Source organism: Netta rufina, assembly GCF_964035555.1.
Source record: "Netta rufina genome assembly, chromosome: 2".
Taxonomy (NCBI): Eukaryota; Metazoa; Chordata; class Aves; order Anseriformes; family Anatidae; genus Netta; species Netta rufina.
The window spans coordinates 33,386,919-33,531,097 of record NC_140124.1 but is presented as its reverse complement, the minus strand read 5'-3'; the positions used below and the strand labels follow the sequence as shown (position 1 = coordinate 33,531,097).

The 144,179-nt window shown below is 39.0% G+C and overlaps 1 protein-coding gene and 1 pseudogene across 3 annotated transcripts; one reads left to right on the top strand and one right to left on the bottom strand.

Annotated features, from left to right (window-relative positions):
* Positions 1-38,747: 38,747 nt before the first annotated feature.
* CDCA7L (cell division cycle associated 7 like) lies at positions 38,748-55,009 on the top strand. 2 transcript variants are annotated; one of them, XM_084306985.1, is made up of 9 exons: positions 38,748-38,840; positions 47,831-47,962; positions 48,404-48,763; positions 50,216-50,290; positions 50,719-50,904; positions 51,444-51,578; positions 52,442-52,591; positions 53,386-53,522; positions 54,173-55,009. In XM_084306985.1, the coding sequence occupies exons 3-9, from the start codon at positions 48,407-48,409 to the stop codon at positions 54,201-54,203; spliced, it is 1,071 nt and encodes a 356-aa protein (XP_084163111.1). In that variant the 5' UTR covers positions 38,748-38,840; positions 47,831-47,962; positions 48,404-48,406; the 3' UTR covers positions 54,204-55,009. The 2 variants fall into 2 exon arrangements, with proteins under 2 accessions (XP_084163111.1, XP_084163110.1); XM_084306984.1 differs by having other exon boundaries at positions 47,831-47,971.
* A 377-nt stretch (positions 55,010-55,386) lies between these two features.
* Positions 55,387-133,242, bottom strand: LOC311206315 (annotated as a pseudogene). Its single transcript has 11 exons — positions 133,225-133,242; positions 126,174-126,297; positions 125,259-125,363; positions 80,445-80,647; positions 75,467-75,587; positions 74,727-74,900; positions 73,796-73,947; positions 72,098-72,248; positions 71,620-71,748; positions 59,880-60,051; positions 55,387-55,620 (listed from the first exon to the last, which is right to left on the bottom strand). The product of its transcript is annotated as an uncharacterized misc_RNA (transcript).
* Between the last annotated feature and the right edge of the window lie 10,937 nt (positions 133,243-144,179).

Here is a 144,179-nt window from a genome sequence, read left to right as displayed (position 1 = left end):
TTATGAAGCAAGTAATGTGACATGCCTAGTCCCAGGTATATAGTCTGTGTTATTGCTTTTTCAACCTTCTTGCTTAAAACCATGGCTTTGCACAGCATACTCCAAGGATGCTGGTACCAAAGCAGTCATAAATCATGATAGTTATATGTTTTATTCAAGTAGGTGGAAGGGCAGGAGGAGTAATGCCAAACGGACAGGAGAGGTGAGACTGAAAAGGTTAAAGCTTTACTACTAAAGCTGAAATTTACTGCTTACTCACACAACCTGATTTTGGTATGGCTTTCCCAGAAAATATTTATTTCAACCCTAAAAACCCTAAACATTTCCTATTACATGCATTCGTTAGTAACAATAAAACAAAAAAACTGTGTCAGACCTTTTTTTATGCGCTTAATTATGTAGCTGAAGCAAGTTGCCTTAATTTCCAAATCTAATCTGCATAGATACAAAGATCATGGAACAATCTGGAGATTTGTTCTTTAACCAAGGGGAAAAAAACAACAAAGGGAGTAATTAAACCACAAAAAGTATATACAAATAAGATAGTATCTGACAGAAAACCATGGGGGGCATCTTCCTTTGCATTTTTTTTTTTATTTTTATAAATGCTGGCATTTAAAAGAAATGAGAGAAAGAAACAAAAGTCACTAGGAAATATATAAGCATTGATTTTCAGCTTTTGATGCTAGCAAGGTTGTCTTTTTTATTTTTTATTTTTACCATGTGTTTTTCCGTACTTATTATTCTCTGTTCTTTAGCTATACTTAAAAAATGATTTAAAAGATTCTTCAGAGCTGCAGAATATGAAAAAGGTACATCACTAATGAATCCTGGAACAGGCAACATTAGATGTGTAGATAAACATGTACTAATATAAGCACTAAATTATATTGAAGGTTATGTGGCTCCCTGTGAAATACTGTATTTGTTATAATTGGGATATTTATATCTTTATTTTCTCTGACGAAAAAGCATCTGAGTGAGACATCTTATGAAAAAGACTTCTGGGTTATGGAATGGTAAGGAAAAAATGCAGTAGAAATAAGCAATATATTTTTTCTCATTGTTGCAATATGGCTTGAACAATGAAAAGAGCCCCTTGCGAAAACAAAACAAACAAACAAACAAACAAAACTGTTGCAGAAATGTTTGATTCTTAAAAGACATCACAACACTGGTGAGAAAGCAGTACCGAGGTACCATGTGGAAATCATAGTGCTGGAGTGATGTTAGTAAACAGGATGAAATCAGTATGTCTTTAGCTCACATGGAGACTTCTGAGGTTATAATAACACAGTAAGCTAAGATATGATATAAATGAAGAAGGCCTTTGCTGTTTTTAAGAGTGTAATAACGTATGTCACTGAAGGTACAGTTTTTTTAATTTCTGTAGAAGACTAATAGCAAGGTGTCTCTCAACTGTAAAAATAATAGTATCTGGAACAGCACATGGCCTATTGATTGCCTAAACAGCCCTTTGAACTAGATCAAGTTTTAAAATAAATTAATCAGCCAAAATTATGTAAGATCTGTTATTGCTCTGCAATCCCTTCCAATCCTTGTTACACCATTCCAATCATTAATTAGCCCAGCTGGGAAAACCAGGTGCTCCCCATACTCTAAATGTGTTGAGATTCCACTTCCAGCTTTTAGATCTGATTAATGTCTTTGATTGCTTGTTTATTATCACCGTTCCACAGGGGATTGGACACATTTATGATAGAGAAATCCATCGATGACTGTTAAATGCATAGAAACAACACGCGTCCCCAGAAGTCCCTGAACTAAAAATGCTTTGGAGGTAGGAAAGTTTTAGAGAGAAACATCACAAATTTGCTGTCATTATACTCTCTTCCCCACTTCTGATGCTATTAAAGAGATGGTATTGGACTCATCATTTTGCTTTGATACATTCTAGCTGCTCTCATAGTTTTTCTATAGGTATTTAAAGTTTGTTTGCTTTTTTTTTTTTTTTTTAACATAACACATTAGTTTTTAAATCCTATTTATCTAATATTTAGACAGTGCTCTCTGGCAGATTTGACCACAAGGCACTTCTTTGACCATTATGAATGCATCACTTCAGGTCTTGAATCTGGGAAAGCAGAACTTGAGACAGCGTTTCAGTAAGAAAAACAGAATATAACTTCTCTAGAGGTATGTGACAACCCTTTCTGTGTACACACAAAGCTCACACTATCTTCCCACTACAGCTATCAGAGACAATTTTGCTTAGAACTGCATAAAATATGCATCTTAGGGGAACTTTATTTAAAGAACTGTGTGTTCTCTCTTGATAAGCATTGTGTATGTTATGTATGTTTTGGGGTGGGTAATCCAGTAGTCATTTCTGTGATCCATACAAACAAAATACACAAACCAATAAGATAACTAAACCTTTAATTACTGTAATGTATGTACTGAGCATTTCTCCTCCTCCCCACTTCCCTTCGCCCAAACCATCCTTAGTTCCCCTGGGCATCATCTACCAGCTAAAGCATTGAATCCGTCACAGCACACTTAAACGGCTGCAGGAAATTTGTTTTACAAGGCTGGTTTTAACTGAACTACCTGCTGTGCACCACATTGCTACTGTTTGTGAAATGAATGATGGGAAAAGCAAGTCTGTGATTTCATTTGTTCAGACCGATTAGTCACACGTTGCATATGGTATCATTTGCTTGTCACTTAATGACTGACCAGCCTGCCTGAATCATTAGTGCGGCAGTGCAATGAAAGGAAGACATAAACATAATGATGAGCTCAAGGAAGTGGAGTGCTGTTTTACCTAAAAGAAATGGTGCGCAGAAATCCAGCACAGCTGCAGGTGCTCCGACGACAATGTGGGAAGCAGTTAGCTTCCAATTTAGCAGAAAATTAAGAGCGAAAAAACTGTTATTTGTGAGAGAAGATACTCATGGCAAGCAATCATCCATGCTCTATATCCACAAGATGAGCATTCAGCTGTCTTTGTCGTGACTTAAAACAATTGGTATCTTGGGCTGCATTCAACACCAGATTGGTGCTTATTATCTGCAGTTTATTCTTTCTTGGGATATTTTGTACCCCCCCTCCTTTATTTTATGGTTAATTTGCTTGCTTGAATGTAAAGCCATTTAAGCTGAAAAATCTGGATTGCGGTTCATCATTGTGCCAGTGCTCTGAGCTGTGTGATGCAACATAATTGGCAATTTTCAAATTCATAATCCATTTTGTTGCATGCATGCATACACACACACACACACACACACACACTGCCACTTCATCTCTTCAAACTGGTAAAAAACAAGATTAGAGCATGTAGATTCCTTCAGTCAAATAACATGAATCAACAAGAGGCATGTTTTTATAAAGTTAACTAATGAAACCCTGTTAACCAAGACAACATCATTCCCATAGAAGAACTAATTTTCTTTTCCAAAACCTCCAAAGAATTCATAGGTCTGAAGTGTTCTTATCCTTCACCAGGCAAGACTTCCACCAGCTTCAGCAGGGCTTTGTACTGCACAAAAATCTCAAGTTTTCAATTACGCTATTTTTAGTTATTTTGCTAGCGGATTACTTAGCTTTCTGGGAATAACAGACATGTCAGATAGAAGGACTGTAACTTTGCATTGAAAAGGAAAATGCAATAATTTCTTATATGCATAATAGTTTATGCTGATGCACATTGCTATTTGTTCAGCAGAACTTTAAATTCACTTTATGTAACTGATGTTAAAATGCAAAACAGTGAGAATTCAGGCCCAGAGTACTTCTGTAAATGCATTTAGTTTTTCTTCTTGTGTTTCATGCCTGCCTTTTTTTTCCTAGAGAAACTTTCATTTCTCTGTGCTTGCTTACAGAATTTCAAGGCCAAGGGACTTTCTTTGTCTCACCATCATAGTTTCAATATATAGTGCTGGCAGGCTCCCTTCCCCCTTCCTTTCCCCTTCCCCTTCCCCTTCCCCTTCCCCTTCCCCTTCCCCTTCCCCTTCCCCTTCCGCTTCAGGAGTAACGTGGGGTTCTAAACACAACTCTGTCCTGTCTGAGCTTTTGTTTTTTACTACTTCCTTGTGCTCCCTTTCTGTTCTCACCAGCTGGCCACAGTGAATGCTCAGCTACACTCTATTTCCCTCTGCCTAATAGCCAGCCGCCTCTTCTGCCAATTCTGCCCATGATCATTCCAGTTTCTCTCTATCCCTTTCCAACACTCCTGTCAGCTTGTGGCATCTACTTCATTAAGCTTCATATTCTCTGGTTTATCAGCACTGAAGGGGTCTTTATGGTGCTGGGGCAGAAATGTCCTTAGTCCACCAACCATTTGCACACAGCGTGGGATGTGCCAGATCTCCAGGATCTGCCAGATCACCTACCTGGCAGGAGATCACACTGAACTGTTTTCCTGTGAGATATCTGTTCACCCCGCTATGCAAACCTCTATATCTGAGGTTAGTTTCACCTAAAATTGATAACATCATTATATCTAAGTCAAAATATTTCAGTAGATTTCATAGATCCATACCTCTCTTGTTTGAAGACTTACAGGATTGCTCCATTACCTTCATATTCACAAGGTCTATCTACTTCAAATTCCTATGTTTTCTGGCTACCTCCCAATCTGTACTTAATCGTGAAGTTGCTGAACCTTTAGACAAATGAAAGACACCCACAGCGACTAGTCCATGTCTTTTGATAGCTGAGTATTCAGAAGAGAAATAGAAAGTTAGCAATTGCTAGGGGAGGAACTGAGCACAAGCCAGAAAACATAATTTTGCTGCTCTGTAAACTACTGGTGTGCTTGAGTCTTGGGTACTAGTTAAAAATATAAAATGTAGAGAAGGGCAACAGAAATCCCAAACTTGAGACCAGGATTTCCATCTGAAAAAAGTGTCACCAAGAAGAGTTCCATATGATTGTTAGCTATGCAGATTGGTCTGAATTTTGGTCTTTTAAAACAAATAAAAAGCAATATATTTCAACCTAGCACACGGAACATTTTTAAGTAATTGCTGTGAAAATCAAAGTAAGAATACTTCACAGGAAATATTAATGGAGGAAAAGGTTATCACTGCTTATAGGTGGTCTGGGTATGGCCCAAGGCTCTGGAAATTTGGGTTAACCACCAACTGGAAAGTTATGCTGGGAAATGACCACGCTGTAGGTACTTTCCTTGCTTCCTCTGTTCTTTCTCTGGCCACCCCAATCACTGTCTGAGGCAAAACACTGAACTGGACGTGCCTTGGATCCCACCCAGTACACCAGAGTCTACAAGCCGTTATTGCTGCACAGACCAAGCACAAATACTATCTGCATTTAATTTTTCCGTAAAGCAATGTGATGTGACCTGGCTGGCCTATTGTCAGGCTGGGGCTTATGACAGAGCCCAGCACAGAAAGGAAAGCTAGCTCTGCTTCCCAGTGTAGCTACCAGACTATCTTTTCTCCTGGGATTTTAGGGACGTAGATCCATGCACAGGGGGCATTCAAAGAATGAAGAGGTTATGAATTAGTTTTTTATGTCCATTTTGATTTGGAGGGCATGATGGAAGTGTGTAATCATGGTTTTCCTAGCAAACTTCAGCTTCTTGCTTTAAGAAGTTTCATATATTGTGGATATGCATGCAGTTGGTTGTGTTTCTATCTGGGGTTGGAGCAACATCTTACCAGACCAGTGTTCAGACATGAAAAGAAATACAGCACTGCACTCAGGAACAGCTCCTAAAACTGTTCAGATATCCAAATGTAAAGGAAAAAACATGACAATGTTGGAAATATGTCTTTGTGATGAGCATTTGTAAATATGGCAAGGTTAATTCTATTAAAAACTGGCTAACCAACTAGTTGTTTAACCCAAATGTTACCATTGCAGAAGTAATAAAATATTTAATCAAAGTTGGCTCGTGCTGAGTTTGTGAGCTTTGTCTATTCGGATGGTGCATAGGTGCAGTCCCTTCATCCTAACTGGCAGCAACAAACTCTCATGCTGGCAGCTGCCTATGTATAATGTCTCATATTTAAGAAGTATTTATACGGTTGATTTATTTACTCATTGCATTGAGAATATCTCTGGTGGCAGAGTTCCTTTGAAAAAACAAGTTATTTAAACAAGCAGTGGACTAAGCAAAAGAAACCCTGTAGGATCTACAGAGCATCTTCAAAATCATCACGAGAGACCCTTCTGATCTCCTCCACGAAACCCAGGTAGGAAACAACAAAAACTATCTCTAAACTCCCCACAAAATAACAACATGGATTCAAAAGAGAGAAATAAAAGTTTATGGTTTAATTTTTTTGGGGAAAGTATTTTGATGTATTTGTTTCAAACTTTATTCAGAAGTGAATATGAATTTAATTTGAAATAGTCAGCACACAGTCTCCCTTTCAAGTCCAATGGTACAAACTGCTTAGTTATCAAAGTAATTCTGGTTTGTTCTTGGTCCGGTTGGAACTGTCCACTACTCAAATGCGAACAACTCCTCTCCATCCCCCCAGCCCCGTCCCCCAAATATTTCTTTATTAATGTCTGGTCTTGCCTTTAAAATCCATATCTTTACCTTCTCTAAAATTGTTTGAATTGTTTGAATAAATAACTATTTGGCTATCTCCAAGTCCTCAGGCCCTCGCTTTCAAGGAATACTGGACTCAATATCAAGAACATGGCGTGCCATACCAGGTGTACCATTTCATATCCACCTGGGTATGAAAAATAACCAGAAGTCCCAATGATGAACATCTTTTGATCAAGATCTGTTCATATGCCAATCAGGCAAGTAGTAACTTGCGCTTTGTAACCTATAAACAGACAGCTCGGAAATTCATTTATTTCTCCAGTCCCTATCCCCATCCTCATGAGTGTGGTGCTGGGGCAGCCAGCACTTCTTGGGGCAACCAGTCACTTTCTTAGTGACTACATATAGGTCAACTTTACATCTGATGAACTGATGTTCTAGAAAATGTTGCAGTACTAATTTTTCTCTAAAGGCTTGCTATTTTCATTACCTATAAATCTCCGGCTTTTAAAAGAAAGTCATTAAGATTTGTCATTAATGTTTCAGAGAAAGCGTCAAGGGAAGTAAATGGTTGGTGTTAGAAATATCACTTACAGATTAGGTAAGATGGCTGTAATGTAAGTTGTAAAATTTATTAGATGATCTTTTATTATTAAATGATCTTTAAGGTCCCTTCCATCCCAACCCAAAATTTGGAAATGTATTTCTTGACTGAGTTTGATTAAAGGGCTCAGCCTCTGAAATTAAGGAATATTCATGTGGACACAGCCACACAGGCAAATTTTCAGCTTCTGTTTCTCAGGAATCATGAAGAAGAGAAAAACTGTGTGAACAAGAAAATTAAACTGATAGAAATAATTAATTAGGTTTTAAAGTAAGTGCAAAATAGAAGGACAGAAAAAAAGAGGTTTTTTTTTTTTTTTTTTTTTTTTTAAATGATGTGGGGATGAATAAATGGAATGCAAGAGATGCCTAAGGGAATAAATACACTTACCTCTGTACCAAACTAAATTGTGAGACAATGCAGTTTCTCTTAATTTCAATTTTTGTAAATAAAACAATGAAAAGGCATACTTGTTTATCACAATGAAAATGATAGCAGCATTCAGCAACATTTGGGCTATCAGGTGGAAAAAAAAAAAAAAAAAACAAAAATGTGTTTTCTGCTAATATGGTTACTGTGAACTTGTTTTTGCTTTCCTGACCAGGGAACTGTGAGTGACATTCTGTTCCCCTACTAGCAAGTAGTAGAAAAATAGCTTTGGATCAACTTTCAGTATATTACATACCCACATAACCCATCCTCCTCTCACATTTAGACAAAGAAACAAGTAAAATCAGTGTGTACATTTGGAGCTTTGTTTTTCTTTTATTTACTTGATCTTTAAAAAAAAAGTCATATGGAGATTAACACTGCGAGCCAGCATGAGGACCAAACAAAAACTAGAAAAACAATTACACTGCTGCTGCTGGCACTCCTGTACAATGCTCAAATTGCATGGTTGTCAGTGCTTCCTGCCACATTTTGTTTTTTGTAAGCCACTTTTGTCTTCAGCTAAAAGCATTAGTATATTTTGCATCTATTCCATATTCTGTACCATTGTAATTGAAATCTTTTGTAAAATAAAAATTAGGTATTTGAATAAACCTCTCAAGCATTGAAAGTGCTATACAATAGGAAGTCATTATACACATGTATTTCTATATTCAGTCTAATTCTATAGCTACATGGAAATATCTTACTGGGTAGCTCAGCGAAGTCTCAGTTCACCAGACAGGGTAAAATGCCAGCAGAATTGAAGCTATTCACCTCATAATATGGAAAAGTCCATACTAACTGTGCAGTCTGGTCAGCAAGTGGTCCTACAGAGAGTCTGCAGAGCCTGAACTATTTATGGCCAAGACATCTGGATTCAGGAGCCATCCTGCTCTGGAGGCAAGGTATCATACCATCTGGAGGTACAGGGTAGTCTGTGTACCTGTAGTGCTTACTAATAGTGTTTATTTTTATTAGATGAGAAATGTGAATGAAGAATAAAAAAGTGGTAGGAGATTAAAAAGAAAAAAGTAAAAGGATTGTCTAGTAGTATATGGTTGTCCACCGTTATGTTCCAGAATAAAAAATAAATGCCACGTTTATCTGGGACACAGGGATACTCAGATAGAAGTTAGAGTTCTCCACTTCTAATAAGACATCCCTTATTGACATTTCCTCTTCATCTATGTCAGTGTGAAGGTTGAAGCTTGCTCACCCATTTCCCAGGACTGCCTTAACCAGTGGGTACAGTTACAGAGTTGTCGGAGCTGGGACTTGCACACTCTTTCCTTTCAGAGCTGATCTACTGTGCATAAACCAGCCATTGAATAAGAGCAGAGTGCAGTGCACTACCCCAGTGGCTAAGAGCCTTTCCTGGGTGATGGGACAAACATATTTCAGTGCTTGCACACCAGCAGCCAGGTGGCAAGAAAGACTGATTACAACTTTCAACCATCTGTAGCAGGTCACACTAGCACATACTTTAAAGTTCCTGATAGTAACATGAAACAAACATTTCCTCCAAAACCAAACAAAAAATCAAAGAACAAAAAAACACAACCAATCAAAATAAAAATTAAAACAAAAGCAAACAAAAACTTGCTTCTCCAAACTATGCAGTCTTAGGTCAGGTGTAACGGAGCCTGAAGACAAATCAACACTTGTTACTCTTTTATTCATACAAATGTTTGTATTTATACAAAGTGGTACAAAATTTAAATAATACTTGCATGCTCCCAGAGTAGTTTACAAACTTATGGCTAATGCACACTGCTACTAAGGATGAGAGAGGTAGGGGAAATCCCAGACTGAGGAAAAGGGCTTTAAACAAGAGTTTCCATTATTCTGGGGTTAGTGCACTAGTGACTCACCTCCTGAAAAAAAGATATTTTTTCCTTCTCTTATATGAGTCCAGCATTTATTTTCTTTCAGGAGTACCCAAGGTGTTTCATTATAAGCTGAAAGGAATGTTTCAACTCACGTGAAATTTCTGTCTGTTTGTTTCAAAGAGGAAAAATAAATAAATTTGAGCCAAACATAAACAATCTATTTACACTGCCCCAGCCCTGCATTTGCTCTGCTGCATTAGTTTACCTTCTCTCTTAAACATCTCCAGGAGTCAGCCTTTACATACATCGTTCTGCAAACTAAATTGGTGTTGTGGAAGAAAAGAAAGTTCAATCAGCCCAGGAACCTTTCTGTGCTACAGAGCGATAGCATCCATTTCCACTTCTGCAGCCACATTCTCCTCATTTTCACAGGCAGAGTTGCAGTGAAGTAATTGAGAGGGAAAAGTTGCTCCTGCTGTGGCAAAGAAAAGTAAAACAAGGATCCAGGAAAGAATAGTAGTTACAAGACAGGGATTTTCCCACCGAGTAAATTGGTTGTAGGAATCACATGGCTCCATTGTAATCATCCCCAAGGCAGCACCCTTCCTGGTGGCTTGCTGTTGTGAGTCAGCCTGGTAGGAAAGTGAGCCTTGCAAGGAGAGGTGAGCTAAGCAGTCATTATACTCCTTAACTCTCGCTCATTAGTCAGAACTATGGGGATTTAACTAGACCTTCTTCTGTAGCTGTCTAAATTCTTACCTTTAAGAATTTGTCTGAAGAAAAATCTCCCTCCCCCCTTCTGAAGATAAACTCATCAAAAATTGGTTAAGATGTCTTTGTTCTGTTCCAGTGCAGTTGTCTTGCGCATTCTCAATATTTGATACCAAAGTGTCTTCAGACCTTTCTTGGTCCTTATGAGAGTCATCAGGAATTAAATTCTCCCTGCACTTTGTGGGAGTGTAAATTCAAGCTGGCTTTTACATCATTGAAGCTATTCTGGATTTAAAGTAGGGCCTTTTAGAGAAGGCTGTGTTGACAGATCTTTGATTCATTGTTGATGAGCTGCAGACTTTGAGTGTGGCTGGGGCTCAGGAAACCTACATCTGCTCATAGCTCTGCCATCTCAGCTCAGCCTTCTAGGAGGTGGCTTATTTCATTTCGTGTGACACTGCTTGTGGAAGTAAAGGTGATGATTATCTCTTCTGTGAGGAGTACTGAGGTCTAGAGATAAGAGAAAATGTGTTATGTAGGTGCTGCTAAGAATATATGAAGTTAGGTGGATGATGTGAAAGTTGTTAGTGAGAATTTTAGTGTAAATACTGGTTTATGTTCTTTCTCTTTCTTTTTAAATCTTCATGGCAGATGTCAGAGAGGAAGGAGAAAAGCAAATGAACTAAACTATTACAAGAACTTAATTTAGCTTTGCTAGTTATTTATTCAGATAGTCACATACCTATTCTGTCTGTCTGTCTGTCTGTCTGTTTATCTTTTAGTTATATTTTATATCTACCAGTACACTGCCTCTGTGGTGTAGGTCTTTAATAGCAACAATATTGTTTTAGGAAGCCATTGACTGCCACACTGCATGGGTTTCCATGAAAAACCATTATCTGATGGAAATTACATAAAAGAAAAAATGTATTTTGTACAAAGTCTTTACAATAGATAATGTGTCAAATATATGTAATGCAGTAGGACTATATAGAGCTAGATATGACTGATGAATTAAAAACTACCTATAAAATAATTTAAAAGTGAGTTGTCTTCCATATGACCAAAAATAGATCTAAACAATGTACTGAACTAAAGGAAGAATTACTTAGTAAAGTTGGTAACACTTCAGCAGCAAAGGGTGAAGGTGCTTGTAAAGCAATGATGCAAGTGGTCATCTGAAATTGATACTGATACATCAAATGCTATATGTGTTGTAACAGATGGCACACCAAGTGCAGTTGATGTGAATGTAGGGTTAATTGCGGTATTTGAAAAAGCATTTGGACACCCATATTTGGCGTTTCATTACAATGGGCATCAACAAGCTCTGGGAATGAAAATAATCAAGCAAAGGTTGAAGAAATGAGAAAATTGCAGCAAAAATAGTAAACTTCAGTATCTCATGTGCACTGAGCAATCACCAGTTCCAAATATATTGGAAAAAATCAAATTACTGTATTCAGGATTGGTGAAGCATAGCAGTATATGGTGGTTTAGCCTCTGGTGTGCAGCTCAATATGCCATTTATTGTTTGGAGAGAGACTGCACATGGCCTCCAAAGATTAGAATAATTCACAACTGCCTCATCATCAGAGGCTCATGACCTAATGGTTTTGTTTACTTTGATTTGCATTTGAAACACATACCAGAATTCTCAAGGACGTATGGATTTTGGGATATTGATATGCTTACCCAAGCTGCATTTGGAAAGCACTGAGTACTTCAGGACACAGTTGACAGTAATGGAAAATTGTAAAGGATAATAGTTTCTTTAATTCAATCTTTCCCAGTAGATTTAATTTGTTTTGAAAGCAAATAATCTAGTTTACTGCAAATCTAAACACAAATGATTCAAAATATTTCAGACTTTCATTTTCCTGAACACCTACAAGATGAAGGTTGCTTCAATTTTCACTCAAATTCAGTTTCCAAAACAAAATAATCAAACTCAGGAAATAAAAATGAGTAATCTGAGAACTTAGTTAGGAATTCTTAAATGGGAAGTACCAGTGGTGAAGAGGATGAGATTCAGAGGCTGAAAATCCCTGACAACTTGCTCCAAGACAATGAGGTGTTTGTAACTTGCTATGTCATTATTCGTGGAGCACCATATCCCTGAGAAGTTATTCTTACCTATGTAGTGCATAAAATTTGATACAAAAAATCTTTTAAAGCTGAAATGTTTGTGGCATATGTCTCACTGAAAACAGTCAAGATCAAGCCAACAATTTCAATGCTTCCCACAGAAACGTGAAATGAAAAAATGTGCTCAGCCAGGGAGGGCATACTGGCCTAATTTTGGTCATTCAAAAGATCTTCCTGGTACTGATTGCAGCTGATTGGGAATTTTCATCAGAGGATAGCAAGCTATTGGGATATGGTAGGAACACTGCAATATTGCAAAAGTGTTCCTGTATGCAGGTACTGTCTGATGGGAAAATAGACACCCACCTTGAAACAGCACCTAACTCTGTGGCTAAGGGACACCTAGATGAGATTTCTGTATCTGTCTCATTCAGTAAGGTGACCTGACCTGATGTATTTCATGTGCCCTGTGAGTGCCTTTCTTACCTGGCTTAACAGCTACTCCTCAGCATAGATAAAGCTGTTGGGGAAGAGGGCTGGCCTACTGAGTGGCCAAGAATGACTCCAAAGCACCATCACATAGCACATGGAGAAGAAGGAAACCACCTCTTTGGGCTGTTTTATTACACACACATATATGTAAACTTGTGTGTATGTTTTGATCACTTTGGGCTTCATTTTATGGGCATAGCACAGAATGGGATTATCAATTTTTTCCCTCTCTGGAAAGAGATTTTAAGAGGGGAAAAAATCACAAGACTCATTCGTAAGCCATTCCTTGTTCTAACCCTGATGACTTTTAAAACCTGAGAAGAATTTTTCCTCCCCAATTGTTTCTTTCTTATAGATTTTATTTATTTTTTTAGTTTGTACGGGAAATGGTTTTACGGCAAAAATCAGGTAAAGAAGGATTCCCAGATGATGAACACCCTTGCAAGTCTCTTCCTGGCAGGTGACAGTGAATAAAACAGGTAAGGCAGTCCAGATTCAGACTCACGTGTTGGAGCAATCTCAAACAGCATATCCTTTTATGGCTACTGACTCAACGAAAACTTTACTTTTGATGGTGCTGCTGTTCCTAGATGATAAAAATTGACCAAAAAAATGATAGAATTACTAATTACTAAGAAAAAGTTAGTTTATTATTATTATTAATTATTATTATTATTATTTTAATGACTCTTGCATTAAAAGAAGCAAAAATAAAACAAAAGAAACCAACAAACACCCCTCCTGGGACTGTAGTGTAGTTGCAGTCTGTAGGACTATGCAACTTTGCTGTGACTAGTGACCATGTAGTCACTGTACATGGTGTTGTGATAGTAGCTAGTGGTGCTGGGGACAGGAGCAATGCTGGCTAGCTGGGAAATCCTGACAATGAAAGCCTGCATGAAGCAAGAGCTCTTGGGAAAATGTCTATCTCCATGTATTTTGCTTTTCCAGTGGTCTTTGTCTTATTTCCTTTAAGTCATTTCCTTTCCATAATGATAGTCAGAGCACATAACCAGTCATTATTTTTTGAGACCATTAAAGCAGTTTCAGCAGTATTAGACAAATCTACCCACAAACAGTGACTTTATTTACCAGAAAAAATGGTTTCTAGGGAAACCTCTTCTCTTTTTAAATGAGAGAGAAGAAAAATATGCTGTTTATTAGAATGGCTCACAGCAGACCTGCCACAGGTGAAGGTCTCCTGTGCACTTTCATTACAACCTTGCTTCTCCAGAGGTGAAGATGGAGCCATTCTGAGCACTGCACACAGTTTGAGGTGCTGCCCCTAAGCTTCATGATGGCTCTTTAAAGAGGCGCCATCCTGAACACGATCCTCTCTAGAAGTGTTTTTTAATACAAATCTTTTCAACAGTGATGAAAAGAGAGAAAAACATAAGACAAGGAAACAGCAGCATACACCCTGTTTACAAAGGATTTAACAAGGGATTCAGTAGTTAACTTTGGACTTTCTTTTCCTTTTCTTTCTTTCTTTTTTTTTTTTTTTTTAATAGTTCCTATTTTGATGACTAAGCAGATTTTCGAAGCAATAGGCAGATTTTTGAAGTAATAGGACAACACATTCTCCATCCCATCTCCTTCCCAGTTTCCTCACCACCCTTTTACTCAGTCAGAGATCTTTCTCTGCCTATTGCTGAGTCGAGGGAAGATATATAGGGGTGAGAGGCATGTTGTGCCCAATTCTCCATAGGACACGGGGACACAGCTGATGCCTTGTGAGTGCTTCTGGCTCTGCCTAACACCCTAACGTGCACATGGGGCAAACACATAGCCGTTGTGTTCTTAATATCTCCTCCCACAGCATGTGGCTCTCCCCAGATTCACCCCTACAGAGGAGCATAGGCAGCAGAGGCAGACTCCCTGGGCAGGGGCATGACCATAACATCTCCTGGCTTCTGGATTTGACCCTGAATACAAGGAGATTTTTAGCACGGAGAGCAGCAAAGCTCTGGGACAGCCACCCCCAGGTGCTGTGGGGCTGCAGAGCCTGGTCTGAATAGAGGCAGGGCTTGAGCACACTAAAGCAGTAAGGAATGCTGGAAAATGGCAGAAATCAGCCACCACAAAAGTCCTTTCCAAACCCACTGCCCCCCTGAGATCCAAAAGCCCTGGAGCTCCTCAGCCAGGCTGGTTGAGTTAAGAACTGCTAAGCAATCCCAGCTCTATTTAGCTTGAGAGAGATTAAATTATGTTTCTCACTTTATTTTAATGTATTTAATGTTTATTTCTATATGTGCATGAGTACTTAATTTAGCATAATTATTGAGATGAATTGCAGCTAACATTACAAGAAAATTGTAACTTGTCATAAAACAAGTGGGCCATATTGTAACAGAGCTGTTACCACACAGAAACGCTCTGCTAGAATAGTTTAATAACACAAATAAATCCATGCTCCCCAACATGATACTTCTTTAGGGATTTGATTAATTATTAGGAAGCAAAATGGCTAACAAAGTAGTATATATAAAAATATCTTCTCACATCAGAAAGATTGTAAATTTTAACTCTATTGCATGACAGCAAGTGTAAGCAAGAATTACACACAATGCAACTAGCTGAATGAATTAATATGCCTAGACCCTTTGTTGCTAGAAATACTTTGCTCTGTATTATAATCAGCCATTGTAACCACGCTCAGCTGCAATTTAGGTTTCTCCTCACAGTTTAATAAGTGACAGGCTAGTGCTTGAGCTCCCAACAATGAGCCTCTTCACAGCTTTCCCCATGTGTCCAGGGCCTGACCCTTGGGATCAGCATCTTTTCCACCTGGCAGGCAGCTCTGGATGAAGGAGCTGCTTTCACCTTTTCTCCAGCTCTAATTCCTGCCAGCCACAGCCTTGCCCCTTTAGTCCTTTAGCTCCTACAGTGCTTCCAAGTATAGTTGAGCCACCCAGCTACATCTTCTCGTGGACTCTAAGGACCAAGAAGTTCTGACCGTGCTGTTGTGACTTACAGAAGAGTTTCCTGCATGGCTTTCCTTGGGGTGATTTGCTCACTGTCAGGCAGGAAACCTGAAGCAGACTCTGGAAATTCAGCCTGATCTCCTCAGTGCCAGCAAAGTGCTTGAATCACAAAGCCCATCTTTCTTCCTCTCACCTACCATGAAGGTAATGGGGTCACACTGCTGCTGTGGCTCCTGGACCTGTTGTGCTGGAAAATGACACTGATGTAAAATTTGTGCAACAAGGCAGGCTGTGTCTTTCCAGGTGGATTAAACCAGGGCATCAGTGACGAAGATTGTTATCAAATGGTTGTTTATGCAGAGCCTCAGTTGGCTTTGGCCACTATTTACAGAACTGATGGTCCTGCAAACCACCTTCTCTCTACGGAGATAACCAGAACATTAACACAGAGGTTACCTGGATGTCTTAGCAATATGTTATTTTCCCTTAACACTAAATGTAGCTCTAACCTTAAGCTTTATCATCCAACATTCTCAAACCAAAACTCATAAAACACATGACTTTAGAAACAAAATATCTTTTCAGTTTTTGTATTTCCTCTCCTCTTTGGAAATGTGAGTTTAATTTAGTAACAGTTTCATTCTTTTCTCTCCAGAAGGGAAGACTGAAAGTTTACTTCTTTTTTATTTTAGTAGGTGCTTCACATTAAGCAATCATATCAAGCTATTGAGCTACTGCATGAAGTAAATTTCTATTATGGAGGAAGCTCTGAAATCCTTGAAAAATCCAAAATAAGAATTAGTAGAACTGGCACAAGCCACATGATACAACTTCTTTGCTGTCACCAGTCCGACAGCAGGCATACGGATTTATTTTCTCTAATTTTAATGTTTCGAATTTTATTTTGTGGGCTGATCAATCCCGCTCGTAAAATGGGGAAAGCACACAGAACTGTGTTTATTTATTTATGTATTTACTTGCAGAGACGCTTGCAAAAAGTCACCATTACTTTTGCCAAAGTAATGGCTGGAGAACAGCCAGTAGCCTTCCAGATTTGCCACTCGAGGATTTGCTGCTGGGTGCAGCTCTCTGCGGTCTGTGATCATGCCCCTGAAGCTTCTGCAGATGGAAATGCCATGGAGTCATTAGACCCAGACATTTTTCCAAACCATGGAGGACGCCAGCACTTTTCTTTGGCATTCTATTGCATGGGCATCTGGTCTTAGTGTTGCTAAGTGGCTGATTTCACCAAGCCAGTCATGTGTCTCCACATCATTCATTTAGTCCAGAAGTGGAGAAGGATAAAAAAAGCATTTAATAGCAAAAAAATTACTATTATGGGAAACAAAATCTCCCCTTTCAGAAGCCTTTGTGTTCATGTAGGAAAGCCAGATCTGTGATTAAAAAGATATTTTAAATTAGCTACATTTTATTTCCTGCTCCTCTACTGTTAGGTTTTTGTCTCCATATGTCTAGCCAAAGTTGTTTGAAATGAGGGTTTATGAGTGCAGCCCCAGCTTTATTTCATGTGTGCTTCATTTTGAACTCAGTGCATAAAACCCTCTGACAAGGCATACTGACTGAATTTCACCTTTAGGTGCTGTATGCATATACTAAAGTAATGTTGCACGTGTCTTCAGAAAGGTTTAACAAAATGTTCAAGCTGACTATTTGTGCCGCGGCTGTGCTTTCTGCTGCAGCTGGGCTCAGGGTGTACCAATGCACGTTATAACAGCACTTGCCCCAAAGTGTTTTGAAGCCTGATACACAAGGCAGGGGAGGAGGAGTATGTTCCCTGTTTCCAGCATCATGCCCCAGGATTGATTAAACAGAACTGGAACTTCACCTCTTAGGCCAGACCTCCAGTTTTGTGTGACTGTCCCACAGTTCTTGACTAGAACTCTAAAATCTCAACCCATTGCTGCAAGTAAGAAAAGCACCTTATCATAAAAGAACAATTCTATCAAGGCTGGTGGAGTGAGATTTCTAAAGGACTTATACTGATGTTTTCAAGGCAAACAAGTAAAGACACAAAACAGCAGCCCTGTTTAGGCAACTGCATATTGAAAATGATTTCTCTTACATTTCGACTGTATGGGTCTGAGAATTCATTATAAATGTTACCTAGAAATAATTAGAAATAAAGGCATCACTGATGACAACAGGGTAAATTTATTTATTTTTTCTATATTTTTTCTGTATTTTCTAAATTTGGAGGTCCATTGGATATACAAGGAACTTGTACCAAAGCAAGTGTTGATGTAGCATTTTGAAAGTCTTGCATTGTAAGACAAAACTATGTTTATGCTTCTTTTCAAAGAAGAACTGATCTTCATGGGAGCTCAGTAAATGTGTTACTAGATAAACAGTGACAACTCAGCAAGATTTAAAACAGATGACCTCATGGAGGAATGCAGTTATTTCATGAATTAGGATAGTTTCTCTGGAGTACATACGATTAAATTAGCTATAGCACCAGATCCAAAAATATAGATAGCCCTCTGCCACAGTGTTATAACATGACCGAAAGGTTGATAAACAACACTTGGAAAGAAAAGGTGGTTGTCAAGGCAGACAACTTAATGAGACCACCAAGTTTGTTGGTGCAGTGAACTGATCCACATGAAATGTTGACCTAACAAAAGATTTCTAGTACCTCCTTGGCAACATCCTCATCCCCACTCCCTGCTCTGCAGTGCCCTGCCTAAGTCAAATTCAAAGTCATGGGGTCTCCTCTTCAAGGCACTTAGGAGGTCAAAGTCACCTCAGAGTTTGGGATTGTCTTTGACAATTCCTGAGTTCCAAATCACATTTCTTCTATAAGACTGAAATCCTCAGTACAGAGACTGGGACTATTTGTCAGCAAAGCTGACAGGAAGTCAATGTGAATTTTACATTGCCATAGAGTCACTGTTTCACTGGCATGCCTTTGGTATTTGGTGCACATGGCTAAAGGAAGAAATGGATTATACCTCTTTGGATGTCTGGGGACTTGCTGAAACTGCAGATGAGATTTTGTGTCTAGCAGGATAAGGTAGAGTACGACACAACCTGCTCTGCACCAGCAATCTCAAAAAAAGAAAGAATCAAGTTAAATCTAGACATATGCATTGTGAAAGAAATGAAAGTAAATTATTTTAGTCATATTCACTGAGCTAGAAGGAGGTCAAACCAACATCTGTTAAAGCAGCAACTGCTGCTATGATAAGGGCCACCACAGAAGTGCCTTCAGCCAAAAGGAAATATGTGGCAATATGATTTGATGCCTTTATGCTATACCTTGCAGAGCATATCATGCCTCTAAGCTAGGCTCTTTAAAAACAACACCATCAACAACAACAAAACTACCAACTTGAACCCACAAAGATTTCAGCAGCCTGCCAGCAAGAACTTGTCTTGGTAAAAATAAATAGTTCATTTGTAATGCAAGAGTAATGGTGTATGTTAACAACAGGATAGCTTGTGAGGCAAGGTACCCAAATGTATCTGCAGCTTCGCTGGTACAGGGAAGGGCCAAAATTAGCACCCAACCAAACAAAGTTTCAATAAGACAGAACAGTGTGCAAATCAGGAATTAAGCTCCTACCTACAGATTTTGCTGCTTCAATGGTCTTTAAAAAATAATATAAAAGCCTTAGGATTGTGCTTGCCTCTGCCTCTCTGCTGTACCATCTCTATGCCATTAAACTGAGCTGTCTTTCCCTTGTCTGCTGATAGTGGTCTTCATCAAAAAGAAGAGCTGGTTACTCTTCACTGAGCTTTCACAGCCATAAGTTTCTGCCAGTCATGCCGTGGCTACAGCTGAGCTGGGTGAGGAAGCCCCAGGTGTAAGAAAAGAAGTGCAAGCCCTTTGAAGCCCTCTGCTCTTAGAAGCAGTTAGACTACAACAGGATGTTTGTCTAGACTTGGGACACACAGGCAGTTACCCAGAAACTGCTCTGAGATGAGCTTGACTGAAGGCAGGAAAAGCATCTGCCCCAGAAATAATGAACTGAATGGGCAGAAGAGCAAGTGAGAAGTTTCAAAAATGGCGAGGAAACAAGGGGAAGATGAAAGAAAACTTCTCTTTAGATTTTTAAAGGCTCCAAATAAGTAGGGTTTATTCATGCTTACAAGTGTGTCCCATTCCACATTTTTAATTTGTTTAGTTGACAGTGGCTTACCTGCCATCTGGAGAACTCTTCTGAAAAATATATATATAAACTGAATCTTCTGTGTTTTATTGTCAGTCACAGTGATTTGCTATCATCGTGGCCTGTGGGCCACAACATCACTGGGTGTTCTGTGGGCCTTCTCCAGGATCTCCCCAACATCAGCATGCTGTGCTCTGTACTTTGTGCTAGCACTGCTTGGATCTGTAGGAGTCATGCCTTGACCTAGTTTGATGATTGCAGCTGAGTTATCACTGCATGGCACCAGCACCTACCTGCTCAGGGGCTTACAGGGCCCAGTGAATGGCTGGTGTGTTCAGCTCATTGCCACCTGTGCTCCAGCCGTCCACTTTGCTGTTAACCTGTACCATGGGTGCAGAAAAGTTCACGATGACTCTAGGCAAACCCAGCTTGGGTCCTACCAGGCATATTAGCTTACGTCTGAGAGTGCTGCGCAAATGCCACAGTGCTCTTGCAGAAGCCAGCAGCCACCAGCAGTGGTGTGGCTCTGAGCCCAAGGCAAGAAGCTTGGCCAGTGCTTCAGCCTGGCAGGGTGGCTCAGCTCAGCCTCAGCCCTGGCTGGGCCCGGAGCCACGTGGCTGTCACTGCTTTGTAATCCTGCTTCTGAGAAGGGACTTGAGCCTGGGTCAGTGCAGCAAACATGCTGGTCCTGGACCTGATAGCCTCTACCTGAGCCAAAAAGCATGAGAGGATGAGGAGTATCACCCAAGCTGCCATGGCAGCAGCTCAGGTTTGTTGTAATTCAGTAATCCAGACTGCCTGTTTTTTCCCACTCCCTCATTCTCCTAAAGAGTTAGGAGAAAAGCAACCTGAACAAGCTAAGATGCTGTTCAGTTTCAGTTTTGGCTTGCCCTGGTCCTTCTACCATTCTATTTCTCCTTCTGCTCACTCGTTGCTCAAAGAAAAGAGCCTTTGCTGAAGCCAGCTTTGAAAAGCTAGTGCCAACCTGTTTTGCTTTGAGCCTAAATGAACAAATGAATAGTATAGTTACACAAGACTGGCAGAGTGCCATCAATCACACACAGTAGCACTGTTGTCTGGCACTCAGCAGAACTGGCAATGGTGGCTGGAAAAAATAATAAAGACATTTATATTTTTATTATGGAGACATCAGTTGAATAACATCCTAGTGATGTACCATAATGCCTTGGCCTTATAGAGTCAGCTGTCAAAGGAACTCAGAAAGGTCTAGGCTCTGATAAAACAGAGTTAGTTAAAGCACATTAGTATTCAGCAACCAGGACAATTCTGAAGCAAACAAACAAAAGCCTTATGGCCTTTAATATATGACCCTGTCTCTCCCTCTCTTTTATTTATTTATTTATATATATATATTTTCAGTATTACTTCCTTGCTTTTATAGCTGCTAGCTGCAGCAATAGAGGTAGCATTCTTGGTTTTACCTTGGCCACTTGCTGTGAATTCTTCATCATAAAACAATTGCTTACACAGTGTATGGCAATGCAAAGCATGGCTGTTCTGAGCCATGTTACTCAAATCTGAGGTACTGAAGAGCATGAAAACATTCTTTTTTTCTTTCCTTTTTTTTTTTTTTTTTTTTAAACAACTCTTTTTTGAGGTAAAAAGCCTTTACTCAAAAAAGCCTTGAGGCTCCTTGGTGTAGGAATGACCTGAAGCCATAGATGAGCTCTGATTGCCTTTGGCAGAGCCAGAAGGCAGAATCCCGAATCCCTCATCAGCAAGAGTCCCTTGAGTTTTCCCGGCTGAAGGTCAGGGCTTTTGCTTGCTGCTTCTCAAAACAGCTGTGCCCCTGACCCATGTTAGTCCTTTCCTAAGAAAAAGAGACACAGTGACAGAGGTATCTTCCTCTTTGTGCAGCCAGAGCTTCATCCTTTTTCCAGCAGTTACAAAGTGGAGGCAAAACTCCACTCCTAAGCAAGGACAGAGGGACCTGTTTCTCAGGCATGTCTGCCCCAAGAGATGGGTCCTGTGTTGCAGCTTCCTCCTAAAAGCCCTGATCTTGTTATATGCCTCAATATTCACAGATCCTATAGTCTGGGCAGTGTGTGGGCTGGGGGCATTCACCTGCCAGAATCCATTGTTCCTCTTGATAACGTGTATGTAAGGAAACTCATGAGATATAAGGTCACGCTAATGGAATGAAACAAAGGGGGAGGAGGCAATGGTACCCGACAAGCTTTGTGTTTTTATTATCTTGTGCAGCTGTTGCTCTTTGTCTTCCTAATGTTGTTGAACTGCCTTTGTCTTCTTAAACTGTAAATTCTTCAAAGCGGGGCTTATTCTTCATTCTCTATGTGTAAAGGGGGTACATATTGCATCTAAATAGCATTTGTGATGTGGAGCAACACACAGAGTCCTTAAGAGTATGCAGTCTTGCCTGTCTTGAGGTTATCCACATTTCCATAAAATAGAATGGTATCCATTTCTTGTCCTAAGCTGTAGATTTGTCCCATACATTTTGCTCCAGGATTTACCCTTGGCATTACTGTGTTTGCATGCACAAACACTTAGCAAATTATAAAACACCAATCATTGCCTTTCTAAAATTTCTTGTGGGAATTAAAAGTTCCCGTTGCTACCTGCAATTGCATAAAAACCTCTGCCTTGGATCTCCCCTCCTTCCCCCCCCCCAAAAAAAAAAAAAAAAAGAATCAAGCTTATATTTAAAAGCTGAAAAATGCATGAGGAAACCTAAATAAGAACAGATAGGAGGAAAGGGTTAATTGCCATGAAGACCAGCATAATCCTGACCTGCATTGATTGCGGTAAGGTTTTCATTAGCAAACAATTAGCAACGCCTACACCAAATAAAATGAATTTCTAAACAACAGGTAGTAATAACAAAATACACTCCTTAGCCAAGAGTCATTAGAAGGTAGAGAAGGATTATCCATAAAGAGAGGATTAGAAAAAAGAGAAACCCCTGATGTAGCAAAGGGAGCCCCAGCAGGCCAGCTGGCTAGATTGAGGTAATAATCCTGCATTTCTTCAAAGAAATAATAAAAGTAAAAAGAAAGATCAAAGCCCATAAAAGAACCCCTTCACATGATACAGTGTGCCATGGATAAATGCATGTGCCTTTTTAACAATCATTTCTAACAGGCAGACAAAGAAGAATCAGCAGTAGGGTTCAGTAATATTTAAAGAGACCTAGGAACTGATAATGCCAGTTTTATACCTGTGTAACTCCACTGGTTTCTTGATGTATACCAATATAAGTGGGAGGAGAATTTGGACCCATACTGTACAGTACTGTGTGCTATAGGACAAGTTGTTTGCTGTTTCTCTGACAGTCAGGGGGTGGACAGAATGAACTAATAGGTACTTCTTTCTGATTTTTTTTTTTTTTTCAGGATTTTTTTTTCTTCTTAGAAATCTTTCAGATCCTGGTTATTTTCTTGCCTCAGCAGCAATCATTGTTCCACCCTCTTCATGCTCTGAAGGACAGAGTGGAAGTTTACCTGCTTTCCCTGTCACCTAAAGGCTTACTAGCTTTCCCTGGCGCAGTATTACCATGGCCAGGTACCTCCACAGGGGCATGGAGTAATTCAGGGATGGGATCCCTTTCTGCAGCCAAAGCTCTGCCCCAGCTGGGATGGCTAAACCAGATTTTCAGCATGATAAATTAGTTTTTGAGGCTTTGCTCTGGGCTTAGCTTGACTCTGGTTTCCACAGGACACATTCTAGCAACATCCAGGGGCTTATACCAGGAGGCAGAGAAGTTCAACCATGTGGATTTTTTTCAAACATGTGTCTCAAAACCGAGGTTTCCTCACACAAGTTTTGGTGAAGCCCAGGTAATATACTCAGTCTGGGCCACCTTGGCTAACATTTTCCATGTGACTCCCCTCATTCTGTCTGCTGCCATTTGGAACACCGCTATGATCCAGCACAGTGTCTCGGGAAGGTATATGCCCGGTGCTCACACTCTCGCACCAAGCCCTTTTGACCTTTCACCGGCCAACTGGCCACCAACTCGACATTCGGCAACCAAATGCAGCGTAAGGGACGCCAGCACCTGGGCCAGACCGTGCCCTTCGGCTTTGCTCCAGAAGATGGCGGCATTGCAGCACGGAAGGGCGGCGGGAGGCCGCGGGGCGCGACTTCTCCTGAGGGGAGACATCGGGGCGCGGGGCTTATTCTATTTAGGAAGGTTTTTGTTTGTTTGTTTGTTTAATGTGAGTCTGAAGATCAAAGTGGTGAGGCAGGTGCCAGAAAATCCCATTATGCATGGTAACTTTATCTGGGTGTACCTGGTTTCCTGGGGAAGAGGTTATATAGTTAAGGAATGCCTGTGGAAAAAGTAGTTGAATCATCTCTTTCTTGTACCACACCTCTCACATGTGTCTTTGACCTAGAAGAGCAGGTTTACATCTGCCGTAGGTCACTATATAAGGTGTGAGGAGTATGAATGGATCGTATTCCACCCCACGATATCTTCTTGATCCCCTCTTTGCAAGTCTGCTTCCTAATACTGTCCTCAATCAAAAGGGAGTGTCTGAGAGAGTGAAAGCAGCTGAAGACACTACAGCCTCTGCTTGTTGCTGCATTGCTGATAAAGGTTGTTTTCCCAGCAGCCTCACTGTGTGTGTGCATCCATCCCAGCCCAGGGCAGTCAGCCCCATAGCTGGCAGTTGATGGGAGCTGACGTGGACTGTAACTATGGCAGCATTTCACCTGTGGGGAAACAACTTGTGAACAAAATGGGGCAGATGAATGTTTCCCAGCAAATCCTCTCACAGCACACACCTGTAAGCCTGTGCTGCACCACACCCCATGTCTCCTGCTCATTGCACTAACTCTGTATGAGTACATGCTCAGAATTAGGAAAACACCTGATGTCTTCCTTTGGCTTCTGTTGTACCAAAACTGCAGAAGTCTTTGAGGTTCACCTGCTTTCACAGATCTTGTTTTCAATGAAGAACTAAATTAACATAAAGTGCTAGTGAGAACATGAGTTACTGAGCTGAGTGATGGCATGGAGAACTGTAACACGGTGCTCTAGAAATGTGTGGGTTACTAACACCAGTGAAAGTCAAAACAGTGTCCCAGTCCTACCACATGGCCTGGGCCACACCACAGAGCTGAGAGGATGCAATGCCTGTCCGTCACCATACTTGGTGCCACCCTTAAAAAAGAGCAGCTGCTAATAGCTGCTAGTAATGATGCCATGCTTCAAGATTGTCTTTGCTGTGTGCCCAGAGAACCACAAGCACAACGGCCATGCCAGGAACAGCACACCTCCCCTCTCCCAGCCTGCCTGAGACCTCCGCCAGAATCTTCTCCAGGTGGGTTGCCTTCTTACACATCCATTCATATGCACAAAAGGAGAGGGCAATGCAGGGAATGAGCAACTCCAATCTCAAGGGAAAAGCTTAGGCACAGTCTCAACATGGAAAAACTTCCTGGAGATTTCCTCCCACTCGGCTCCCTCCTGTGGTTTCTCCTGGAGGAGGGGGCAACCAGGCCCATTATTTATTTAACACCAGATTGTTCAAAAAGAGGTTTGAGCTGACTGTATAAAGAAAAGTAGGTTTCATTACCTATAGCGCTTCACATTTCAGAGGAGCTTGTATTGTTACGCAGTTTGAATTGTTTGACAATATAATTATTATTATTAGTCCATAATGTACACTAACAGGTCTGGTGGTGAAAGGCTGTATATTAATGCACAGTAACTATGTTTCTCTGGAGGGGGTTAAACAAAACTGTAACTAGGGTCAAAGCTATGCCTTTACTTCCATCTGCTAGAAACCATACAAAGTCACTTAAATTTTAATTACAAATTAATCAAACAAAAATATGGCACATTTTGCACTGGAGGGGCAAAATTAGCTACTAATTTTGTAGCTAACCAAGAAATATCTAATATGGGAACGGTATAATGCTAAAGGTTAGTGTAGTTTGCCTTTGAAAATGCACCTGATAAGAACCTTGAATTTGAACAGAACACTAAAAACCAGGTAAGAATGACATGGTCCAGTGAACTAATTTTTACACCTTCTCTCTTTCTGAAGCTTCAGATAATTTCCTGGCAAGAGCTGCTAAACCAATATTTTTTTTCTTAGTAAAGACTGACAAGTTTCTGGAGCTTTTCTATAGCTACAATAGTTTCTGGGAAGGAGAGATAAGCCCTTTCCTATTTGCCAAACAATGATGGAAAACAAAGCAGTATTCTACAGGAAGCAAAAGGCTTTTCTAAAAATGTGTTTTATTTGTTTGGCTCAAGGTAGTTGCCTGCTAGACCAAACAAGCAAATACATTATGTTCACATTTCCCTGTAACTCATGTTTCAGTGTAAAATACAGGCATTAAAGTACAGGTGCAGAATGCATTTCAGGGCAATTGAATTTCAGGTTTTTTCATATAAAAAGATTTTTTGTAGTAATAATGCTGGAGCTACAGCATGCTAATAAGAGTCTTTAAGGCATTCCTTGTACCTAGACCTGCAACCTAGACCAGGGTTGTAACTTGCAAGAAGTTAATGTATTGGGAGATGCAACAATTGGTCGTGGTGACTACAAAGTGTCATTCCTTCTGGGTTATCAAAAGCATAAAAATATAATGCTCGCTGAAAATAAGCGGTAACCATCAACTAACTAGTAAAACTCACCCAGATATGGACAAAAGGCAGAAGATGGGATAGTACTTAGATGTGAATTTAACAGATGGACAGTCAGATAGACTCCTGAAGGATCTCTATCAAAATCCTAGTGAAACTTTACTTTTAGGAACAAGCTTCTATCTAGGCCAATACAAACCTTAATGTCTCCCAATCTGTTCAATATCCTGTTTAAAATACCATTTGCTTCCCTGCATTAGGCACACAACCCAGTTCTGCTCCACTAGAGTTGCTACTCATGCTGCTTTGGATTGCACTGAACTCCTTAGGCAGACATGATGTAGGTTTGCCATTGGGGGACACCTTATGCCTTCAGTGTTCAACAAGCTTTGTTGTAAATACATCTTAGCACTGCAAAGACCAGAGAGAAAATGTATGGCAACTAGTGACAGTTGCCCCATCAGGTAGGTGGTTATTCTGAAGGAATCTTCCTTCCTGACAGGCTCTCCTGTGAGCTAGCACAACTCCCATAGATTACGTAGACAAAATTGAGTTTCCTCAAATCACTGCTTTGCTGGTGACAAGCCATTCTGAGGAGATGTAATCCTCCTGCTGTGGCTATCACCACCTCCTCTTTGCTGGGATGTGAGAACTCATCTTTGTGGTTTGCCAACGTCCCACTTTTTCAGTTCAGCTCTATCAACGGTGTTGAAGATGAAAGGAGAACTTCTGTCAAGAACCCATGGGAGTAGGAGGGAAGGGCACTGGGCTGATACATTTCTGACATAACACTAGCACAAACCTGCCCCCATCCTTCCATTTGCTATGTGACTACTTTCTCCCTTGTGTTTCTGCCTGTTTTCAAGGAAGATAATGTCTCTGAGAATAAGTATTTTGTATCACCAAGAGTTTGGGTTCCACAGAGATGCTAGTAAGTGTTTGTTCCTCAACCCCACCACTGTGTTCTTGCTTTCTCTGGGCAGAGTAGATGCAGAGCCTGTCCCAGAGATCAGCTGTACTGGGCATTACCATCCATTACCATCCTTCCTGTGGCACACGTCCCTGTAGAAAAAAAAAATCAGGCTCCTGTTGCTGTTTGCTATGGGATGTTAGGAAAGGCCTCATCTTCTGTCCTGAGGGATTTAGTGGATTCAGTGACCGACTTGTCACTTTTGAAACAGGTGCTTCCTGAGGGAAGTGTAAGCAGTGATCTGTTTCTCCATGTTCTGCCAATCAACCTGGAGATATGCTTTTTAACTGTGTTGCCAGAGTGTCTTCAGGCTTTATCTTGTTAGGCTCCGTTTCAGCATGTAGGGGATATTGTCCCTGTCACAAGGATCAATCTGAATAACTTGACATATGTAATGCTATAACATGTAGGCAAAGCAGGAGCCTACCACAAAGGATACATACTGTTCTCTTCAGGTTTTTACTTCTGCTTGAGTTTCCCTCAAAATATGTCCCTATCCTATCTGTTCCTCTGTACTCTAGATTCAGCCAGTAACCGCTGCCTGATGAGTTGCTCAAAAACATGTGCAGTGTCACGTGTGTGCATATGGGAGAGGTGTCACCGAAGACATTTGAGCTTTGTTAATGCTGGGAAAATGGTGGTATCAAAAGGCTTCCCCTACCCTGCACATTCATCCCACGCTCCTATGGAAGAAAGGTGTGATTTCGGAGTATAGTTGAGGTCATGACTTCTCCTGAATCTGCAAATCTTCCTTGTTTTTATTGCAACCCTTGTTACATCCCTGCAGTAGAAGGGATTTCTTCTTTTTCCAAACTCTGAAACACAAAGATTCAATGGGAGATACAAGGAAAGGGAGGATGCTAGAACAGGATAGGACATCCTGGAGCCAGGGTTTTGCCCCCAGACAGTGTGTAAGAGATTCTGTCTGTTTGTGGGGGAGTGGCCATTCCCTCACCAATCCTTTGAATTATACTTTTGGTAAGGGCAGGTGAGAGGTATGTACAATTCACTTAATTACTACCTTACCCTCCTCTGAAGTGTGGAACAAGCTTTATTTGTAATGAGTTCACTCCTACAACAACTTTTTTTTTTTTTTTTAAAGAGTTCTTAACAAATGACATAAAGACTCTTAAATATAGAGTACTTTCCTAATTGTACAGTAGCATAAAGCTGTATCTCTGTAATAGATATGCCCATAAGTCTTTGGACTAATGAATTAGCTGTTTACTTTTACTAAAGATAGGGTCTGATCCAGAGAGTCTTTGCACTGATACAATAGAGAAGGTAATTCTAGTCATCAATACATAGAAATAAAAAGAAAGGAGGCTATTCCTATACCAGAGTTTTACATTCTTGACTTCCTTGAGCCAGTGACTTGGGCAGGAAAAGATCTTAAAAATACAATGAATTATGAGGCGTTTGGTTTTGTGCGTTACGAGACAAGGTGGAGAATCCTACTGCATTCCCTTGTTTTAGTAAAAGAAAACACCCCCACATTTTCCCACAGGATTCTGCTCACCATTGATGTCAGTAGCATGTATGGCAGCTATACCCCAGGTTAGGTACAACTTGGTATCAAAAGAAAGTCAGGTAATAATGATGTTGCAGCGTGACAGACAGTATCAAAAGATTTCCCTTGCTCCATGCGTCCTGTCCTTGTCCCTAAGAGGGAAATCTTGGTAGTTCAGGAGCACAAATGCAATCAAGACATCTCTTGAATCTGTGACTTCCCCTCCTTCCCACTTACTGATCACTATATCGACAAATTCTATTTTTCAGACAGTGAGTGACAGTATTACTCCTTAGCACCACCAGGCACTGATTAGGTACCACTCAGGGTCTTGCAGGGGTTTGGGCTTCTTGCATTCAGTGCTATTAGCACCTTTCAAAATTTAGTACTAAAACATTGTTAGAATAACACAGAATTTTGTAGTGGTTTTGTAAGAGCTTTTTGCTTTATCTTAAATGTGATTTGAAGTGATCATGGAGGTGCTTAGAGCTACATGGGTATAAGTTGGATTGAAATTAATTTCTACGGCATTTTCCAGGTTTTCTATAGTAGAACCTAAATTCTCTTGATCTGTGCCACTTCTAAATGCAGAGGATAAAGTTCTCTAACATGCACCTGAGAAGTTAAAGTTTTGAGATTTTGAAACTGTGTTCTAGGAAAATGGCATTGGAAATCCTTTTACAGTGAATTTCAATCAATGTATTAAAGAGGGAGTATGACATAGTTGACTATAGAAGCAGGGAGACGAATGTCTACTTTTCAAAGCCTGCTTTTCTAATGAAATGCACTGCTTCTTGATAAATTTTCCTGTGCTGTAACAACACTTGTTTGGTCCTTTAGCAGATGAAGAGTGAATAAAGCACAGGAAAAAAGTTAATTTGAATTATCCTAGTTGCACTTTGGCACTCTCCTGACCTGTGCTTGCAACACATGCTCCAGCCAGTGACAAAATGTAGATCCAAAACAGGTGGTCATGTCTACCAGACATTGAGTACTAGCACAAGTCGCAGTCTCTCCAGTGATAAGGTACAAGAAAGATGGTGGCAAATTCTTTTTTTTTTTTTTTTTTTTTGTGCTGTGGCTCTAGCCAACTCTTCCTGAAGGAGGCTTTATGGCTCCTTACTAAGCTGCAGAAGTAGCAACGCTCGTCGCTGACTGGAAAGCCCAACAGGCTACAGTCATAGACTGCACCCTCAGCAAGACACGGGATGCCTGGCAATGAGCCTAGATGTTTTGCATGAGTAGATGATGCCTCTGGAGCTGGGTGAGGAGCTTATTTTGGCCCACATGGTTGTAACAGACTCAGGTGGACAGGGCCAGAATTGGAAGGTGACTGGCCAGATTGCTGCAGATCCCTGGCTAATCAGCTTGCAACTGGCAAGCCACCCACTAAACCCATAGTTATGGATGCTTGCTGGGGGGGAGTTATTGCTTCAGTTTGTTTGCAGGTGGCAAAAGAAGGGCAGTATTCCCAAAATAATTGCAGGCTTTCAGCGAGCTGCGATAGGGCCACTGAGGGCACACATGAGCCCATTATCTGCTTCTCTCTGCAGAATGCCAGCAGGAAAGAACCTCACACAGATGCTGTACAGGTGTTGGTGGAAAGCTGAGAGAAGTTTATGGATGCTTGCCCATTGCCAGCTTCAAAGTGCCATGAAATAATACCTGAGATACAGCTTTTTTTGCATGCTGGTAGTTTTTTTACCATCTAATTCTTTGGGGCATGGTGATCAGCTTGAATTGCAGACATCCAGCTAAAGGTTTTACAATGCCCTGAGCAGATGTGTGGTGCTGGCAGAATGTCACTCAATGATCCTGCCCAACCTATGAGAAGAAAAGGGGAAAGTGTCAGCTATGCTGCTTCTATAGGCCAGAGCCCACAGTCTGTGGATGCACCTCGAATATTCAGTCCACATCCAGGAGAAGGAGGGAAACAAGGCTGTTCCCACAAGACAAGGCTAAGAGTTGAAGCTGCATTAGCACAGGTACCAATTTTTCCCCTCCAAATTAAAGACGTATTTGAAAAGCTGGGCGAGGGCCAATGTTTCTGACTGCTGAGTATAGTCACTTCGATTCTAGTTGCTGGAATTAAATGCAAGCCATTAATAAAATGATTTCGCTAAGAGACTGTCTCTCTCACACAGGAGCATTTATTGAGGAATAGCCCATCTGCCAGAAAATAAAGCACAGTCAAATAGACAAAAGCAATGCATTCCCTAAACAACTGGAGATCTGGGAGAGCAGAGTGCTGTAGCCCATGAGGCAGGATATTGGTCATCCTTCTCCCCTGCTGGCAGGGGAAGCTGGGTGAACTGGGGAGCACTCGTCTCACACAGAGATCTCTAAGATAGGACAGTCTCCAGAGTGAGTTTCCATCTGGCTGCATATCAAGGTGGAAAAGTGGTGGCATGGTCCAGACTAGGCTTGAATCCTCTTAGGTGTCCCAAGGGATACGCCGCTTTGTCTGCCAAAGAGGAGGAGAGGCAAAGATCTGTGCTCTGCTTTTGTGTTTTCATCTCTCACTTCTCTTCACCTCCAGGATCTGTGCTGCTGTGGTCTGATTTCCCAGCTCTGGTTTACATTTTGTCCAATCCTCTCTGGCATGTTACCTTGGTTCCTTTTCCTCTTGCTGCATAGATTTAGTACGTGGTGCACTGATAGCAACTCCTGGTAATAAGTTAATCTCCACTTTCTGTTTAGTGGCTGTGAAAAGCAAAATGGTATCACATAATTAGGATTTTTTGAGGAATCCAGATGGTGCAACACTGTATCACAGGAAGGCAAAGCTTTTACCTTCTCATGCTTTATCCTTTGTCTTTGCTTCTCTACCCTTGTGGCTTAGACATGGATGATATGTCTGTTTATTATATATTATTCAATGTGCAGTACAATTTGTAATATTCCATTATTGCTTTCATACTTTATTTTTCCTATGTGCCCTCCAAGAGGGGGCCAGGGAAAGGAAGGGAATAGATTTCAGAATGGAGAAACTGCTTCCTTCAGGTGAAACGTAAATAACCTGGACAGCAAAAACTTCTTTCTTTCTCCTTTCGCTGTATTCTCAGCAGTAGTGTGGAGATAGTATATTCAGAGGCACCGTAACTTACACCATGACACAGTATATGATGTGATACCACTAACTGCTATTAAGTGTGTCTAATGTGGGTTGAAGCTGATGAGTCCTCTAGGTAGATTCTAGGCATACTATGTAAAAGAAGTGATTAAGCCTTTTAGGGATTAAATGAACTAACACAATAGAGGCCGCCTGCCAAAGTGTTGCTCATACGAAATGCCATTGCAAAAATTATCTGAGGAGGAAAGAAGAGAGGCTTTCCCAGGAATGTCAATACAAGCACAAGACCAAGACTGAAACTGGTTTCAGATGTAGAAAGCAGCAAGGACACTTGGCCTGAATGGAAGCTAAAAGAAAGCAAACTCTGGTTTTGGGCAGACAACTGGATGGGATGGAGGGACTGGAACTGTGCAGAATAAAATAGTCCATTTTTTTTTTTTTTCTTTTTCCTATTTTATTGCAGAAATGAGTCTCTAAGCCCATTGTCAGTATATGGGAATGCATCAAATAAATACCTATCATACTCCTTCATTTTCTACTTCTCAATGAAACAAGCTGTAATTGCCTGTGCTTTTAACTCATTGCTTAAATCATGTAGGTAATTTCTAGGCAAGATCCAGAAGCAGAGGAGAAAAATCCATTGAGTCATGATGTAACTGAATTGAGGGAATCCTTATGTCAGATTGTAGAATTACTTGCAAAACTTCAATATTGACTCATGTATTTGAAACTGAAACTGAACTTGCTGAAAGTACTGAAATAAGTCTGAAGCGTCCCAAGAAGTGATGAAAAGTGACAGCAGATTGTCAGAGGAAATCTATGCCAGGCAAACTTTGGTTAATCTGGAGTTTGCTAACAACAATGATCTTTAGCAGGATTTACCGAACTGACAAATCAGCCTCTAAAAGAAATAAAAAGGATGACGGATCATAGCGAAAAGAATCAGGAAGAGAACCCCCTAGAGAATGTGGATGAAATGGGACATTGCCATATGCTCCTGGCCTTTTTTTAACCCGTGGAAAAGCAGGAGGGGAAAGGTCAGATGATCCCAGCTCACGTGATACAAAACAACACTTCCTCTGAAGGGAAAATCCAAAGCTCACTTCTCCAAACAATAAGGCTCATTTGTCCCAGATGAATGGCTGGGAAAGTAGGCGAGAGAAGGGCATTTCCCTTAGCCAACTGAAATGGCCTGGCTCTGCTGATGCTGAAGAATTCACCCAAGGAGGAATCAGCAAGGAGGAATTAACGCAACTCTGTCATGGGCAGTTTGGAAGAAGCCATAAGTCAGAGTGGGCTGAAATACGGAGAAGAATTACTAAAAACATTTGACACATGCAAATATCAACAAGGAAATCTAGGATCAATGGATTAATACTACGAAGGACTAATACGTGGCTGACTACCTTGACCTGAGAGTTGTAGAATTAGAACAAGACAAGAATGCCGAGGATGGTCCAACAAACTTGGAGCATGGATTTTTGTATTGATTTGTTTAGTTATTTATTGCTGCAGCAGTAGTGTACTAGAAAGGAAAATCCCTCCTGTGAGGAACATGGAAGCTGATGTTCATCAACCCAGTGAGTACAGCTGCTGGCCAATTGTACTAGAAAGGAGGAAAGGTGGTACTAACCTGGTTCATCTACTTGTGAATGACTGGAAACAAAACATCCATTTAAAATTTGAAAGAAGAAAATGAAATCTTCAACAGTGAAATCTTTATTGGTGACCCCTACACACCCTCAAACCTCAGTACAGCTGTTCTAAAAGAAATACAAGAAAGCATGGGGAAGATGCTCTTACTATTCAGGTCACTATTGCAACAGAATAACCTGAGGCTTCAGTATCAGATGGTACGGTAAGGTTATGTAAACCTTGCCCTCAGCTTTACCCACAAACCAACTTGTTGCAACAGCAAACAGGTATGAGGAAAGGTTCTGAGATGGGTGGGTGGAAATCAAAGAAACAGGATCATTTGCGTTCACGTTCCTGTGTCAGCTACCACTGACTCAGACCCCATGCTTGGAGCACAAGTCACCACCAGCATCTTCAACACTAGCTTTTGAAAACACTTCCCACATTGACTTCAAGCAGTTCAGAAAATTCCTAGTTTTCGTTTGCACGTTGAAGTTATGCTTCTGTGGTTTATCAAGAGAATATATCATATTAAAAACTAGATTCAAGTTAAGGCAGTTCAGCATCTGTAGCTCTTTGTAGACAACATTTGAGAGAACTGCTTTGTCCTGAGCACTGTTCATGTAGCAATGGTGTGTGTATTCATATAGCTATTAGAAACTAAAACAGAAAACATCAAAGAACCAAAAACAGTGATGGAAAATGTCAATGAGTTAATACTCAGGCACACAGCTCCTGGAAAAGCGTGACCACAAGTAAATCTCAGATTTGTTGTTTTCTTCTATACCTTCTGAGATGGTGAATTGCCCTGCACAGCAGAACAGATCTTGGCCTTTCTTTTACACTTACTAGAGGATTTGCAGAGCAGGAAAAGAGGATTACAATTCCTCTCAGCAGAAAGTAATCCTTTTAAGGTAGGTATGTCAGCATTCATTGAGAAGTGTGGGAAAGTGCATGCTACTTAAAATGCTTGACAGGTCTCAGAGAAATGTGGTGGCAGGAAGATAGGAGTGAAACCCCCAGTCGTGATTACAATGGCCCCCAAATTAGGGACTGTTGGAGGGGGCAGTGAAAACAGCGCTCAGGAGTGACAACTGATTTTTGTGTTTAGCCAGCTTGGTGAATTTACAGCACTAAAGTCCAGAATTATAGCCTATAAGGGTATCTATTCACTTGAAACTAACAGCAAACAAATTTCTCATTTACAAGGCCACTTGTAGAGATGTCAGTCCTATCTTGTAATTTTACCGTGCATCTACATGTTAGTGAGGTGGTCCACATAAACTGATGGAAGTGTTATTCTGGATACATATTCAGAGCAGCTATTAATTCCTTCAGTCCATATTTGTTCCATGCAGGAAGTTATAGTCCAGTTATAATGGTCTCACTCAGCCTGAAATAGAATTTATTTTAGGTGTTTGATCATACAGTTTAAGAGTCTGAAATCCTGGACTGAGACATTATTGGCAATGCTCTCACAGGATGATGAACAAGGTCAGAAGCTATTCTGGACCTGGTCACTGCAAAAAAAAAAAAAAAAAAAATTAAAAAAAAATCAGGTTTAATATATATATGGCTGAAGGTGAAGAGTACCTGGAATCTGTCTGAACCTCATGAGATTGAACCTGATGAGATTCCACAGGCAGGGCAAAAACATGAAAGGTAGTGGGGATTAGAAAAACAAACTTTGAAGAAATATCAAAAGAGAGAAAGAAAATTAGCAGGAATTCAGTGACAGAAAATCCACGATAAGTATTTGCAGTACAACCTCAGACAAATTAAACTAGGGCAATTTTCAAAACCTCATTTCTAAAAGAGCAACGTAAAGAGCAACAGCTGGCATAAAGGGCTTGAAAATGCTGGGAAGGAGAATGGTTGTGAAAGTATAAAATGAAGTGGAAAGTTAACAGAAAAAGAGAAACAAAGCACCAAATTGCATAAAATAGCACAAGATATTACCAGGTGGTTCATAATGTATTTGTAACAGCATAATGGCTGCACATCTCTATTGTAACGGAATGCAATTTTATTCACTCTAGTTTAGCGTGGGACAGTCAACACAATCATTTCAAACCTGTTGTTCAGAACCCAAGATAGCATTTTGACAGCTTTTAACAAATGCAGTGCTTCATAATGTACCCTGCTAAGGACAAGCAAAAGAACCAAACCCAGGGTCAGCAATCAAATACATAAACCAAACATCTTTCAGGAACGTGTGAGCTCCGCATCACACAAGAGATTTTTATTCTTTCATAATTTAAGAAGTCTTCATTTCAGTTTTGCTGATATTATACATAATTCCCACATTTCATCTGCTACTGAATTCCCTCCTCCCCACCTTATCCACAAAGCTTCTTGTTCCTGCAGTCTGAGTGACAACTGCAGGTGCCTCTATAGTGGATATTGCAATGCAAGCCACTATTTAAATGGCCTGCTTTGGCTAAACGCTTTTTGTTTGCATGTAACTACTTTCCTCACATTCATTTCTAACAAATACTCTCCACATGGCCAGAATATAAAGGCGTAGAAGTACTTCAATGGGTAGTCCACCTTGGGAATCTATTAGTGGGTGTTACACTGTGGATCAGATATTGCACAGAGGCAAATGTGGCAGCTCTTCCTTCACGGTTTAGAGTGGTTGTGCAGAGAAGGGCAGAAAAAGATAATTTCTCATCTGTCCTTCACTTTCTCACAAGAAAATTACTTTTCTCTGACTTTTATTGTAAGTCAATATTTAAAGAACAGTATTTAAAATACCCAGTCAGGACTGGGAACCCATGATAGCAGGCAAACTGCACAATGCATTTTGGAGCAATCCCCTAAATTAAAACATTATTTATAACATAATTCTACAGTGTTCAGAAAGTATTAAAATAGTCAAAACAACTGAATTTATTTTTAGTGTGGTAATTCACCACTGGGTTTGAAGACAAGCCATGGAAGAACACAGTCAGTTCATAGGATTTGTTTTTATCAATGCAAAACCTCTAAGATGGACATAAGCCTAATCATAGGCTAATCATAGGCTTACTTCAGCTAGATTAGAGGGCAGATGAATGCCTCACTTTCCTAGTCTAAATATCCAGACCAGTGGGTTTGTGGAAGCACACCCCCATGCTGCTAGACAGAAACTTGACCATGGAACATGCCCCCAGACCTTATCCTGACATCCCCTGGTTTACAGAGAGCCATTGAGTCTTCTCCTATCTTCTCAAATCCCAGGGAGAGCCTGGTTAAGACACGCATTTCATGGCACTGGAGATGCTGAAGGTACTTCCCTGCTGACTCTGAGAGGGCTCTTTACCTGTCAGCCGCCTGCAGCTGCCATCTTGGTCAGATGGTTGAGGAGCAGCTGGCTACAGCCCCAGCAGAGGTGTGTGTGTCTGCAATACCGTCACTGTGAACAACACTCCTCAGGGTCACCATGGGAGGAATGTTCAGATGCATAAAAGGGAAAAGGGAGGGGGACTTCTAAAAACGTGCCTTAAACACAAGAGCGAAGTTAGTTATAGCCACGCTGGAAATTGCACCATTGGAAATTGCAGGATACATTTTGCAGGATAAAAATTGCAGGATAAATTGCAGGTGAGGCCGCACCTCGAGTACTGTGTTCAGTTTTGGGCCCCTCATTACAAGAAGGACATCGAGGTGCTTGAGCGGGTCCAGAGAAGGGCGACGAAGCTGGTGAGGGGCCTGGAGAACAAGTCCTACGAGGAGCGGCTGAGGGAGCTGGGCTTGTTCAGCCTGGAGAAGAGGAGGCTCAGGGGCGACCTTATTGCTCTTTACAGATACCTTAAAGGAGGCTGTAGCGAGGTGGGGGTTGGTCTATTTTCCCACGTGCCTGGTGACAGGACGAGGGGGAATGGGCTTAAGTTGCGCCAGGGGAGTTTTAGGTTGGATGTTAGGAAGAACTTCTTTACCGAAAGGGTTGTTAGACATTGGAACGGGCTGCCCAGGGAAGTGGTGGAGTCACCATCCCTGGAAGTCTTTAAAAGACGTTTAGATGTAGAGCTTAGGGATATGGTTTAGTGGAGGACTGTTAGCGTTAGGTCAGAGGTTGGACTCGATGATCTTGAGGTCTCTTCCAACCTAGAAATTCTGTGATTCTGTGATAAAGGATTTAGGGGTGCTAACTGATGCTCCCCTGAACATGAGCTGGCAGTGTACCCCGGTGGCCAAGGAGGCCAACGGCACCCTGGTTTGTGTCAGGAATAGTGTAGCCAGCAGAACCAGGGAGGTGATCTCCCCTGTACTCAGCTCTGGTGAGGCTGTATCTCGAGTACTGTGTTCAGCTTTGGGCCCCTCGCTACAAGAAGGACATTGAGGCCCTGGAGTGTGCCCAGAGAAGGGCTACAAAGCTGGTGAAGGGCCTGGAGCACGAGGCCTGTGATGAGTGGCTGAGGGAACTGGGGTTGTTTAGTCTGGGGAAGAGGCTCAGGGGAGACCTTATTGCTCTCTACAACTACCTGAAAGGAAGCTTTGGGGACCTGGGGGTCAGCCTCTTCTCATAGGTAACTAGTGATAGGAACAGAGGAAGTGGCCTCAAGTTGTGCCAGGGGAGGTTCAAGTTGGAAATGAGGAGACATTTCTTCACGGGAAGAGTAGTTGGGCACTGGAACGGGTTGCCCAGGGAGGTGGTGTCACCATCTCTGGGGGCATTTGAGGAAAGGTTGTACCTGGTGCTTAGGGACATGGTTTAGTGGGTGACATTGGTGGTAGGGTGATGGTTGGACAACATGATCTTGGAGGTCTTTTCCAACCTTAATGATTCTATGATCTATGACTATGATTCTATGATTCTATGATTCTATGACTCGGGAGGCTTGGGACATTTTGAAGTAACATCACCTCCTTTTATAGCGCTATCCAAAGGCTAACACCGCACGCGTGTAGCACAGAAATAAACATCTTAAACTAAGGGAGGACCCGAGCCAGGCAAGCCCGCAGCTTTGGCCTCGCGGGCTGCCTATGAACCAAAGGAAGCGGCTGCACCCCGGGCCCATCCCTCCCCGCCCCACGGGAGCCCCGCGAGGTGCCGCGGGCGGCCGCAGCCCCGCTCCCTCGCCGCAGCCCCTCAGCGGCCGCCCCTCAGCGCCGGGCCCACCCCCGCCTTTCCCGCCGCCGCCGGCCGGCTCCACCCCGCCGCCGCCTCGCCCGCCTCCCGCTGCCCGCGCAGCCGGCGGCGGCGGCGCCCCCCGCGCTCCTCCCTTCCCTTCTCTTCCCTTCCCTCCCTCCTTCCTCCGGCGGCTCCCGGCGCGATGGGGCGGCGGCGGCGGCGGCGGCGGGGGCCGGCCGGCCGGGGGGCGGCAGCAGCAGCGGCGGCAGCGGCGGGCCCGGTGAGGCTGGCGGCGGCGGGCCGCGGCAAGGTGAGGCGGCCTTTGTCCGCCGGGGCGGCCGCCAGGGGCCCGGGGCGCCCCGAGCCGCCCGGGCCCTCCACGTGGCGCGGCTCCGGTGCAGGGGGTGAGGGGAGCTGGGGGGGTTCGGGCGCCGTGGTGCTGTGGGGTCGCCCAAAAAACGCCGGGGAGGGGCTTCCTGGGGCCGGGAGTGGGAGTTTTAGGAGTAATGGGTGCTGGGTTGGCGGTGCCCGCGCGTGTTGTCCGCAGGGCTGCATCGCGGGGTGCCTGCGGGTGTTTTGGGGGGCCTCCAGCCTGCCCCCAGCTGTGGTGTGGCCTCAGCGTGGATGCGCCAGGCTGCCTGTATGGCCCGGGTCTCGGGAGGCAGCGAGCGTCAGGGCTCTCCCAGGCGGTGGGAGGCAGGCAGGATAACCAGATTTAATTATCAGCACGCTAATCAACTTTTGCTGATAGAGCAGGTAAGGGGGCTGCGTGGCTGGCTGAGCAGCATGAGGATGTGGGAGTGTTGTGGAGGTGTCTGTGGCTACCTCTGACCTCCCAGGGACGTGGTGACCTTCCCAGCTGTGCACAGCAGCACATTCTGCAGGACAGAGCAGGGACAACAGCATCTCATGGTAGTGTGGGGAGCACTTCTGGAGCCCTGATTGATGGCACTGATGCATCTGGTACTTCTCACCTCCAATCCTGTAGCGATCCTTCCTGCTGTACCTAAAGGCTGGTGCATCATGCTTACTTAAGGCCCAGCAAACGGAAGAAGGGTGCAGTCTGTTGTCAGTGCTCTTATGTTTCTTGTAGGGGCTTGTTTTGGGCTGTGGTCTTCCACTGGCTCTCGCTGCTCCTTGCAGCTCACTAGTAAGCAAGCGGCGGGTGTCACTCGGGCTTGAGCCAGAAGGACTTGGCGGCCAAGGCTTTCTTGTCTCTCTGAAGCGATGTGGCATCTGCTGACTAGTAAATTAGTAAGTAAATTTGTAAGCAAACACATGTTGCCATTGCAAGGAACTGCCAAGTAGTCAGTAGTACAGAATTGGTTTGAATCGCGAGACCTGCTGCTGGATCTGTTCCCTGGCCCAGGGGCTGATTTGAAAGGTTTGGCAGCACCGCTTCAGTTCTTGGGGTTTGTTTAAGGGGTGCTGATGAACCAAGCTTGGCACCCAAAGGGCCTGAGCACCGGCAGTCTGGACACAAAGAAGGGGATGATGCGTTGCATGCCTGAATTCCCATGAAGCAGCGTGGTTTTACAGAATCTCTTGAACCGCTGTGCTTACTTCTGCACGTGCTGTCAAAATGTGGGTGGTGGCCAGGTCGTCGTGGCAGTAGCGTCATACAGAAGTGTTTTGCTTGGAACACCAGAACCTGGAAGACAATTAGACACCACAGATAAAACAACGGGATGATCTTGAATTAGGCAAAAATAATTCAGAAATAATTGTTGCTATGGTTTGGTTCAGCGAGCTTATCCTTTGCTCTGAACATGTGCTTGCCTTTCACCATGCTACCTTGTGCCAGGTATAGTTCATTGTCCAGGTTCCAGGCTTTTGTGCCCTGATGCTTTTGAGAAATTGCTGCAATCGTCTGGTATCACCTTTGTCTTACGGTATTTCATTGGGGTGAGAGTTGTTCCTCCATGTGTCTCATGCTGGTTAGATGGTGGTCATGGTCCTTTTGACCACGTGTGTAGTTGGGTGATCCTTCTGCACAGCAGTACGTGACCTGGCTTCCCTCTGCCTTCTGTTTCTTTGGCATGTTTGTAGGATGTTTAAAATTAAGCTTTCATACAATGCTGTTCGCCATTATGGTTCCAGTGGAAAGAAGGGGATCTTGACTTGTAAATAGCTTTGGGGTTTTGGTTTGGCACCTATCAGCGTTCTGGCTGGGGCCCTCTATTCTTGCAGTGCTGGTGATAATTGTCAGCCTTGGAGCACTTCTCTGCTCAATTGTTTTGGGGATGCATGCCTGTAGCCCTTGGGTGGCATTCCTTGGGCTCGCGTGCCTACTGAGCCTGGAACAAGTCGAGAGGTTTTCCAGCAGGAGATGGAGGTGCAGGTTTGCACAAGTTTAGGTTGTGTGAATATTCATTTGATATTAAACTGGGATTACTTCAGTTGGACTAAAATGAATAAACAGAGTTTGAACGTTACTGAAATTACCCATCCTCTGCTTCACAGAGGAATGTCCATGCATTGTATAGATTTCAATAGGGGGAAAACACCCAAAATATTTCTTTCTTTTTTCACGGTAGAAGCAAGAATAGTGAGTTACATCGTTCCCTGCTCTTTCACCCATTACATTCTCCTGATAAGTTGCTACAGACGAAAGTGCTGGTGTGGGACAGTTGGCAACAAAACCAATACTTTAAGCTGCTAAGGGGCATTTGTGTGTACAGCTGACAGTGACGTTCAAATAATGTTGATGACTTCCACCAGAAGCCAGGGTGTGCATGCAGGCAGCCCTCTTCTTGGCCTGCCAGGGCGCTGGCTTGCAGGAGGGGAAGTTGCTTGACGTTGGTGTCAGTGAAGCTGAGTTTTAAATTGAGACACCAGAATTCTTCCTGTTGTTGTGGAAGGTAAAACGTCTCACCTCGGGCTCTTCTTTTTCTCCTCGCTTAACGAGACAGGTGGAATTTGTGGGGACAGCGGTGAGAGCAGTTGTGTTGTGACTGGTGGAGACCTCAGGTGCATTACTTTCTGTCAGTCATGTGCCGAGTGCCAGAGCATTGCGGAAACAGGTCTGACATCCCTCTCAGCCTTGTTTTCCCTCTCTGTCATGCTTTGCCTCTGGTGATAGGTCTGTCAGCCTGCACGGACAGAAATGAGCTTAAATGCTCCCAGGCCCCAGTAATTCTCACCGCAGGCTGCCAGACTTGAGGGCAGCCTTGATTGTGCTGGCAATATTTCTTCAGAGAGAAATGACAATGGGAATATAATGAACTTTGATCTTCCGCTGAAGAAACATACTTAGGTGTGGTTATTCTGGAAGTGGTTGGATTGTGTGCTGTTTGTAGCAGGGAGTGTTTGCTTCTGTTTTTGAAAAGTGCCTTCTGGGTGTTATAACCAAGTAACTGTATTTACAAAAATAGCTGAACTTGATAGGCATACAAATTCTTATCAGGAATGATATGTAGACTTTCTCTGCAGCTGTGAATTTATTTCCAGCTTTCACTAGACTTTCAGTGCTTTTTGTAGCTGTTACCTTCAAAATACAATATTTCTCAAATCTGCAACATTACAGCAGACTTGCGTTTTCTCTGAACCCATGGGTTTTCTCATGTTGAAGTATTTTCCCTGTGCAAGCTTGAAATGTTCATCACGTCTCTGCCTTCCTGTCACTTTTTTTTTAGAGGCTTAGCAGCAAAAAGATCATGTCTCGAAGTGCCTGCATCTTTCAAGTGCTTAGAACAGATTAATATTTTAACATCTCTCTTCAAGCACGTGTGTTATTTTATTCCTTGGTATATGCTACTTTGTTGACAGAGTTACAATGATAGGCTTGAATGTTGATTATAAATCAGTTTCTGAATGTGCTTTAATTGAAAACTAATAATGAAAAACCTGGGGCTTCCAGGACTGCACAGTGAGTAGTGGAGGATCCATCTGGCAGAGGTTTCCAGTGCAAGCTCCTGTTTCTGCTGATGGCAGTGGGCTTATGTCGGGAATGACCTTGAATTGTGATTTCGGATGCAAGATACTGTCAATGAACAAGCTTGGTCATGAGGAAGATGCAGAGGTGTGTGTGTGCCTTGCTGGTATGGGTGAGCAAACCAGCAGTCTAGAGTTTCAGGATCAGCAAACTCCCATTTAGAAGATCAGAGGCACAGCTTTTTAACAGCGAATCAGAGCTACGTCTAAAGCCTGCACCCGTGTATAAGAGCAGCATAGTTCTTTAACTCACATCCTGTTACCTCCTGAGGGCAGTTTGAAAAAAAGACTTGTGTTGATCGCATTTCTGACGTGGCAGACAGACTGGTGCTGTAGGAATGCAAGTCTTAATTAGTCTTCTGTAAATTAGCAGTTGGCACCTTCAAGAGTTCTTCTTTAAAACTGCCAATATTTGTAGGAGATAACTGAGATTTTGGTCAAGCACTGTAATTTGGTATCACCTTTTTGTCCATATTCTAAGCCTTCATTTTCATATGTTTATTTAAAAAAAATGAATAAAAACTTGCTATTTTTTTGGTTTTTAGATGCTCCAAGATCAAACTGGAAGACTAACTGCACAGCTGAGCATTGGGTCTGGTCTTCACAGTAGTCAGTGAATCAAACTGAATGAACAGGTCAAGATATTTTAAAACATACTATTTTAAAGCAGGCAGAGGAGAAAATGACAGCTCTTGGCACTAAGAACAGAGTTTTAAATGTGTGTTGCCAGGGTATTCTTTTCAAACTCTTGCAGTATGTCCACCTTATGTGTGTTAGTGTGTGTTCCCTGCTATTAAACTGAGCCATTTCAGTGAAATGAGGGCTCACCAATGATTTAATGGTTTTCTTCGTAGTTAGTGTGGAGAGCAAGTCGCGACCTAAAACTCTTTGAAGTTCTGCAGTAAGTTACTTAAATCAGTACATTAGTATTTGAGAATGCATAAAGATCAAAAAAGGTCTAATACTGGGAAAGCATTTTTTTTTCTTTGTTCAGAATCAGTAATTACACCCCCATAATGGCTCCTCTGGTGCAGATGCAGAAGTAATAGACGAAGAAGAAGGAATTAGTTAGGCATACAGTAATCACAGCAGTGGCTAACTCGCTGTACAATAGCGCGAGAACTAATGCAGTGGCTCCTGGAAGCAATTTATTCATAGCAAGGAGGCTCACAGCTCCTTGTGTGTTTTGCCATTAAAATGCATAATGCTTCGTTTTTCAGCCTGCTCTGTATTGAGAGAATTCCATCACAGCAATGGGGCTGGGTTCTGGCTGTTCATTTTAAGAGGTGGGGGTAAGGAAATATCCAAAAGCTTTCGAACACAGACAGCAGGACTTCTGCAGCAGCTCACTGGGTTGCGCCGTTACATGCCTGCAAGGGTCAGTTGTGTAGAGGTGGATTCTGCTCTTGCTCAAGGAGTGGTAAATTGGTTTTGAATCAGTCTACATCGGTTTTGCAAAAGCAAAGCAAGGCTAAAATTAGCTGTAGCTTATTTGAGAGAGCAAAGCTTTGGTCGAGAAGCTGCTTGGTCTTCTAACAGAAGTGGAGTCTTGTCAGCAGTGGTACTTTTGGAGAAGGATCTGCCTTTGGGCAGTTACCTTGGCACAAAACAGTGCCTTCTGCCTTTTTTATTTTGTTTTATTTATTTATTTTTATGGCTGTCTTCTCATCCTGTCCTTCTGCACACCAAATCCTAAAATGGCCTAGGTGAGAGCTGGCTGAAGGCTCCTTAACTGGCCTGTTACATAGAGAGACCTGCCTGAAGTGACTGCTGGAGTACCTGACAGTGGGAAATGTTTAGCCCTGGTGACATGGGCCTCCTTTGGAGCTGGGGCTGAACTTGGTGAACTCTTACGTGGTGAACTTGGTCACCTCCAAGAGTGGAGCCTTTGGCAGTGCCTCCTGATGGCTCAGTCTGGAGCTTCTGGGAAACGAGACGTTCTTGATCAGTGTGGGTTTTCCCTTTCTTACAGAGTACCTCTGAAAGAGCCCCGGATAAGTGCTGACATAAGAGGAGTTGCATTGGTTTTATTTTTGGAATTAACTAAGTGTTTGCTAAAATAAGTAATGGTACTGTTACCAGATGCAATGGTAAGGTTTCTCTCTACTTGTTCATCATTTCATTGCGTCTGAATCTGAGATGAGGAATAGTGATAGTGAGATGGGTTTCGCTGCAGAGAAAGGTGCCCTGATCATGCACTTGCAAGGCTGCACACGCATTTTTGTGTCTGAGAAGTGCTGTCAGTGAGTTAAACAGCCTGCATATTGCATCCCCTCCCTGGTCCCAAGTCTGGTGTCTGCGTTTAGGGATTAAAACAGTCTGCACCAAATATCCTGGAATTTAACTAAATGAGATACAGTTCTGCTATGCGTGGCGCATTTTGTAATACATACTTGCACTTGAATAGGAGCATAAAAATAACAGTTGTGCTCTTGCCAGTTGTTTTCCTGTGAAGTTGGCGTGTCTGACTTGTATCTTCTGCCTTGTTTTGAATCGAAAACAGATACCCAAAGAAGTGGCTGACATTTTTAATGCCTCTGGGGACAAGAAAGACTTTCTGGGGTTCTGAGAGGATGCTCCAAGACAGAGGTTGTCAGAGGACAGCTGTGGTAGTTCTGATATCCAAGAGTCAGGAATAAAGATAGGAAGGGATTGCCATAGCCCAGCTGTGCTCTGCTGGTGTAGTAGTACTCTGAGCCTGTGTCCAGGCTGCACAAACCATAAATTCATAGCAAAACCAGCAATCTACAGTCTCATATTGAAAAATACATTTAAACAAACTTTCTGTTCTTTTTTTTGTATCGATGATTGCTTTTTAAAACTCTTTTATAATATGAAAAGGAAAATGGGTTTCAGTGGAAGGGTAGCCTAGGTGGAATAAGTGAGTGTCGCAAATAGGAGAGAGAAAATGACCATCCCAGGGTAGTGTGCACTGGATAAATAGGACATTGGAAAAGCATGATAATAGGTGGGTTTTGTGAGTATCCCAGCAAACTTCAAAGTATTTCTTTCAGCAATTAATATCCCTCTGTTGCTGTTTCTTCGATGAAATTACTATTTAAGTGGTGGCGGCCTCCAGAAGCCATCTCTGTGAGATTTGCTGGGTCTCTGGTATCGTAATGGTGAGATAGTGTGGACCATCATAACGATTTGATATTTTGCATTCTTTTTCATTTGGTAACTGGAAGTACCAGCTGAATCCCCAGAAACGGAGGAGAACTGGTGTGCTGTGTTGGCTGCCAGGAAGTTCAGTTTTCAGCCTTTTAGGAGCTTATAATCACATACATGTTGTGGTCCAGCGTGCTAAAAGATACCTTTGTAGACTATGTCATAGTCGAGGTCCTTCCATTGCAGTAATAACAAAACTGAGAACGTCTGTGTTTGTTTTGTTTTTAGCCCATCAGGTTAAAAGTTGCTGAAGACTATGGCTAGCAGTAGCAAAGGGAACAAGCAGAATGAGGCTTGTTCAAGGACGTGCTATTTCTGAGCCTTCAGAAGGGAATGCTGTCAGGAGAGGTTTGTACAAAGCATGGAAATGGTTTTGGAGTAGAGCTGCAGCCTGCTATGGCGATAGGCAGTGACTAAACCCAAGTGAAATATACTGGGCTCTAAGTCACTTTGTGACCTTGTTGCTCAGGGGCAGTGCCAGGGAACTGGAGACAACCCGGAGGTGGCTTGCTCTTGTGTAAGAGACTTGTGTGGTATCCTGTGCCTCTGCTGCCTGCTTGATGGCTGCAGATGTCTTACATTGCTTCTCTCTGCCTTGGTTTTCTAATGTGTAAAAAGGAGATTATGGTAATGATCTGTGCCGTGAAGCATTTTAAAATCCACTGATGGAAAATGTTGTGTAGGAACTAGGTACTATTAACATGTGCTACTGCAAATCCTACAATATTCTATGCCCCAAGTGAGACTTGTTCAGGATTTACGGCTGGCGGTGTAGCCTCTCTCACCATTTCTTTTTGCCTTGGGCTAATGATTATTTTAAACCGCTGCAAGCTTAATTCCTTTGCTGCTAAATGTTACCTTAAAAAAACTTCATTTTTTTCCCCCTGGGTTCCATCCATTTATCATGCCAGACACCACTGTTTCTGTGAAGGACCACAGGTACTTTATCTGCGAGAAACAATAAGGTTTTGGTGTGAAGAGCAAAATGATGAGAAGTTCAGAAAAAAATGACAGTGGATAGGAGGAAGCAAGGCAGCTGCTTTGCAGGGGTGATGAGTGGGATGTTGGTGTGTTGGGTGTTCCCTTGGGCATCGGTGCACAAATGCATTCATAAATATTGACCTGTGTGTGTCTGTTTTTTCTCCTCCAGGCTTTCTGCAGTCCTACTGTAGAAATCTCTTGTGCTTTGCTGAGTTTCAGCAGTTTCTGCTATAGGTATCCCTGATGCTTATTTCACCATGCATAGGCCATTATTCATTGGCGTAACACCGTTTAGCTCTAGGTGTGCTATTTTCAGTCACTTTAGCTAACAAACAGGTTAAGATTTTCCCCACCCCTTAGCCTTCATTGTATGTATTCTGTTTTCCTGAAATTCCACAAACTTCAGTTTCCCTCCGAGAAATGCAATTTAACTTTAAAGTAACTTCCCTATTGTGTTTGTTCCTTTCTCAAGCAGCTGCACTGCAGCTATCAACAAAGGAATAAAGTAATTTTGCTCAGAGAAAACTCATTCCAATTACCCCTAATAATTTCTAGATGTTTAAGTGTAAAGAAACAGCACATGCAGTAGCTCCCCCTCCCATTCCCCTGTAAGTTTTTTCCACTCAATGTATTGTATCTGTTTTTCGCCAGATATTAATGTAAAGAAGTGTGTAATTAAAGTCAGGGAAGGGAGGGAATTGAAAGGAAGAATAAAGATATTTAGCAATTGAATCATGTGAAAGGTCATTCTTGTATCTTGCGTGGGAGGAAGAAATAGCAGAGGAAAACTGGGGGAACAAACTGAAGTGAATGTTGCAGGCTCTCAAAAAGCAGGTGTGGTTTGAACGTTTATGTGCCTACTATGAACACGTCTTTCAGGGGACTAACAGGAACAAGTTGTCAGATGGCCTTCTACCAATATTGATTAGAAGTATGGAAATATATTTCCGATTTAGTAAATGTGTTCAGAGATGTCAGAAACAAACACTACAAAAAAAAACCCTATGAAGTTAAAATAACTTAGTGCTGAAAATGTGAGTGTTGTCTTCTGCTTTTTTTTTTGTTTTTCTTATTTTGGCAAGTATCATCTTCAAAGTGTTCTCACAGCATATACCATCTAGTTAGTACCTGCCAACTGCCTTAGAACCTGTTGATTTTGACTGGATGACTACTTTGTGTATGACTGTTTCTCATACCTACTGGCTGGTATTTTTACAGGGTGTTCAATATCAGCCTAGATACCTTACAGAAGAACTGCAGAAGATTTTCACTGAAGACACTGACTCTGAAACTGAAGTGTTTGAAGGCTTTGCTTCAAGTGAGGTGGATGTGAAAAAGAAAGGAGTTTTGGTAAAAACAGTATGTATATATATATTTTTTCTGTTTCTTCCATGTAAACTTCATGTTCCAGTAAGCATGTTTCTGGTAGACTATGATGTTCATTATTCATACCGAGGAAAAATATGTATTGTATTGAAAAAGTAAAAAGACCTTTATTTAATACAATATAACATCAGAAATGAGAACTTCTCCCCCTGCTTGCAGACTGACTGTGATAGGCAATACTGTTCATCTGAAGACAGCCTTGTTGGTATACCAGACAACATTGACATGAAGGTGTTGCGTTGGGAGAGCTTGCATACTAGTAACTCTTTAAAATCTGTTGATTTAGGTGAATTTGTAACAGTGTTCTAGGTGGTGAGGCTGCTGCTTAAAATTAGTGATTTAAAAATGCCCTTTTGTGTGTCACACTAGCAAAATGTAACATAGATTCATTCTTGCTTCCTGTAGGAGATGGAGTCAGACATGAGTGATGAAGAACGTGATAATTTATTGGGTACTGAGGAAGAAGAGGAGGAAGAATCAAAGAAGAAAGTTTCCCCCAAGAGAAGAAGCTTTGGTCTTCGTGTTGCTTTTCAGTTTCCAACCAGAAAGTCTTCTGAGAAAAAAGTGCCTGAACAGGATTTTTCTAAGTTACCTATAAAGGACAGTAAATCCCCCACTGCTGTTTCAAAAGAAAGAAATTGCAAGCGATGGGACAAACTAGAGGGCTCTGCTTCAGAATCTGAAGAAGACATTAAAGAAACACAGGAAGAAAGTTCCAGTGCTCTGCTTAAAAGAGCTATGAATATTAAAGAAAATAAAGCCATGGTAAGACTTTGTTCTCAGACATTGGCAACTGAGCACTTGAATTTGGCACACTTGAATTTCAGGGTCCTCACTGGTGATGTGTGGGGACTCTGGGAAAATCTCATGGTGGTTTGACGTAGATATTTATTTTTCTTAAACCAGGGAGGACCCTAGAGAACCTTCAGCACTCAGACATTTCCTGTTAGAATAGTCTCAAGTAAGACTAGTCAGCTCAAGTTTCAAAGCAATGTCGAACCAAACATTTTGTATGTGGATGTGAGCACAGTTAGATATCCCTGTCATAGTCTTATATTCAGAACCTGTCAGGAAACCAGCTGGTCCCTTCCAGTGGTTTGGTGTTGTTTGTGCAATTGAGCTTCTACTTTCCCTTTTGCGTCTGAGAGATCTCCTGCAGTTACTGATTGGAAAGCCAGCCCAAAACCACTGAGGATTATAAATGTTTCAGTTGTGTGGGATGTGTATGTTTATGTGCATACAGATAAGGGAGAAGTGAGACTCAGATCATTCCTAACATTTTTTTGTTTTGTTGTCTAAAATTCTACTAGCTCTCTTAATTATTACAATACTGTGCAAATCTGCATTCATTTTGTATCCTGTGTGACTCCTTCAGTTTTACTATACTCCAGGCTATGTTGCAGCCTCCAGACAGTCTTCTGTACATCTGTTGGGTGTGTGGGCCTGCAGCTCCCAACAAAAACTTAGATTTAATTTATATCTGTTTCTAATCTTACCTTGTTTCTTCACTACTGTTGTGTTCTTTCTGCTGTTCCTTCTTACCCCCCAGCCTTCCTTCTAGTTTCAATTCAACCACTGTAAAATTCAGTAGTGTCCTACCTGAGGACACTCTAATTAAACACCGCAATGAAGCATTTACTGAGAAGTGCTGCTAATCTCGTGATTGCTCTGGTTGTGTCAGGGGCAACTAGTAGCCTGGCTAAACCAGGAACTAGTGGCTAGTAGCCTGGCTAACCCTTTCTATTGCTGGCTTTTTGGTAAATAGCCTCATTGTGGCCTTCCAGAACAAGGCTGTATTGTTTTGGACCTGTCAGCCACCACTTCGGTTGAAATGCACATCTGGGACATCTCCCACATGATGCAGCAGGCTCTTCCTGCTGCAGTACTTCTGATACTGCACACACCATGGTTAGGGAAAGGACTAGAGGGCCTAGTTGCTTAATAGCTTTGCAGAGGAATGTGCACACGTGTTGCTGGGAGTATACGCAAAGTGATTGGTACTTAACATTACTGTCTGGAGCTGTGAAGTTAGTTTTGTATGCAAAATTTTTTTTCACCTGGGGATAAATGAGCCCTACCTACACTGAGTGCACAAAACTGTACTAGAGGCAACTTAAGGCGTTCAGATGTAATTCAGTGTATACAAAAAGAGGGGATGATGTGTGTCAAATATATGCAAGTTCGCAATGACTTCAACATGGTATCACTTGCTTTCAGCTTGCCCAGTTATTAGCAGAACTGAATTCTGTACCTGACCTGTTCCCAGTGAAGACACCTGCCTCGACTCCTTCGGTAAGCCTTCATGCACTGCCTAGAGATGAAAGACATTTGTGGTAGACTTGTGATTAGTGCGTTTCTTTGTGAAACACTTTTTCACCAAGTTGTAGCAATACTTTGTATGTATTTGCTCTTGGTTGGTATTCAAGTGCCAAAGGTTATGTGAGGAAATGGACTTTGAAAAGATAATGTGTGAAGAAATAAAAAGACCAAGACAAGGTTCTATTTTGCCCTGTAAGTTCTTTTGGGATGCTAGAGAAATGCCTGTGTGTGTGCTGATTAGGAAGAGTAGTTGCTGTCCTTTTTGTTTAGATCCTTTACATGCTTAGATCCTTAGGTATGTTCAGCTTGTGGGAAAATCTGAACCTTTAGCGCTAAAGAATAGTGAGAACTAGCTTCTATCTTAATATGCCATCTATAGATTTTTCTTTTTCTTTTTCTAGAAACAGAGGAAAATCCCAAGGAGAGCATTTTCCGAAGGCCAGATAACACGTCGCATGAACCCAACCAGAAATGCTCGTCCACCAGAGAAATTTGCCTTGGAGAAATTTACTGTCTCGGCCATCAGATTTGCAGAACACTTCCATAGTTACAAACAACAAAACCTCTTAAAGAAGAGACTGAGCATGGTATTTGGCAGACTTTGATATTCCTGCTAGTCAGGCATTAGGAAACATTCATATAGATTATTGGCCAGCACTTAGAGCAGACGACATATCCTACAGCAAGTTAGTTGATTAGAGCCTTTTGTTTGGAATCAGCAAGAGGAAGTTGCCTTCAAGCCTTCTGCCCCATCTTTCATCCATTATTGGGGCACTACTTGCGACTTGTCTTGTCCAAGCATAACAAGGCAGTTTACTTATTCTAGTGTTTACTATCTGAAAATAGTGGGATTAGAAATAACAAGGATATAACGATGGGAAAGAAGAACATATAAACAGAACAAATAGTAAGTAGAGTAGAGAAAGGATTAAGGAGGAGAGGGAGAGAAGAGAGTTGTGGGGGTGGGTTGAATGGAAACCCAACTCTATTCCCTGTTCTTCCAGTGGTCCACGAACACGTAGTCTACCCTCTTTAGACTGCATATGCATTATAAATGAAAGAATTTGTCACCAAGTGTGGTGACAGAGTCTTCATGCCACAGAGGTGTTGAGATGAGTTTATTTAGCAGGGGAATTGTGGCGTGCGCAAACGGAGGAGATCATCAAAGTATTCATCTTACCGTCCAGTAGAGGATATTACTGATGAGGACTTGGACAACATTGCAATCACTGTTAAAGACAAAATCTATGACAAAGTTCTAGTAAGTAGCTGCTGTTTTCTTTATGGGACCTGTTGTCTTCTAATAGTTCATCTAGCCCTTGATAAAAGGTGTGCTTTCTGGAAGTTTTGGAGAGGGCAGCTCTCGCTATTGCAGAAGCACAACTTGAAAGCTTTGCCAGACTTCTATGGGCTTGCCCATGCTGGTTAATACACCTCAACAATTTTTGCCTCTGGGAAGTGCTTTCTTGCCATAGAATTAAGTGAAAGTTGTTACAGCTATGACTCATAAGTGATAAGAGTTGAAATCCCATTTATCTTTTATTCTTGCTTAATTTATTTTTTGCTGTTGTGGTGGCTGTACACTTAAATGCTAGTGATCTCTGCTGCTCTTTATACCCCCTAGAAACTACATTTTTGCAATGGTTGGCTGGTTTCCAAAGCACTTGTTGGAGCTCCTCTCCCATTCTTTCACCTTATTTTGCTGTTATTAATGATCATCTTACTGTGTTCTATGCATCACTGTATTTGCAGAGCTGAGTCACAAGGTCATTATCTGTGCATACCGTAAGCATACATAAGCCTTTTGCCAGATTGGAGCAAGGAGGAGTGATCAGAACTGTAGCAATCAGGTTCATATAGTCTGAGACTCCAAAGCAAGTGAGGACAGGCACTGTCCCTGTAAAATCTGTATCGTTTTATGAAATACTATATAATTGACAGAACATTCTGTCATATAGTATTCTGACATATAATCACAGAACTTACAGGTCTAAGATTTTCATTGCTGGACTTGACTTTGGTTTAAAGTCTGTGCTTTGCTCTTAGCAGACGTATTAGGAAAGTTTGGCAACAGGCATTTAAGGTCTTTCAAGCATACTTATTTCTCCTTTCCAACTTCTTTAGGGTAGTACTTGCCACCAGTGTCGTCAAAAGACAATTGATACAAAGACCATCTGTCGCAGCCAGGGCTGTGGAGGTGTAAGGGGACAGTTCTGTGGACCATGTCTTCGAAATAGATACGGGGAAGATGTGAAATCAGCACTGCTTGATCCAGTAAGTATCATTTCTTGGATTTGGAAAGAAAGTACTATGAATATGGATTTGTTAGTTGTGATGAGTGTATGCTTATGTTACCATGGTGTTTGAAGCTTTTTGCCATAAGAAGGTCTGTAGTACCATTATGACTGACACGGATCTTGTTGGAATACAAGTTTTCTCCCCCAAGGTGCTGAGCAAGGAGCATGCACAATGTGTTCTCATATGGTCTTTCCCTCCTATCTGCTTTAGAGACTTACGATCAATTTTGAAAGACTTCAGAACTAAGGTCTCCAGTGTGCTGGCACAGATACGCTGTGATACAGACTGTTAGCACCTGCACATCTATGTTTAGTTGTTGAGCAGCTGGGAGATGCCTGACTTCATATATGTTCTGGTTAGTTTGGTCTCAAGAATGCAGCAGGCAGATTGAATGGAACTTTTAACAGTGGGAACCTATCTCTTTCTGCAAAGCTCACTATGGTTAGCCTAGCACAGGATAATTATCATTAGGCAGTATTACAGCTGCTTTTGGTCTATTGTGAATTAATATTGAGAAATACATCCTGGGACTCCGAGTCTTAAAGAGTAAAATGTATTCAAGCCAAGAGAGTAGTACTTGATTGTATCTTTAATTCTGCAGAATTTGGAAACGGTAACAACTGTGATTGGCTTGTTGATTCAGAATTTTAAAATCTTGCCCTGAATAATAATGTGATAAGGAAACCATACTCTTGTCTGGTAGAGCAATGCAAAGAAGAATGTAACCTTATTTTTCACTTGCCTTTAACTTTCCCCGCTCTTCCTTGCAGGACTGGATCTGTCCTCCTTGTCGTGGGGTGTGTAACTGCAGTTACTGCCGCAGGCGCGATGGTCGCTGTGCCACAGGGATGCTCATCCACCTGGCAAAGTTCTATGGCTACAACAATGTGAAAGAATACCTGGAAAGGTGAGGGTTGTGCCCAGTGGGCATCCTGTGAACTCAGGTATTGCTCCAAGACTAATGCCTAGGCTTGTGCTGAGCTCTTTTGAAATGTGTCTTCGTTACAGACTTAGTTGGTACGAGTGTCTCTGACTGTGTCACTTCAAAATAGTTTTACAAATCCTTATTACTATCTGACGTTACACTTAGTATGAGGATTAGCCTCTGGGACAACAACTAACTGTACAGAGTATTTCTTTATTTTGGAGTCTGACTGGAAACTTAATCATGGGTGGTTTTGTGTTAATAACAATTATTTACTTTCTAGGCTTTAAACCAAGATGAAAGTCATATTAGTTCCTTTTTTAAAATGTTGAAGCCCTTTAACACTTGACTTCTGTGGCCTGGGGCAGATCGTGTACCTTTACAAAAAGGTCTCTTCAGATTTCTCCTAGGCTGAAATCAAATTTGTTGGAGTGAGTCATATTCCTGCGCAAACAACTAATTTTCTATAGCAATTGAAATGCTTTTCCCTGTTTTGAAATCAGTATAGACTGCTTCCAGCATATAGCAATGTTGTTTTGGAAATTGTCATCTTCAAAAATGGAAAACGCCTGTTCATGGGGAATCTGAGTTTCCTGAAAACTACTAACGGTGTTTTCTCATATGTCTTCTAGTTTACAGAAACAACTGGCAGATGGCAATTGAGAACACTGAATTCATGCTGTGCCTGCGAAATGTCTTCACAAGTTTTTACTTCAAAAGGTTGTTACTATGTTTTATATAAGATAGAATTTTAGAGTATAGTATATACATTTCTGAGTGTGGAACTTTTTTTATTAATGTGGTCTTATGCAAAAGATCTCTCAGGAAAACGTTTGGTAGAGAAATCTACATGCACAGACCTATACGTTAAGTGGAATGGCACTCTTGAACCTTGGAGTGGTTAATTTCTAATAGGGCTACTACACAATTACATGATGGAGAACTTCAGTGATTTGAGCAATATTTTTATTTATGTAATTGTACAAATTTGCAAAAAGGGTGTTTAACAGCTACCTATAAACCCTACCCTGTTAAAAAAAAATAAAACAAAACAACACCCCAAAACCCCTTCTGTTTCAATTTGACCACACAGACTCAATTTTCCAATCCTTCCTTTCTGAACCTATTCTTCCACTTGTAACATTTAGAACTTATCACAGCAAAGAAGAGAAGGGTACTTTCACCTGATTGCCATTATATTCCAGCCAAAGCTGATGTAACCTGCTAGAGGGAGGATGACTTTTGTTTTTAAACCCAAAGTGCAATTAACCACTGAAACATGAAAGTGGAAGTGTTTTGTAAAAAAGAAAAAAAGAAAATAAAATCTTATGTGATATACCTACTGCCTGAACCAGCACAGCAATCATAACTAGTTAATTGGTTTAAACCACAATGTTCACGATGTTTTTTTTGAAATACAGTTCATAGTTAGATTTTTTTTCATTCGTGCAACTAAGCTTTCAAACAACTTTGAGCAATATGTTTGTATTGCAGAATGATTATGCTAAAATTTATGTAAGATACATATTTCATTTTATGTAGAAACAATAAAGAATAATCAAGAGGAACGTTTTATAAGTGAAACTGCACTCAGCTGATATAATGTTTTGCATTTGCTTTCCCATATCCGGTGTAATGAAGGAATGTTTATATAATATAATTATATAGAAAAGCATATGAACACAACACTTGAAGGATTAGGAAATACTGCGCCTAACTGTCATACTAAAGAATGTTTTTTTAGTGAGGCAAATATGCTCTAGCTGACTGTGAAAAATGTTTCTCTCCTTTTGCTTTAACTACACAGCAGATTAAGAAATCAGCATCTACTATTGAAAGCTTAGTCCTAAAAAGCCAAGAGTAAAGTGACACCCACCAGAACCCATTTAGCTGGCTTCTCTTTGCTTCTCAGTTTAAAAGTCCAAATGCTTTTGCTTTTATAAATTGGACATTCATAAACATCCTTAGTTTCCCTTTGATCCAGGGGAATAACTCTTACACAAATGACTGGCATTGCTGGAGTCAATTCCTTGAGCTGGACTTGATCTACGGTCTTGCAGTTGGATGTCCCACCTGGCACCTGCAGTAAATATAAGCACAGAGATTACCAGAAACATTTAAATCTAAACGGTTGCTTATTGCTAAATATTTAAAACTGCACTTGAACATACGCATTTAATGTGGAATGTTGTAACATGGACTCTTGCTTCATCTGTTGTATGAACGTGAAGATAACTATGAGGTTTGGACTGGACTTCTGTTTTCATCTGTGCCCTTTGGTTAAAAGCAGGGACTGAAAGCCGCCTACAGTTGGGACTTTGATGCACACACTTGGTCTCTGGCATACACAGTATTTTCTCCTAGCTCTTCACTAGTATGTGGGCAGGTATTCCCCAAATTGGAGAACTACACTGAAATGTAACTAGAATGTTTGATAGTGAGACATTAACTGTACTTCAGTGTAGTTATGACAGATCAGTGCTGTACTGCTGAAGGGCTATGCATGTTCTGAATGGTACTAGGTTTTACTGTTTGTTCTTCTAATATAAACCTGCATAGGAAGTGTTGCTTGTAGGGGATTTTAGGAAAGTTTACATAGGAAAGATTTTATTTGCAAATACCAGTACAAGCACAGAGACTGCAGCCTCACAGGGTGCCTCATAGCTGGAGGCAGAATTAATAGCATTGCCCTTTGTGTAACCAGCTTATCTTTTCAAAATCACTAGGTGAATTACATGCTCATCATCACCACAATACCCCACCCTGGGTTTCCCCTTGTGTCTTATCTTCCGAAGAAGCAACTCCCTTTCAAAAGAGTTGCTTTCCTTTGATTACCTTCAGGCCCAGTGAAGAGTGTGAGTAATGGTTATGTTTCTCTAATTGCCTGTCATGGCAGAGTCATGCACCTTTCTTCTAATTAGCTGTAACTTAGCTGACAGCCTTTCTATGTTAAAACTAAAACCACATTTTGACTGCTGGCCTTGTTATTCCTGAACTAGATATGTCAGTATCAGGAAGAATAAAATTCCAAATGTGCAAGGTACAGTGTTTATCCTCTGCAAGTTGTTAAAACGTGGGTTGGAGCTCTACAGCTGAACACGATTTCCAAAAGTTCAGGGACATTCTCAAACTATGTTCTATGCTCCTGCACTAATCAACTCCTTAGAAACCCAGGTGAAAGCTCTATGCTTGCTGTACATACACATTACCCGTCTGGGTGTGTCATACCTCATGCTAATACAGGATTCTCAATTATTTCCTTGTTTCCTGGTATGTTTCCCCAACAGCCTGTAAGTACTATAATCTGGCAAATGAAAAGAGATCAGATTTGTTGAGTGATAACTTTGTGCCCTTGGGGAAGAAAAAAAGATCTTGTGAATAGTTAAAAAAAAAAAAAAAAAAAAAGGGGGGGGGGGCGCTGTGCAGGTGGTTTGATCCAGGTTACCAACATCTAGTAAGATTAAGAGCTGCAGAAAACAGGTGACCAGTATCAGAGACTGAAGTTTAAAATATACGGACTTTAGGCTTCTAATCCTCAATTAGATCAGAGCTGCTGCTTTTCTACAGTGCAGACTATGTTTAGTCTCAGTTAACAGTAATTTAAATGCATGAACTCTGGACAGTGACAAGGACACCAAGCTGGTATGAAATTTAAATTCAAATGGACCAATGCTGACAATCTACCATCATTCCTAAACATCATCAATGCTGTTCATAGGATCACAGCACTTCAGTCCAGCTCCTGATGAACTTATTTATTTGAAGGGAGCTGCAGTCCCTGTAACAGCTTACTGAGATCAAGAAATTGAAATTTATTTCTTACTTTCTATGAAAAGCTGGCAGATACAGGCTTCTTCCCTGTGGCCATAATCTTCTTTAGTCTTTTTGGTAACATCTCCCATCAAGCAGAACTTATCCAAAGTCAAGTTGTTCTTGGACGCCATGCTCTGCTAAACAGCTTTAAAAATAATCACAAGAATTCAGTATCTGGACAATAATATTGATGTCAGAACTGTAAACATGTCCTTCTCAGGCTTGTTGTGCACAAGAATGAGAATGGCTGACTTTTTTTGTCTTTTTTTTTTTTTTTTGTGTGCACTCTTTTTTTCCTTTGACCATTAATTGAAATAAGGCAAAAAAGCAGTATGAATGCAATTATTTTGAAACAAGTTCTGCATAGTATAGAACAAACCAACCCCCCAGCTTGCTGGCAAGAGAGCAAGACCGCTTTGCTATCCACAATCAGGCTTCTCTCTAGCTGCGTCCCTGTTCAGAACAAGCCGTTGTTAAAATATATTCTAGCCTTCATATTGTCCTTACATCCCCCCCATCCCTTAATAGGAAAAAGAGCCCTGAACAGAACATTTGGAGACAGACGGTAAGAGGAATGAAAAATACCCTGGGATTTCTTTATGCCTGTGGCACTAAGTGAGCACTGTTTGTGGACCTCAGCACAGAGGAGCAGCTGCTGTCAGCCCTCAAGCTCCTTCCCTCTTCTGCCTCCATGTACAGGGGGAGATGTTTCAGTAGCTGGGCTGCAAACATGGCCTGGACCCCTGTTTCCCATCTTCTCCAGGGAACCATGGCAGCCTAGACAAAGTGTCCCATAAGTTCCTGGACCCCTTTTGGCTAGGCTAGCGAAGGATTATCTAAGTATACATGGAATAATACATGGCTGTGTGGAATTTGAGATGTGCTGTTATCAGTACACTGCTGGAGAGTTTTCATTCCCTACTGTAGCAACAACTGCACAAAGAGGATGTGCAGACTGCTTGGCTTTCCCTGCTTACTCTGGTAACTGTCAGTTAATACTAACAAATAAAACAGAATGGTACTATAGCATGCACACTGAATTTGTTAAATGATTCTGGCAGGAAAACTTGCACTCAACCTTTTTAAACTATGAAATTGATTATTTATTTCCTTAGCAGCTTTGTCTTCTCACTTTTGTGTAGGACTGAAGGCTAGTTCAAATGGGTGCCCCCTGCTTTTAAGAGATGATTATTCATCTCTTATAATAGTGGGTCTGTCTACAGGAGAAGAACTTGGACTGTAGGATTTTAAAAATGGGACAACTCTGCTAGGAGTCCTTGGTGAAAAGGAGTCTCTTTAAAGAGAGACTTACTAAAGAAAAAAAAAAAAGTGCTGTTATTCTATAGAACATGATTACAACCAAGACATTTCAGTCTTAGTTTTCCTGCCATTTTTGTAATTTCTTAACTTTTCTATTAAGTTTAAGTATTTGGCTTATTTTCAATATTATTTTTTTAATTAAACTGCACGTAACCCTCCAAACAGCAGCACAAACACAGCTAACACCAAAGGTAAAAAATAAAATAATAAAAAAATCAGTGTCTGGCAGTGAAACAACATACCTGGTTCCTTATAAACATCACTGCTTACCTGTCAGAAAGGACTGAGGATTGAACAAGCCAGAAAGCCACGCCACTGCTGGCAGCACAAGGTCCTGTCCAGACATCAAGTTCTCCATACCACAGAAGATCAGTCACCCTAACAGGGAAGCATCAAAAGCTTCTGCCTTAAAGTGTTTGTACTTTTTTTTAAAGACAAAATAAATTACGAACTTCCATTTTGAGTCATTATTCCTTTGTCTATGGAGAAGATAGATACATGGCTGAAGTAAGCAGAAGGTATGTACTTACATAAGCATAAGGTCACAGTTTTAGCTATTTCCCTGTTGTCTTCATGTCTGAAATCAATTGTAGAAGGTGATGAGCATGAGTGAGGTTGCTAACCATAGCAAATGTGTGTGTGCTCAGTTGTGTAATGTTTGTCTCAGGGAGAAACCTGAGCATCACCATTAGTCATATTAACACACGCTCAGAAACTGCTTGAAACTGGTAACAACAGTTGATAGCTTCTTAAATGCAACTTGTCTGGTACCAGCTTCAGTGGTGCACTTAAAACCCCAAGATAAGCCAGAACAAATACAAATCAAGAGCACAAGAGATTCTGACAGACAGCATAACAGCTTAGTGCAGCACACATTGCTGAGAGGTGTCAAAGGAATTTCCAAAAACAGAGTAAAAACACTGCCTATTTTTCTCCATGTCATTCTGCCTTCAAGTGAATACTGCTGCTGGCAAGGGGAAAAGGAATTCTGTAAGATGCTGAACAACCCTTCCACTAGTGACAAAAGGAGGTGACAAAGCCTTGCTTTAGCAAAGTGCTTAGCGCTTCTGCAAAACTCACTTCAAAGTAAAACTGATTCCATTAAGACAAGTGTTAGACAAAAAATGAAACGAACAGCACTTCCCTGGAATAACTGCGTACTAGCTAAACACAGTTTGCTGTTGGCAGATAGAACAGTGTACTTACCAGTGGGCAAGGCTGTATGCGGATGGGTACTAGCTTAGTCCATGTGTCTGGCACAGCATCATAGAAGAGTGCAGACTGCAGTTCTTCCATGTGAGGAGAAAACATCAGCTCTCCCTTTGTTTGGAGAACAATAACAAGCATACTGGCATCATAAAGAACAGCTATTCTTTCACTTCAAAAACAAGCAACAAAAAGTCCCCAAACTCATACAAGAGCAACAATACCATTAATAATAAAGACACTTGCCTTGAGACAGGTCCAGCTTTTAAGAGTCTTTCAGATGTCTGAAGGGGAGTTTGATCCTTTCACACTCCTGAAGGCAAACAAGTGTGCAGGGGCTCCTGGCAGTATTGTTCCACGTGATTTCTGCCATGTTAAACTCCTCAGGAAGCATCTCCAGAATATCACCCAGCACATTTCCTAATCTTTGCAGGCCAATACAAAGAGACCCATTAGCAACCACTGCTGTGAGGAACCATTCAACTCCTTTTTGAAAGTCTCATGTCACTCTACAGGAGTGAGCAAACATCCCACTTTCCTAAGCAGATAAAAACCAGAAGTGCTCGCACACCTTTGCTGACTCTTCAACAACCAATTAACACTTAACCTCTATTTACCTCCAAATTTTCAAGTAACGTTACTCCAAAGTCCTGCCAACATGTCCCTGGCCTTGGGATGACCATTGCTATAGTGATGTACCCTGAGATCATGTTGCCAGCATGATGATTTGTATTTCTGTAGTGCCTAGTAGCTTCCATTACTTCCTACCTTCCCCCCAGTCCTTGCTATCTTAGGCACCAGGCAGAATACAGCGCAGACACGCACACGCATGTCTCATCCCCAAAAAGAGCCTCTCTCCCCTGCAGGCTTGCTCTGGATTCGAGTCAGAACACAAATGAAAAACAATTCCTAACAGCACTAATGACCAAGAACTGAAACCAAAACAGTAATGCAGCTCTATTTCAGCCCTTGGCTTTAGCAGAATTAATGAGGAATGCCATAAATAATTTTCCACACTCTGAACAGGAACCAAAAAATGCACAGTGCAAGCTCCCCTGGAAAATGTGAGACTGAAGCACGTTTTTGCTGCTTGTATCCAGAACTGTTGGATTCACATCTGCAAAACCTCTGTGACCTAATGGTGAAAAGAAGTGCCCAGGGGAATATGAGAGAGGAAGGCAAGGGTCGGAGAACTACAGAGCAAGAATGGCAGTCGCAGAGAAATTGCAATAACTGGTGAGGATGAGGAAAATGAGGAGCTGATGTCTGCCGCATGACACGCCAGCTTTTGGGGCATCTGGGCATTGTGTCTCCGCTGTACGTTCAGAAAGGAAGGTACAGAAGACAGCAGAGCCTGAGAAAAGATCTAGTATAAATTTCTAACTACAATTTCTTTTCCTGCTCATCCTTTTTCATTTAATCTGTTAAGCACTGTAAGTAATAGCGCTGTTCCATGCTTAAAACAGCCATAGTCTTCCACATGTTCCCGCAGTCATTTTGGCTGCACTAGGATATCTGGGTATGTGAGTATGTAACCATACCCTTCGACACAGCATCCAACGGCCTGCTGTTGATTCTGTACCCTTCTGCTAAACTCCACATGTGCTATAAGGGAGGCGCTGGGGCTAAGAAGTAATCAAACAGCCTCCTTTCTCAGATTTCTCCCCTTCAGACTACTGGAAAACTAAAAATCCCAGAAAGCTGCCTCATCCTCTACCACAGCTTGCCAGGGAAACCCTCACCCAAGGTTCAGAGCAAGGGCCAAGGCTGGGAGCGGTGGGAGCGTGCTCTGCCCTGACTGCTCCTCCCAGCATGGAGGCCTGACTCTTCCTAGCCAGGCTGAGTGATGGATCATAGAATCATTAAGGTTGGAAAAGACCTCCAAGATCATCTGGTCCAGCTGTCCCCCTACCACCAATGTCACCCACTAAACCATGTCCCTAAACACCACGTCCAACCTTACCTTGAACACCCCCAGGGACGGTGACACCACCACCTCCCTAGGCAACCCATCCCAATGCCTGACTGCTCCTTCAGAAAAGAAATTTCTCCTCATTTCCAACCTGAACCTCCCCCAGCACAACTTGAGGCCATTCCCTCTAGTCCTACCACTAGTTACCTGTGAGAAGAGAAGTGGATGTGGCAGACAATGCAGGAGTGCAGGCTGAGATCAGGACAGGAGGGGTTTGTCACACAGCAGTGGGAACATAGCACTGGAGTGAAGGCTAGGCTAGCTAGCTCAGCCACCTCTCGCATATTTTTATGTAAAACACACAAAAATGCAAGCTAGATACATCTTTTGTTTCACACCCCATGTTAAATTCAAAGCTGAAAAGAAAGTCTCCAAAATGAGCTGTGTTCCTCTGATCCAAATTCCTCCCTAGTGCAGTCCACCACAGGCTGGCACATTGTCACCACTACTGTTAACATTCAACTCATCTCTCCATTCTTCTTCATTCTTCTGCATCTAAAAAGTTTCAGAAATGTCTGGAGTCTATTAAAATGCCACCTATACATTCCACCACAGCGGAGTAGGATTATCAAACTATTTTAGGATGGTTACTATTTGCACGCTTTTATGACATTCCCATTTTCTATAGTATCGAAGGACTGATACTGCTTTCTTTATGAGGATGCTCTGAGTTTATTTTAAGGACTGCCCCTACTGAGGCAAGTGTAATTTTTAGTACTGAATTTCTGCATCCCCTCCCTCAGAAAATGAGCAAGGATTATTATGTCGTTTTTGCAGATGAGGGCCTGAGACACACTGCTAACAGCCACACAGGACACCTGTGGGAGAGGCAGGACAAGAGCCTCAATCCACCTGAACCTAACACACGACTCACAGCTTTAATTCTGCTCAGTGTGCAGCTAAGTAGGGGTATTGCACAAACACACACTGTGCTCACAACTGCCCTCCAACTGACAACAGAACAGCATAAAAGCTGTAGCAGTCATATTTGTTTTCCAGTCTCTTGTGCTGTAAGGACTTAACTGAATTCAAAATGTTTCTCTGAACTAGTTTGGTCTAGCCCAGACTAGACCCTTCTGGGATTTAGGCTGGACTTGCAAGTTGTTTTTGCTGCAACCTATTTCTGACTATAAGTGGTGCTTTTCACAGGAGCTATTTCTTCCTAATGCAGGGTCCACTCCACAAAATCACAATAAAATTTAAAGGCTTTTGGCATTTAGAACAGTCAACAACAAGCTGCTGCTCCCACTAATACCAGTAAGCACTTATTTCTGAAGTCATTTTGGTTCTGCAACCAGCTATTTACCTGCACCGAAGCCGCTAACCTCACCCACAATAAGCTGTGCCTTAAGACCCCACTTTGATGCAGCGCCTTGGTGTTGAAAAAAAACCCTGCTAATCACCTTGAGTGAAAGATCAATTCCATCAGACAGTCAGCCGGCACTTACTATTCTCTGTGCTGGCATTTAGGATGTGTTGTGCATTAGGATGTGTGTTCCTGGGAGCCACACGTGCAACGGGAGGCTGGGTGCTACCAGAGCTCCTACCAGGAACTCACCACCCTTGTGTCCCTACGACAGTTCCCACATGTGGTCAGCAAAGCCAATCTGTAGTGGTTTATTATAACATACCTTGTGGTTGGGTTTGCAGCTGAAAGAATTTCTCAGCAACATGGGTAGGTAAAACAGGCAATCTGTCCAGCCAACGCACAACAGCAGCACTGATGAGATGTGCATCCATCCTGTTTGCATTCATCTGGCCACCAGTCAGTACATGGGTTTCTGGTTTTGCCAGTAATTTGGTGTTGTAACATTTTCCAATTAAGGCAAAATGCTTGGAAAGATATCATCTTGCTGCTTGAAATACCAGCAGATGCCTGCTCAGGGTTGGGTCCCTAAACTTTCCAAAGGCCATACAAATAGCAGTGATTCTCCTCAGGTTTCACCACCTATACTTATTTTACAATTATTTGAATGAAAGTTCAGGCTTGTGAAGGTTAATGGACTGCCTAAACTGGAAGCAGTAATTCTTTATTCATCCACGGGCTAGATGCAGAGCAGGGACCGCCAACACGAGCTTCCTAGTGTGCCCCTGCAACCCCAGCTGTCATTTGGAGAAATCAGCCTGGCGGAGGTCACAAGTACAGTGGAGCTTAGCCTCCCCATCTCCATGGCAACTTGTGCTCGGGCCTCTTCTTCGGAGCAGTTCCTTCAAATTGTGTTAATCTGCGTGTGGCTCTTTGACATAGGAAAACCCACTCAGTACAGGCGGGGGAGACATGAGCAAACTCATCTCGCCCGGAGCCTTAAGGCAGGCTTCAGCAGCATGGCTGAGGGTGAAAAGTGAGCTTTGCCTAAGATAGCAAGCCTCAACAAATGGCCTGCTCAAACATAACATTTTGTTTTGTTTTGTTTTGTTTTTCCACCCTTTCTTTCTTTTTTAAAATTTATTTATTTATTTTTTCCTTCCAAATAAGCATTTTACCTATGGACAAAGAAAAATAAGTCTGGAAAGCTCTTGAAAAAGGTCTCGGCTGATTTTAACAAACTGCAGTAAATTCTCTGAACCAACTAGTTAGCAGCTTAGGAGAATCAGCCAGGTTTGTTTTGTTTCATTTTCCTTTATATATATTTCCTTTATATTTCCTTTCTCTCTCTATATGATATAAATCTATCTATATGTATGTACACATGAAAACAGATTAAAGTATTTCCCATGCAAAGCTTCTAGAATTAAAAGTAACATTATCTTTTGGTGCCCTTAGAAGTTCTGGCACTTCTTTGCAGCTAGAAGCAGCTTTGGCAGACTTGCACCTTAGACTCATGGATGCTCCACATGCAGTGCTGTCCAGGACCAAATCTCAAAGACGAAATTCAAAGCATGCAGTATTCATCAGCTGGTGATGATCTGACAAAACTGCGGCTGCAGAAACAGATGTGTGAGAGGAACATGAAAAATGATGCGTAGTCTTACAAGCTGTTTTTCCTATTTTGGGAACAGAAGAACACCCGAGGAAATGTATAACATTTCCATGCTTTTTTTTTTATCCAGAGAAGATGGCATGCAAACAGTTAAAGGCAAGTTTTGAAGATTATGCCATTCTGGACTGCTGTAACTGGTGAATCTATCAATTACATTGGTTTAAGCACAGTTTTATAAAAGACACCTCCTTATGCCTGCCCAGACATTTTTAAGCAGCAATAACTTAAAAGAAAGTAATTAAACTAGGAAAATGGAAACCTAAATGCACTGATCCCTAATGTCATAAGGCTGGCTATACAAGCCATGTTACAAAACACTGAGCTGAAGGTGCCAAGTAAGCGCCTGCAGAAGTGTTTAAACAAACTGCATGCCAAGTCACAAACCCTTGCAGACAAAATCTGCACATGATGAGTCATGGCACTCATTACAAGTTGGGTCATTTATTCCACGACAGCTAGACAAGACCTTGGTATGGGTGGGACCGCAAAGACAAGAAAGCTCGTGGGCTTCCCAGAAGGCTCCATTTCTGAGAGATGAATTTCTCTCAGAGTTAACAAAGTATATGCTCATTCAAGAGCTCTTGCTATGTATATGAAAGATATTATCACAGATGAGGCCTTGACTTCTTGCATATATATATAGCAGAGACCGTGGTCCCAGTGATGTAGCCACCGTACAAAATTTCACCAAAGAGAAAACACAAGTCTATTACCCAAGGTAACACCATTAAATAAAACAACAGAAGCTTTGAAAAGAACAAACCTAAGATGCCTAGAATAAACACTGTTATGAGAAACAAAAGACAATCAAATACTTCCTTCTACAAAGCTTCATGGTTATGTATTCTTATTACTGTTTTTTGTTGCTGTTGTTTAGAAAATAACTACTTTGAAACAGTTTTATTTCTTTCTTCCCCTCCCCCCCTTTTTATTTTTTCTTTATTTTTTATTTATTTATTTTTTTTTCCAATTTAGTGAGAGGTACCTATAAATACCTGAGTAAAAATATCAAGTTTATGACTAAAATTGTCTAATGGCATAAAGCAGTATCATTGGAGCCTTATGTCGTTATTTTCTACCTTATTCTTTATAAAAAGATTTTAAGAGAATAGAACATTTTCAAAACACTGCATGATATACAAGAACATAACTCATTAACAAGTGCATGCATTTTCCTATACAGATCTTTAAAAACATAATCCTCATGAGTGACAGGAAGGTAACCTACTGTGCCTTTCTTAGAGGAGAAATAAAAAACTTGTATCTGATTGCAGCCTTTTATATCTCCTCACTAGGAAACACTGAGTAACTGAAATTCTACATTATTTGAATTTGGGACGTATTCAAAAACTTCAGCAAAAATTGAATTAATATTAATCCCATTACTACCACATCTTGTAAGCACTATGTTTATTGTAGAGCTGTAGCCATAATGCTGCTTTTACAGCTTGTGATTAGCAGTGGTAACACATTTTATTCCATGAACTACTGTCTTTCTGTTCTATTTGGCTTCACAGAGTTTGAAGCTTCTTTTTGCTACCCTTTGGTTTGCAAAATATGCCAGTTTGTGATGAAGCCTTTCCAGACGGGAACCTTTACACCCTTGGAGGCAGTATTTGCCTCCCAACAGTTCAAGTAAAAACTTAATTACAGGCTTTAAATATTGCATGATGTGACAGAACAGAACATGTAAAATAGCTACAACTATTCCGGTGTGTTTGTTACAAGTTTATTTCAGTTTGAATATGTGAAACTCTAATCCATCCTTCTTTTAAACTGGGTTGAAGAGAATGGAGAAAAAAAAAATAAAAAAGGAAGAAAGAAAAAAAAAAAGCCACCGGGATATAATAGACAACACTGCAAATGGGTGTTGAGAAGCCCAAACAGAGAATCCCTGTAAAAAATGCCAACTTGGGTTTAAAATAATATGTTCCTTCAATTAGAAGAAACTTGCTTCTCTCCTTGTTGGCAATAGAAACACATTTAATATTTTTCCCATTTCATATGTATTTATGTCAAGAAATGGTTGTTTCCTTTTGTCTTTTAGAAGACAACAGTACAAGCTCATTCAGCTGCATACCTTTGGGGATATCAATAACACAGGAATAATCAAAGTTTACAATAGAAGAGGGACATTTTTACTAATGTGAGAAAACTGAGGGTTTTGCATTAGAAATCTTTAAATCTTTTAGGCTGTCAGGTTTGCATAACTGCTGTTGTTGTAATCCAGGGGAAAATGATCTGTTTGAACTCAAAAAGCCCTTGACACGTAGCTTGTTGGATGGACACAGAGAGGCCGGAGTCCACATTCCCCTCAACACTGAACAACGACTCCGTGAACATGCGTATGGAGACAAGAAAGTGGAGGGAAAGAGTGGGACATTGAGGTAGGATCATGCATCCTGCATTTCACCTGAAAAGACCTTAGCTATCAGAGGTGACAACGGTGGAGTTCATCTTGCAATAGGAAAATGGGTTAAATCAAACTGAGATGCAAGGAGGTTAAATATTCCCAAGGAAAGAGCAAAACCAGTATCAATGATGATGGAGTTAAGACACTCCACTAGCTGATGGGCTAGCTAAAGTTTTCCAGTTTATGTTTTCTGGTCAGCCCCTACCTGTATTAAATAAATGTGTCCCCAAAAGGTACCAAATGAGAGCTATAGCTATAGTAATATATATATGTGTGTGTGTGTGTGTATACACATATGCACATGTGTATATACACAAAAAGTTGCATCTTGAAAATCTATTCTCTCTCCTCTCTCTACAATATCTATGTTTAAAATGCTTATAAAGCTACAGTATAATGAATCGCTAACCAATACAATGAAAAGGGACAATAAGCAGTATTACCAACAGGAGAGCTGAAGTGATTCTTGCTCTTACAGACCTTCCTAGCCCTTCCTGCCATCAGAACCCTCCCTCTCATTAATTAGCAGAATTAATTATCATGCTTATGAATTGTGGTTTGAAAAGAACCAAGCTTAAAGAGCAGCAAGATTTATTAGCAAAGAAAACTAAGGGTTGGAATAAGCTGATTTTATAGACTTGTTTTTTAAATGGGAAGCATTATTAAATCATCACTATAAAATTAAGCAATTATTTCAACATGACACCAAGTATCACAGAAGGGAAAACCAGTTTCAAGTCCTATTAGCTAAAAAAAAAAAAAGAAAAAAAAAAAAAAAGAAAAAAGAAAAAAAGGTCAGTAAGGGAAAAAGAAGAAAGGAAAATTAATTTCCAAGACTAATTACAAGTTGGAAGATACAGAGAAAAGCATATCACCAAGGGCTAACATTTCTCTCTCTCTCTTTCTCTTTTCTTTAAAGATATAAATATCTCTTAGATTTATTTAAATTATGAGCATGGGAGGACCTATTCAGTACTATCTACATTATTCAGTAATAAATAACTATTGCAATTATTTGGAAATTGCATTTGCAGAACTTACATAAATGACCTCAACTGAGTAGTTAAACTATACAAGTGTAAAATATGCTGAAGCTCAAAAGTAAAAACACTCATCTACCCTTAACTTCGACTCAAGGGGAACATTACTGAGAAAGTCACAACAAGGTGGCATCCTTAATACATAATAATGACACACGCAGGAAATGCACCATTATTTATACATGTGACGTGCTGTAAATTGCTTCCATCATCAGAACTAATTGTAGTGATTATTAATGCAGTGTTATGAACTGTCAAAATTGCTGTATGTAATTACATTTGTGCAAATGCTTCATTACCTGCCTAATGAATTTGGCATATATGCACATGTAAACCACTGTTTTTGTTAACATAATGAAGGGCATTTTTTTCCCCCCTTAGCTAGTGATGTGGAACTGGTTTGACCTATATTATAAAGTTCAAGCATCCCCCACCAGAAAAAGAAGAAAAAAAAAAAAGAAAAAAACCTTTGATCTGGTTTATTTTCATACTCAGCAACAGAACCACATAATGCCAGATATTTTAATAACAGCTTCAGAGAAAAATTGCTTTCCCCTTATTCAGTACAAACAGCTAAGCTGAAATAACCTTGGTGTGTGGGTTACTTGACCACATCTTACCTCCGTATGAGTCTCCAAATAATTGCAGAGGACATGGAGGCAAATGCTGAGGTCTCTAGTACCGAACAGGTATCTTTGATTCCAACCTGGAGGGCCTAACCTGAGTCTACTAGCAATGCAAGTGTGAAAAAGGCAGAGAGAGAAAAAGATGTTTTTAAATTCCTGTTCTTTGCTATGCAGTTCAAGGGTATCCTGCCAAAGTAAAAAAGGAATACGTTTATCCACTTAACAACTGGCAATGTAATTGATAGCTGTGCCTGCCTCAGTTGCCAAAAGGGAGCACTCACAAGCCTGAGGTCTGACGAAGAGTGAGATACTGTGATAAGTGACTAGTAGGCAGTATTTTTGGCAGTATTTCCCAGAAGCAAAATTGTTGATGGTTACCTTTTTATTTACAAGTGTCCCTTAGGAAAGAGACCTGGTGTATAACTGAAACCAATGAAAGTAGAGCTCTATAAATATCACTCAGATGAGCATTACAGTTTCTTAGCAGAAAACTCCATAGACTTTATCCCAAGTAAAATATTTACCAGTTTTACCAATACCATTTATTGAAAAGCACACTGTTCCTTCCGATTTTATGCTGTTTCCTAAAAAGTCATGTTTGAAAGTGAAGTTTAATCACTTTTCTTTTGTTTTTGCTTGTTTTGTAGAGTTGGCAAAGAATCTTGGCAAAATGAGATTCTGTGAAGGGCTTTAATTGTTTTTTAAACTACTGAGACAAACTGTAATTTTCCTATAAAACCTGCATAAATTCATTCTTGGTTCTTTGACAGTTTTCTATGTTCTTTTAGTTTGAGAAGAAACAGACATAATAAAAATGACTTTTGATACAAATAAAAACATAGATAAGTGGAAAAAAGCTTCAGAGGGATAATCTCTTGGCTGTCCAGAGAAAATAAATCATCCTTAGCTGAATAACAGGTAGCAAAAACTGGGTAAAAGTGAAGAATATATCTGACAAAAAAAAATAAATCCTTAGGTCAGAATCCTGAGTTTAACCATTCAACACAAGCTTCTGTCCTAAAGACACAAAACATTAAATTTATTCCACCTAGATTAGGCATGGTTTAGGCATAGTTTGGTTTTCTCATTACTTTTTTTTTTTTTTTTTTTTAACCTAAAAAAATAAAATATCATAATCAGAAATGTATTAAAGATGGTGTTTATACAGGATTTTTTATAGTAAACCTCATGGCTCAAAATAATGGGGGGAGAGGGCACATTCTAAAGTATTGAGCTTAGAAATTAGCTAATTAAAATACATACTTATACTTGAATTGACTGTAGTCCGAAGTGGGTCAGCAATGCATATGCCTTGCCTTTATTAAAAATTTCTAGCCTTTTCTTTTGAGCTTTCCATTTGAATTATTATCATAATAAGTTATTAAAAAATAAAAATAATAAAAAAGAGAGCTGTGTTACAAGTTGTATGTTTAGCCACAAAACCACAGACATTCTCCTATTCTCCCAAGAATAATCTTTCAGATCCCCTCATACTACTATAATTAATGCATTTGTAGCTGAGGTAGCTTTGACATGGCTCTTTCAGTGTAATGTTCCTTTTTTTTTTTTTTTTTCCTGGGTGTTGGTTCACATAGTTTTCCTTAGAAGCAACTCTTACCCTGTTCACATCCAAGCTCTGCCTTCATGTAGCCTATGTTCACATAAATGCATGTTAACAGAATCACAGATTATCCCAAGTTGGAAGGGACCCACAAGGATCATCAGATCCAACTTTTGGCTGCACTCAGGACTACCTAGAAATTAAACCACCTCTAAGAGCATTGTCCAAACACTCCCTGAACTCCAGCAGACTTGGTGCTGTGAGCACTTCCCTGGGGAGCCTGAATATATTACTAAATGGCTAAAGTAAAGAGTTCTGCTTGCCTTTATCGTGCTATGCTTTGCTGACTTGAGAAAGCTTGCTACTGCAGCACCTCCACAGACGACTTACCCCAAATTTGGAGATCTCTCTACAAGTTCCTCAGAGCAGGGATAACCAGGGACTAGAAGGGATGCAGCCCATCCAGGAACACTCCTGTTTTCCCCATTCTTACCTCATCCTTCACATGCTTCTTCCTCTCACCAAGCAACTCTCACACAGGAAAAGAGCAAAAGACAACAACAAACAGTATGTAACCCTTGGTCATAATTTTCCTTCTTTATGCCTAACTACAGAAATTCATACATAGGGTAGTGAGGCATTGCTTGAACATCTGGATGCATAAATCTACACTGTGGGAGAATGGATGTGGTCTAACCTACCAAAAATTAAGAGCTGCACAAAGTTAGCAAGTACCATTGAATAAAATAACATATATATATATATATATATATATATATATATATATATATATATATAAAAATATATATATATATATATTTTTTTTTTCCATAAGACAGCACTGCTGGGTAAAGCTCATGTAATAAGTGCACCTTTGTCTATCTTTCTAAACACAGTTATGCATGTCTATACCTAGATATTTAATAATATGCATGCAGGTGCTATTGTCACACCTTTCTTCCCAACATTGACAGAAAACAGCACAGGACACAGGCAACAAACATCCTGTAGCTGCCATTTAGTTTGGAAACACAAAAATCCCAAAGTTCTGGTCTGCTACACAACAGTCATGAATACCATTGATTCTCCCCACAGAGGAGTGAATACTTAAAACAAACTAATGAAAAAAAGTCCATCTTTCTTTTACCTTGTCAAAATTGTAGAGCTTAGAGTGTAGGTTAGTATCCCCATAGGAGGTTCACTGGTAATTTTAACAGAGTTTTCTAGTATTCCATGAGGAATGATGTGCTCTTCTGGGGTTGGAGCTGGTTCAGCACTACCAAAGACATGAGAAGTCAAAGAGACTTTCTTCACTGTATTGCTCAAGAAGTTTTTCCAAAGTTACTAGGCACTTGGCTACCAGATGTATTCCCGGGGATGGTTCTGCCTACCCACCAGAGGCTCACTTCTGCCTACCCACCTGAGGCTGTGTTATCTCTCCTGCTCCTCCTGGGAGGGTGAGGATAGTTTTAAGCAAAATATGACAACATATTAATATAATGTTTATCCTTTTATAAATTCAAGCTAAAAAGAAAATTATTAGCCATTTAACACTTCTTCTGTAACCCACTGTATATATTTTGTGTATAACCTGGGAACATCCCTCCAACTGAGCAGACACGCACCATTGGAGAGGGCATTGAACACTCACTTGAAGAAGAACCCAGTGGCCACGTGTGACAGTCTTGAGTGCTTCCTCTGTAACCATCTCCAGCTCTTGTTTTAAAGAGATGTTATGAAATCTTCCAGACTCTATAGTGAAACCAAGCTTTTTGCCTGTAAAAGAAATAATTGGGGGAGAGTGAGTGACAGAGGGGGAGGAGATAGGAAAATTAGCAGAGCAGAAAGGAAAAAGAATGATAATGCCCCCATTAATTTCACTATCACTTGTGCAATGCATATTACTTCTTCTGAAGCACTTCACTAAACCCTTACAATTTCAACAAGCAAAATTGCGAGCTCTCAACAGTGGCCTTATTGCTGGTATTAGAAAAAGCCTGCAGAAATCTGTTCCCTTGGTTTTAAGATAATGAACCTTTTGACATTTTGATAGATGCTCGGCATTGTTACTGAGCTTTAGAAACTCTTACAGGGGGTACAGAGCAATTCCCTTATGAAAAAGGGAGCAACATGTGGTAGATATCACATCAGTTTTTTAACTGATTGGTTCAGTGGGTAAATGCACAAGCCTCTCACCTTGTGAGGCCTGAGTTTAAATTGAGCACAGTGAGGTCACAGCTGTATTAACCTGGTATTCTCACTATTGTCTGTAGGGAATAGCAATCCTAAGTATAAAGCGACGGAGCCCTATACAATTGAATATAGTTTGTATAATGACCATTATTTAGTCACAGGGGGCACAAGATTACATGAGCATGGAGAAAATTGCCCTCTGGCCCTCATCTAGTCAAAAGGTAGAAAACAGTACAAAGGAAACCTGCATTATGCCAAGCACAGGAATGCTCAGACTAAGAATTTCTTACTGTAACACTTATGGTCTTACACTTTTCATCCACCCAATTTATCGCGAATATGGTGGGGGTGGAAGAAACTTTAGAACTTGAATCTTCTGCTGAAAATAAACTCTGCCCAACTTTCCCATATTAATGTGTACTCCGTTTTAATGAGCGATTATTCCAGAGGGCTTTGTTCTGTTTAGTAAAAATACACATACATGTGTTTATAGGTACATACATACAAATATACACATAGATATCATATATTGATATATCTACAGATATGACCCCATATGCTCCATTTCAATTGGGAACTCACTTTTTCTTATTTAGTTGGAGCACAGTTGAGTGATCCTTGCACCAGAAGCAAGTAAGGAGCTTACCTAGTGTCTCAATGTCTTCAAGTGTCTTCAAGAAGGACATCGAGGTGCTTGAGCGGGTGCAGAGAAAGGCGACGAAGCTGGTGAGGGGCCTGGAGAACAAGTCCTATGAGGAGCGGCTGAGGGAGCTGGGCTTGTTCAGCCTGGAGAAGAGGAGGCTCAGGGGCGACCTTATCGCTCTCTATAGGTACCTCAAGGGAGGCTGTAGTGAGGTGGGGGTTGGCCTGTTCTCCCACGTGCCTGGTGACAGGACGAGGGGGAATGGGCTAAAGTTGTGCCAGGGGAGTTTCAGGTTAGATGTTAGGAAGAACTTCTTTACAGAAAGGGTTGTTAGGCATTGGAACAAGCTGCCCAGGGAAGTGGTGGAGTCACCATCCCTGGAAGTCTTCAAAAGACGTTTAGATGTAGAGCTTAGGGATATGGTTTAGTGGGGACTGTTAGCATTAGGTCAGAGGTTGGACTCGATGATCTTGAGGTCTCTTCCAACCTAGAAATTCTGTGATTCTGTGAAGTGGATTCACTTGTGGAGACAGAAGAAAAAACACAGGAGTGGCTGGACTGCTCTCTTCGTATGATTTTGCTAAGTCTATCCTCATGCCTTCCACATATTTTGAGCCAAGCTTTTCCTCCACAAAGTTTGTATATGTACAGAAAACATGTGCTAAAGATCAGAAATGATCTCTGCTACAGGCTTCTAGCCTGCACTATTCTTAGACTGGAGCTGCCGACAGCGATGGTCTAAGTGGTTTCATTAAAGACAGCGTCAGGGAAGTGAACTGAAGGCAAAAGTGGGAGCCAGATGGTGAAGTGAGACAGAGGGCAATCAGTTTGTTTTCTCTATGGGGTAGAGACCACATGACAGAAGCCAGCTACTTTTGAATGAGAAAGAACCTGTTCAGTAACTGAATCCAAGAAGTCATTATACACAGGCAATACTGTCATGTAAAGCTATGGTAGCTGGACAGAATAATCACACAGAACAGAAAAACCGCTTCTTCAGAAAAACCGAATCTTTGTTATAGAACAGAATTTTAAAAATGGGAGACCCCCAAAATTGTCATCCCATGGGGCTAGTTAACAGTCATGATAAGGAGAACTAACACTTTCAGCTATTAACAACATATCTATTTTTGTTTATTAATGAGCACTCTCCTCGGGGTACCTATATACAAAAAATCACAAACACAGCTCTCCAAATATGCCACAACTTGTGTCTCACTACACCATCTCTACATAAATTCATCATCAGCAAAATATTGTCTGGGAATGGCCATAGTCACTGATTCCAAATTTCATTTGACCACTCAGTTTTATAAGTTATTTGCCTGCTTCTTAAGATCTCTTCCTTCTCTTCACTGTTACACAGAAGCCACCCTCTCACACACTCACCCTGGCAGATGTACTGTCAGATTTCATACCTGAGAGCATATGTCATTGTGTCCGGGTGGAGCACCCTCAGTATGATTAGTTTCTCTAGAGAGCTTTTGTTTTTCTGTATCTGGACATTCTGAGTCCACCCACTTCTTCTACCTCTTGGTGGATACTTCAATATCTTTATCTACTCCCTTGAGCACATTCATCACTGCCATAGCCTGGAAACATACCAAAGACATAAATGCAGAGGATGTACCTTCTCTGTGAAGGCTGAAAGACGAAGATAAATATTGATATTTTGGGGATATATCAAAAAGCCTCCGTCAACCAATTACAGGGGTCTCAGGACTTACCTTAAAATACTAAATTGCATATATACAGTATTTATACTATATAATACTATTATACTATATAATAGTATTTATAAGAGTTTATTTTGGCCAGTATTATCATACTGTCTGCTTACTATTAAATAACAAGATATGACAAACTGTAAACCTTGTAATGGACATTTACTATAATAAGAAGTGGTATGAAGATCGATATTATATTTCTAGGCAACTGGACAAATTATAGTATAACAGGATTTCCTCATAAACCACAACACTCAATGCCTAAGGAAAAATATATTCAAACCGCAAAGACAACTCTTTGAAAGCATCACTCTTTCTACTACAAATTCCTGTGGAATGTATTACTTTATCTGAGATTGTCTAGTTGTAGCTTGCCTCCAGAAATAACATCAAAAAGGATTTAGAACTAAAAAGCAATTTTCACAACCTGCCCTAATGGCACTCCATGACTGAGTAGTTAAGAAGTCAACAGGACTCTTGTAAGTGCATTCAACTCTGAATCGAAGAAGGAAATCCAATTCAAGTGCTTCTCTCTTTACTTCTTAGAAGAATCTTGACAGCGTGCAAAATTGAAAAAGGTCATCAGACTTGGTTCAGAGCCACTTCTGCCTTAAAGTATTCACCACTCAAAGTCTCGTTGAGTAGGGAGCTCAAAGCCACAAGAATTCTTATTGCTGCATTTTCTGAATTTCTGATATAAGAATTAACGTCTTGTTTTAAGGTTGTTTTAAAACATTGATTTGAAATCTATTGCAAATAGAATCATCTTATATATCTGCCTTTAAAGGTTGTGACAGATTTTCCTCAAACCATTCCTTCACACACACACAGCTGAATTTACCTTTACTGTTAAAGACACCTTGAAAATCAAACTCAATGTGACAGTCAAAGCTTTTTGAAGAAAATGTAATTGCTGTTCATTTATGTACCGAATGCCAAATTCACACAAGTTTTAAAATGAGCTAAACCATATTGGCAATTTTTTTCTGTAGTCTTGCAACAAGTCTTGCACACTGAAGTTAACCTTATGCAAACTTGGCTACAAATAATTTTACTACTGAAAAAGTAAATACTTCTCAATTCCATCTAATTATCTTCATGTGTCCTTTTTATGGCTCAAAAGATGGAGAGAAGGACAAATAGTGCACTCCTGTCTCCATCTTCATTATAGGCCCTCTGTATACTGCAAGCACTCACAAAGCTTTGGGAAATTTGAAAATCTTGAGTTGATTTTTTTTTTTTTTTAATGATGATGGTGGTAGTTGTTTTGTTGTTGTGTTTTTATTTTTATTTTTATTAAGTTACTTTTTTAACACTGTTGGAGGGATAGATTCAGTATTCTTTTGATGGCAGTTTAGACTTTGTAGAAGTAGGCTGCAGAACTATAGCAACTGAATGAATCAGTTCTGGTACACAAACTGAATGCAAACCAAAAAAAAAAAAAAAAAAAGGATCCTCAGTTTCTACTAGGCTTTCTTCTAGTTGTTTTATCTCTTTAATCACATATATTAAAGAAAAAAGTGACACCTTTGCCAGGGCACTCTATAGTCTCTCTGCTTCCTGACATAAATACATCTTTTCCCTTTTGTTAATAGCCCCTTCTCTTTCCATCCAAAAATGTATTTAAAAAATCAGAAATTTATTGTACCCCATACTCTGGCTTCTGTCTATGCTGTAATTATGACAGACCTTATTTTTTAGTTCTTGTATAGATTTCCATTGTTCTTGATCCATCCCAGTACTGCTGCTATAAAAAAGGCAAAGTTAAGCATCACAGTGCTACAAGCCTGGGTGATACAAAGAAATCCATTTGTATTATGATGCAGAGATATCACCAGTTTTCTCTCCCCTCACGCTTCTCTCTCCTTTCTCTTCCAGATATTTGTCTGCTTGTAACTCCCATTTATAAAATCTGTAGAGTGATTCCCTTTTTCCTATCAACCCCCTAACTAGATTCCCCAATTTATAACCTTTTACTTTCTTCATGAATGGTTAGCTTCTAGTTTAATCCCCACCTTTGTTATTGTTAGCTCTATGATACAAGATCTTTTGGAGCAAGCTCTTCAGGGCAAAATCTACCGGAAAAGTAGTAATCCCTGATCTTTTCCCAGGATTTACAGATTCTAAAATTAAAAAGGAAAAATAGCAGCCTGAATGTGATACCTGTATTATTAAGAGAATTCTTATTTTACTATGCCACATCAATTCCACTATTAATTATATAACCACAAGCAGTTAAATCATGTCATCTATCCTTAATGTAGCTTCATAAAGTCACTGCAGCATTTTAAATAAATAGAGTTGGATAAAAGTATCTTTGGAATTTCTGCAATTCTGATTTATATTGAAGCAGAAATCACACTGTGTGAGAAACTGCACAGCCATCAGGCAAAAAGATAACTTGCTTAGGTAGAGGCATCATGTTCTAAGATAAGAAACAGAAACCAATAATATCAGTAACATCAGTCAGAAAAAATTTCCTCACCTGAGAAGCAGTTTGGGCCAGGAGATGAGCTTATCCTTGTCAAAAAGTCCTTGGCTCATGAAAACAAATATTGAGTATGTGACAGCTTCTGTCAAACTGGAGATACACTACTGAATGTCTTCAGCCTGCTTAATTGCTTTGTGGAAGACTGCTCTGAAGGCCTGAAAATAAAGAAAATTATTTTAATTTATTTAATTCCAGAATTCTGTTTGTTTTCCTGCATGCAAGATAACCAATCAGTTTCTGACTGTAGGCTTCTAAAAAGAGATGTCCTTAGCAGACTAAAATGCAAGGCACTACTGGTTGAACCATTTCTGCCAAGAAGCTTTGAGGAAACTCAGCAATCCAGGAATGAATGCTGCAAACAGCAATACTCTTTTTCTTCCTTATTTAACTTGGCAGGCATATCCCTCTCACTCAAGAAAGATGATAATTTTGCAGTGGGTTACCTTCCTTCCTTATAGCATCTAATAATTTAGATGATTTGCCACAGCAGGTAGTTTATAGAGAACCCCTGACAACTACCTGATCCTGCAGGACAGCTGCCCAAAAGGCAGGCAAACTTCAGAAGCACAGTCAGAAAACACCATCAGAACAGAGGCAGCCAACAACAAGAGGCCAGTGGGGAGGTACTGTGCTAGGAATCAGCAGGAAATCACAGTGCTCTCCTTTCTCAGACATACAGTGTTATCACTGTGATGTCATACCACCTCTGCTACAAATAATAACCAACACATTGGGCATCACTGCTGGAGGCAGGATTTTGCTCCTTGCACTGTGAAACTAAATCAGCAAGATAACTGTTTACCTTCAGTGAGTACCAGTAGACAGGGTTGATGCTGCCCAGGCTATTACTAATGAATTAAAGAGATGCTCTTATAGGTGTTGGTCTGTAAAACTCTCTCATCACATTAATTTGAACATTTTCTTCGGCTTTAGCTATCTATAGGATGACAGTTGCCTCGTTTATTTTTTAATCCGTTATGATTATCCCACATAATTACCAAAAAATTCCTATCAGTACAAGAAAAAAATATGTATACACTCTACCAAACTGACTTTATTTCAGACAGCAGCAAATATTTAAGGTAAGCAGGCTTCTGCTTGGACAAACATTAGGGAATAACTTTTCCACAGCAATGTGCCTGTTCACTAGTAAAAACATGGAAATCATATGAATACATTTATGCACATTTCATGCTGGTATTTCTCTTACAAGTACTAACTCAAGCACCTAAAAAGGAAAAATAAAATAATTGTGTGGCAGCTACATACTATAAATAGGAAATTGTGAGTATGTGGGTGGACAGCACTTGCTGGACAGACAGGAGTTTGACAGTTTCTAGTTCATAAAACTAATTCACTAAAAATAATTAATAATGCACATTTTTACAAGTGGCTTCAAGCTGTTAAAACCAGCTCAACCATTATTACATTGCACTGTATTTCTGCTGCAACTGACTTTGCTGATTTGAGTTTTTCTGTAAGTTTACTGTCATCTAAGAAACTTTCCTGGCAGCTGACAGGCTGAGCAGCATGTCCTTCTCCAGCCACTTGAGCTCAGTCTTGAAGCAGTTCTGCTGCTTGACTAGCACTGACTAGCAGAAAGAATGAAAACTCTGTACTCAAACAATAAAAAATAGCAGTAAAAATGCTGGTTTATAGCATTTGTGAGCTATTTTTCTTTAATCGCACCAGATGATTTAATTTAGTTTCTGAAAGAGGTAGTTCATCTTCTGTCCTAGTACGCTAGAATTAAAGTTCTGGGACACTCAAAGCAAGAATGTCAAGATCATGGTCAAGGAGGAGACCACACTCACCATGGACTAGAACTTCAGTTCTCTCCTAACCTCCTTCCTCCTCAGACTACACAAAAGGATTGGGATCTTGCCAGAGAAGGTGAGTGGTAATGGCAGTTGAGAAAACCAAGAATAGCACGAAGCTGGAGAACCCCACTAGGGGAGCAAGCAGGGTGGGGAAGTATGGTCATTGTCTGCTCTGCCGCACAGGCCCTCTGATACTGCAAGTATTTGCCCAGTCTTGTTGGGAGTTCTCCATCAGAATCTGACCCTATCACTAAAAAAACCTACATGATGTAGGTGTCGTAAGTGTACATCCACATGTGGAGCAGTGTGCTGATGCAGAAGAAAATGGAAAGTTGTTTTCACATGGTGTTCCCAAGTATATTGCTTTCATTCTTCAAGGGGTAATTAAGCTCTCTGACCCAGCTTGCCCTTGCATGAAGCAGAAGTACCTCAAAGAGAGGCAGCTAATCTTCGCCGATGAAGTTTGATAAGTGTATGAGCTAACTGGACAGAGAAATAGGAAGAATTCTTACTACTCATTTCATACTCTTAAGTACCTTTTCAATTTTTTAGACCAGTCTGCTCAAGGTCCTCTTTATAATCATATATTTAAGTATTTCTGTTCATAAAGTAGCATACATTGGCTATGACTGCAAGAACCACAGAACTGCATTTCAATAAGAATAAATTATAATTTATTAACCAAGTACCCCAGGTCCTAACCAAGTGCCATCATAGCCTCTTATGGACTGACATGAAGTTTTATTTGCACTTATTGGCTGAATATCACTAAAGCACAAAGCACTGTACAAGGCTTTAATACTGTACTGTAAAATAATTGCAATGCACAGAGCAAACTGAGCAGTAGAAAGAAGTGTGGGAACAAGATCACAATACATTTAATTTCTAGCAAAGCTTTAGGTCTAGCACAGCCCTCTTGGAGCACCAATTTGAGCAAATCTGTAGAAACACTTTCTACACTTTGCGGTATCTGACCCTTAAAATCTTTCTAATATGTGGGTTACTAGCAATTACCATACAGCAGATTCAAACAGGCCTATTAAAATTAGCCTTAAAATCTCAGAAGGAGCAACAGAGAGATCAAAAGATAGTCTTTACCTTACGATTTTCCAAGTCTAGCCTTTCAGCACCAAGCAACACAGCCAGCTGCTGTTCTTCCAGCCCATCCCTGGTGATAGTGAGATTAACGAGTGGTCTGAGCCTGTAGCTCTGGCTTGTAGTGAGAGTTAGCCAACTTAGTGTGAAAGACGAGACAGGAATTCCTGTTGAATTCACATTCTTTTTCTTCAATCTGGATATATCTAAGAAAGAATAAAATGCACAAGAATGGGAAAAAATCATAAATATCTTAATTACAAAAAGATGAGTGATCATGGCAGCACAGGAAGTGGATACAAACCAAACTTTATGTGCCTGCACCTTAAGGAACAAAATGATGATGACTGAGCACACCAAAACTATATGAAGAATACATACAGCATTTCTTAATTGGCATAGCTTCCTTTCCACACACATGTATAGCAGACACAGGTAGATTATTCACTGCTGTGCTGAAGAGTCTGTGGCTGAGGGGTAAACTTCTATCTTTATTGCTTACAACAAGCTTAGGAGAGTTTTCAAACAATCTTTTGTCAAATAGCTTACAACTGTTTCTTTAAATAAAGGTTCATTTATTTATTTATTTATTTATTCTGTATGGTGATGGCTGCTTTGAATGTTTTGTTCCAAGAAAGGAGTTCCAAATATTGATAATTGTTTGTTTGTTTAAAAAGAAATCTGTATAGTATTTATGCAATGGAATGCAAGTAGATGGAAACTCATTTCATAAAGCTCAAGTTCACGTTGTCTAATCAATTTTTTAAGTGATTGCAACACTACAGATACTTAATATTAAAACACAACTCATGAAAGTCACACCAGTACGTGAATAAAGCAATTCTCTGTACAAACTTAAAAAATTGCTTTCTTTTTAGGATATCACAGTGCACTGCCAGAGTCAGGGGCATATATTTCAACTGTCAGCATTCTTGCCTGCCTCTGACATCCCCTTAGCCAGAAGACACAGGCTAAATAAAATGGTGTGCTGAAAGCACTTTTGCATTTCACCAAGGACTAGGATGAAAAGGCAGTCACTTATGATACACTGCAAGTGAATTCCCAAGAATAACTTAATGTGTCTGGTCCTAGGAAACCCATGACTCTACAAGACAACATCGGATGTCTGCATATTGTATACTAATGCAATGCAAACTACAGGAGATGAGCATTCCTGTCTTGTGCTTGCATAATAGCCACATTCAGCTAGATACATTCAGCCAAACAGTTTTGTCCTTCAGGTAATTCAGCCTTCCTTAGATAGAAGTGAATTCACCTTTCAGTTCTGCAACTTGGATTTCAATTCCAACACTGTGGTCCCTTCATACCTTTTAAAATTGGCTACAGCTGTAGAGAATGAAACACTAGAGCTTGAAACAGAGCAATTTCATTGCACTTTTAACACACACACACACACACACACACACACACACACACACACACACACAAAGGCAAAAGACAGAAGCAGAGATCTGACAAAAAGTGACTTTCAGTTTGCTTTGCCAGTGGAAAAACTTTACTAAGAGAGTCACGCTACATTCCAGAAGGTCTATGTAGTGATATAATAAGCTTTCAAGTTATGGATTCGAGTACTTACTTCATGGGTTCTCAGTTCACAAGACCAACAAATTACCAAGTTCTGTGATTATCACCTATGAAAGGCAAAAACTACACAATGACTTGGTTTTATTAACTGCTGCTATTCTAGCTTTTCTGTTAATTACAGGTCTGGGAAAAATAAATGTTTTGTTATTGCTCTCACACCATTCAAGGAGTGCAAGCAACAACTATTTAAACAACTGCTTCATTTTTTTTTAAATTAAATGCATCCATTTAAAGGTCGACTCTGGCTTCTGAAGAAATGCAGCAGGTATAGGCACTATAAGGGCTATGGAAGCCCTTGATAGAAGACATAGCAAACAATTTACTCCAAAGAAATAACCCAAAGTTGTTTCAGTCTTTAGGAAATTTTTCTTCTTAATCTCCTATTCCACCAGCAGAGGTTGCTAGGATGGACAAAATTAATGTACAATTCTAGTTAGGAATAAACAAAGTATCTCTCGTATTAACTCTTTCTATCATGCAAATAATAGAACATGCAAAGTAAATTAAAGAGAAATTCTTATCTGCTAGTGTTTTCCTGTTGAAATAGTCATAGATCTTGAAAAAATAGATTAAAAGATTTGAAAGGGGTTCCCAAGGCACTTTTAAAATCCTGTGTAAAGTTTAAGGAATAACTGATTTTTAGCAAAAACAAATACTAAGAATGAATATGTTGCAGAAGCTTATACACACACCAAACTCTCATCTGTGAGAAGTCTATGAATGAGTCTGCCAGAATTCGAGTTACCAGCACAAAGAACTGCTTTTCCCTTGTCACTGGCTAAGGAAACAATGATTAGGACTATCAAAGAGAGCATCTGATGAAGACAAAAAAATCTTCAGCATACAAATATGACCTCTGATCATGAAATGGTTTGAGTTTATGCAAACACTTCATAGCAAATATTTTCATGCAACTCAAAATTAAAAAGAGTACCTTTCAGGGTGGATGTTCTCCAAAACATGCTGTGACTCTAAATGGCAAAAACTAGGATAGTTTCCTATAAATAAATGTTTTGTATCAGCTCAGCAAGAATGAAAAGAAGTGATAAATTCTTGGACAGAAAAGGAAAGGGAAACAATATTTTTCTGTTTGAAGAAAGAGGGATAAACACATTTTCCAAAGGAGCCTTCTTTCACTTCCTGCTGCTTAAAATTAAAAGCTTCTGGAAAAGACTTTCAAACTCCAACAAGTAACGTAGAGAAAGCAGTTGAACAAATCAGGTGAAAACAAGTGCAGAATGGAGCTGTTACTAGGCAATCTCAGTAGGCAAACTGTGTAAGTTGGTCAAACTAGTTCAGTTGGAAAATGCTGCCTTAAAGTTGCACAGCTGGTGAGACGTTCAAGGCAAGGAAAGCTATCCCTGTGGAGAAACCAAAGGAATTGTCTTGCTGTGTGTGTGCATGAATAATAGTCATGCCTCTTAAGAATGGAAACTTGTTCATACAAGCTACATTTGCACATAAATCAAATTTCAATGCATCTTAAATAATCCTGAATAACCTAATCTTTCAACTGAAGAAATGTGACTACCACTTTATGAAGGTACAGAGGAGATGGGTGGCTATAACAGTTCATATGGTGCATACAGGGTCTTATGAACAACTAATTTATTCATCTACCATCTCCCATGTGAGTCAAAATGATATTGATCTGTACAGTTAAATGCCTACATCCAGTTATCTCCAAAACAGTGGTTCTGGAGAGACGGTATAGGAATTACAGAGATAAAACTCTAGTATTAAAGTCTGTCCAGACCAAGCCTATTCAGTCGTGTCACTTCTCTTCCAGAACTAGCAGGTTAGTGCCAAAAAATCTGTACAGAATTGGCACCTGTTTACTTTCATGCCTTGATTATCTGCTTCACTAGATCTCAGTATGTGCATTCTGAATCACTTTTGCATACCTTGCTATTAGGTAAGACCTAATTCCCGCCCCCCCCCCCCCCCATGCCTTTCATGGTTACATACACACATGTACTACAACAGATAGTTTTTGAAATTATTTTATTCACTTATGTCTTTTCTCCATTCTCTCAGAAAATATACTAAATTATTTTAATAATAATTTTAGCAATTTTTAGCCATTGTCAACATCAGATCACAGTCTAATGTATATTAAGACCCACTGAGCAGGTTTGCAGGTCCAGAAACCTGAACTAAACTAAACTAAACTAAAACTAAAATACTCAAGCTCCAACACCAAAAGCTTGTTAGGCTTCTAACTATTATCTATTCTAACTTCTAACTACTTCTAACTAAGGCACTGTAAGTCTGATTTGCAGAGATAGCAAGTACCTGTAGTTCACACTATAATCACCCAAGTTTTGAGAAAAATGTAAATTCATACATATATCTGAAGTTCTCTGAAGCTCAGAATTCCTTTTGCAGGTTTCATTCAAAAACAATACCAGAAGCTGATGTTACAGAATATCAAGGAGTCTGATGCAAGAACAATCTTGGTAAACAATGTGGGGAGGAATATAATTTTATGAAGTTGCTTCACAGATCAGCAAGTTCTCTAATATGCAGGCTAGTAAATTTGCTTTGGAAGGAGTACAAGTTGATAAATCTCCCTAGCTATGCTTTCTGTCGATTGATATGATAAGATATATTTTACTTAAAATTAGGATTGTCTGAAGCTCAGTGGATTTAATTATTTGTAATTATCCAGTTGTTGTCAGTATGTGGCCATTTTATGACAGTGGTATCTACTGTGTGGGTCAGGTTCAACTGTATATCTTTTCAAACACAGAATTAATGTACTATTGATGAAACCATTACTAGAACCAAATTAAAGTCTGGGCTGATGTATTGGTCCACGGGGTGCTGTCAGACATGAAAGGAGTAATTAGTATTCATTACTTCATACTCTGCAACATTCCAATTATTAATGAACTTCAACTGCTGGACTGCACCATATCTATCACAAATACCTTTCTAGTCTTTCTTTATTAGGAAGAAAAAAAATCCAAAGTGCCTGACACAACTACTAAGATAAACAAATAACAGAAATTAATCCAGAATGAGGAAAACTCTGTTTATTTGGTAATAAAGGGGTGTATATATTACTATTGCCCCACGAGACCTGCTACATCTTCAGTGAGCAATGGAACATTAGGTCACGTAATGTTGCTAAAATATTCACATGGAGAACTTATATTTGTATCACAATAGCTTCATGCTTGTGTGAGTGTGTACCGGTCTGCTGTGCTACATGGAAACCTCTGCTGAGTAAATGCAGATTTCTATAGCTGGGTCCCCATCCTCTTCAGTCCAATTTTTTTTCTGCTGTTTTACAGCCCTGTCTTGTTCCTTAAGCCTTGTTATACCTTGCAATCTAATTCTCATCTCTCTTTTAGACCAGTATAATTCTAATTTTCAGTAGAATGTCTTCACTGCAGATTCTGAAAATGAACCTATATGGTTTTACATTGAAGTGCTTCAAATACTATTACCATTACATAGAAAGACAACAATAAAGAATCATTTCAAGAGGACATACTGCAGGGTAAAAGTGTATTCTCCAGGAGCTTCAAGTATTCACAGAGATGTAAACTGTTATTTAAATTTACTGTGTGAACATCAAAGCCTGAAATTCTGGAGGGAGAAGGAAGGAGAAAAGCTTGAGTAATATGTCCAAAACTAGAAGCCAGTTTTATTTAATATATCTTCTATATTTTCTCTTTGAAAAATCACACTCTCTGCAAGTAGTCTAAATGCTCTTAGAGTAACATTTCAAAATGATCCAGGAGTGCTTCAGGGGTACCTCTGATTTCTTATTAGAATAAGCATCATATTCTCAAACTTGAAAGATCTATTTCATGGATGTGTTATTTGAAAATAGGATTAGAACAGAAGAATACTTTAAGTCTTAAAAATAAATCCACATTTGAGTGGAGAAAACAACATAGCATTTCAGATCACCAGATGAGGTATTTAATTAGGTTTATCAGGTTTACTATCATGCTACCAAAAATCCATTATTCTTTAGGTTGACAGCTGCATTGAAGACTCAACACTTTCAAAGCCTTCATGAAAAGTGATGGAAGAGATTACAGACTAAAATTCTATTGCACCAAGTGCTTGAGTACAAACTCAATTACTTCTCCTATTATCATCCCTGAAAATGTATCTAGAGGTACCTTAACTAGATCATGGGAAATATTTTGGATAATGTTTTCCAAAATTTTTGACAACAGATGGGATTCACAACCAACCCCTGAAAAGGACAGAATACGATGTCTGACTGCTTATCTGGTACCATCTACACTCCTGCCACAGCAATTTCAGAGAGGGAAGATGCAATAAACTCAGTGGTGTGTTACCTGGTTTGAACACGTATCTTCCACTTGAACACCCACCTCCAGACCTCTGGGCTGGAGCTCACAGAGCTGTGTTGCTGCCAGCAGGAGGGAGAGTATGGGACAGGCTCTGTCCTCAGACACTGCATGAGAAATGGGGCATGTGACTTTTGTTGACAACAGACTAGGTTTCTAGGTAAAGCTGAAGAGACATTAACACCACCACTATGTCTGCCTCAAAGGATTTGAGGACACTGACAACTGGATTGGTTTCACACTCAGGGCATTGGCAATCATACCAACCAAAAACTGTTTGCTCATCTCTGCCCCATGTTGTAGCACATCAGTTTTGCCTCATCAGCCTTTTACTTTATTTATTTATTTTTAAACCAGTTCCTTGATTTATTTCATGGGTTGGCCCAACAAAAATTTATGGCAACACACTGCAAAGTGGAGGTATGGTTTCCTTAAGCTGATATTCCAGCTTGAAAATCCTATATATTATTAAATCCAAATCTAGCCTGTCATTTCCAATACTTTCCCATTTTCTATAGATGCCTAAAACGGAAGTCATGAAACGTTTATTATATTTTGGCTCAGAAAAAAAGAAAATACCTTTATAGTAAAAAAAAAAAAAAAGTTAACATTTTCAATTTGGTTTGAGAAAACTCTCATGCATGTCTATATTGTATTTCTAGTCCAATTTGAGAATTGAGAAAATAATTTTGTTACCTAATCAGATGCAGATACTAGCATTTTAATATTTACTCATCAACAGTTTTAAAGAATAGCATTTTTAAAAGGAATAAATAACTTCATGAAGTGTTATGGAACAGTAAGCAAAAAATAGAAAATCAAACCATTGTAGATCCAGTCATCATAAAAAATTCTGATTACTCAAGCTATACTTACCTTCCCTTTTGTATGCCTTCCAATCAGGAAATCAGGCATGGGATCAATAAAATCACCGTGGTTTTGATTAGTATAATCTCTCCACAAGACAAAGGTCTTCAGAAAACTTACCATGAAAAAAAAAAAAAAAGTAAATATTAGGAATATTAGATAAGTGATGCTTATAGAAAGACATCTATAATAGAATTGAAGAAGCTTTTCTGAAAGAGCTTGGTTAAACCATACAAAACTGTTTGCAAAGTTGTTAAGTCTCAGTTGTTAAGAGTTCTATATCTGAGTTCAATACATTTATGCCATTTCAAATGGAAAATGTACTGTTTCAAATAGAAAATGATAGTATGGATAAAAAAGCTGCAGTGTTGTAATATCTCAAGTCTTCAAGTAAACACGTTCCAAGATGCATCGATCCCTTACAAAACTTAGAGGAACTTCAGGGTAGTGAATGTAAAAGACAATCCTTCAGCATGCACATACCCTTTCTGTCCTACATGTATGACTTTAAGGTCAGCTCTGTATTTAGTCTTTATCTATTTAATTCCCTCTTGCTGGTGATCTATCATAAAAAACCAGCACTTGCAGTGTGTTTTAATTGTGGCATTTTCTGCTGACATCCGATCAGCAGGCAGTCCCTTGTTACTCCATCCTGTAGTCGTAACATCATCCGTCAATGTGGCAATTGGGTCCAGGCCCTCCATCACAGGAACAGGAACCTTTGAAGCAGAGTGAAATATAATAAACCAGTCAGGTTACCAAGCAGCAAGGCATGACTCAGTGTAACACACAAGATACAGCTAGGCTGATATAAATTAAGATTTTCTATGGAGGAAAGTAAGGAGTACCTCTGTAGACTATCAGATGCAAAATAACATAGTAGGAAATGTGATGAGAATCATTTTGTTTCATTTATCTTGGGTTTTAAAAAAATGTGTTTTCATTTAAGACATTTAATTCATAAAATATATTTGATAAAGTAAAACTATACATTATAAATTTAATTGTATCTAGATTCTGATATTGCAAATTCCATGCTCAAGTGTTCTCTTGAGCAGGTATTTCTGGTATATAAATATGTATTTAATAGCACAAAAATTACCAAGAGGATTCCCCTGGGATCTTATTAATACAGCTCAGCTATGTGTTAATGAGGTCACCTTCAAAACTTAGAAGAGAGGGTAGAGTAGCACCTGTGTAGCACTCACGTGAGTGGCTGCTCACAGAGAAGGAAGCTGTGAGCTCCATGCACACTAAAGCAGCCATCAGACAGCCCCCCCTTGCTGGATACCAACATAACACTGTTTTTTACTAGCAGCCCCTAATTTTTCCATACTGAGATAAAGGACAAACTCTCACCAATTCCTTCACCACATTATCCCAAGCTTCCCTATTTGTCATTTCTGGATAGTACTGTAAAAGCATAAATTAAAGGAAAGAATAGCGTCATCCATATTTGTCTATCTTCAACACCATTCAGAGGTGTTTTAAATACTCCTGTAAAAAATTTCCTTCTCATTAGATGTGTATAGTCCTTGTATAGTCCTATAGTACTGGCTTGTAGATTTGAGATCATCTTAAAAGTGCACCCTAAAATCAAAAAGCATGCAAATGTGATGGTTATTTAATAAATAGAATTATTTCTTCTCTTTAATTTGAGCCAGATTTGCACATTAGCATTAATAATAATAGAACAATATATCCAGTGCAGTTTCTGTGGCACAAATGTCATAGTTGGCATACTAGGAAAACAATTGTCTAAACCCTGATTCTAATCATAGAGTCCAAAATAGACTTAACATTTGATGAACTTGCTGAAAATCCAAGCACAAAAGAACTAGACAGACAGACATCCCTGCAAACATTTAACATGTTAATTCCCTGCATATAATAATTTGTTCGTATATACCAAAAGATTGACAATGTTCTTTCTTTTATTCCTGCACTGTAAGGCAAGCACTACGTTCAGCTCCATGAGCTGAAATACTTCTTTGTGGAAAAACCTAGCATTGGAGTGTTATTAGAATTTCTAATACACATTTTGACACAATGCAAGAAATGTATTTTAGTATACTGATACATCTACTGTCCTTACATCTGTACAAAATGGCTACTTTGTGGCACAGAACTAGTTGGTGTTCTTTCTAAAAATTACTATTAATGATCATCTATTTTTAACATCACTACCTACATGCTTTTCTCTCTTCCTTTACCACTCTTCTCCACCTGCAGGAAAACAATCAAATCTGAAAGGCACTATTTTATTTCAATACTGTTCAGTGAAAGCATCTTAAAAAATACAAAGTTAGAATATGAATTATTATTATTATTTTTTTTTTATAAAGGTGTTCCACCCATGTGAGTTTACTCTTAAGAGAGTAAAGAATGATGTCTGTTTCCAAGGCCCCACTAGTGAAACAAAACAAATAAAGAGAGGGCATTTTTCCTCACGCAAATTGTTAAATTCTTGCAAAAAAGCCCAAATAACTGCAAAGAGATGTCATTGAGTACTGAACTTGTGAAGCTTAGATTTGGCTTTAAATATGTATTTCTAGAGTGTCCTCAGGCAGATCAACCCCTTTGTGTGCCTTAACTTTGTGATTTGAAATAGGGGAAAGCATTCCACACTTTACATATTTGAGAGAATCATCTACATTGATTGTGGTACAATACTGTGATTTGTGGCACATGCAAAATATGAAGCAAGCTGGTCAAGAACACTTAGAGTAGCGAGGAGGAAAGGCACATGTCCAGAGCTCCATGAAGAAGGATTAGTGAGGAAGACAGTGACAGAGCTGTGAAGATGGTGACATGAGAACAACATAGTACAGAGTGTACAGAAACAGAAGTGTTTGAAGAAGTTTCATGCTACTTATACCACATTATGCTACAGCCATACTGTATGACCAATTTTAAGAGAGATGAAGCAGTAGCACCTGGTGAAATAAGGTACAAGGCATATATTTAGGAGGCCAAGGAGGGAGGAATATGTGCAGAGGCAACTCTAAGAGTTAGAGCTGCTCTGCATTACTCAGCTCTGCAAATTTGTTGAATACTATTATGGTTTTCTCCATGTATGGAGAAAGGAGCATTATGAACTGCATGCACTGTTTGGAGCTGAAAAGCTAAACAGAATAGGTCTCTCTACATTGCTAGCAGTATTCACAGCATTTGCTATCACACAGGTGTCACAAAGAGCAGAATTTCACATGGAGAATTGGAAAGGGAAGGAACTTACTTTTTCTCCCCCTTCCGCCCCCTCCATTCTCTTCAAAATAATGAGGAATGTACATATGAACTAGAAAACAGACCTGCAATAGGTATTTTATAGGCACTTTTAAATACGATCAATAATCAATAAAAATACTTCAAATTTGTGAAAGACAGTGACTTTAGGAAAGCAGATCCTTCACTTTAGACTCACATTTTGTACTATATATATATATATATATATATAGTACTATATATATATATGTTACCATTTGTGACTTTAGAAAGGGAATTCAGAAATGTTGCATCAGTTCCTGGAGAGATGGCTTTGTGAAGGGTCCAAAGTAAGACACAAATGCTGCTGCTAACATGACACCACCACATGAAGTTTTCTTTTGTACTTTGAGGTTTTCAACAAATTGGTTCCAATGCACAGTTTCAAACTGCAATACCAAATTAGAAAATGACAGCTTCTGAACAACTTAGAAGTGACAGAACATTTAATCTCCGTGTTAAATAAACAAAAGCACTACAGGAAATGTACTTTGCCAGTGAGGGTTAAACTTCCTAAGGCCATAAGGCTGAAAACAATCCATGCTTTCTGGTGGCAATTTGAACCCTTTCAATCTGAAAAATTAGGATGGAGCTCTTCATCAAAAACATTTTATGTCATTCCCCCCCTCCCCCCCACGCTAATTGGTGCTTTTGTTTAGGGCAGGTACAGTACGGCAGACATACTGCAATATTGGCAGCATCTGGCAGGCTGCTGGCAGCTACAGCATGGCAGTGGGGTTTTGTGCAATGTGCAGTCATTTCCAGCCAGATTCAGAAGTCAGCATAAGGAAAGAAGACTACTAGGAAAAAAAAAATTATAATGATAATTTAAAAAAAAAATAAATTAAAACTGTTTCAACATCAAAGACGTGGCTTATACTTTCATTTATTTATTTATTTTTCCCAAGAATGGGGCAGGGAAAAAGAGTTCCTGTCTTTTTTCCTCTTATTGGTCTGGCTTGTTTTACCTATGAGTTCCAGAAATTTAACTAAGCTGTAATGATCTGGAATTCACAAAGTTTACCTTCTTTCTGACACTTGCACCTATACCAATTATACTTGTGAAAGAAAAAATGAACGATTGCCAAATACTTAAAAGAAATACATAGGAGGAACAGGTCAGTTTTAAGCATAAATGAGAGACTGACTCTTTTATTTTCTGGGACATTTATTTTTCAGAGTGATGACTAAGCAAAACTTATTTTTCCTGTCCTTTATATGATCTAATCAAAATCAGTGAAAACCATGGAATAGAAAGCATCCCTCATAGTTTCTTTCATTTAAAAAAAAAATATATATATATATAAAAAAATATATATATATGTGTACAAAAACAAAACAAAAACAACTGATAAACTTGATATTTATTCCACCTATGTTTTTCAGAAAATCAGAAGTATTTACTAAAATGGTTAACCAGAAGATTAAAGCTCTTCAAGTATAAAGTGGGAATATAAAATATCCACTAAGGAACTGGAATTTTCTTTAAAATTCAGTGCTTAAGAGTTAACATTTAAACTTTTCACATTGAAAATGCAGGAACTCAGTATGTGAAGGCTTGCTAAACCAGTAATGTCCAAAGGAGATACCCAACAAATGACAAGCAAAGGGCCATTGAAAGCTCTAACAACAATCTTTGTAAGGTAGCAGTTCTGTTTTAAAGTATTTTAGACATCCATTTTTCCTACAGAAGTCATTGGATTCTTCTTTAAATCATTACATGAAGGCAACAAGACAATAAATCCATTAATTTACAAGCAGGCTTTTGATTTATCCATTCTCTCTTCTTGTTATCACTGACTGGTAAGTCATAAACAATAAAGAGCACCCACCTCATTCTCCAAAATAGCTTTGAAATTTGAAGATTTACTAAACATAGAATGATTGTCTATTTAAATCTTCAGTAATTTTACCATACCGCCCAAGCACCATAAATCACTAGTGACATTGGCTAACAAGGGTTTAAGAGTTGGAACATGCAGTGTAATAAATTTCCAGACAGTTAAAAATCACTGTAATTTTATTCTAATGCATTATAGATTGCCTGTAATGTCATCCTGGCCGGGGTGACCCATTTCTAATTTTGAACAGCTGTTCAGCTCGGGAGTTAGTTAATGATTAAATATAAATTGCCTGATTTATTAGTCTGAATGGTTGAGCTTCCAGGTCAATGCTATATAGACAAAATCATCAGTCTTGATGCTTTTCAGAAGTTAACTGTCTCCTGTTCTAGTCAAAAAGAATTTATTCTCAGCAGAAAAGATGTGACATTCTCAATTAATCCTTTTAAATATTTTCCCCCTTAACTTACACAATAAGATTGCTAATAAAACCTCATCTTGGAGAAAAACTTGTAACCACGCATAAACATTCAAAACCCAAGACTCAGAGACTACCTATAGGCAAGAGCCGTTGGCTTCTACAGGGTGTCCAAAGGCTTTGAGGGTCTGTAGGGTCAGGCCATCAGCAACCGATTAAGGCATCTTGAGACAAACAGCAATTCTCATAAGCAGAAAACAACACATCACTGACTTCACTGTTTTTTACTACCAAAACAAGGATTATTCACATGTTTTAAATTTCTAACTATACTCATTTTAGAATCAGGTATAAAAAATGTATTATTATTATTATTATTAGTAGTAGTAGTAGTAGTTCTATATTCTTACAATGTTTTTCTTCCAAACTGATTTAATCTTCTTAATTGCCAAATTCCGCTGAGAAATTTGCAGAAAGAAAAATATAGTTTCTAAGATCACAGAAAGAAAAGTCACAGGAGTCTTATGAAATCCAAGTTAAAACATTTATGAAAAAAAATATTCAGACTGCTGTGGAAACTCATGTAGTAGTGTAATTATTCTTTGTATTTGTAATTTAATGGTATTTATATTTATTCATCAAAAAAAGAATTGTTAAAATTCTAGATGATGAACCAAGACAGTACGATTTCTGTAAAGACTTTGGAGAGGATGCATAGCAATGCTGTGGCTGACTTCAGTGACCATTAAATAGGCACATGCTAGCTTTAATGATGTTTGTCTACAAATAAAGGCAATAACCACATTGAAATATGTATAATTTTAACACACATGCATTTCATTCTTATTTAAAAATGAATGGTTTCTGCAAAAGGAAAAAAACAAAAGCAAACAGCAAATATCTGATTGGTGCCTTGCACTTATTTACAATCTAAAGTGCAGTGGGGGCAGACACAGGGCAACTCCATCCTGACCTATAGGATTATTCAGTCTTTCTGCTCATTAACTAGAGGCTGCCCAGGCTGTCACAGTGTGTTCTCAATTGTGTATAAATGTGGTGACTTAGTTATTGAGATTTCTCCTTAGCAATTTTGCCAATATCAGACACCTACCTGTGGTTTTTGCTTTTTGTTTTTCATGGGAAATGCAGAGTAATATTTCCCAGGTGTGGTGCAGCACATTTTACTCTTCAGAATTTGATTTTTATTATTATTTTTTTTAATGTTTCTTTCCATTTAAATTATTTCTAATGAGGGTCATCTTGTCGCCTGTCACTCCAGATTTTTATCCACACACACTATCCTCAAAATTCAACATAATGTTTAACAAAACATTTCAGATATTTCAAAACTCATACTATCTAGAACATTCAGGCAATCTTCTTACCTCAAGGCCCTTGATGAACACTTCAGCCAGCTCAATAGTTTTGGTTTGTTGGCTGACATCATCTTGACATCAGACTTTCTATGCAACTGCTTTCTCAAATAATGAAGCCATGAGTTTACACAGATTGCCACCCAGGATCTATTCTGAAAAAGGATGGATAAAGTGTTAAAGGTTGCTTTTTGTTTTCGTGGCTCTCCAACTCAGAGCAGAGAGCCATTACTCTCCATACTGATCCTGCTTGGATTGTGCCCTTCCTTGCACAATTCTTTTCAGACACAGAATATTTCACCATATTCATGTGTCCACACATAAAAATAATGGAAGTTAAGTACAAATTATACAATCTTTCTGCAAAAGGGCTAACCTGGCAATTTTTTTTTTTTTTTTTAGCTTTAACTCTAATAAGCATACTACTTCACTTTCTCTTTTATTTTTGCATGCAAGTCATACTTGTTATATGCGAATGTAAAATCATAATTTTCACAGATATTTTTGTAGGTAATTGCAGTCTCTAAAGATGGAAATCTGATTTCATTTCACTCAAAATGCTTACAAACTAATTGATATTGAAAAAATAAAACTTTTTTTTCTTTTCTATTTCCTAACCTGTTTTTCTTTCCATTTAGTGTAAATGTATGCCAATTATTCAATGGGATGGACAAATGTACGTGTATGCATGTTTAAGTTTTAATATACAATAAAGGATGTGTAGACATCACCATCATCCTTAGAGTTATTTTCAGTCATCTTTAAAACATTTTAAATATTAAAAAAAAAAAACATACTGTATTAGTATTAGTACTAGTTTGTATATATTTGACATTAAAAATATTCTGTGACGATATTTATTACAATATTGCCCAAGTTTGATAAGAATTTAATTTGTCATTTAAAGATATATTCTGGAAGCCATGCAAAGTGAAAGGAGGTTAGTTTACTGTGCTGTCTAGGCTGAAGATGTATTATTGATTACTAACAGCTGCACCAATTATCATTACTGAAAATTGCTGCCCACAAAAACCTCCATATGAAAAATATGTATAACTCTCCTCTCTCTCCCTGCTAGAAGAAAGAAGCTGAGTTATGAGTCAGGGAGCACACCACATCCATGAATGCAGGAACAGAGATCACTAACAACTGATACTCTGCCTTCAAAGTCTATTCTTTAGAAAATCGGAAAGAGAAAGGTGGGAAAGAGACAGGCAAATAAATGACCAAAAAGAAAAGGGCAAGGAATGAACTGAAGGATAGGGGGCAACTGAACATATGGATTGATGTCTGGATACTGATAAGAAAAACTTTAATGCCACTTTAATGTGATGAATTGAAAGAGACAAGATAGAAGAGTAACTGGTTCATCACTCTTACTGAATTTGTTTAGCTTCAGAATGGAGAGGACTACTGGAAGGCTAGCATCAATAAATGACAAACAAAATCTCTCTCTTTGCCATACTGCTTGACCTGATGCAGGTCAAGATGCAAACGGATTTACACTGGTGGAGTACCTTCTTCCTGTGAGCTCTGCATACTGGCCTTATACAAGCTTAAAAGAAATTCGGCTCCTCAGAGGATGGCTGATAGGGCAGCACAGCATGTCTGCTTCTGAAGAAGAAGTAGTGTTGAGATGAAAACTTCCTGCAGATCAGATCCAGCCAGCAGGCAGCTCAGAGAGAGAGAAATACATAAGAATGTCTGTACTGCACTTGTGACCTTCCTTCAGCATTAGAAGACTTATTGTTTTTACAGGCTATGGATGCATACAACTGAAGTAAGGAACAGGAGCTTTCTACAGGCTAATGGTGTACATAGGTTTATCAGCAGCTAAGGTAAACAACTGAAAAAACACTGAGAAATGCCTGCATTGTACATTGTTTTCCAGAATATATAAGTTCACCTTCTCTGTCTGCTCATTTCACAGACTCCCTTATATAGTGAGTTAAAATGCCTGATATGAGCCACTTGGAACTGTTTGCATGGGACAGAGGTGCATATTACAAAATAAGGAATCAAAATATTAAATGGAGAAGATCAAGAAGTTACCACTGTTGGAAAAACAGAGCTGATGAAAGTTTGCTAGATGTAAGGTTTTCTGAGAAAGAGGAAGACATTGGTGAATGTTTATACACCACACTAACTCTAAAAATGGAAACCAGCAGAAAGTTGAAGTTTCATTCTGAACTTGTATCTTTTCATCTGATAATCATGGTTAATAATGCTGCTGTACAAAACAGACCTCACCCTGGGAAATTGTATTGAACATCATGTCCTTTAGCTTTGGGATTAATATAAGTTTCTAGCTGAGGAACTCAAGCTGATTTTAAATGTAAGGCTATTTCACTACAGATTCTCACATAGTATATTTAGTAGGGATGAAAAACTGCAGACTAAATTATTCCTTGCTGACCACGTTTTCTGCATATTTAGATGGAGAAAAAAAAACTAAATCCTGAAAGCTACATGCTAGGCTCTATGAAATGCCATCTGTAACTATGGTTAAAACCAAACCAAGATTATTGTTGGATTTCATGGAATTAATGTGAATTCTGTTAAAAAGCAGAACTGCAAAGGCAGGAAAGGACCCTGCTCTGTACCTGCCAATCTGCACGGTTCAATCTACGTACTGAACTTTATTAATGTTTCAGCCTGTCATTATCCTCAATCCTCTAATTAGAAAAATGGGCACTGAAGACCGGATGTAAGTGGAAATGCATCTGTCAGACATACAATTTTATTTTTTTTAATAGTTGAAACTTCTTGGATTAACATTTTGTAAAGTAGGTGACACAGCCCCAGCTTCTTAGAATTCCAGATGCTTAAACTTCTTGTTTTCTATTTTTTTTTTTTTTAAAAAAAAGCTCTGTCACATGCCAATTTACAACTTTGTTTTCATGTTTTCATCTATTTGTCAGTCCTGGGGAAAACAACAACAACAACAAAAAAAGGCAAACAAAAAGACAAACAAAACAAAACAGAAGGCTTTTATACACGTCTTCAGGATATGTACTATGCTTTTACAGCCCTTTGCTCATTTCCAGTCTGGCACACAGATATCAGATAGTGCATAAGGCATAATTTAAACATGTAATTAAAACTAAGTTACTCCAATCACTTTCAAGTCTTTTCTTTGAATGGCATTTTAAAATCTCTCAACGAACAAGAAATTACACTCTTTCCTTTCTATGAGTACAATAGATATATAAATCATCATTAGTCCAAGTACGCATAAGATTATGCATGATATGCCCTATTTGGATACAGAATATGTATAGGTAAGTAGCTTGTGGAAATAAGCAACTTCAATCACTACTTCAATCAGTACAGAAAGCGACATGACAAACAAGTTGAGAACCCTATTGCCAGCTGGAGTGTTTGCAATACATTTTAATGATCATTTTGCATTGGTCTGTGCAAAGAAATGTGTTGTAATTGAAGCTTTTGAAGTAAAATATTTGGAGATTACATAGCAAAATATTACAAAATGAAGGACGTACATTTTTCTTGAGAGTTGAGATACAACATGTGGACTGTGAGAAGCACAGACTTTTCTGGATAGGAATAATATGCCTTCAAATCAAGATTGTACCAATATCCTCAGTAGTTAAACGGTAGATTAAAATCTGAATTATGGAAGTGTATATATATATATACATGTGTATGTATATATATATATCTTTTAAGTTCCTTCACATATAAAAATTGAATCCCATTTTGCTATCTTCAGATTTCTGGACTCAGTCACAAGGCAACTCTCTGAGTAAAATGTGTGCAGTATTTTTTTTTACTATACCAAAACACCATTCTCTTATGTTTCTCTCTTGTTACAAATACATTTTAGCACACATTATTTACAAACTGCATAGACAAATATTTCTTTTTTATTCTTTTACTGAAACTCATCTTTTTTACAAAATATTATTAGATGAGAAGGTTAGTGAACTAAAGTTCCAGCTCAAACCAAGCCTTCAAACTTGCATCTGGTTGCACTTGACTTACATGATTTCAACCTCACTGATTAATGAGGTTAAAAATATCCAAGAATAATAAATAAACAATAATCAAGATACACAAACAGCTCATTTTTTTTCCTTCCAATATATACTATTTTACATTTATCATCAGTGAATTTCAATAGCTTGGGCAGATAATGGTAGGACAAGGGGGAATGCTTTTAAACAAAAAGAGGAGAGATTTAGATTAGATGTTAGCAGGAAATTCTTCACTCAGAGGGTGGTGAGGTTGCCCAGAGAAGCTGTGGATGCCCCATCCCTGACATTCAATGTCAGCTTGGATGGGGCACTAGGCAACCCGGTCTAGTGTGTGGCATTGCAGGGGGGTTAGAACTAGATGGTTTTCAAGGCCCCTTCCAACCCAAACTATTCTATGATTCTATAGTACTCTCTATTCAACAGCCTTGTGAGCTCAGGAGGTATGAGTAATACCTACTGGAGAATCACAAGTTATAGCTACTGCTCCCTAAAGATGTTAATCAAGTCGATCAGCTATTGTATGAATCAGTTATAAAAATAATAACTTTTAACTGGAACCTCCCACTTTGTAAAAGGAAGCCTGTCTGAACTTGCACTATGTATAAAGTAGTTCAGAAAAATACTCATATTAAATGACAATGTGATAACTTCTAGCCTAACACAGGAAACAGATAACTGCAGAGGGAACTGCAGCTTTGTCTGTGGTGCAGAATTCTTCCCAGCAGGAACTCAGCACAGCTAAGAAAAAAACTGTTGCTAACAATCTCCAGAGAAATTTATGAAGAGATGAAAGGAGAAGTAAATAAATATGAAAAGACAGGACTAGACTCTAAGTTGCAAGCTTACTGAACGGCAAGATTCCTTAAATAAGAGAAGGTGCTTTGAGATACTGCCAGACAAGGAACAGAGATATACTAACACTCTTCTCTGGGGGATGCTTAAAAAAATAAGACTCCATGAGTTTTAGGGGTGACTGCTGTGTATTAAAATTAACAATTAAAAAAAGAATTAATGGCATTTTTTTGCCCCAAAAGTATTTGCACTTAATAGACATACATTAGTATAGATGTGTGAAATAATAAAAATGATTTTTCAGTCAAGCTATTTTTTTAGTGTAGATACAAGCTTCATTAGGGCAGATGCGCTTCGATCTGAATAGGCAACTCCAAGGTTACAAGGCTGTATGACATGAAGGCAAACTACATGTTGTACCAGAAGAGGAAAAGAAATGAATGCTATCTTTGCTTAACCATTCAATCTCCTTCAGAACAAGAAAAACTGGGTACTATGATAGCAAGAGGAATAACTGGGCATTGTTGAAAGAAAGAAACTTTTAGACACCATTGCCCAAAGATTTCGAAGTGTCTCAATAAAAGAAAATCTTACTTGTTCTCTTAAATTGATACCTTAAGAGAAAACAGTGAAAATAACCCCACATCACAGAATTTTCCAGTCTTCATTTATTGCTTGATAGCTAAAGCTGTAAGATTTCAGATCTAAATATTACAAAAACAAACAAACAAACAAAAAAACTCTTCAAGCAAGTCAAAATCTTTTGAATTCCACTTCTTATGAGTGTGGAGGTGTGCGTATGTGTATGGAGGTCCTTCGAAAAGCCAGATTTGATGACATTTTTATGATATGATTAATGACAAGCATAAATACAGATAAGCATGAGGTATCAAACCCCTTCTAGAAGTTATTCCTATAGTTCAATAGGTCCTAACTCATATATAATGCTTGGCATATATACCTAGTAAAAATCATAGCTAATTAGTTATATCAATTCTCATTTTGGTTTATTAATTCATGTATAATGTGCCTATATGGCTTTGAGGAAATTCAGTCAATTTCTTATGAACAATTTTGTGTACTACTGCCAAAACCATTGAAAGTTTTTCAGTAGGTTTGCAGGAAAGAATAGTGACAATGCTTAATGTGAAGGTATCCTTAATACTTGAAAGTAGGAAGTAATAAAATCAATAAAAACCAACTAAATTAAACAACAACAACAAATCAATAAAATTAAATGGTCTCAAGTTATTAGAGAAGAATGCTTATTAATAAAGCAGTATTTACAAGAAGCTTTTTCCCAATCACTTCTAGTTTTTCTGTAGCCACTACAAATTGAGCTTTTGTCTGGACCAATGCACAGTGCTTCAATTCTACCTCGCCATACAGCTTTAGAAGGCATGTAATGTAAGTACATTAGCCAAAAATGTCATCTCACTTTCATTATTAAAATTTCAAATAGCTCTCAATGAAAGTCTTTCACATAATTCTGCTAGTCTCTTATTACATATACTTGCTTTAGAGTCATCCTTCTACACATTAGTGAAGCATGCAGAGGTTTCTTTCAATATTTACCTAAAGACTACAGGAGGTTTAATTATAGTTTATATAAGGATATCTTAATGAGTACTTCTCTCAGGTGGGTCTACTCTCAAGCTAAAATAAATTTATATGCAACACTTTTATGGTTTTAGAATACAGGTGTTAAGTTTAAGTAGATTTCTAAATTGATTAGCTGCTTACTATTTTGTAATTACATGATATCATAATGTATAGTATATGCTATCATATCAGGTGTGTATATGCTATCAAACTAGGATGAATGGAGGAATCCTGCTACCAGGTGCTCAGGGGAATCAATGCTGATGAACTCTATGTCTTACATTCTAGACAGCCAGACTCAGATGGACATTATCACGTGAAACGTACATCTGGAGATGAATATTTCCCACTGTTGTGTCATAATGACAATTGAAAAGGCCTGGACAGCCACACATCTTTTACATCCTTCTACAAGAAATAAATACATGCATACATGCTGTTAAGCACTGAATACCTCCCTCTCTATCTGTGGTTGCTGTTGGATTCTCCCCAGAACACTAAACTTAGATTACTAAGATAATAAAGACCTTCAGAAAGAGAAATTCTCCCATCAATGTGAGTAAAGAAAGGAATTGATAATATATATAGCTCAATGAATTTTACTACATTGCTAATCCAGGCACAGAGATTTTGCTGCTGCAAAGGACTTTGTATGAAGATATTTGGGTTGAAATCTGGACCTTTCAAAAAATGTTCCTTGATGACTTCCAGACAATTCTCAAGAATGCTCTCATTATCATAGCTGATTAAATTTTGCAAGAAGTCATCAACCTGAGAGAAGTTCCAGTACATTAATCCTTTTCCATTTCAGATAACCAAAAGCTATCTCCTACTTTCACCACAAACACAAAATTGGAATCCTGCACTAGGTTATTGTTTTGGAAATATTATGCAAAACAAAAATATCATTTCCCCCAAAAGCTGGACATATTAACCTTCACAAACATATTTTGTGATTTTTAACTCACTTAAGAAAATTTTATAGATGAGATAAATATTATAAAATTTTCTCCCTTTGATTTTTCTTCTACTTTTCCTGTTAATAAAATACAATGGTGTTCAGGCTGGCTTAAGCTTGTCATCAAGCTCACATTAAAGAGGACAATGCGGGGTCAGATCTTAACCTATAGACTCAAACTGTGAGAAAACAAAGATGTCTCTCCATTTCTGGCTCTCATTTTTAACTATTTTTTTCCTTCTCTCATCTCAGCTACTATAATGTCTCACTGATTGTTACCTTTCCTATAAAGACTTCTGCAGCTTTCCTGCTTTGGTTTTTGAGCACTTCCCTTTATGTGCCACTAAAATCATTATTGTAGCAATAACAATGGTGGGTTGATGAAGGCTTTCAATACTGTAAAATTAACCCCCCCAAAAATACGTGAGATACAGGTGTAGATACATGTGCATCGGCAATGTTGTTCTGCAGAAGCTTTCTGATTACCAGCAATTTGAAGATTATCACTAATCCTATTATGTGGTGAAATACTGTCGTGGTTCCGCTCGAGTGGGCAGACGAGCTCCACCACAGCCGCTCTCTCACTCCCCCTCCTCAAAGAGGAATGGGGAGAAAATATGTGAAAAGGGCTCAAGGATTAAGATAAGGACGAGAAAATCACGCAATAATTATTGTAACGGGCAAAACAGACTCGGCATAAGGAGATAGTAAGATTTATTGCCTACAACTAACAAGCGAGAGAAGTGAGAAAACAAAGAAAAAAAAACAAAAGCACCTTCCCCCCCCCATCCACCCTCTTCCACCTCCTCCCCCCGAGCGGCGCAGGGGAACGGGGAATGGGGGTTATGGTCAGTCTACAGCACTTCTTCTCTGCCGCTCCTTCTCGGTCACTCTCGTCCCCTGTGCTGTGGGGTCCCACCCACGGGATGCAGTCCTTGATGAACTGATCCGGCGTGGGCTTCCCACAGGCAGCAGCTCTTCCAGAACTGCTCCAGATATGGGTCCGTACCACGGGGTCCATCCCTCAGGAGAAAACTGCTCCAACCTGGCTCCCCTACGGGCAGCAGCTCCTGCCGGGTCACCTGCTCCTGCGTGGGCTCCTCTCCACGGGCTACAGGTCCGGCCCGGAATCTGCTCCGGCAGGGGTCTTCCACAGGCGGCAGCCTCCGTCGGTGCAGGGCCACCTGCTCCACCGTGGTCTCCTCCACGGGCTGCAGCGTGGAACCCTGCTCCACCGTGGTACTCCATGGGCTGCAGGGGGACATCCTGCTTCACCATGGTCCTCACCACAGGCCGCAGGGGACTTCTGCTCCGGCGCCTGGAGCACCTCTCCCCCTCCTTCTACACTGACCTTGGTGCAAGGCTGTTCTCTCGCTCCACTGACTCTCCCGGCTGCTGTGTGGCGCAGCGTTTTTTCCCTGTCTTAAATATGCTCTCACAGAGGCGAAAAACAACATCGCTTATTGGCTCGGATCTGGAAGACAATGGGGCCCTTCCCAAACATGGGGCAGCTTCTAGATCTTTCTCACAGAAACCACCCCTATGGCTCCCTGCTACCAAAACCTTGCCACGTAAACCCACTACAAATACCCATGATCACAGCCCTTCCCTTGCTCTGCAATCCTATGTGCAACTTGACAAAGTAGGCTGATGCAAAGTGTAATGCCAGGTCAGGTACCTGTTGCTGCCCAGAGATGATGGAAGTTTGATCACACTGGACAGCTTGACACTGGAATGACCTTTTAGCTTTGAACAGTGAACAAATTGTTTTCAGACATCAAACTGTGCAATCTTTACCTTATTAAGCGTGCCCAAGGCTGCTGTAGCACCAACAAGAAGAGGTTCAGCTTGCATCTGGTCATCCTCACATTTTTTTCTGTTTCTGATGTACTTCTTGGAATGCTCTCACCTATTAAAACAATTAACCTTGAGATTTATATTGAAAACTAAGACTGTAAATCAAATTAGAGCTGCTGAAGCACACAGTTGCATTGCAATGTCTGTATATGCAAAAAGATTTAAAAAATATATTATTTTATTTTATATGAAAGAAGCCAGACAAAGAACAATAACAACAAAACAAAAGACACCTACAACTGACAGTTAAGTAGGTTTGTGAGTGGCTCTAGACTCGTATGTTGTGCATTGTGAGAATCAACGTCTCCTGTTTGTGCAACCATACGACAGAAGAGCTGGGGGGATGCAGCCCCAGTTACAGCTGAGTTCTGTAGTAGCAGGAGTTCCATCAGACACTGCTTGTGTCAGTAAATCATTAAGTTAGTTGACCTATGCAGCTGCTCAGGAGGGAAGCCTTCTGGGGATAGGGTGATGAAGAGCTGGAGATAGTCATGTGCTGGCAAATCAGCTACCTACAATCACTAGAAGTCAACAGGTTTCCGAACTACTTATCATGTTGTATTCTATCTGCTATTTCTACCAAAACAGTATTTTAACCTCTGGGTAGCTAGATCACATTTATTCTCATTGCTCCAGAGAGAGAAATTGGCATGTGAAGTTCCTTTCTTCCCTGCTGCTCTGAATCATGAAGCATCTCAATCTCTGCATGTTGCCCTGCCCTTGAGGACAACAGCATGAGACGGAAACCTGCTGACTCCCCCTTTTTTGGAGAAAATACAGACTGAGTATGAAAGAGATGAATACATAAACTAAGGAGGTAGGAAACAAAATAGCTTTAGATAGGTATACCTGAAATAACTTTTGTTTATATTTATGGACAACTACCTGTATTATCAAAGACTCTTTATGTGGATTCTTTTAATAACAGAGTATTCACCATCACCCTTCACAGCTCAGTTTTGCAAATAGAAAATCAAGAAACTCTAGCTGCTTTACCTGCTAAAAATGGTCTATATCTGAAATACTTATTTTTCAAATTCTCTTTTTCATAGGATGCTCTGATTCCAGCCTCAGAACTTTGCCTTATTCTTACACTTGTATTAGATGTACATGTAGTTAACCTGATGAATGTTTCACCATTGTTGTACTGAAGAAAATACAGCGCTTCAGCACAATTCTGGTATCACTCTCTAGATCAAAGCAGAAAGGAAGACAGCTCTCTCAAAGTCCAGTTCAGTGTTTGTAAGACTAAGCCTCCTGGTTTGGTTAGCCAACTGCTGCTTAGCATAGTCTTCAGGGTAAGGAAGTACAACATGCCAATGTCATGGGAGGACTAAGCGGCAGCTTTATATAATTTCTATTAATTTCAGTGAGACCATAATAAGCTGTATATATTCTTCAAATGGGTACTGAATTAACAGGTTATCTGTGATATCCAATTTTGTTCATGCTTACGACATTACGACACAAAATATCACAAGTAATGCATTATTTTCCATCTTGATATCTAAGGACATAAAAAAAGGTACAGCTGTGAGAAAGGTAATATATATTTACAAGACCAATTGACATATCCTGTTCCCCTTCCCACCCCAGATAAGCCTTTAACAGCTCTTGCTGAAAAATAAATAGTATGAAGACTGTCCTTCTGGCAGATGTACCTGTAAACCTCAGTTTTCAATATGGAAGTTGATCACTGAAGGCTGAAATGAGAAGACCAAGCATGTCCGTATGGAGGTGGAATACCACCTATTTATATAGATTACTTGGAAAAAGGACCCTGGAAACTTATGAAGACTTATCAGACAGTGAAGGGTCCAGGTTTACAACAGAAACCTGGAGATCACTGTATGAGATACAAAAACTGGGGAGGAGTCCTGGTCAGGACTCTATACGACAGTGTAGGATGAAAAGGTGAGAGATTTAGTAAAGAAGAATTGGAAACCAGGTAAGGTATGTGAAATAAAATGCTGGGGAATATTAGGGCAGCATGTTACTTTTGAGGAGTTATCAGACACAGGGGAGAACTCACCAGCTTACACCATTTCAATAGGTAAGTTGAAAGCATTTAAAGGTCTATGTTGAAACGCAGCAGCTGGAGATAAACAAGACATGTATGGGAAGGTGAAGTGAAAATTTTTCAGTAGATTTTGAGAACCACAGCATTTTTTCTCTCACTCCCCCATATTTTCCCTTCTAAAGGATTCCCTTTTAGAAAATCAGAGAAAATACCATTGATCCAATGGTAAATTCAGGTGATGCACCTTGTTTTTCCCTAACCAACAGAGAACATTGACAACATTTTTTAGGCCTAGGTAAACATATCGGATTCATTAAAAACAGCCTCCATCTTATGGTAAATTTGATCTTTTCTTTTAATTCTTCTGTATCTGAAACCATAGGCCTCATACAAGGAATGGAACAGAAGAAAATGAAATATTCTGTACGAAAACAGTATATTTTAATTTCAGGTTTGGAAATTAAGCAGATACCAATCTAAGCATATTTGTCAAAACTCTTATTTTGGCCTAGCTGTGGCTTAGATCAGTGACTTTACATCAGTTAGTGTCAGTTTTAAGTGAAATCTGAGTGCTTCCACAACTTTCTGCACTGATTTAATTATCTGTTTAAAAGCTGATTATGATTCCATTGGTGCAAATCTATCTGGTAGATTAACCCCAGAGGGCATTCTGTATCATCTGCAGTTGCATATTTGGGAGATTACCGTGAACACTTCTAAGGATATATTGCCTAGGGCTGGAGTTCATCTTTATCCTTCTACCTCATGCTCATCTCACAGGCACATTTCCTGTTAAGTCTTGCTTAAATAAAGTCTAATTACAGAGAAAGAGGATATTACAATAATCACGATGTTAATATTTGGATCAAGCATTATGCATTGGTAGTAACAAGCCCCTGTAACACTTTAATATCCTTACAAAACTTGGCCGTACAATTATCAGGGGAACTTTCCATATATACATTTATTACAAGGGACATGCACAGACATTATAGCCATGGAAACAACAAAAAATTAAAATTAATATTACAATACAAAGGTTACTAATAACATTAAATAATTTTCCTGTCTCTTATGAAAGAGCTGAATAGAAATGGTGTACTTTTTAGAATGAAATTCCAAATGTTTATTGGTTAGCATCTTACGCAAAACATATTTTTGAAATTAAATAGCGCATATACAGTTACAGCTTTGGATCTGTTTATATGGTCTCTAACATGGTTTGACACCCATGTAATTGAAATTAACTTAAAGGAAGAAGTTTAAAACTTAGCTAAGATACTCATTTGGTTAAAATCATTAAAGATCTAGCCAGATGAACAAGTACTACACTTATTTTTCTTAAAGGAGGAAAAGTAAACAGGATAGGTTGCAGTTAAGGCTTAGAAAGGTATTTCTCAAATCTACTTCCCCTCACAAAGAGATGGAGTTTTTCTTTCTTGAGAAGTTTAGTCCTCTTCACATCAATAATTTCAGCAGTATAGAGCTCTTAAATGATGGCTAAATTGTTAGAAAAGCTGGAAGAAGTGTGCCCCTTGTGTGTGACCTTAGCACTCAGACCATGAGTAGAGTGGCTCAAATATACCATGTAAATAAAGTGTACTTCAGCTGAGGGAGTTAAATCAAAAATGCTGGTCAGTCTGGATTGATCTTTGTTCCTAATCTTCAGTTGTCACTGTCCCCCATCCTAACTACACTGTACTCTACTTGTTTTCTTCCTCTGAAGGGGTAGGGCCCATTTTAAAAGGCAGTGCACTTACATCATCATCTGTAAATCTCTTTGGTTGACATCATTCACAGCACAGAAACAGCCTGAAAAATAACAGCAGCATTACTGCTCACTATTTTAAACCTCAGCAGAATGACGTTCATAGTCAGAACCTTGTTGATTTCTGTATGGATACGTAGCCCTACCATGTTTACGGGGTATCCAGACTGACACCACTTTTCCTGATGAGTCTGATCTAAAGTGACTTCCACTCTTCATCTTTTCTTAGGTAATGTTTAACTCTAAGACACTATCTCTAGGACATATAGTGGCTTAAATGTTGTAAAACTCAACAAACAAGCAACACCAAAACAAAACAAAAACAAAAATAAACCACCACTTTAATAAGCTTCAGTTTGAAACCTACATAAAAGATAAACCAAGACAATTTTTAGGGGTGGCAGATTTAATAAAGATGAAAATTATTCATATATTACTTAGCTGGAAGATGAATTTTCATTTGCTGATACACTTTTCTTTTTTTTTTTTGTAACAAAATTATGGGAGAAGATTAATATTTAGAAACCATCATCAACCTTATAAAATAGTTTTAGATTAATGTAGCACAAAATGACACTTCTGTTCCAATGGAAACATTTCAGAAGTCCAATAAAGCAATGAACAGAGGAGTACAGTAATCATTAGTGTCATGTGCTGAACGTTGTCCCTGAAACAAAGTTGCCCAAAGGTGTGATTATCCCACAGTAATCACTCTGTGTTTCATCTAGTTGCTTAATGAAGTAATTTGAATTGTTAAGGGTGTTTTTTTGATCATTCTAAATACATCATCAGCATATGGAACCAATATGGGAAAAACGTCACTGAAAAGTGTTTGGTAGGACATTGAGCTTTTTGATTCAATTTGTGCAAGCTTAATTAATCACACTATTTTGACTTTAAATTTCATTGCAATTTTTTAAACCCTTTAGAAGGCATGGACCAGTGAAAGGCTGAAGTTTGTAATTAACATAAACCTGAGAAATGTAAAGGTCCTAATCCAGTCTTCACTTATAGCAGTGGCAAAACTCACTTTTCTTTCAGTAAAATTAAAATGAGACATAAGGTCATTATTGAAAACACTAAATAACACATAACAACAAATTTTAAGGAAGTGAAACAGAAGAAAATTAAAGACAGTTTAAATTGCTCCCAGGCAGTATAGTTTTCCCTGTTCACCAGCATCTGAAAACTGTTTACAAAGGTTTTGGCAACTTGAAGCTTCCATAGCTCAAAATCAGGTGTTAAGTACTATTACGAGTCCTTCAAAATTTCCTCTTTGCAGTATTGATAAATGGCATAATGGACATTAGGTTTTGTAGCAAAGTGACAGAGTTGAGTGAGCCCTTCAGATTTTAGCACAGAGGAACTTCAGTTCATAGTATTCAACACCATGATGTTTTATTTCAGAAATGGTGCCTTTAAAATTAAATTAAAATTTTAAAATTGTGATGGGACATTTCTACCGAATTTGTGGTGAGTGCTAATAGACGTAAACCTGTTTCCAATATAAAAGTTGATAACAAATGTTATTAGGCTGAACTGAGAAGAAAAGGAAGAAGATTCAACACTGATGACACATACTATTAGAAATGCTATTATAAGCTTAAAATTCAAGGTTTGCACCTTGCAACATTGCAATGTACTGGAATGGACTTTTGTATCAATTGAATTGTTCAATTCACCTAGAGCCTTTAAAGCCTTTAGAAATCTGAAGTGCTCAGAGATGACTCTCTGACCTTTACTGTATTACAAATAGGTCTGATTCTCAAGATCCACATCCATTAAATGCTTGAATGAGCTCAGTATTTATTGTTCTTTCATCTCATTAAAACAGCTAAAAGGTTGGGGAAAGGCATAATGTAAAGAAAGGTCAAGTGGTAATCATGGTGTGAAATGCTGTTACATGTGTAAGTATAATAATTCTTTAGACTTTATGCTCCCTGGAGAGGAAGTTGTTCAAAACTGTTCACCTAAAAAGGTTTATTTTGTGCTAAATATAGCTCAACAGCACTAAATGGGGGAATTAGACTGACCTTTTGCTCCTCTGCATCAGCAATGGCCTTTTCTTGGCTTACTTTCTCAGTCTGAAACCCTATTTTAGCAATGAAAACTTCAGCATCTTTATTTCTCAGTTACAGTTCTGCCTCCTGGGAAGCAAGTTTGGATTTTAGATCTTCTACCTACAGGGCAAAAGGTAATGCATTTTTTGGGAGTGAGGGCCATTAGGTATCACTTTTGAGAGATTCTACCACATATACCCCAAAAAGCTGAAAATGAAAAATAAGATTCACGTACATTTCATGGGTCTTGGTACCGAAAGTGTCACCTTTTCTTCTTTTATTTCCATATGTCAGCTCCACATTTTAGCTCACACAGAATTTTGATGACTTGGAGAACTGAATAAGAACAGTTTACCTGTACCCACCAGGGACTCCACGGCTCCCTCAAGGTGCTCAAATATCTGTCTAGTTGCTGTTTTTGTAAGCAAGTGTCCCAGCAGTGCAACCAGACTCTACTGCAGGACTAAACAATGGTACAAATGAAAAAGCAGTTACTGGAAAATGCTTAGTAATTCTGGAAAATGCTTCTCTGAGAAGATGATTCCAGCAGCAGTTTGCTGAAAGGTTAAGACAGACTCAGACTGATTAACAAAGACTACTTGTTAGTTTGATGAAAGAACAACTTACCTTATGGCCTGCCAGGCTAGAAACCTGTATAAATATATCCAGCAACACTATCTTTCCATATGTAATGCAGATGTTTTAAATACCTGTTTTTTAGTTTTTCCCTATCTCCCCAAGCATTTTATCTCACAGCTTTTCTTGATAAAAAGCTAAATTTTAATCAGAAGGGACTCTCATTGACCTGATCTGGAAAGAGGTGATAAAGAAGGCAAATATTAGAGGCCATAAACTTTTGTCACACTGAAATTCTTGAGCATTGTTCATCTTTGGTGGACTCCTGAATTCTATTACAAAACCTACAAAATGCATATTTCCAAAATTTGTCCATCTTGAAGTCAGGAGACAAAGCTGTAAAACTGAGTTTGTCAAAACAGATGACTGTAAAGATCCCCAAACTCTCCATTCACTTTTTTTTTTTTTTTTTTTTAATTATTATTTTTAAATGATTTAACTTTATGTGTAGTTCTTTCTGAAAATCTAAATAGTGCTATATTTGATATTCTCGTCCAGAGTTCCAGAGTACAGGGACAGAAATGCTTTAGTGTTCAGGTAGCTGGCTAGATAGGAACTGTGGCTCTGTCAGCTCACACAGCATTCAGCACTTGAAGTTGTCAAATTACAATTCGGTCATCATCAAATTAGAATTTAGAGGGAAAAAAAAGTTTTAATAATTTACTTAAAATATCTTATTAAAAACAGATTATGAAAAAGCAGTCATCCTTTTCTTAAGGGATGCAAGACACAGACTCCTGATGGCTCTTGAACAGGAGATATTTAATGTGCTTTTTCACTACTTCATATACTTTCCCCATAGCCCCACGTGCTGTCCACCTGCCTGAATCTATCACACAATTAGTTAGAGACCCACAGACATGTGCCTGGAGCCAGACAGCAATTGGCCACTGCCCAAAGTTCATCTTAGCCAACACTGTAGCAAATTTACTTTATCTCAACCTTGCTCAAGTTTTTTGTTTCTACTGCCTGTTTCCTCATTATCTCTGATTCAGGGATGTGTGAAACAGTGTGAAGCCAGTTGCAAATTCCTTTCCCACATTTTCCATTGACTATTATTTTTTGCAGAGCTTCAGCCTTATGTGGGAATAAGCCACTCAGCTCCCATTGTTAACTGCATTGCAGCAGCGCAAAGCTACAATGCCATGCAAGAATGTAACCAAGCATTTCATTTGCAGTCTTCATGTAAAACATAGACTTTCTGCTTGGAATAAAGAAATTCCTTGGCTATGGTTTGTCCTGAGCACAAAAGACTAAGGAACGGGTTGTGTGTAGAGGGGAAAGGCTTCAAAGCAGTCTCCACTCCCTTTGGTCTTTTGGACCAACTACCACAAATGAGCCACAGGCAGAACCACCACCACCCTCTACTCTCCCCCTGTCTTTCCAGATGGATGAGTTCTTGCTCAGATGGATAAACCCCTCCTTCCACAGCCAGGTAAAAGCTGAAACACCTTCCCCATGAAGAAAAAAGTTTCCAAAATCATGTAATTTCAATGAAACAAAAAGATGCCATCCCACAACTAATTGGTCTAATTAAAAGGTGCAGTCACAACTTTGTTTTATTAGCAATAAAATCCAGATTATTTATAAAGAATGAAAGAAAAGGTTGTGACTTTCACAGATTACCTGTGAAGTTGTTGCCTTCGGCTTCTGTATACTATTCACCATGTGCTCTGATATTCTTTCACGTTTTTTTCCCAAGTAGGATCTTAAACAGTCCGATTTGCTCCAGGAAACTCACTAGAGTGGTGCAATTGTATCACCCCTTATTACAACTGTAGTTGGCACTTGGCATCTTCACACCAGTGCAGGCATAAGCCATGAAATTGTGTATGGAGTCCTGGACAAGTGGCTGCACATACCCAAGGAACAGGAACAAATGAAGAAATGAAACACAGAAGCAAATAAATGTTTCAAAAATGTCAGAAAAGGTTACGTTAAAGATAGCTCATTCACAAAAATATTCATCAGAGTCTACCCAAAACATAATTCTGTTGGCATGCAAAAACTATTAAACCTAAGTGACTATCCCCAAACTTTTTTTTTTTTTTTTTTTTTTTTTTATATATATATATAAATTAGTTAATTCTGTGTTGGCAATCATAAAGTCTTCAGATCCATAGGAGCTAAGTGCTTCACCACACTTTCATTTTCAGAATAGATACCCCCAAAAAGCTAAAACCAGAGATGATGTCATTCTCTATGCTGCCACATGCAGTTAAAACTATATTAATTTTTCATTTCACCTCTGGAAATCCTGCCTAGAAAAAAAAATAAAAAAAATAATCCTGTATAAGTTAAAAATATAAATGTAGTTTTTACTGTAATCACACTGATCTCTACATTCCTTGTAGATCATCAAATTCCTACTCAGAAGGAAATGGATTTTTTATGCCGTTAACTTTGGATTGAAGAGAAATGGACTTGGTGTTTTTCCCTTCCCTAGACACTACCATGCATCAGCCCGAGAAGCATGCCTCCAGCTCAGAGCAGAATCTGGCAGCACCTTGCAGAAGGGCCCCAGGGAATCCCCATGGGAGCAGAGGGGGTATAGGTTGGGAGGCTTGGTCAGTTCCAGGGGCTGTGTCGGATACCACACAGAATTATGTGAGTTTTCCTTCTCATCGTGGGAAGGAAAATGCAGCAGCGTGACTGGAAAACTCTTTTCATAGACTATATGATAATCAAAACAGGCTATGTGTATTTAAAACAGGTTCAGGTGGTCATTTCTGCATGCTCCTGAGCAAAATGCAGAGGTAAAATCCCTGTCTGAATTCACTTCACACAGCAAGAAGGGGAAGGCATGGCTGAGAGCTGGTTCCAGTGCTAAAGCTCAAAGGTTCTTTTCCTTAATTTTTTGAAAACTAAACTAGCAAATACAAGATACTACTATGTTGCTTTGAATTACAGTATACTTTCCTTGGATAAAGATGTAGTAAGAAACACCCTAAATTCGTTTTAATTTGTTTTAAAGGATCCTACCTACCTATCTATCTCTTAGAATATATCCATTTACGTGTCTAAGCAGGAATACTGTATGTGAAAAGAACAGAGAAATACTAAGAAAGCCTATTTAACTCCATCATTGTAACCAACTTTCATTTTGTCCTCTATGACTTCTAGCATACTTAACTTGATAATTTGTGGAGTCACATCTCCCTCATTTTAATGATTATTTATTGCATTCTGTACAAGATGAACCCAGTTCAATTAATCAAGGGAAGCCTAAAAATCAATTAATATGAATTAAATGAGCTACACCAACTCTTAGGAAAGTCACACATAATTTACCAAAGCATTGTCAATAATGCTTAGAGAACTTTGGGAAAATTGCTCATGAGTGGTTGTTGATGCAGTTAAATGTTTTAAGCCTACATCATTAATATTACAATCAGGCTGGTGCAGAAAGGCTTGCCATTTTTCTCAGTAAGAAACCTCACTATTTTCTTTTGACTTTAAAAGACTAGTTTGAAAGGATACGTATTTCACTTGTGATTACTACAACAGAAATTAAAGCAAGGACTAAACAAAGAATGATCTGCATTTGGGGAAAGCAGAAATAAATTGCTTTACAAGTTAAAAAAAAAAAAATAAAGTTGAAGCAAAGCCAGCATAAATTCATCTTATATCACACACACCTCCAAAAAAAGCTGTTTCTAAAAGCAAGACTGGTCAGTAGGAATAGACATTTTATGCAGGTTTGACCAGCACTTGGCTTCACGCTTAAATCTCTTACAGCCTTTCTCTCCTTTCCCCATTGTTGATGATATGCACACCCAGCCATACAGATCTTCCTAGGAGAGACAACCTTCTCACACATGATCCTTATGAGAGGTCTCTACTCAGCAACCCTGAAAAGCCCTCTAACAACAGTTTCATTTGTAAATCGGTGAGGGAAGAAGTGGGTTTTGGTAGAGCTGGAAGTGGCCCGAGACAACTTGTCTCAATGGGGCAAAATAACTATTGTTATCGAGCTTAACAAAATGGCACAGCATGGGAGACATACTGAGCCAGAGAGCAGCTGGTTGTAATTCACACTGTTTTTCAGAAAACACTAATCGTTCCCGAACAGACCTCTTTGATGATTGGTCTTTCCTGCATTTCCAATTTGTCACTTTCTCTTATGATAAGGTCAGCAGTGACAGCACTTCCTGACACTAACAGCTGTGGCTTTTAAAAGGGTCATTGTGGAACTACTAATTGCAGTAATTTCATTAGCATAAATTATTTATTCTGCCATTCATTTATCTCTTTTTTTTTTTTTTTCTTTCCCCCTAATACTACATTGTATTTTTCAATATATGCCCATTCAAGGTTGTAGGCAAAGGAAATTATTATTGCTAATTTAGCCTTATTACAAAAAATCAAACAAAAAAGAATTGATACAGTAACAAAATCTGATTTAACTGCAGTTCACTAGAAAGTATAACGTAGCTTGAAGCCAATAATGAATAGACTGTTCTGAATCAAATTCAATAGTTCCCCAAACTACTGAGCAATAAGGCTATATAAAATCCGAAAGAAAATATAAGGGTGATGTCTGTTCATTCATATGTAATCTCTCTATTCCAGGCCTTGTCTGATTGACTTTAAGCATGCAAAAGTGAAAAATAGAAGTTTCTAAGAGAGCTTAGACACGAGTTTTGACTGTGTCCTCCTTATTATTTTCCTAAAGATATAAATCTGTCCTTAACAAATCAAATCATGATAAATCAAAAAAGACCAGCATCCCTGAACTTGAATGCATCCTGCAGGCCATTATCAAGCCTGGGAGTAACAGGAACCCAGCTTTGGAAGGATGAGAAAACGGGGAAGTACGTGTGTATATGGGGAAAAGAATAAAAGGCAAGGAGAAAAGGGAAAAAGTTGTTTCAGACTTCTTTCCCTTATCATATGTTGTAAAACACTTTGGAGTATGATACCGTAAGAACATAATTAATTTATCCTTGGTATGCTTGATAGTGTGCGATGTTTAGTGCTAAGACACGAAGAAGCAGCATGAAAGACAGCTGCAGCAAAATATATATTCAGATCATATAGCAGAGATGTACACTGAATTTATTTTAAAAGGGCTTGATTAAATAATTCTGGTTCTTTTATTCTGTACTCAATGCTGATATATGAAAGTAGCTGTACGTAAGGGAGACTGTGTATATTTTGAATACAGAGATGAAATATTTATGTTAAAATACTTTAGATCATGTTTTATACCAAATGAGGTATGTAAGTTCATTAAGCTTGGTATGTGTATTTCAGTAACATTTCAGTGTTTGCTTGTGCTCTTTTTACATGCAAGTTCAGCAATTTGATTATTGAAACAGAAGAGGGCTCTTTTCCTTTCTTTTCTCTGAAGGAATCTAAGACATCCAAATCAATTAAATTTTGGATACTCTCCATTTCCCTGCAACCATCTCTGGATTGACAACATCTTAACCCACACTTTGGCCAGTGTCCCGAGTGAAAAGGAGAGCATGGTACCTATGTTCTGGGAAGCTTCAGCTGGCACCAGAATTAGGTAGGATCACCACTTCTTTCTGTCCAGATACTTTCACACAAGGCAGACAGGACATTCACACCATCCTTCATAGCAGCTCAGCATCTCCCTGCTGAGCTCAGTCTGCAGCCTACTTCCCCAGATAGGCTTTATCTTCCAGAAAAGTGCCTGGACTTGATTTGAAAATACAGAGATGGAGAATCCAAGACTCCCTTCCCCATTCTCACAATCACCCTTTTTTTTTTTTTTTTTTTTTTTTTCCTGGTTTTCCCTTAGCATTTAAACACAGAAATTTTCCACACCCTCATCAGGTATATATAATGACATATCTATATAGAACTTTTACAAGGAAAAAAAAATCATTAGCTTAACTTCAAGCTACCTTAATTAAATATGCAATATAATTATAATTATACAGTTACATAAAATCTAACAATTACTTTTTTTTTTTTTTTTTAAATACTGAAAAAGGATAATTAAGAGCTAAGTGTCAATTATGCCAAGATAATTACTGATCTTGCATCACTCTTCATAACGGGCAGCACAGTTACGGTATGTTTCAGGCACACATCAGTTGTCGCTAACGATTTTTATACTAGCAACAAACAAAATTCCTGAGATATCTGAAATGGAGCAAGAGAAACTGTATCAACACAGCAGCACCAAGGCCCAGAAAAGGAGGCTGCCTGCTATAAATCTCTGACAGACCAGATGGCAGTCTGCAGCCCGTATTTTGGGGTGGTCCTTTGCCATCCTGCTCCTCTTACTCTGATAGCCTAATACCTCTGCAATGCTCCTGAACCTGCTCCCTTTACTACCTACCTTTCTGTGACCATTCTCCCTTCACTTCCCATTTATTCATCCTCTATCTGCTGTTTTGATTCTCTTCTCCTTCGGTTGAGCCCCGCTCCTTTTATAGCACTGTCATAGTTTCTCTTATTTCCACACTTCCTTATGACCTCTGTGCTCTGGGTTCACTTTTTCCATCACTTTCTAATTATTCTAAGTATTCTCCTAATACTTTTTTTTTTTTTTCTTTTTTTCTTTTACATTCTGCTGTATTTGTTGCTTTTCTGTTTGGCTGCACACGCAGGCATGACTCAGGCACCACGTTCGGCTTTACATGTGTTGATGACAGAAACCTTCACTCATGGACAATAGAGCAACATGTTGTTTTGTTACCCACCATTTATTTCACTTTCTGGGAACTGAACGGTAACAATATCTACTGGGAACAGTTAGCACCTATGTGCAAAAGAGACTTATAAATGGTTGCTGAGATCAGTGAATTCTTTCCTAAATAACTGGAATTATACAGAAATATAGTCCTTAACTATTAAAAAAAAAAAAAGTTTCAGTATTAAAAGCCTAAATTCTGATGACCAGATGTATTTTCAAAGGAGAAAAATATAATTAGTTAAGGATCGGGGAAAAAAAAAAAAAAAAAAAAAAAAAGGCAAATTTCTATTCTCTCTCTCTCTTTTTTTTATTTTATTTTTTTTTCTCCACATTGTCTTTAAAAATAAATGGGAATATGCAGGTTGGTATCAAATTCAAAAAAAAAAAAAAAAGGCAAAAACCCCACTTAGCGCACTGGACAGCAAATAGCTGTTATACTCACACTTCACATTTTCTGTAAACTGATAAAATAAAGCCGGAGGTGCTAGTGGAAAACACAACCAAGGAGGCTCAGCACAGCCCTCTGCTTCCCTTGCAGTCCTATAGGAGGCACCAGCACGCCGCGGAGCAGCCTCTGCCGCTGGACCGCAGCACTTTTCTGCCCAGACACCTGCAGACTTTTTTTTTTTTTTTTTTACCTTTTGTTGTTGTTATTATTATTACTTTTTTTTTTTTTTTTTTTTTTTTTTTTTTTTTTTTTTTTAAATTTCACGTCCTCACCAAAAGTCACACTACAGACTGGTCAGGAGCAACGGGGGAGTTTGATATTAAAGCTCTAAATGTGTTTGTCATGTGGTTCCAGAGGAAATTTTCACCTGCTTGGTTGCTGAGCTGAAGGAAAACTTGCAGCTTTTCTTTAGGTAGCCTGGACTGTGCGCTGCAAAATTGCAGCCTCACTTGCTACAGCACTAGTATATATATTCAACTATATTGTGAAGGGTTAAATAAATTCTGAACTTATGAAGATCTTAAACACTCTAGAACTGAAGGATTCTGCAAAGACAAGAGTGCTATAAATTACAATGCTTTTTTTTTTTTTTTTTTTTTTTCCCCACTCACTTCTTTGCCTGAGAGACCTATCTAAATTCCTCTGAAGGACCAGGGCAGTGACATGCCCCCAAAAATGCAGCAGGGTGAGCTTGAACAAAATCAAGGACAACAAGTATGCAAGAAGGGGTGAAAAAAAAAAGCACTGTATTTTCTTTTTCCCCATCAGCTTATTCAGTTATCGATCTTTCAATATTCTCTTGCTTTCTTATAAGGCTGACAAGCTGGAGGCTCTGTACCTCGACCACCTCAGTTCCTCAATGGACCTCCTGTGGATGGAGCACAGGGCCTCCTGCAGCCACGGCCGAAGCTATCAATAGCGGCACAGCTCATGATGGCTGGGAACTTCCAAGCTGGGGCTCTCAGCATGCATCCACCAGGGAGAAACACAGAATGATCTGCAGGGAGGAGGGAGGAAGAGAGGAAGAAAGGAATTACACGGCGAGTGGAGGCCTTCAAAGAAAGGCACGTAGTGAACCATGGCCCCGCGCTGGTGCAAGCCAGCTCGCAGCTGAGGCTCTGAACCAATTTGGCAGCTAATAAATTCAGTCAGCTAGAATTTTACCTTGGGCAAATACGTTTTTACTCCCTTTGCACTGTACGCATACTGCATACTTACTGTTTCCACCCCATCTCTCCATGTGGAGATAGTTGCTCAGTCTGATGTCTGTAAGTAGGAATGCAGCCACACGCACGCACTGGCATGCAGACAGCCAGAAGGCACGCATTCAGATAGTCCCTCTGACGCAAAGCCAGCTCTTGGGTTCTTAAACCTATTCAAGCCACTTCCAGCCATTCTAACACACACTGCAACTCCATTAAAAGAATGTAAAGGAAATGAGATTAGGATCTTGGTTTCTATGTGACTGTTTAGGGGCCATTTTTTTTACAAAAGGGGAAAGGGATGCCCAAACTAGGCTAAAATAGTCAGAGAAGACTAAATCTGTATTTGGTTTATCCAAGGCAATTCACATTTGAGAAGGATGGTTCCAGTCTCTTAGTTGTTGTCTGTGGACCTACTTACTGCATTAGCATACGGTTTGGCTACTGTGTTTGCTTTTGGTTAATTAGCAAAATGACAGACATCAAGCTGTTAAGATGGGTCCGGACTGTTCTGTCTTAACACTGAAGTGTATAGGACCACTGTCTTATACACTGAATCCCATGAAATAAGATTTATTTATTGCAGTACAGGACTTCTTAAATCATACAGCAATAATATTGTTCATTTCAACACAAAATATCTAAATGGTATCAGAACAGATTATCTCTAGCCCAACAACCACAAGAGGCAGGAAAATTTTGTTGGGCACACTAAGGAAGTGATTTTTTTTCCTGCCTCTGGAGTAATCTGTAAGTAACATTACATGTTAAAATAAAACTATCTGAAAAAAAAGCTAAGCCAGATGAAAAAGACAGAAGTGCAGAGAGAGAGAGAAAAAAAAAAAAAAAAAAAAAAAAAAGGAAAAAAGGAGGAGGTTGACCTGGGACAATATCTCACTGGGTTTTAAAGCAGTCAGAGAGAAAAAGTGGTGAGTAACAGTGGAAAAAGCTTCTATGCATTCTTGAAAGAAAATGGAAAAGACTTGCTACTATCTTGTAGTTTCTAAAAATACATCTCTGCACTAGAAAACTCCAGACAATTTCTGCAATTAAGCTTTAGCTATTAGAAAAGATGATTAAATTTCAGTAGAGCTAAGTCAAAACAAGAAAATCTTTTACCATTATTCATAACCCTCCCAGACAGAAAAACGTCTCCTAGGGTATGTATAACTTTGCAAGGTTTGGATTTTATGCTGTACCATAGGTAATATGCATTCTTATTTTCCACTCTTTTTAGAAAAATCAATTAAGAAGTGGTCTTTGATCACAAGCACTGGTCAGTCTGTATCTCACAGAAAATTTCTTTCTCATGGCAGCATAAAAGGAGTGGGAGTTTGAGGTTATTGAAAGCTTCAGATCAATAACACCATTTTCAGAAGTGTAACAGCAAGAAAAACAGAAATGGTCCAGTTCTGTTGGGAGTCATGGTGGAAATAGGAAAGGCAGAAGTGAGAAACAATCATAAAAGCAAGAAGAGGTAGAAAGCTCAAAAAAGGTATGAGGAGGAAGCAAGAAAGGCAAACAGAAGTATTGATGGTCTTCCATGTTGTGGCAGACTGGAAGAGAAATGATACAGACAAAAATTACAAGGGGCGTAAAATAGAGAAGAATTCACTGAAATTTTTACTGATGGGTAAACCATAAGTATTAAATAAGTTAGAGCCCCACTGCACTGTGAGCTAACTGCATGTTCCACTTTTTAAATCCATTTTATTTTTTGTTTCTAAATTGAGAGTATTCACAAGTCTATTTTCAACGTGCTTACCAGTTTCCCATAAGTACAACATCTCACAGTACATTTTTAATCTGTCTCATAAAACTGGATGTGGAAGACTATTTCAAGTTAAAACAGAGTTTGAATCCCCCTACTGATCTAGTTTATTGTCAGAGAGAAAATACCTCTCTCAGGTGAGCCTAAAATGCTTCTAACCACAGGTGAGTTGCACATAGCCTAGAATGTATTTGAGAGTGTGTCAGCAAGAGAAACCAATGGTTTAAAATCAATTGTGGCCTTTGACAAGAATTACAAGCATCAGTGCACGTTATCTCATTTGAAAGAAGAATGTCCAATGCTGTTTTCTAGAGTCTCGGCAGAAATATAGTTTCTGGTCTATGCTCATGCAAAAAAGACAATGGAGTCTAGGTAGTCCAGGGACAATACAAAGACCAGCCACCTGATCAGCAAAGTGGTCAGAGGTACAGAGAAGATTTCATCTACTTTGAATGTATTCAAGAGAAGCAAATGGCAGAAATATCCACACAAAAAATCCATTTTAACAAAGTAGTGAAAACTGTGCTAGAATTTTGGAAATACCACAGAAAGATCTTGGAACTTACAGCAAGATCTTACCATGCTGATCAAAGAGAAGAACAAACAAGGAAGCAGTAATCAAAAAGATGCAAGAATAAATTGTTTCCACCCCAAAACTCTGAGTTAGAGAAGTAACATATATGAAGAATCTTCTAGGTCTGTTTCAGGATTCTCAAATACCCTAGACAAATCTTAGAACTTTCTGGAGTTTCTTCTCTGTTACACCATAAGCCCTTTGATTAGACATTCTCATTCACATCAGTTTGTTTTCTGATAAAATTCTAAATTCGGTTATAGTATTAGAAAAATAGTGAGAAATGTTTACATTTGGGGCACCCCATTTTCTGTTCTCATTCTTCTAGCAGCCACCTTCTTGGATCTGTATACCACCCTTAATATGGTAGCAACAGTAATGGAGAGCCTAGAGATATCTGTCCCCCCTATAATGTTCTTCTTACAAATGCCCTTGTTGTAGCAGTGGTGCCAAACAATCTATCACAACTTAAAAGCTGCAAAACACACAGAGACTTGCTGGAAGTTATCTTTTCCACCCTCCTACACTGCTCACATTGCTCATGTTTGGACTTAGCCCTCTAAGTATTGGACTGCAAGAAGAGTCCAAATCAAAGTTTGGGGCGGTATGCCAAACAGCAATCTTTTACTATTCTATTTTGCTAAATCTATTTAGCATTTTCCTTAATCCTGTGCTTTACATAACATTTTATGCTTCCTAAATATCAATTTGTATGAATGATTACTATTTGTGCTCTACATGTATTTATACCAGTCTTATGTTGAGCTTTAGGGGAGAAGGTACTTCCTCTAATGTCATTTGATGGGAGTGATTTATAAGATCTAGTAACTATAAGGAGCTGCATTAAATTATATACACTGTGGATCCCTGAGAAGATAATAGTGGAATTTCAGGATTGCGTACTAACTTTCTGCTAGTCTCTAAATGTTAGATTTAGTAAATCATACCCATAATCCATCTGCTTGCTCTTTGATCTTGGCCACCCCACCAAAAAAAAAGTCTGAAAGTTTAAGAGTACATTATAGTAGTATGTTCTAATCTTTATTCTAATCTCATGCTTATCCAACACTAGAGCTCATGTGGATTACTGCAGTCTCTCAACACTTCCATAACAAATGAGCAAGGAACAGGGTGTAAACTGACTGATGAGTGAAGGCAGACAGGAGAAAAATGGATGAAATATCTAGCAAAAGCTGGTAAACATAACAAGTGAAACATTTTCATGCAGACAACCAAGATATAAAAATTACAGTAAGGGTATCTCATACAGTAATAGAAAGGCTTAAGAAGTTCTCCAAGGCAAATCCATTCCTTTCTTTGAAAGAAATGTGGATTGAAAGGTACAACACAAGTCTTTCATATGACATTTTTAAGATTTAAATTGGCACAATTGTATCACAAAGATAATAAGTGTGGATGGAGTACTACACATATCACTATGTCACTTCTCAGCTCAGCCTCTTCCCGCTGTTCTCAGATACATGAGCTCTCTAGGTTCGCTTAGTGCTTCAAACAAAGCCAGACAAATAACAGTATCTTAATACTAACGAACTACAAAGAGCCACAGCACAGGCTTGACCATTGATCTGATAGAGCCCATTCTGTTTAAGTGTCAGTACACTCACTTGTATGGTTTCGGTCCCTGGGAAACTACATGGTGCTGTGGCAGGAGTAAAGCACTGTACAGACCAGGAATCATCCCTAGATGGCTCTGCAATGACACCACCATTTTGGGGGCAGAGCAAGGGAAAAGCTGTGTTACATGGATGCCAGCCATGTCCTGACACTAGTCTTCAGCATCACAAAATGGACTTCAAATTTACTAGCATAGATATATCCTTAAAAATCAGTTTTCTACAACACTCAAGATGTAAAGGCCAACATCCAAATAAATTAATAATAATAAAAAAAGCTTGGAGCTTTTTATGGAGAAACATGAACTTCATAAGAACTTGCCAATTGCAGAAGATATTTTTTGTGCTACAGAACTTATGAACTCTGAATAGGTTCTCAGCTGTCTAACAACATAACTGAGCCTTCATTTGCTGGGGGAGCAGTAGCTGCATCTGCCTCTCCCTGGTTCACCTGCCTCCTTGGTGGCAACTGGTTCGTAACTTCAGAAATTGTTTGGAAGGTGGGATTGTTCAAGTGTTAGACAACACCATCTCTTGTACACTTACTTCCCCAAGAATCAGACAAAAATAATCTTGTCTGGGCTAATATTAGTCTAACACAGAACCAGAATCCCTAAAAACGTGTATCTCTGGCTGGAATTAAAGCATTCAAGTTGATAGGCATTTATCCCCTTGAAGAAACAACAGTGACAGCTGGCCAAAAGCCAGGCCATGTTGGGGCTGTACAAGTGCCTCTCTGCTTCACAGATGAAAGATGTTGTCAGTTGCAAAACAGACCACAAGGAAAAGCTAACATGCCCTGATGAAAGAGGATTTGGAAATGAAGATAATAATTTAAAAGAAAGGTATTAGTAATAACATTACTAATTACACCTCAAGATTACCTGTGGTGATACGATGTAGGGCACCTGCCTATGTTTTATATTAATTCTGGCTGAAGCATGAAAATGCTGGACTGCTGAGTCCCTTAGAAAATATGGCACCAGCTAAATACTAACAGGACTATGCAAGGAGGAGAACATGATAAGGATGTTATGGCTAAAGCAGTTTAGTCCAGTTTGAGTATTGGAAACGCACTGGAGAAATGGCATTCCCCCAAAATAGGAGAATAATTAGTTCTTATTGCTGGGACTTAGCAGCAGCCAGAATTGAGAGACCGTAAACTTAGAAACGTGAGAAAAACAGTTAATGAGGAAACCTGTTCAAGAAAGGGGAGAAAACATTTGTAGCAGAGATCAGCAGCTTATGAAGAAAACTGGCTACACGGATATTGAATAACTGAGATTCAGTTAGAAAAAAAAAAAAAGCCATATAATATGTAAGGCTTTATAATATATAATAAATTTTAAGAGCACTGAGGAAATCAAGAGAACTATTAAGAACTGTAGAACTCAGAAAAGTAAAGACCTGAAGAAGCAACTATTTCTCAAGGGCATGGATACGAGGCAAGAACAGCTAATCCTTGCTGTCCTTTGAACTCCATCTGATTTTGTTATTCTTTTGTTTTTGGCAACCTTTCAACTTTTTCCCAAAACTGGGATCAGGCCTAAACACCTTGGAGCTCACATGGCCTATAGAAACATATTTCTTAAATGTAAACTTTATGGTGAGCATACTCTTTCAAGTATTTCATCCCTGTCTTTCTTTCTAAGAAATTATAGTAACTTGCAGAGTATTCGAGAGTGCTGCACAGAGATGTGGAATATTAAAAAAAGTGGACCTCCAACTAACTGTGAGCCTAACTTGTTAGCCTATGCAATGATATACCTTAGCTCTGTCAGTACATTACCACTTACAGTGTTTAGCCATCAGTAGTGTTTGCCTAAGGAGTATTCTTATTTTTAATTTATTTCATCATTCATCACCAAAGCTTTTAAAATCCTCAGGAGCATATACATCCCTGAACACACTTCAGCTGTGGACCCATGTTTTCTAATGGTACAATCCACTGTCTTCAACTGACATGCTTCCAACTTACACTGACATAAATTTATACCTACATAAATGGCACGTTTTCAGTACATTAATAGCAGAATTGATTGTAACTTCTCGACTGAAAACAAACAAACAAAAACAACACAAAACCAAAGAAGTATGGTGGTCCAAAGAATGGCATTGTATAGCATTGTATAATTTAGATTCTTGAGCTGGGTTCTGTGTGGATTAGCACAAGATCTTGATTTTTTTTTTTTTTTTTTTAATGAAATGGGAAAATGAGACTATATCACTTCACTAAGGCTCAACATTCTGAAACCGTCTAAATTGTCCCCTTTTGTTCTCTTTCATGTTTTACTGGTCTTTTATTCTTCAAACCCAGGGAAAGTAGGAGGCAGGAGGTCACCCAGCACTAACTAAAAGTCCATACAGATATCTGCCAGTGTGTTAACTCATGAAATTTATGTCTTCTTTAATACTATAATGTATCTGCTTTGCTTCCTTGCAATATGAATAGATATCTCCTTCTCTTGCCTCCAGAAGTGCTAATTTGCACAGTGGGTGGACTGGTGAAATGGTTGCGAGGTAAAAGGCATTTGAAAGCTGGCTTTCAAAAAGCTCTTAAAAAGGAAAAAAAAAAAAAAAAAAAGAAAAAGAGAGAGAGAAAAAAATGTAGAGGGGATAAGAAAAACACAAAGGGAAAGAAATGGGGAAGAAGAAAATAAAGGGATATTAGACACCATATTTTTCCGGTCCTTTCTTTAAAAATGTACACAAATGCAACATAGTTGTCATGAAACATAGACAAATAGTACTGACTAGAAACAGATATACTTAGGGTAAGGACTGCTATTGATCTTGTCACTGAAATCCAGAAAAGTAAAAACAGTATGAATATGTCAGACAGAATAGAATGTCAAACTAGACAATTCAACACTGGCTTTTAAGTTCTATAACTTAAAATAAATATGTGGAGGGACAGAGGTGATGGGAATGAAATTCCCATCACCTAGACATAGGAGGGAATGTCAGCAAAACTGAAGCAAGAAAGAAAAAAAGTGAAGATGAGCAGAAAAAAAAAAAAAAGAAAGAAAGAGGGAGAAAGTGGTATATTATAACCACTTTAACCTCACAATAACTACTTTAACCTCATGATGTTCAACAAGTACCCAAGAAGTACCTACAGCAGTTTTCTTTGGTGTCTGTCAATCCCTGGTCTGGGACTTCTTTTTGGACTCCTGCAATTATGCCCTCCACGTCTTCATCACTGAACAGATCTGGAACTGCTCCTGTGAAAAGACAAAGGGGAGGTTAGGAGAAGCCTTACACAATACACCGAGAGAAATAATCTACCTGGTATTTGGCTTGAAGGGGTTGCAGCATGTAACTAGAGATATGTTATGATAATAGATCAAGTAACAAAACAGTTTCTCTCCTGTTCCCCTTACCTTTTCACCTAAAGAGAACAACTTTTTTTTAAGGGAGAAGAAACAGCATTGCTTTAAAAAGGCAAAAATACTTGCCAATAGAAAATTCACCTACTAATGGTGTAACCCACAGAATAGTGGTTCCATTTTTTTTTTCTTTCCCTTCAGGCTATTAGAAAAATGTTTTCCAGTTAGGTTTCAATAAAAAAATAAAAAAAATAAATAGTAGTTACAACCCTTCAAGATGTTCTTCAACTGTATAACATTTTCTCTTCCTTTCTCCACATCCACACATTCAGAATCAAGATTCTCTTATGATGATCTTAAGATGGGTGAAACTGCATTACTGTTTGTTACACCCATACAGTCACAAAGAAATTTCTTGAAGTCAGTGAAATCATACCAAAGAAAGCATGATATTAAGTGAAAGAGATTCCCATCTCCCCCAAATCAGTGCACTTATGCATGGTAAGCCTTAGCAATTTGTCTCCTCAGCGGGCTATATTTTCTTAAGCAGGTTAGACGCAATTGTCAAGCTGGCTGGGTTGATTTGGCTTCTTTAAAGGCTTCCCTTACAAATACCTGAAAGAAATAATCCCTTCAAAGTTCAGTGAAACCACAGATCATTTGTCTTTGGAGAAGATCTTTCAAGAAATGTGTTGGTCTAATCACCTGATGCCAACAAATCATTAATCAGCACAAGAAAGCGTTCATCTGGAACCTGGGCATCTGTCAGCAAAAACACTGTGGGCATGTTCTTGGCACCAGTCTTGATGTACAAACTGGCAAGATCTACCTGTAAGGAAAGAAGGCAATCATTCATGTTCTGTTAAAACGTCGATACAGAGAAAGTGTGAAATGCATGTTAGTGAATGGCAATGCATTGCTGACTTCTTCCTTTTTTCAGTTTGTTTACATATTGCTCATTTGCTGCATAACATCCAACGTGAAAGGCAGCTTGCCTCTGTCCTCTGTATCTACTAACAAGCACTGAGGCTTTGACAAGACCAAGTGGTGAAGATAAGAACAGGCCACTAATGAATGAAATCCTCCTATGAATATACTAAAAATGGATATTTCAGCCCTACTGTCATGAAAGTCTTTTTTTATTTTTATTTTTTATTTTTTTTTCTTTTAAATGAGAAAACTCTCCTAAATAAATTTACTTAAAGGCTGAGCAGTGAGGAGCTGCTACTTTTTCTGTCAAAACACATGGGTGCTCCAGAGAGAGACACGGGACCATTGTGCTAGCAGCTGTACAAACATAATCAAAGGTTGGAAAAGATCCCTGTAGTCATCTGGTCCAACTGTCCCCCTACCACCAATGTCACCCACTAAACCGTGTCCCTAAGCACCATGTCCAACCTTTCCTTAAATACCGCGGGGACAGTGACACCACTACCTCCCTGGGCAACCCATTCCAATGCCTAACTCCTCCTGAGAAGAAATTTCTCCTAATTTCCATCCTAAACCTCCCCTGGCACAACTTGAGGCCATTCTCTCTAGTCTTATCAATAGTTTTCTGTGAGAAGAGGCTGACCGCCAGCTCCCCACACCTTTCTTTCAGGTAGCTGTAGAGAGCAATAAGGTCTCCCCTGAGCCTCCCTTCTCCAGACTAAACAACCCCAGTTCCTCAGCTGCTCCTCATAGGACTTGTGCTCCAGGCCCTTCACCAGCTTTGTAGCCCTTCTCTGGACATGCTCCAGGGCCTCAATGTCCTTCTTGTAGTGAGGGGCCCAAAGCTGAACACAGTACTCGAGGTGCAACCTCACCAGAGTGGAGTACAGGAGATGATTGTCTCCCTGGTTCTGCTGGCTACACTATTCCTGACACAAGCCAGGATGCCGTCAGCCTTCTTGGCCACCTGGGCACACTGCTGGCTCATGTTCAGGCAGGCATCAATCAGCACCCCCAGATCATTTTCCTCCGCATAGCTTTCCAGCCACTCTCCCCTCCAGGCCTTTAACATTGCATGGGGTTGTTGTGACCAAAGTGCAGGACCTGGCACTTGGCCATGTTGAACCTCATCTCATTGGCCTCTGCCCATCCACCTGTCAGCCCATCCACCCCTCAACCTGTCCAGGTCCCTCTGCAGGGCCTTCCTACTCTCCAGAAGAATGACACTTCCCCACAACTTGGGGTCATCCGCAAACTTACTGAGGGTTCACTCAATTCCTTCATCCAAATCATCAGTAAAGATACTAAAGAGGATGGGCCCCAACACCGAACTCTGGGGAACACCACAGGTGACCAGTCACCAGCTAGATTTCCCTCTGTTCACCACTGCTCTCTAGGCCGGTCCATCCAGCCAGCTTTTAACCCAGCAAAGAGTGCACCTGTCCAAGCCATGGGCTGCCAGCTTCTCCAGGAGAATACTGTGGGAGACCACGACAAAGGCTTGGCTGAAGTCTAGGTAGACTACGTCAATAGCCTTTTCCTCATCCAGCAGGTGGGTTACTTGGTCATAGAAGGAGATGAGGTTGTTCAGGCAGGACTTGCCTTTCATGAGCCCATGCTGGGCCTGCCATCAGTTGTGATGGAGTGTAATTACATTTGAAATAAAAAATAAAGTCAATGCTGTCTGATATGATCATATTACCACATGACCCAGCAGACAGCAACTCCTTATATTTTTTTTTAGCAGAGTATTATAAGTTTCCCACTCAGAAACAGCACAGGGGGAGTGATGACTTGTGCCTACACCTTGCACTACATATCATTTGCCCTGGGAAGGCGAGCACACTTGAGAGACCGTGTAAGATATCGAAGAATAGTCACCACCTTGACAAAACAGAACAGTGCATACCTCCCTTCTCTGAAAGCTGATGTCTCAGGCCGCAAGGCTAATATATAACATCTGGGGAGACTACCTTGCACAAAATTTGGCCATAATCATATCCTCATTCATCCTTGTCTGAGATTTAGAAGCATTGATTTTTGTACACATTGAGTGAAGAGGAAGGAAACATTTTGTTCCTTCCATGTTTGCTCACATAGATAAGGCTCAGCCTTGCAAAGCCCTGAGGCCTATAAGCCTGATAAATAACCTCATTGTAGTAACCTTCCTTATCTTTACATGAGCAGTTTCACTGATTAAATGATTCACATGCAACAAGGACAAAATTTTGCCCTGTGTTCACTCATAGCAGTTTTATTCACTACATCAATACATGTGCAAAAAATTGTAGCAAAAAATTAATTTTAAATACCAGAATTTCAAACACATCTTGGTAACGTGTGATGTATCTGTCTTGGAGGAAGTGAAGAAACTACTAAATTTCTGTGAAACATTTAAACAGACAGCAAGATATTCTTTGACCACCCCATTTTTCAGAGATAAAGAAAATAAGAGGTACATCTGAAAACCACATGAACCACAGGGTTTGTTACTGTGAACTATGCTGCCTCATCTGTGATTTTATCAAGCATGTGCAACAACAAAGCAACACATTCTTGAAGTAGTCAACTCTCAACAGACTCAAATAATATATATTAGTTTACCCTCAGGTCCTGGATCCAATAGTCTTTATTCAGTGTGATTTGGAAGATCTCCAGGGATCTTCTGCCAGCCTTGACAGGCTGCCAGCCTTGACAGGCTTTGTTTACCACTACCACCTACTCCAACACGAAGTACGTAACCCAGGGACTTCCAGAATATGACTGATCTGGCAGCTGATGACAAAAAGTAGTAACATAATGTAGACTTCAGCAACCAGCTGCAAAATTTCTCAATTTCTTTTTAGCACATTGAACTTAATGTGTCCACTTTTGTGCCAATGTGCTCCTGACACCCAAAGGTATGTTATGTCCATGTCAGCATTCAGTTTCCTTCCAATATGTGAGCAAGCAGAAAGAGATGCTTTCCTTGGTCAGATGTTGAAAGTAACTGTAGTGCTTTACGATGACCAGAGCTGTCTGGCAGCTCATTCTTTACACTGCGCTGCTCTAAAGCATCATTCCAAGATCCTGACAGATGCTGACTTGCTTCAGGATAAAAAACTAGTTATCTTCAGAATAAAAACCTAGTTACCTTGAAGGGTTGCTTGGCTGGGCCCTAGGAATGCATAAGAATTCCTTTTTTTTTTTTTTTGGGGGGGGGGGGAGGCAGGAAGGAAAGGGGGGTGGATATGAACCTCCTCATTCTCTTAATATCTCATGCCCTGAAAAAATTTCTGCCCTCCCCCCCAACAACAACAACAAATATATATATATATATATATATATATATATATATATATATATATATACACAAAGAAAGAAATACAAAGATAATGTACCTAATCTTGATGAACCTAATAGGGAATAATGTAGAAACCTGTTCAACCCAAATATTACTGGAAGCCAATCCTCTCTGACCTCATGATAGAATCTTGTCAGCCTTATTCATTATTTCACAATGGAACCATGAAAATAAATGATAAAAGTTGGTGGAAAAAAAAACACAACTTTACAGGATTTAATTTCACATTTACTCTTCAGGGACAGCCAAACTGTAAAGCTAATACACCATGCCACTTTGTTTGCCAAACTGGGATACTACCCTTGGTCACTAGACTTCAGAGAAGAAGATAATGGCTTACCAACATTTTCAAGCAAAACTGGTGATACCTGAGAAGGCTTATGTCTGAAATGCTGATGATTATCACATCAACCTCTAAATCAGCAGAACAAGATCTACAGTCCCTATGAAAGATCCATACGATTATCTTTGTAATTTAATCTCTTTCTTAATCCTCTTGGATAGAAACTACTATAATAGACTGCTTTGTCAAAAGCACCTTCTCTTATATAGTTCCTGCCTGAATAAGTGCAAAGTGAAAACAACAATGACATTGAAATTCTAGTCCAACTTAATAAGAAAAGCTTCCATGTTAAATGATTTGTCACTACAAATAATAGAAAATGCTTTAATAAAACTAAGCTCTGCCAGCATGGGCCTCTCTCTCTTTCTGGAAATCATTGAAAATATATATAACAAGAAAGACTGAATATGTTGAAGAAGGTTTATAAATAATGACAAGGAGCAACAATGATGTCTGTGACTCACTGATTCAACAAAATCTTCACTTCATCTCCTGAAAATAGGCTGTTTTTCTTCAGCACAGGAAAACAAAGCAAATGTACTTTTGAACTTTTCAGAAACAGAAACTGCTATTTTGAGCCATAGTGACATTAAGATATTACCCAACATGAGAAAAAGTACATTAAATAAAGATAAGGTAAGAATGCATACGAAAAAATCTACAGGTGAAAAAAAAAATAAAAAAATCACACTTAGAAGTTTGGGCTGGATTAGATCTAAAACATACAAGGCCAGGCAATTTAAGGCCTGACATACAGTGGTATCATTCAATATCTGTATGTTTAAGGTATTTTCTTACTTGTTCTTATTTTGAATTAATCTAATTTTAAAAGCATTTTCCCTTTCTTGGACATAAAAGATAAATATTACTTTTCTTATAAAGGCCAATTACTTCATTAACTAATAAAGCAGACTACAGAATTATCGATTATATTTTCAGACTCGGGAGAGTAAGTGTTGTTCATCTGTGCAGTACAAAAAAGGATGAATCTCTGCTTAAACAAACAAAACAGAGCTTAGCTTAACCACAGAGCCACAATCTACTTTTCCATAGCAGCACCAATATATTATGTTTAGCAGAACTATTGCTGCACGATATCCTCCCATAACCCTTGCATTAGGAGTGTTATGAATCAGCACTGCAACCACCTCTAAAGAGCAGATGCAACAATTTCATGCAAACATTATCATCATTATCATTATTAATTATCATTAGAATCAGATAAGAATAATCATTAATTACTTGCTCCCCATAGGAAATTTTATAGATACACTACTTACACATGCTGCATGGTACCCTCAAATAAGTCTAGGTTAATCAAAGCATGCATTTCATTGTAGCTTTCTAGGAACTACTTAAGTACATTCCTTAGTACTTCTCATCCCTTCATTGGTTTGTAGCAAGAGGCTGCTCTGCTGTTTGCAAAATGGCAATAGATGAGCAGAAATTGCAACAGCACTTGGTCTTCCATGTTCTACCACAAAGTGAGAGAAAAAAAAATAAATTAAAAATTGCCCCAAACATAGCACAAAAATATTTTCTGAAAGAGTAGTCCGTCATTGTAGTGATCAACATGCCCATGCGCTAGCAGTGCATTCACACAGTGCCTCCAAACAGCCAGGCTTCAAGCAACTGTTAGCGAAGTTGTCTATGCCTTTAACTGTTCATGTCAAAACTATTTAAAACTAAGGAAAAATAATTTGTTTGTGACAAGAAGTCACTGCTCACTCTATGTCCACAGACTACCAAATATTTAAAATTTTCTATTTTGATGTCATTTATACATGTATACTTATTATCTCTCTTTCACTACTTTTTCACTCAAAAATGGAAAATAGAAAGGAAGAAAAAAAAAGTAAACAAAGCTGATGTTTTTCAGTTTCCATTTGTACTGAATAAATTCAAATATTGCCCCCCCCCCTTATTCCAAACTGTCAAGAAAACATTTTTTTTTTTTTTTTAAATACGTGAATTCAATATGTTTATTTTAGTTCATGTTTTTGCTGCTTTGTCTGGTGCAAAAATGAGCATGCTTTCAAGTGAAAAGTTTTTGAAGGGCATGTAGAAACAGTAACATGGTCCTTACTTGGTATTGGCACCAACACGCACTAATTCCAGAAGAAACTATATATGCCATAACTATTAAATAACATATGACACTATTTTGTCTTCCTTCTGCCATGTCTGATAAAATGAACAATACTGAGAAGTACTATATTTCATTATGTATGACAAGTTACGGAAAAAAAGGCATACGTTACAAGGCTTAACTGAGAACATCGAGGCAAAGAAACATACTTGTATCCCAACTTATATCTGCAGTGTTTCCACTCTGAAAACCAGGTAGTTGTATTATGCCTCATCATATGGAGCAGAAATACCAAAATGAAACCTGTATACCTATTTTATGTATGTTTTGAAATTTACGGTGCACTCTCTCTTATAGTTTAATTCTAAAAACAGATCTTTTTTTGGACTACCAACAATGCTCACAGTTCAAAAAGCACACACATTTTACTGACATACATTCTACTGCACAAAGAAGAATGTAGTTTAAAATTAATTGAAAAATAACTTGATTTCTTTTATATACATATGTATACATGTATACATATACACACGCATGCAGTTAACACTCAGGTTAAACTATTCAAGGAAGGAAAAATAAAACAGAAGGAACAATTAGGAAAAACAGAAGTATATTCTTGTGGTTGGAAGTACAGAATCTGGAAACTGAGAAAACAAAGACTACAATTTGTTTCTCCACACACAATGAAGGACATGAAGAATCATGTCCATAGACATGTTGCTACATTCCCATCCTAGCAAAGGCTCAGGTGTTTGTTTTAAGTTACTAACAACACTGCAACAGAGGTATTTGACATTACAGTCAAGGCAAGAAAGTACCACCTCTGCAAAGACTAAAACCAGTCTTCTCAAGGGGAAATCTTCCTTGGTTTCCTCTTATCTCTTTCTCTGACACCTGCTTTTCCTTGGTAAAGAAGATGCTTACAGTGGGGGCTGAGAATGAGAAGATAGCATGCTACTGCTACTTACAGTTTCAGTAAATAAGAGCTTTCTCTACCCAGTTTTCGATTCATTAGCATTAGGCAAAATATTTTCAAGCTACTCACACATACCTCAAAATGCCTGTGCATAGCGTCCATTGTCATTTTATGAAGGAAATTATAGTCTTTCTTTTCCACCAGTTTAGATATCAGTCAGATTCTTTCCTTAAATACATTAATCCTACTGATTAGATATCTAGCGCATGTTATGCTTGAAACTATACAGCCTTTAACGTGAACCAGAACATCTCTGTAATTTAGCAAGTTCTTCAGCCAGATGAGTTTGCAAAAGTATAACTAAAACAAATGCCTGCTCTTCGTGGGCTGGCACATCAGGTCAGTCATGGTCTGACAACCTGCTGCAGCACGGGACACATACTGCCAGGATCTTATGGATCTTATGTCTTCACTAGCCCCTTTTTGCAATACCAAGTCCCCCACCCCCGAACAAACAAACAAACAAAACACAGTTCATGGTGAACAAATTAGGACATTCAAAAACATTAAACTGTTATCCAGAATTCTTTCCTTAACAAATCCCATGTTAGTATGGTTGCAGATATGATGGAGATGCCCTAGCCCCTCATGCAAACTGAAAATGTGTTCTACAGGGCAATGTTATCAGGAGACTTGACAAATCCGTGCCTCCTTGTTCACTCTGTCCATGGGATGTGCAGGCAAGAAAACTATTCTGGGGGAGGCTAGTGTCCAGAAAGTTGCTCTTCCCTTGGAACAGAAATTGACCTTCTGTTGTCAAAATAATAAGTGAGCATGATGAAATTTGCAAACCATTACTCTATTTTCATTAAATATCTTTTCTATCTTAGCTTTCTATATACCTGAGCATAATCACCTCAGGGCATGGACTATTGTACAAAGAGCATCCGTTCTGCAAATTGGTCCACAGTGATTTATCTCATTAAATAATAAAGAACAGCAATGAAAGAATGTCTTCAGGTAAAAATATAACCCATGATACAGACCTGTAGGACATTGGAGAGGTCTGTAAGGTTAAAGATACAGGGAAATTTAATAGCAGTTGGTGAGAAGTTTTGAACCACTGTCTTTTGAAGCGACATGGCTGCTTGTGTGATGGCTGGAATATTCTTCAGTACTGATGGACTGAAAGCATGCTGCTGAAAGTGGAAACAAACTAGCTTGCTGTAGATGGTAGTCAGAGAATCTGAGGAAAGGAAGTTCAAAGTAAATACTGCAAAATGTCATTGAAAATGAAAAGGGAAAAAAAAAAGAGAGAAAGATTCCTTATCACAAGACAGCAGATAAGAGTCAATGGAGTGTTAAATTATAATACAGCCTGGTGAAAACACAGTCACTTGTGTGTCACAGGAAATACTTCATTTCTAGCCTCATCCTTGGTGCAGTTCCACAGCAGTTGCATGTCTGGCTCAGAGCCCCAAGGGCAGGTGAATTTCATGAGACTGCAATTGCTATAAAATTCAGTGGATTCTCAGTATTATGATGCACATGGCTTCTCTCTCTCTGTTTAGCTATAGGAAGAGCAGGATTTGAAACCTGTGCTAAGCTGCAGATATGTTTTCTCCTATCCCCATTAGTTTCCTACCTATTACAGTGGGTACCTACCTATTACATAGGGTAAATGATAATTATCTCATGTATTAAATAATTAATACGGAACTGTTATGACACTTAAAATCATACCTGGAGCTTAGGGTGGATTGTGAAGCTTCCAGTGGATTCATACAGGCAATATATTGACAATTATAAACTTCTTTAATAGTTAGCTTCTGCCTATCATACCTGTAGCTTGATTAATGCTAGTGACAAAATACCGTACATTTTTCAGGCACTTACCCTCAAGTAGAAGAACCAACATTACCTCCCCATGGGAAACTCTGGAATAAAAATGGCCATAGAAGTATCAAATTAGGATTCTCATTTAAAAACAAAACAAAACATGCAACTCCCTCATCCCCCGGTCCTCCCAATTGCTAATGCAAAATATAGAAGTTCAAATCAGTTTGAGAGTGCAGCCATGGTAGATAACAACAGATAAAATTAACAGATTTCACTATGAAAAAAAATGTCAAATAGCAAAGATCATCTTCATATGCATGAAGAAAATCTCTTAGAGCTGTGTAAAACAACTGGAACCAAGCACATTTCAGAGAAACCATTATATAGTAAAAAGGGTAGCTTATAAGATCATTCCTGTTCTGCTGTATAATATAATAAATACTATTTCTGGCTCTCCATATGATACTGCATAGATCTAGGTAAATTTTAAAAATAAAAGTTGCCTCCTTTTAAAATGAATTTTCAGTATCAGGCAATTTTGAGTTCCAATTGCCCAAACCTGTTGACAGCCTTGTTTCTTTAGAAATCAGCATACAACTGAAGGAGGCCAAGCAGCTCAAACAAAAACAAGCAAACAAACAAACAAACAAAAAAAAAACCACCAAAACCCTTCAGTAAGAGGAAAATCTATAAATAATGCAGGCACTCCCTGCTAAATCAATAAATCCTTCCCACAATTCCATACTTAAATGCATCTCTTTCTCCAATAATTGCATTTTTTCTTCCTGTATGTGTACAAAAAAACTCAAATTCTGCTCTACTTTAGAATTGTCAAGTGGTTATGTCTAAAATTCCTAAGTGACGAGGTCAACTCTTCAAATTTGAATTGCTTTATAAAATATAGGTTTTTAGTTTTGTGTTATGTTTTGTTGCAGAAGGAAAACTCTAAACAGAGAAGCATGAATTAACAGAAAACCAGTGATAACTGTTAAGAATGAAAGTTTGAAATTTTTGTGAGAAAAGAAAAAGATTACAGGCTCTAATAGTGTATAACTGGGAAGAAAACAGAAGGGCACTACAACACATTAGCTTTGCACAGCACTAAATTAGATGCAATTCATATCACAAGCTGGAGATGCTTTAGGTTTGAGCAGTCGCTTCTTCTTTTCTCTTTATGACTTGTTCCGTAACAAAATATTCAGCTGAAACTTGTTATTGTTCTTCCACAAGATGAAATATTGCCTAATTAAATGCTTATACAATTCTACTGAATATACATTAAAAGAGCAAGAACAGTACAGAAGTTATTGGTCAAGTTGGTCAGTAACCTAGAGAGATTTTTAGGGCATGTGACAGCAAAAAACAAAACAAGAAAAAAAAATTAAGGATGGTGTATGTGTGTGTGTGAGACCAACCTGAACACATCAAAGAACAACATTGAAAAGATACACTCAGCCTCCTAATACTGAAGTATCATTGTTTGTAAGCATATAGCCTGCCCCTCTGTCCACCTCCTTTTGACAATACACTGACATGTCTGTATGATTATTTTTTTAAATTATTATTATTGTTGATCACTTCTCTCCTTTACTCGACAGATAACATGTTATTTACAGGTGGTGTGAAGAAAACACAGGACATAAGTAACATGCTTGTACAGTAACAAGAAGAAACCAATTATATTTATAACAGCAACTGTAAGTATTTATGTAAGACATGGATCCTGTATCAGAACAAAATAAAACATTAATTGGTTGATTTAAAATTGAAAATTACCTCTTTTCACAGTATCTGGTAACAGGATACTAATATATTAATATATTTTAATTTCCACTTTTTTTTTGTTTTGTTTTGTTAGTTGTTAGTTTACTTTTTTTTTTTTTTTTTTTTTTGATAGTGGGGGGAGTTGCCTTAATTGTCCAAATCAACTTCAGTGTGGTTTTTTGTGTATGTTTTTCTTCTCATTACAGAGAAAGAGCATTTGTTCATTTGAACCAGTACTGTAAATTTTCTGCAGATTTTGCCTGCAGGGTGATGAAGAGATAGGTAGTATAAGTCGAACATTTGTCAAGCTGCAGTTTAGGGCATCAGCTTCTATACCTCAAAGATGTGTGTTCTCATCACATACACCCATGGGATGCTCCACCAAGAGCAGCTGAAGAATACTTTCCTTTTCCAAGACCAAGACTCTACAACCTCTCCACTTTCTGCTTCTCTTTTCTAAAACCGCTTAAAACTCCAGGGAGAGTATGCTTTTTGTTGTTGTTTTTGAAGTAATTCTTGAAGTTTTTCATTTCTATGTGTTTTAGGGAGCCTATCATGGACCACAATATTGAAAGTTGTCCTATAATTTTTGCAAGAAGTAGATGTTCTACAGTGTTCATAATCTCTATGCTGAATCAATACATGAGGTATAAACCATATCTATCCACTTTAGGCATATTCAAATCATTCATAAAATAGATACATTTATTTCTTATTGGGCCATAGTTACAAACATATTTTTCCTCCATTTGTTTTTTCAAGCACCTCTGAAAGATCACTCAGCATACATAAAAATGATTACCATGCTAAGCAATGCTGAAACTAAACAAACCAAGAAATCAAAATCATGCTGGCTAGGATTTATGAAATATTTCCACAACCTATGAGGGTTTTCAAACTATTAAAGTCCTTAGGAATCAATGAAATTCACAAAATTCCTTTAAAAAATGTCAGACTGTTCTTCTGAATTCCAGAAAATTGTTGTTTGATTTAGTTTAACTACTTCATGGCTTTTGAAAATCTCACCACATATCTGCATCCTTTGGAACTGAGATGCTTTTGCATGTAAAATCCCCAGGTATTTGACATTCAGCAATTTTACCACTGAAGTAGTATATTTTCTTCTTCTCCTGAGAAGGATTAACAAGAATTTTGATACATCTAAAGGTATAAAAATACAAATTATAACTATCATTTAATCACTAAGGAATAAAGCTGATTATACAAAAATTTCAGCCTGTTCCCCAGAGGTGCTTAAATAAGGTTGAATGCAGACCATCAGATAAACTTACTACAACAGTAAGCAAATTAATTCAAATAATTTCATGTATTCATTACATCTGTAAAATCCTATGACATAAATTTGAGGCATATACAATTTTTATCCAACTGCATGTCTTTCCTTACAAATATAAGAGGAAGAATAACTAGAGAAAGCTGATATCTTGAAAATATAAGATAAAACTTTCGTTATTAGGCATTATTAAAACATTGAATCTTAGTATGATGTGATCCTCATTTTTTGTCACTTAGTGAAGTATTCCACAGGATTCAACCTTTATATAAATTTGACTTCCAACCACACAAGCAAATCTTGTTTTTATTTTGTGCATGGAAATAAGATCCTGCAGAAATCACTAGGAATTTTTTAGAACAGGGCTGGGCTCAAAACATCTCATCTCCTTTCCTATGTCATTATTTTTTGCTGTTTAAATGATCATATAAATGTTCTGCAGAAAATGAAACCACAGGCTTAAGTGGACTTCAAGGTAAACTTCTCAGCATGTTCTAGTGAAAAAGTCTAACGTATTTGGTTAGCAGCCTAATTTTGGAACCATTCTTGGTTTCATTCATAGCAGGGATTTTAAGCAAAGGTGTTTATGAAGCTTTAAGAAAAAGGATTATTTCCATGTATACTAAGTAGAATAGATTATATGTTCAGTCATTCAGTATATCCTAACTTTGTGGACAACAGACTTCCCCCTCCTCTTATTTTTTTTTATTATTAATATTTTTTTTTTATTTTTTAAACACGTTATAGTAGGTTATATGTTAAAATCTTTTTGGCTAGATAGGAAAAGTGAAAATTAAACACATATTTTTAAGCTTGTCTTGATGATTATCTTAACAACAGGGCAACACAATCAAGAGATCTTGTAGGAAATGAAAGCAGCAGTTGTGTAGTGACACATAAATGCTCTATGTCAGAACTACTGTAGTTCTGACTTGTCACAGACTTTTTCATTTCATGTCAAAGCAGTATGAAAAAACATATCACTGCAAACATCTTCCATTAGAATAAAAGGGACATTGTGTTGTCATCTCAGATTCTTTAAACAGTGAAATAAATCCTTTGCATACTTCAACAGTGAGTTTGGCATGCCACTTCAAGAAAGGTAGCAAATGCTCTCAAATACATTTCTGTCTAGCCACAGTTGGCTAAAAGAATTGTTACTGACTATGGAGAACAAAAGCAAGCACATGAAGAGTGAAGGTGCACTGGCAGACAAGACAAAAATGAAGAACCTTAGTGTATTTGCAGCTGGATGATAAAATTTGGGAAAAAAAAAAGGTCTGTCTGTCTGTACTTATCCTAATTTTCTACCACAAAAGGGGAAAACATGCAGAAACTATCTGTATATGAAAGGTCTAAAGTATCTTAATTGCCTTAATATCTTAGGAAAAAGAAGACTATTTTCTTCATTTAGAAGAGGTACATATATACCTGTACTTTTAAACCCATAATTAGGAACACTTCTTAATCCTTAAACTTACTCAGATTTTAAAGTGTCCACAATTGTCACCTATTGATCCGATTATATTTTTTCAAATACTGTATTATTACGGTACAATAAGGAAATATATTTCACTAAACCCCATTGTACTTAAATGTTTATGCAAATTTCCCTGTGGTACTGTTCCAGACTTTAGTACTACTAATGATCCCAAACTTAATGTGCCAATATTATCTTGCATCAGAAACTGCCATCAAATAACATTTTGAAATTTTCTGATTTTCTAGGGGGAGAGTGGATGAGTCATATGCCTTGGGGAATGCTAAATAAAACCCAGCACTTCATGCTAATCTCACCCACTCTAGCAGATAGCTCAAAAGAAGTTAAGCAGATAGAGATAAGATGGGAGCTGGCAGAAAATACCACAAATTAAAAGTGATATGATATGTAAGAAAAATCTTTTAACCTCTAAACTCTGAAAGGAACATGACAATGTGAGGAATAGCTGTACTTCAACAAGTTCAGCTTTTAAGCTCTTCTTTTTGAGCTGAGACTTAATTGCTCATTTGTGTAATTTGATGTGGATGCCTCTTCCCATTTAAACAACAACCACCTGATTGTTCCAAACAATTTCTTGGAGAGGTAGCCAAAAATAGGCAGGCATCAAAATATATCACTTGAATTCATTGTATGGGAAGAAGCACTGGTATCCACAAACACTAGAATAACATAAGAGGCAGTCGTTCTGAGTGATACATGACAGAACAAAATTATATTGTTACAGCTCACCAGAAAGATTTTGTAAACACAATGGAAAGCAAACACAATATATTTGGTATGCACTGTTATGCAGTTTTTCACCCACAGCTAGGAACTTGCACAGACTTGCACAGAAGAGCACTTAACAAGAGGGACTTGGCTGAAGAACAGTGGAGAGAAGGAAAAGCTGCAAATAGAGTCCATTTCTTTGTTAATCTGTTAAAAGGAGCAGCAGATGTTTTACAGTATAAACTTAAAATCTGAGGGAATAATACTAACATTTCATAGCAAATCCTTAAACCTTTGTAAACTCACAAGTTTTAGACCATAGTATAGTTAGTGGGTGCTGCTATACACTTGCATAGAAAGCCCCTGTGATGCTGCATTCACCTATTTCATTTATTTAAGAAATTTCCTGTTCAAAGAATGTATAACCCCTTTGGCATCAGTTGCCTAGAAGCCTTTTTTTTTTTTTTTTTTTTTTTTTTTTGTTAATCAGCTTCCTTTTGCAATGGGAAGTGTTATGCCCTTGTGCTCCAGTGCCTTGGCCATGGTTGCTGCTGGAATGGCAATCATTAGCTAAATGATCCTTACCAAAACAGGAATATCTGAAAACTTTCTAAGGCTGTTTCTACATTAAAGAACTTTTGACAGTTTATATTCATGTATGATCCCTCTCTGAGGCACATCAGATTTCTTCAAATCTCTCAATTTCAAGGGTAGAAATGTTATTAAGTTGTGTTACTGTAGGATTCCAATTTAGTATGAACTTGGAAACACTTCAAAAAATGAACTAAGTTACTAAGTAAACTGAAAGTGGTATTTGCTTATCCAACCTGAATAAAGAAGTAATCAACAGAAGGCAGGAATGAAAAAGCAGGGTAAAAAGTTATTCAGTAGAGATTTGTGGATTTAAGACTTTTTAAGCTAGTGACAATCTGATTCACTAGCAGCAATGCAAGAAAGAGACATGGGCTGAGGAATTCTCAACTGGGTGTACAGGTAGGAAGGCCATAGCAATTAAATTCTTTGCTGCCCTCTGAAATCCACCATCCTGAAAAACAGTTGTATTCAATAATAACAACTCTACAAAATTTTTCACCTTTGAAGGAAGTAGGATTCTGCTGACTGTGTATAGCAGTTGAAAGGAATGTTAGCCTTGCTGCTCTCTCCAAAGACTATCACCTACAAAGAGTTTGTCCTACTCCAGGATTTCCAACAAGCCAGACTGGTTTGCCTGTTAAAAGTAAATCAATAAAATATTTGAGAGGTGCCACCTTGGATGTGAGAACAAAAGTTAACTGAAATTGAAAAGGAAAAAACAAAAACAAAACAAACAAACAAACAAAAACACTTGTACAATGCAGTTTAGTTTTAAAAGCAAACTTTGATTTCTGTTTTTCTCCATATACATGTATGCCCAAGACTGAACTCTAGAAGCAATGAAATGGGATACACTGTTCTTTCATTTGAAAACATAATTGCTGGAACAGAGTGTTCTACTGAATTATTTCTTCTGTTCATAGTATTTCTACTCGAAAATTTGTACTCTTTTTTTTTTTTTTTTTTTTTTTGTAGTAGGAAAATTTTGAAATCAGGTTTTCACTGAAATGTGTCAACTCCTTCTCAGCTTTTACTGAGTGCTGGTGTCTCAAAAACTGCTAAAGGAAACAAAACGTTGTTGCAACAGGCATTTTGTTTAATTTTTCAATTAATATTTCATTTACCTTTAGGTCTGGCATTCAGCATACCTCAAACTGTTTCAGCAAGTAGTTTAACTTTACTCACTTTGAGCACCTAAAACTTTCACTACCTGATACAGCTTTCTTTTCCAAACCTTATATTTTCCTACCAACTATTATACTACAAAAAAAAAAAAAAAAAAAAAAATTATTTCAGGATAGCTGATAATGGATAACATCTTCTGATCAGTAGCTCTATGTTTCTATGCCCATCAACTTTCAATCCCCCCAAAGAAAATTCCTACTTATCTAAGCATTTAAAAAGACCTAAAAATTAATGTAGTCAAAGCACTGTAAAGCATTTGAGAATACTGTATGTGAATCATACTGTATGTGAATCATACTGAAAAAAAAGAGCAAAACTAACTAAATGCCCCATGAGGCAATTTAAAGTTTACTAGTTCATGCTTTCTAATTCTCCACTCACAAGCATATGCCATACTTCAGTACTGAGTCTCTAAGCTTCACTTCACATACCTACCAGATTTATAGTAATTTTAAACCTTTATTTATTATTATTATTTATTTTATACTGCATAGGGCCACATGCTTAATGGATGTTTCAGAAACACTGTTCCTTAAAAAATAAATAGCTTTAATCCTAGTGCCTGCCTTTACCTTCATATTTTCAGGAATAGGAGCAACAGTTTGTTTTGAGTTTGTTTTGAGTTGTTCCAAGTAGGGAGGCACGTAATCCTGCTGTATTTCTGAGAGCTACTTTGACAGCTGAGTATACTGGCATATGGTTATACCCATTTTCCTTGACTACATCCTTTATTCTAGAGAGGGCAGCGAGAAGGAACCAGATGATGGTTTTCTCCTGCTTTCAGAGGGCCAGACAACAAAAAGCAGGTGGGACCAAGGATTTCATATTTTTTTTCTGTTGTTTTAGAACAAAGTACTTAAAATACCAGTGTGTAAATTGTGCCCTAGACCAATGATTATGTGACACCCAAATTCAATGTGACTGGCACTGCAGACATCTACAGTCATATATATAAAACCCAGACTAGCTGAAAAGTCTGGCTGAGTACAGTTGAAGACAATTGGAATAAAAATGTAACTCTTCTCATCTGCTAGTTCCTATCACAACCAAAGGTCTAAAAGTCCTTTTTGTTATGCAAACTATAGCATATGCTTCAGGTTAGCAGCCACATGCCTTACTGTCTCTATTGCAGAGGATTAGGCAATTTTATCCCCTACTTGTGCTCACATAGTATTAGTCAAACACTGCCTAAACCAATTATTTACTCATTCACAGCTATTCTGTTTGAACAGTTTGTTGCCTACTGTTTCCATCTCTCCTGTTTGCTGTGAGAGATCATATTGCTTCTCCATGTCCATACCAGTCTTCTGATCCTGACCCCCTAGGTGGGCAGCTTGAAGCAACTCAAGCTGTTTAATTAAATTCTCCTACTGACAAGACTTCTCTGGGAAATGTGTGCACTGAAGGCTTCTCCAGTTGTCCTGACACAGTACTCTAAAAATGGATGGCTAGAACTAAAACGTTGATGACATGTTGGAGTGCTGAAAAATCAAATTTTGTTATGAAACTGCAGTAATGCTGCTTGAAAATAAAAACACTGATTGAAAATACTTGACTCCATTTTTACTAATATTTGTACGACTGTATTGTTTTAGATCAACAAAAGACAAAAGGAAAAGTTCACACTGGACTGCTTAAATTATTGTACTGTGCTTTTAACAATTAAATTCCCTTTTATACATGGAGACCCATGTTCTTTAAAAAATTTTTTTTCTTGTGATTCATTTGAATAAAACACACATATAAAAAGTCAAAAGAGGAGTACTGCAATCAAAAGGGGTAGGAGGTAAAGAAAACCAAGCTGATGTAAACCATTATGTCCTTAACAGTATCAAAAATTGCAACTATTATTAAAAGTGACAGGAAACAAAAGCTGATTTATTTACTTATTGAACACTCTGGATAAGAGGGAAAAATAAAACACTTAACTTATGCTGAAATCTTCCAAACTGTATTTAACAATTTACATAACCCATTGACTAATTCATCCCCCTATTATCATAGTAGGATAATAATAGCATCTAGTCCCATTAATTTTCAGGATGTATCTTAAAAACTTTAATTAATGTCATCAGATCCCCACGGACTCTAGCCCAGGTCCTGGGTGTTCAGATAGAGGAGGCCAGCTCTGGATCCTGTATCTGGGGCTGCAGCTTTTAAGTGGTGCACCTCAAACAGTAGCTGCATTGATGGAGTCATGGGCAC

Excerpts from the sequence above, each read along its gene's own strand:
- CDCA7L (XM_084306985.1), top strand. The coding sequence starts at position 48,407 with ATGGAGTCAGACATGAGTGATGAAGAACGTGATAATTTATTGGGTACT. Across the intron at positions 48,764-50,215 it reads TTAAAGAAAATAAAGCCATG|CTTGCCCAGTTATTAGCAGA; the intron begins GTAAGACTTTGT and ends ACTTGCTTTCAG. Across the intron at positions 53,523-54,172 it reads GTGAAAGAATACCTGGAAAG|TTTACAGAAACAACTGGCAG; the intron begins GTGAGGGTTGTG and ends TATGTCTTCTAG.